The sequence below is a fragment of the Adiantum capillus-veneris genome, chromosome 15 (genome assembly GCF_014529385.1).
Source record: "Adiantum capillus-veneris isolate H3 chromosome 15, ASM1452938v2, whole genome shotgun sequence".
In the NCBI taxonomy this organism is placed as follows: domain Eukaryota; kingdom Viridiplantae; phylum Streptophyta; class Polypodiopsida; order Polypodiales; family Pteridaceae; genus Adiantum; species Adiantum capillus-veneris.
Window position 1 is genome coordinate 14,726,171 of NC_140945.1, and position 144,179 is coordinate 14,870,349.

General features: G+C 43.6%; 1 protein-coding gene across 3 annotated transcripts; it reads left to right on the forward strand.

Moving 5' to 3' along the window:
* Positions 1 to 51,472: 51,472 nt before the first annotated feature.
* On the forward strand, positions 51,473 to 110,883 carry LOC147440309 (vacuolar protein sorting-associated protein 26A-like). Of its 3 annotated transcripts, none has more exons than XM_086530085.1 (13): positions 51,481 to 51,631; positions 51,777 to 51,831; positions 67,505 to 67,579; positions 67,662 to 67,736; positions 67,812 to 67,884; positions 68,146 to 68,190; positions 84,110 to 84,221; positions 84,812 to 84,878; positions 84,970 to 85,014; positions 109,536 to 109,591; positions 109,687 to 109,862; positions 110,219 to 110,399; positions 110,550 to 110,883. In XM_086530085.1, exons 2-12 carry the CDS (start codon positions 51,829 to 51,831, stop codon positions 110,389 to 110,391), a joined length of 900 nt encoding a protein of 299 aa, XP_086386211.1. In that variant the 5' UTR covers positions 51,481 to 51,631; positions 51,777 to 51,828; the 3' UTR covers positions 110,392 to 110,399; positions 110,550 to 110,883. The 3 variants fall into 3 exon arrangements, 2 of the variants coding, with proteins under 2 accessions (XP_086386211.1, XP_086386210.1); XM_086530084.1 differs by having other exon boundaries at positions 51,482 to 51,689; XR_015190375.1 differs by lacking the exons at positions 109,536 to 109,591; positions 109,687 to 109,862 and having other exon boundaries at positions 51,473 to 51,689.
* The last annotated feature ends 33,296 nt before the right edge of the window (positions 110,884 to 144,179 follow it).

Genomic DNA, 144,179 nt, shown 5'->3' on the forward strand with positions numbered 1-144,179 from the left:
ATCAAATTCATTGTTGCAAAGTGTGAAGATGCTTGCTTTTGAGGGATCACACCCAGCACACAAAAAGACTACCTTTCTATAGCCCAGGGCATACACAACACCCTAATCCACTAGAGTTCACCTTTGAAACTCTCGACACACGTTGGAAGGCCACCGCTTGCACACACATCGATGCGTAAACACGCACACATTCAGCTAGCCATGCATTTCAGTGCTCACTTATGCCACACATCATTGTCCCCACACTAGAAACCGCACTCTCACTTCCATTCTACACACAAAAATGGGACTCGGGGGGCACACAAATCTACACTAGCACCACACACACAAGCAAAAGAAGCAGAGAAGGGGAGAGAGGGGAAATGACACGGGAGAAACACCATGGAAGTTTCACCACTACTCAAAACACCATGTACAACTCATTTGCAACCAGCGACACACCCACATGGTTGCCAGGCAAGAAAATGTACACCTTGCGCTTTCGAAGCACACACCTCTTGTTAGAAGCTGGACACACCCTACGGAAAATGACTGCTCAGCGGATTATTATTTTTTGTAATTATTCATTTATTGAGAAAACCCGACATTTCACCTTTGTAAATATTGGGGCTTACAGAAGTTTCCAGATTGTATCCCAGTTTTGACATTTAGATTGAGTAGATGGTTAAATTGGAACATTAGGGTTTGAGATTGTAAGGTATTTATACCACTTTTTGACCTTAATGTAAAAACCTTTGTAATTTTTAAAAAAGTTGTCTGTGAGTGAGCGTATTGTGTACGAGAGAGAGTGAGAGCTTCATCTTGACGCTACGCGTGCACTGGTGGTCGAAATCGAGTGCGGAGAAGTGCAGCGTGTTGCCCCCGACGAGAGCTACGCGCCAATACCTACATTGTGCGCGTACGATCCGGTATTGCGAGCTCGACCTACGAGCTTCATCTGGTGATTCGGTGAGCATACGTTATCCGTTTTCGTATTTCAACATATCCACGCATTCACATTGAGTAGAGCTACACATTAAGCACTTTAGTTTTCAGAAACGACGACATGCAAATTTCGGCCAGACATCCTACGTGATTTTACACCGTGTGTTTTGGGTTGGGATTTTGGTTCATAGACCTTAGGGAGAGTGACCTATTGGTGTTAGTAGGGTCTCCTTCAAGTTCCGTGGCATTTCAAGATTGTTTGATGGGTATTGAGCTCTAGAAAGCGTTGTAGGAAGTTTCCTCTTATGCACTCCTGAAGGCTGTAGCTTAGACATTGGGTAGAGACCTCTGTAGGAATTAGTTAGGAGTCGGTCGAGTGTAGATTGACACCCTATGCTTGCTTCCATGCACCTGCGGGTCGAGTTTCTTCCTTAGCTGACAAATCTTGTTAGGTGAGTTCTCGCTGTGCTGACGTCCGTCACGGCGTATTCGTCACGGATTCTTTGGCTTGCCAAGAGTCTCGTTTTACATTTAGATAGGATCAAAGAGTGGAGGACTCTTTAGGTCTTAGAGGGAGTCTAGGGAGCGTGTGTTTGGCCTACATCCTTCGACTTAGGTAGACTTAGGTAGTTTTTAGTTGAGCTGTGGTGTAGAGAGTAGGAGTTTGAGTGGTAGAAGCGGTGAAAGGAGAGCTTGAGAGTCCGAAAAGGCCAGGAAGCAACCAAAACACCATTATCACCATTTCACATGATGAGTAGGAGTAGAGTAAGTAAGACATCATGATTCAAAATCTAGAGCACTTCATGCATGTATACTTGCTTGTTAGATTCATCACAAGGTTGTAAAAGACACAAAAGTGTGTTTGAAAGCTGAAGTGAAGTCCAAAAGTTGTTGTGAGTGTTTCTGATAGAGTTGCACAGCATCAGGAGCATTTCTGTTAGGAAAAAAATAAATTTTAAGCCAGGAGATATCCTATGCGTAGGATGTCTACAGGCTAATCTGGTGGAAATTTTGGAATTTTGAGTTGACCAGTGTGTTTAGAAGGTAGATTTTACCCTATTTTCACCTGGAAAGTGGAAATTTGACCATATCTTGACAGGATAAGGCCAGATAGACAGATATTTCCATACATCCTACCCAAATTGTGCCAAGGCATTATTTTAAGACCAAAACCATAGGATGGCTGCATGAGCATGATCTGCATGACATATTGAGTGACTGAGAAAGTTTTCATCTCATTTGGGTGAGAAAATTGGGTTCTAAGCAGACTTTAGCACTTTTGATTGAAAAAGGCTAGAACAACTAAAATTGGGGACTTTTGAAATCCAAACCAAAATTTAAGCATACCACTGGGTTGCTGACATCAAGGGGGAGCTGTGGATCAAGTCTGGGGTCAAACAGGCCAAAAAGACATCCTACGTGTACGATGTCATCTGTGTGATTTTGCACTCCAAACTCAGTTTTGAGCATACCAAAGTGATCAGTACCTTAAGAAGAGTATGTGCTTTGCATTTGAAGCCATTTTGAGCAAAAAGACATGCTATGTGTAGAATGTCTAAAGCAAGAAATTGAAGCCAGAAACTGACTGTGGGCATAACAGGGTGTCGTATAGCCTGAGGCAAGCCTCCTATTCAATTTTGGTCCAAATTGGGGTTGATTTGACTGATCAGACCAACATCAGTCTGTCGGAACAGATTTTTGATCCATTGACCAGCTTATATGTGTCCAAATCAAAAAGTAAAAACAGTTGTGGACTCAGCACATCAAGGGGAATCCATAGTGCAAAAGACCAGGCTAAACAGAGCAGGAGACATCCTACGTGTAGGATGTCTACTAGAGCTTAGTAAAGAGAAACTTTGACTGAGGTTATACAGTGATGTTCCATTTGACTTAAGGTTTCCAGAACTTCTTTCAGAAGTGAATTTGGACCTTGTTTGACCTTTTGATGGAGCAAAGACTGAATTAAGACTTTTTCAGGTAAATTGACCAACATCCGAGGGAAGTACAGTTCCAGATTAGCATACCTAATCCAGAACATCAGAAGTGTATAAAATGCAGTAGTGGTTGAGGCTAACTCTCCAGTTACACCAATCATTACTAAAATCACCTCTAGCAGTAAGATGCTTTGATTCAATTGCCAAAATTAAACTCTTGTGTACATGTATATTTAGCGGCAAAGCAAGAAGTTGTGCAAGAAACTGATCCTTTACCAGGTGAGTGGTTGAATTAGTGTTAAATTGCATTGCTAAGTTTGATGAATTTAAGATCAGGAAGGTACATTTTTAGAGACCAGAAGGTGGCAGGTGATCAGGGTAGCTTAGTGTCCACCGAAGAGAGTGTAACTCAGGCAAGGCTAGATCCACTAGCACCGATTATTGAGGAGGGTAGTGATACTGACACTTCATCCGACAAATCCTTCTTCATGATGGGTAGTCAACAGCCAGGAGGTTTCACCTATGACGGGCCAATGCCAAGGGGAAGCACCTCCCTAAATCCTTTGAATGATTCCAAGTTCACTGTAATCTTCTTAGAAGGAACAAACTCGAGGGGAGCCCTAGGTTTTTCTAACTATCGAGGACGCAAGTGTATTTGTATTGAAGAAAGGCCGGCTCAGAGACTGGAAGTAATTCGAGTTTATGATGATGGAGATAGATTCCGAGACGAAAAGGGGAACCACTATCTGATAGCTAGTAAACCCGAGGATTACAACAGATATGGAGATAACGTGGTGAAAGGGAAAATGGTTTTAGAAACTCAAGAACCACCACCAAACATTGATCGACCTGGAGCGCTTTTTATGTATGATAAGAAAACAACCAGGGTCTCAACCTATAATGAGAATGTGGGAATTTACAAGCATGAGAGCGAGGGAATAGTCTCTTATTTCCGATGCAAAGAACCCTACCCAAATGAATTAAGCAAAGACAAGGTTCTTTAATTATTCTCTTATGAAATTGCTATGGGAAAGGATATTGTTTTTGTTGATAGGTACGGGCGAGAATAACAACGTATTCTCCCAGAGGAGGTAGAAAAGGCAACAGTTCCAGGAGCATCAACATATGCCCCCGATGAAGTGCCAAGAGCCACCTACACCCCTAGCAAGTCAACAAATCCCTTTTCAAAAGATTACGACGCGATCTCACATTCTACCCGATAGCAGACATTCAACAACCAGAGCCAACTAGCAACCCAGCCATCATTGCAGGCATGTCTTCGACACAGTGCAACATTAGAACAAGACCGAAACCAAGATGATTATCAAGCCGCACGAGGACTAAGGGATTTACAAGAACCACCACTCTATTCAAGGTATCATGGTGAGAGTAAGCCAAAGACTCAAGGGTCAACAGAGCCTGGAAGACCACCCATAGAACGAGTTCGAAGAGATGAACCATCTCTTGCAAGAACCGTTAGAAATTATGGCTTAGGAGCACCACTGGGAGAGGAACCCGCTTACTACAGAAGGCCAAAGGAGGTATATCGATTAGGACGTGGAGATCCAATGATGAGATTTGTAGACCATCATAGAATTAGACCTTCTCAGGTGCAAAAATGGGTAAACAAGAAATACACAGAAAACAGAGATCCTAGAGATCATGTAGCAGCCTTTGTGCGTGTAATTACAGCTGAAGAGGTGTTAGACTTCCCTACCCAATTTGCAGGGTTTGGACTAACTCTAGAGGATGACGCTGCTACTTGGTTTGACTCTGAGGAGCGTAGAGACTTTGAGACTTTGACTCACAAATGCCTCTGAGTCTAGGGGAGAGCCTATCATAGTGCCAAATACAACGGATGAGACAAGTGACGGGTTCCAGCCTAAAACATTGGTAGAAATGGGTAAGGATTGTAACGATGTAGATGATCTGTGGAAGCAAATACGTGAGGCCAACAAAGCTAACAGGGTGAGTTACCACATGAATAGCACGAGCAAAGAGAAAAATGAGATCTTACCTCCTATTGAAGAATTTGAGGCAAGATCGCAAATGAACTTTGATATGCATTCACAAGGGGGAGACCAGGGATCAATTAGTTCGGGGCACAGCCAACCAGACTCGCTGAAAACTCTACCCTTTTACCTAGGAGAATATGAAGCCAAGTCTGAGGTGAGAGAAATCCCATCTCAAAGACTTTCTTCTATCAGAGTGATGGATTCACAAGGGTTGATTGAGTTATTGTCCACCCCTGTGGCATGCACAATCACATTAGCAGAACTCCTGAGGTTACGACCAAACATGTGGACCACAGTAGGCAAATGCTTAGAAAAATTTGGAGTGAAAGACCCCACCTCGAAGCGTCAAGAAAGGATCAGAGAATGTGACAGGCCTCAACTAAACACTAGGCCAGTACCTTTAAACAAGGTTGGAGAATATTGTGAGGGAGAAGATGGAAACACCACGCTACCAGTAGAATTCCAAGGAGTAGTTTCCAAAGCTATTCTTGACAGTGGAGCAGGAGTCGCTATTGCCACTAAGGAAATCTGGAAAAAATGGGGAAAACCAGCTTTGAGAGCTACCAGAATGAAATTGCAATTAGCAGATGGCTTCATGGAAAAGCCTCTAGGACTCTTAGAAAAAGTAATTGTCACTTCGTGCGGAATCGAGTATGAGCATACGTTTGCAATAGTCAATTTTGACAAAAAGAACAATTACGAGATCATCTTGGGAAGACCATTTATGCGACAATTAAAGATGGTCCAGGATTGGGATTACGGCCACATATACCTCAGACATGGCGAGACTACAACCAAAATTCACTTGAAAGACCATCGTTACAAGGATGTGAACCAGACACTAGTAGAAGAGTTTGATTCAGCTACATTGGCAGGGTCAGAACTCCCAGCATGGTTAGGGCAACAAAAAGAGCTATGGATGTGCGGAGCTTCTCATTGTGGGAGCTTAAAAAGACAGGAATGTGTCTTAGAAAGAGCGGTTGAGGACAAGGATTATATTCCAGAACCTTTTTCTAAAGATGCCTTAGAACCTCTGGGATGGGAACACATACTAGCAACATTGGATGTATGTACCATTACAGATAGTCCAATGACAAAATTTTCCGATAAGGATGGCTACGATGTGCTACCCTACTACATGGTAAGCATTATACGAGAAGGAGATGAGATTGTAGAACCACCAGAACAAGAAGAGTTTTATAACTCCTCTAAGCATCTTGAGATGAATAACAATGCAGATAATGAGTGTTCAGACAGCTCAAGCGAGCATGGGGAGAAAACAGCGAATATCAAGTTTTATGATTTTGTCAATCAGCACCCTAGACGCCAGGAACGCTATAGGAGAAAATGAGCAGAAAACAAAAAGAGAGAGAACCTGATGCCGAGGATAAAAGATAAAACTCACTATCTAATGCTTGTCAAAGCAGAGGATTGTGTAAAAGACCAAATATCAGGAAGATTCTCAAAAGTGCGAAGGGACCAAATGCAAAAGGAAATAAAACAAGTACGGAAAGCTAAAACAAAAACAAAATTTTAAAAAATCTCAAAAATCAAAACAAGAAACAACAAAAGACCCAGAGTGGACCAAATTGGAGCATAAAAAGAAATACCAAGAACTGAAACGGTCGTTACGAGAGGTATGGACTACTGAGGGAGAAAGTGATGGTAAGGACAAGTCAGAAAAAGGAAACATGAATATACCATCCCACTATCGAAAATTCACCATCCAGGACAGAAAAATCATAATGACACCACCAGTCAGGGAAAGAACAAACCAAGAATCTTACGATGGCCCGGAAAATGCAAAATGGATAGACCTCGTTGAACCAGGTGAAAAGCCTCAGCCGGTCTATATTGCAACTGATTTAGAGCCTGAAGAAGAACGGCTAACACAACTTCTCAAGAAGTATAAAGATGTGTTTGCATGGTCCTACAAAGACCTCAAAGGAGTTGATCCATCGATATGCCAACATACAATTCCTTTGAAATTAGATGCCAAACCTAGCAAACAGCGTCCTTATACATATAATGACACATTTGCTAAACGAATCAAAGAGGAGATTGATAAGCTGATGGATGTTGAATTCATCTATGAAATCGAGCATACAGATTGGGTGTCACCCATTGTGGTTGTCCCCAAAAAGAACGAAAAGCTGCAAGTGTGTATGAATCTCAAAAAAGTAAATGCAGCCACCATAAGGGATAATTATCCTTGCCGATCACAAAACATGTACTTGAGAGGGTGGCCGGGAAACGGGTTTATTCCTTTCTAGATGGGTTTTCAGGGTATAACCAACTGGCAATTGCAATAGAGGATCAACACAAAACAGTGTTTGCCACAGAATGGGGAATATATGCGTATCGAGTTATGCCTTTTGGCTTAACTAATGCCCCAGCTACCTTTCAAAGGTTAATGACACATGCGTTCAAATAATACCTGAGAATATTCTTAGAAATATATATGGATGATCTTTGTGTACACTCTCTTCTACGAGAAGAACATATTGACCATTTACAAAAGGTATTTGAAAAGTGCAGGACATATTGAAACTGTCTTAACCCGGAAAAGTGCATTTTTATGGTTAGGCAAGGTCGCATCTTAGGACACATTGTCTCAAGAAATGGCATAACCACTGACCTAGATAAGATCAATGTCATAGTAGACTTGCCCAGGCCTACTAATGCGAAACAAGTGCAATCCTTCATGGGACACTGCGGATATTATCGAAGATTCATATATATGTATGCAGTCATTGCACAACCTCTGTATCGTTTGTTAGTCAGTTTCGACTGGACCGAGGAGTGTGAAACTTCATTCCAAAAGCTGAGGAAAACCTTGTATCAGCACATGTACTTAAAGCACCAAATTGGGAAAAGATGTTCCATGTTCACATTGATACTTCTGCATATGCAATGGGGAGTATTCTGGCTCAACCTGGAGACGAAACAATGGATTTTTCAGTTTGTTATGCAAGCCGATAGTTAAACAGTGCAGAAAAGAACTACACAACCACCAAAAGAGAGGGGTTAGGAATAATTTATGCTGTCAAGAAATTTCGGCATTATTTGCTCGCAAACAAATTTAAGTTTTTCACAGATCATCAAGCTCTTTTGTATCTGGTAAATAACCATGCAATATCGGGAGAATTGTACGTTGGTTTATCATATTACTAGAGTTTGATTTCACAGTGGTATTCAAGAAGGGTAAAACTCATCTACGGGCGTATCATCTTTCAAGGATACAAAACGGGGAAGCTCCTGAAGGAGTAGATGATGACATACGATATGCTTATCTTTTCAATATTGAAATGATACCCAAATGGTCTCAGGAAATTATTACCATTCTTTTCTTTGGAGGTAGGTTTGATAACCAGGAAGACAGGTCCAAACAAGAAACAATTCGACAAACAAAAAACTTCCAGTTGATTGCAGGACGGCTGTATCAGATAGGATCGGACCAAATTCTACGATTATGTATAAATCCGGAAGAATTCGAGTGTTATCTTGAAGAAGCACATGTCCAAGATTGTGCATTTCATTGTTCAACAATGAAAACACACCAGAGATTGAAACAATTCGGGGTTTATTGGCCAACTATGTATGCTGACACACATGCTTATGTTAACAATTGTACTATATGTAGTGCCAAACAACCAGTGGATCACGCGACATTGTTTCAGGTAAACATTGCACCTGCATGGAGTCAATATATCATTGATTTCTTAACCACAAGGACGTTTCCTGAAAACATAACAAGAGCACAAAAAAGGGCTATAGAGCTGGAGGCTCGCGACTTTAGTTTAATTGGGAACCAACTCTATAAGCGAGGAAAGGACAATCAACTTAGAATCTGTGCAAGTGAAAGTGAATACGTGCTGATTCTAGAACATGCACATGCAGACATAAGTGGAGGCCATTTTTCAGGCGATAAGACGGTAAAAATTTGTCTTAACCGCAGGAATATGGTGGCCTACATTGCATATGGATGCTGAAGAGTTTGTAAAGCATTGTGACGCTTGTCAACGCACCAAGGTGCCGATAAACAGAGATAAGATTCCACTACGGCCAATGATGGGAGCAAGGGCATTTGCAAAATGGGGCATTGATTTTATGGGACCTATTCCACCCCCTGCATATCGCACCCATACCCAATATATCTTGTGGCTACGGACTATCTCACAAAATGGGCAGAAGCCAAGGCAACGCAAAAAGCAGATGCACGAACCACTGCACAATTTTTGTATGAGAATGTCTTTGTACGATACGGTTTACCAATAGAAATTGTCAGTGATCGAGGAACACATTTTCTTAATGAAGTCATTGAATATCTGCTAGAGGAATTCATGGTCATACATATAAAACCTGCTCCATATCATCCACAGGCAAATGGACAAGCTGGGGCCACAAATAAAACACTATGCACGGTTCTCACTAAAATTGTATCAGAGTCAAGAACGGGACTGGGATCAGTAGCTACACTAAACACTATGGGCATACAGGGTAGCTTACAAAACATCAATGGGAACAACACCGTACAACATGGTGTTTGGTCTAAATGCTATATTACCCATAGAATTTTTAATTCCAACTCTACGAGTAGTGAAACGCTTAGAATGGACAGGACATGAGCTCTCTTCAAGAATAGATGATCTTGAAAAGCTAGATGAACTTCGCTTACGAGCTGTAGCTTCGATCTATGCTAAAAAGAGAAGACAAAAAGAGTTTTTTGACAAGCATGTGCACACGAAAGAGTTCAGAACAGGTGATTATGTACTTGTTTATGCCTTAAAGCAACATGCCAAAAACCTTAAAAAGCGAGGGATGGGACCCTTTGTGATTAGTGACTTATCACAAAGTGGAGCCGTCAAGTTTGCTACATTAGCAGGTGAAGAAATGCCAAACTGGATTAGTGGGTGTTGATTAAAGAAATATCATTTACCACTAACATAGGATATGCTTCAACAAATCCATCAAGAAAAACAACGGATGAAGGAGAAACAGAGGGTACGAGAAGAAGCCCAAGCAGAAGCAAAAGAACGCATTGCAAAAAGACGGCTTCTATGACAACAACAACAATGTGGATCACCATTGCGAATCAATGCCATTCGACTAACGAATTTTGATGAAGACACAGTGGAGCCAATAATTGCAGCCAAAGTGGGTAGCAATCAAGTTGAATCGACGGCATTGCTTGATTCTGGAGCTCAAGCAAATCTAATCTCTTACAGATTATACAAACAGATCAAGCCCAAAGGTCAACTACATCCTAATCCACAAGTGCTGAAAAGTAGTACATCACATTCATTAAAAACATTGGGCTCGACTATATTGCATGTACAACTACATCAATATATTTACCCACACAAGTTTTATGTGGTCGAGGATGAAAGCACACAACACCCCATGTTGTTGGGACAACCTTGGCAAAAAGAGTACAATGTGCAGATAGATTGGAATGCAGATGCAGTCAAGATAAAGCATGCACAAGAACAACAAGTGGTAGCCTTTGCTCAGCAACCCCGGAAAAATCAACTGTCAGCAATGCAATCATTGGATAAAGAGCCAAAAGGAAGGGTGCCACTAAAGAACAACATGATACCCAAGGCTAACAAACAGGGAACTGCCAACGATGCTCAGTACAAGCATACAAAGTCACCAACCGCAGTGAAAAGATCAAGGTTAGCAACACGTGACAAACAAGTATGGGTACGGAAGAATAGAAGTGACATGGCAGACAACCCACAATACAACAGAAGAAGTCAACAGAAGCAGATAGTTCAACCAAACACCACGGGAATAAAACAGATATGGATCCCAAAGAAAATGCTCAGCAACACCTTAAATGCGACTCGCATTTGGATCCCGAAACTGAAGCAAAAGGAACTCCCTTCAGTACAAGCAACATCGAAAATCAGAGACACACAACATATGAAACCGGCAAACCGATCTATGTGGGTGCCAAGCAGAAGCAAAACAATGACAACCGAGGCAATAGCAATAAACCTACAAAAACCGGCAAAGCAAAGCTACAATTGGAAAGCGAAAGAGACAAAGACTATGGCCACTTCTGCCACGACAATTCTCTCCAAGGAGACGACTATGGCCATATCGACAATAGCGGCAAACCAAGCAACTTTTGCAAAAGACGATCAAACAAAGAGCGTTAGAGTTACAACTTTTACTTGCAAAGAAAATCTGCCGACCAAATCAACAACCAACAGGAAACCTCGACGGCGAATGCTAATAAGCATATTGCTTACTACCTCCTCTTGCACAGCATTAATTTTTCCATGCATTGACCGAGTATGCATAATATAGGGCCACATTACCAGGCCAAGCATTAGCACGAGTTTTCACCCCTGCATGGCACATACTTCGAGGCGATACCTTGTCGTCCAGGAGGACTCCGGCTAGGAGGGGGGTAGGCATTCTCAATGCGGACCCAATGGCGGAAAAAGCAAAAAAGGGCATGTTTTTCGACTATTTTTAAGGGTTGTTGTTTGATTGCAAATTTTTTCGGCCTAAGCCAAGTACATATGCCCTTATACAGCATGAATCTACAAGTATATGGGGCCAAACGCCAAATCAAGCCCCTAGGTGTGTGTATATAAGTAAAAATAGCCATTTTTTGAACAAAATATTGGTAAAACGGAGAAATCCGGCCATAAAAATTGCATGTGAGTGTATATAGAGTTTTGCGGTGATGTTTTTTATTTATTATGATTTTTGGGGATTTTTTGGGTTTGATTTTCTATTTTCTTTTTAATTTTACTAATTTTCGGCAAAAAACTTCAAGAATACAAAAAGCAGGTGAAAAACAGTCGTAATGAAAAACAAAAAATATGGGGATGATCAGTGACTATAGGAAAACCTACGGTACAGTGGGGGTGCAATTATGTGAATGAAGCGGAAAGCGTGTTTTTGTCAGATTTTGATCGAAACGTCAAATTTCTCGGAAACTAAGCAAATGGAATCCAAATCAAGAAATTTTTGAGCCTAAATCGCATCTCGCAAGAAGTTGGGAGCACATGTCAAATTTCATGCAAAGTGGTTCGGGGACCCCCATTGTAAGAAATTCTCACTTCAATTTAAGCTCATTTCCACTATTGACTTTTGAGAGAGAGCTTCTGCCACCTAGAGCGAACGGAACTTCCAGCAGCTTCTACAACGCGCACGACTACCCGACGGGCTCCAGACATGAGAGGTAGGCTCACCATCTTGAGCTTTTCGCGCATGTTTGTCGTTTTGTCGCGAAAACTAGCGTAGGGTTCACACAGAAAGCGAGCAGTAGAGACCTACAAGTAGAAGTGACCACCTAACGGCTAACCCAAAAGCAATGACATTTCGTTGGTGGCTTACCCTAGCATAGGAGACCAGTCTTGGATGCCCAAAGGCATTAGAAAACCATCGGGAAAAACCCTAATTCCTAGAGCCCCGCAAGAAGCCACCAAATGGGAAATCAGCGGGCGAGACGCCCAAATGCTACCAAAACTCATGGGTAGGAGCATCTCGACATGCTCGACAAGTCTATATAGCCCACATGGACAAAAGGTGACCCGAAGCGACACTAAACTTAAGAAACGGCATCAGACACATAAAGCGTCAAATAGCTCTCGCGGCCAAACCGCATGTCCGTTTGCCACCAAACTTCACGAGCGGCTTTCCTAGACCATCAACAACCAAGTTCTATGGTGGTAGACCACCAAAAGTCATCGAAGACATGTAAACGCAACCACGGGTGCTTCTAGTGTGACAAATTGCCAAACGGAGCTCCGGTGAAGCCAAAGTCGACAAAAACCATACGGCAAGGATCCCCATGGGATCGGGAAGCTATGGAGACCAACATCAAGAAATTTCATCGCCAAAAAGCACTCCAAAATTCAGAAAACTGCTCGGAGGCTCTGAAATCCACACATGGAGTTACTTTCTATCTATTTGACTTTTTTATTGAAATAGGGCTTAAAAGGGACTCAGGGGGACTAAGGGCAGGCACCGGTAACAGTCTTCACAAAAATTTCATCAGGAAACATCCTACGCGTAGGATGTCTCAAGGCCATTTTTGGACACCAACCCCAACATTTCTCATCACACAAAGTTTCTGAATAGCCTTTACATGCTAGCCACCAAGTTTCATCACATATGACAAAAATTGACCTCATATGCATGAAAAAACGCAGGGTCAGGGCATAAAGGCAATAATGGACCATAGACCTACCAAAACTTGTCCAAATCACATGAAACTTGCACAATACACTCATGGGCACATTGCCAAGCTATCTGTGCGGTCACATGCAAAAAATGATGAAATAGACATCCTACGCGTAGGATGTCTAAATGACATTTTTGGCCCACAGATGGTGTTTTTCAATTCCAGATATCTTCATATCACCTTCAAGAGCTCATATATAAAGTTCAAGCCATTCTAATCCCCAACACCTCCAAGATACACTTTTTGAGCCCAAAAACACTACACATGGTCTTACCAACACCAATCTTGTCCAAATCAAAATCCAAGAGCAGGGCCATGTTCCACATGCCAAGAGCTACCCACAGAACAAATCTCAAGCAATTTTGATGAAAAAGACATCCTACACGTAGGATGTCTCTAGCTCAATTTTGACCTTCTGTGCAAGAAATGACCTCATGGGAGCCATTACCATGGTGCAAGGAGCTCATATATCAAATTTCAACCCATTTGAACATCATTTGCCACCTGTTGGGACATCCTACCAAATTGTGAGACAAAAAGCCTGAATCTGCCCAAAAATGCACTTTTTGATGCCCAAACCCAATTCCAATCACATAGCCATGTTGCACAGGCCAAGGACCACCAGCATGTCAAGTTTCACAAAAAACTGATGAAACAGACATCCTACGCGTAGGATGTGTAAATGATAAATTTTAGCCAGAAAGCCAGTGTGAGAACATGTAGGGTTTCCCAAGTTCCTTTTAAGTTTTATTTTCAATTTTCAAGTCATTTGGATAGTTAGAACTCAGTTTCTCAACTAAAATGGAAAAAACGCTAACTTCGGACTACTGAGTGCAACAGGATCCATGGCAGCCGCAAAATAACCTGCAAAGAAGAAGAGAATGACGACAAAAGATTACTTGGAAGAAGTAGAGCCATTTTTCATCCTAGAAGGAACACTGAAGCCAACCAGCACGTGGATTCAGGAGGATTTGTTAGAGTCCAACGACTTGAAGATTTTCCAAGGTGTGTTTAAAGATACTGAAGGAAATGCAATAGAGCTACCAATGCTACCTCGGGAGCTCAATGAGTTTGTCAGAAGCAAGATGGCAGAGTACCTGGAGAAGATAGACCTCCATAACTATTTTGAAGTTGTGCCGGTAGGAATTGACATAAAAAGAGTGTGGGAGTTTGTAACTACAATCAAAGAAGATGGAGTGGCCAGAGTCACTGATCTACAGGGCAAGCCGGACACTGTGATTGTAATCACACAGAGAGTGGAAGCAGCAACACTAGACCTCTCCAACAAAGGGGATAGTGTGACAAAGAGAAGAGATGAAGTCAAGGTGTACTCAGAAAAGAAAAACAACTACACCTTCGAAGATATTGCAAACCCTAAAGTGGCTATCATGAGCCAGCTTTACAACCAGTATTTCCACATGTGTACAAAGCGGCCACAGAAGTACAGAATGCCGCCTGGAGCAATTGCCACAACCTTCACCTGGGCAATACAGAAGAGCAAGCCAAAGGTGATCAACTATGCTGCCTATATCCATGACAATCTGGTGAAGATGGGCAACAAGAATCCCACCTACATTGTGCCGGGTGAGCTGATAACGAAAGTGGTTTATGGGGTATTGCACGCCAAGGGAAGATGGCCTGACCCTCCATCACAGAATGACTGGCTAAGGCTCAAGGAAGATAAAGAGGATGAACAGCCCAAAGCACCCAGAGTTGCCACAATGATTGAAGCGCCGTTTAGAGACTGTGCAAGAGGAGCAGCTAGAGTTGAAGAAGGGAAAGAAGGAAACTGTACAAGTGCCGGTCAAAGAGACAAAATCACAGAAAGCGGCACAGTTAGAAAGATTAATGGAAAGCTTCAGAGCGGAAAGAGCGCTCAAGGGAGATTTGAGTGAGTTATGGAAGCCATCCCTAGAAGCCATGTCGGGGTCATCCCGAAGGGTGCACAGAGATAGGTTTGAAGATTATATCAAAAAATTTGAGATCCTGGATGCTATAGCAGAAAACATCCCTAACATCCCATTTACAGAAGAAGAAGTGGATGAAGTACGACGGCAACTGCTAGAAGAGCAGGAAGTCTAGGAGGGAGAGCGGAAGACCAAGGCGGATCGGGACTTCAAGAAGAAGCCACCAACTCCACCTTCAAGCCCGGAGTCCAGCCCACCACCATCACCACCTCCTCGTTGCCCTCCACAAACCCAACAAAAGGAGGAGGAACAAGAAGATTTTCAGCAAGAAAAGAGCCAAGAGCAAGAGCAGCAAGAAGAAGATGAACAGAAAGAGGAAAAGATAGATCCAAAGGAAAGAAGGTTTAACACCTTTCGTGATCTACTAGCTGCGGGATATTCAAGAGAAGAGGCAGCTACAGTAGCATTTGACTTGGTAAGTACAAGGCCCAAAGAACATATGCAGAGCCTGCGGTTAGTGGAACTAAAAGAGATGGCCACTGATACAGTGGACCTGCAGCCACCCACCAATGATTGGGATGTGGTGATGAACAAGCTAACCGGGCTCAGGGCACAATCAATGGCCACGGAAAGTGAGATTGTCAATCTCAAAGCCAATGAAGTTCTGATCAAATATGAAGTAGACATACTACAAAAACAAAGCCAAGGGCATATAGAGAAAGAAGCAGAGCTGCAAGCCAGTCTGGCCACAGCATTGCAAAGATGCCAGGAGATGGAATGAGAGAATCAGGCAGCAGATCAAAGAATTCAAAGATCTTAAGAAGAATACAAAAAACTCACCAAGTCATTGACAGATGCAGAAAGGGAAAGGGACAACCTAACCCTACAACTTGCTGAAAAATCCAAGGAAGTGGAATCCATGAGGAATGCCAAAGAGAAGGTAGAGATAGAGCAGGAAGCTAGCCAGGATGAGGTAATCAAGCTAAAATACCAGATTAAAGTCAAAGATCAAACCATCCAACGACTACGGGCATCTCCTGCTAGAGTCAGAGCTGCTAGCTCGACTCACACCACTTCAGAGACGGAGCTTTATGAAGAACAAATGAAAGAGCTCCAAAAGGAGTTAACCTTAGAGAAAAAGCAGAGGTTGATGATGGCCGAGGGGTCAGTGGTCATGCAAAACCGCATGGAAGAAGAAAACACAGCCATGAGGAATGAGCTAGAAGCCATCAAGAGAAAGCTCGAGGAGGCGGAAAAGATAAACGCAGATCTAAACGACCTCCTTGTGAATATGGGAGAGCAAGTCGAAGCAGAAGACATTTCAGAAACAAATAGAAGAGCTGAGAGGCCAGCAGCAAACAGATGAGCAATTTAGCACCGGGCCAGCAGCCATGGAGGGAATAGACTTAGAGAATGTGGCAGATCCAGTGGACACCACCATGCAAGAGGAAATCCTTGTAGGACCCTCTCAAGAGCCACAAGATCTGACACAAGAAGAAGAAGAGAAGATGCAAAAGGTGTCATAATAATCAATATCTAATTCTCCTAAATGATTTTCTCATATTAAACTGATCATTTAATGTGGGGAAGTGCCAGGGGAGAAAAAGCTAGAATATTGGTTAAGCTAGCAGACCGACCACAGTAGGGATCCAAAGGATGGAAAATAGGGATCCAAAGGGGGGGCCATTTGCAAAAGAGACATGTGCAACAATGGGCTAAAAAGACCCTAAGGTTCAGCCCATTAAGACTTCCAAAATGCTAAGGTTCCAAAATTCAAAGGTTGTGTCCAAAGGTCAACCCTAGGGGAAATTGGATGCTTTGTGTGTAACTAAAAAGTCTTTGCATATCCCTACATGGGAGGGGGCGAGCCCTTCTTCTAGGGGATGAGAGAGAAAGTCACACACACACACATAGAGGCTCCCTTTACACAAAGGGAATTAGGGACACATGTCAGCTCCCTAGCCCAGATGCCCACAGGGTGTGCCCAATTCCTATTGGATGGCCTTGGAGGTGGACCAATGAGAATTAGGCTAGAGTAAATCTAGTTTAATTAATTTAAAAACACTAAATAAAAGAACCAATGAGAATTAAGTCTCCTAGAAGACTATTGGACAGTCTCCCAAGTGGTCCAATGAGCATTCAGGAGCCCAATGGCTTGCCTGATTCCTATTGTCCAGGAGGCAAAGGGGTCCAACGAGAGTTTAGTTTAATTATTAAATTACCTAAAGCTCTCACAAAAGGGGAAAGGGGGACACATGTCAGAAGGCTATCACTTATGCTGCTTAATAGCCATTCGCTTGACTTGGGGAGGTCCAATGGGGCGCCTGCAAGAGCAATTAGCAAGAGGGCTCGCCCAAGAGAGAGAGGGGGCTGATTTTTGCAAGGCATTATCACATACACACTCACACAATCTCATGTGTGAAGAAAGAGAAGACTATCTCTTCCCAAGCTTTAATGGAGAGCTCATCAACTACTCCAAGCTTGTGAGATAGAAGCCTACATCAACACACTCTTGGCATGTGGATGCAAATCCAACCAAGAGCCAAGCTTCAATGCATGCTCATCTCCTCTACCAAGCTAATTACTAAGCTAAAGCTATGCTACTATGAGTGATTATGTGAGGAGATGTACATCTTTCTCGTAAGATACTCCTTCCTCTCAATCTACTCTCATACCTTGCTAGCTCTCACCATCTTCGAAGGTGTGTGAGGTCTTGGGTCTGAGAACGGGGATAATTAAAGTTGTGTAAGCTAAGTGTTTTGCTTAGTGCATGAAGCTTTCATCTTCATTGCACTAGCTAGTCTTGAAGGAACACAAAGAATTGTATTGTACAATGTCTCTCTTGATGGGAGAAACCATAATACAAAGCCTTTTGGAGGGGGGACCGGCTCCATGCAAATCCGGTCCTCAATTGTTGTCAATAGCTTAATTTCTCTCTCTTTTGAAAGTATTGTTGATGCTATCTAACTAGGTGTTATGCTTTTTGTTGCTCTCTCCACCCAAGCACTCTTGTAATTCTCATTAGGAATCTATTCTAATGAAATGCCCACTATGTTCATGCTAATTTCCGCTACACATAGGTTTTTAGGCCATTAAATGTTACAAAAGGCAATAGAAGCAGCAGTCAAAGACACAGCAAAAGAAGCCTTGGAATGGGAGCAAAGGGTCTTTAAATCAATGACTATTCAGAAGATAGATGCCAGCAACCTTCGGCGTGAATGGCTACAGCCCTCTCTCCCATATCCTTTGCTGAAATATGAAGCTGCCACAATCAACAAGTGGATCAGAGAGGAGCCAACAGTGCCAATGTACAAAGAAGACATCTCCAAGCCTGAAGGGGTAAAGTTGATAGTAGACTCTCAGCCGAGGTGGAGAAAGGCATGGCTGACAAAGTATCCACAGTATCTAATCCATCTGGTAGAGGCACCTAAAGTCATCAAAGATAACCTAAGTTTCTGCCCTCTACCACGGATGCTGCCAGGCTTGAAGGCAGGTGAGAGAATAAGTGTTCAATACATGGTGAAAACCCTAACGGGCGCCATCAAATTGTTCACTGGCTCGCCTAACCTATCTTGCATTATGATGAGAAAGATTTGCAAAACACTTTTGGCAGTCTTCGAGACATTCAAACCAAGCCAGGCGACAGACAATATTTTCTTCTTTCAAGATACATACAGATGTACATGCATATGATTTGTGTGGTCAGCCTTCCAAGGAGGCGATATATGCATTGTATCAAAGGATCATGTTTTTGCCATCCTATCACCTCCAGGCCTTTGAAGAAGCCTTCTACACCGGCTTCTTCATAATCAGCACAGATATATTCGGCCCGACGCTACTAGCTCAACATGAAAGATATGAGTCACTGCTCAAGATGAGAGAAAGCCTAAGATGAAGAAGCAGCTCAACAGCTATGTCGGGGACGACATGAACAAGGAGAAGGGAGTGCTAGAAGATGGACACACCCTACGGAAAATGACTGCTCGGCAGATTATTATTTTTTGTAATTATTCATTTATTGAGAAAACCCGACATTTCACCTTTGTAAATATTGAAGCTTACAGAAGTTTCCAAATTGTATCCCAATTTTGACATTTAGATTGGGTAGATGGTTAAATTGGAACATTAGGGTTTGAGATTGTAAGGTATTTATACCACTTTTTGACCTTAATGAAAAAACCTTTATCATTTTTAAAAAAGTTAAGTCTGTGAGTGAGCGTACTGTGTACGAGAGAGAGAGTGAGAGCTTCATCTTGACACTACGCGTGCACCGGTGGTCAGAATCGAGTGCGGAGAAGTGCAACGTATTGCCCCCGACGAGAGCTACGCGCCAATATCTACATTGCGCGCGTACGGTCCGGTTTTGCGAGCTCGACCTACGAGCTTCATCTGGTGATTCGTTGAGCATACGTTATCCGTTTTCGCATTTCAGCATATCCACGCGTTCGCATTGAGTAGAGCTACACATTAGGAACTTTAGTTTTCGGAAACGACGACCTACAAATTTCGGCCAGACATCCTACGTGATTTTGCACCGGGTGTTTTGGGTTGGGATTTTGGTTCATAGACCTTAGGGAGAGCGACCTATTGGTGTTAGTAGGGTCTCCTTCAAGTTCTCTGGCATTTCGAGATTGTTTGATGGGTATTCGGCTCTAGAAAGCGTTGAAGGACGTTTCCTCTTATGCACTCCTGAAGGCTGTAGCTTAGACATTGGGTAGAGACCTCTGTAGGAATTAGTTAGGAGTCGGTCGAGTGTAGATTGACACCCTATGCTTGCTTCTACGCGCCTGCGAGTCGAGCTTCGTCCTTAGCTGACAAATCTTGTTAGGTGAGTTCTCGTTGTGCTGACGTCCGTCGCGGCGTATCCCTCCAACACCTCTACACAAGAAACCCCTTAGGGAAAAACACCCATTCACCTTGGCTCCCCTGCAAACGGCAGGCAAAGAACCCCTATGGCAAAAGCCTAATGGCCAAAAAGCATTTAAAAATGATTAAAAAATGGCTCTGATTGGTCCATTTTGCATCTCAATTTAGCAACTTGGGAAGGGGTTGCACCACCTTGCTTGATCTACTCTCTCCTCTTTGCACCTGAACTTGAGAGGGTGTGCACTAGCGATGTCGCTAGTGCCCCTTGACTTTTTCTTTTTAAATTATAACCTCCTGTTCCACCTTTGGGATGCTACCCTTGACCACTTCCACTTGCCTTTGACTGGCCTTTCACTAGGCTTGCCTGACTAGGCTTGCTTTGCCACTTTGGAGCCTATCTCTTTGTCCGCTATGACTTTACCTTGGAAGGTTTTACCCCCTCTCTCTCTCTTTGGTCCCTCGGGTTCACCTTCCCACACCCTCTCTCTCTCTCACACAAGATCCTTCCCCTCTATGCTCATGACAACTAGCGATTTCACTAGTGGTGCCCTTGTCTCTCTCTCTCTCTCTCCAAAAGAGGCCTTGCAGGTCGCGTGGGAATGGATGTCAGCCGGGTTGCCACATCATCATGAGCCACTAGATGGCCAATGCTTGCTTGCCGTCATCGTCAGCTCCGCCAAATTTTGCCAGTTGCCACCTCGCTGCGCCCAAAGGGCCCCAAAAAATGCCTGGTTGCACCGCCGTGTAGAGCAGCAAACACCTGCGCCATAGCCACAGGCTCCAAGAGAGCCTACCCTTCTCAACTCTTACCCCAAATGGGGTCACGAGATTGCCCATATACCCCTGAGTTTCAGAATCCGCCATCGCAAGTGGGATTAAACCGTGTCACGTGGCAATTGTATGACCGTCAACCCCCCCTATGCTCCAAAAATTTTCAAAAAATTCCCTTTGAGGACCAAAATTTTCCCCCCATTCAAAGGCCTGGCACATCCTATCCGGGGTCGGATTTCCAAGCCGTGAGGCCCGGCCACAACTTCATTGTGCCAACTCCTAGGCACCCAGCTCTTACCACATTTTGCAATTTCCAAACCGGTCATCTGAGGCCGCAAAAAAAAGGCAAAATCATCTCTAGCATTTGTCGCCAACTTTGACTTGTCGTATCTCGGTCATCGTGCATCTATTTGCCAAGTCGTCAGTTTTGGCTAGCTCCATGCATCACCCACTACCTTCTTGAACTTTGTCGAGGTCCAAAAAACGCCATATGGCACGATTCCCTATGTCTTCAAGTGGGCACAAACCCAACCCTCCGACAAACTTTAAATTGACCATAACTTTCTTTCTAGAGCTCTGATTCGTGATCCGAAAAGACAGGCATGCTCCATAATTCAAGCACTACACATCTATCTCTATTGACACCCGCTTTGGCCACCTATCCCCAACTACCCTATCCGTCTCACATCTGCTAGACCTTCTAACTTTAAACTTGAATATCTTGCACATCAGGGCTCTGTTTGACGAGCCGTCTGGATCGGCTTCTAAAGAATCTCAAACTCCACATTCTAGGACATTGATAGAGAACTTTGGAGACTTGAACTATTCATCTCAATTGGCTCATTTTGGAGCCTTTTTGGCCTAAAAAGCCTCATCAGGCATACATTTCCACTAGCACCTACTTGCCCAGGTCTTCCACATTGGCTTATGCAATTTTTTGTGCACTTGCTAGCACCCTTTTCTTGGCATAGAGCACTTCCCTGCACAGACCAACATGATGGGGCAAAAGATTTCTATGGAAATGTGAGTGCTCCCAATTCACTTTCCTAGTAGCTGCATGTTTCATTGTCATTCTAACTAATGCCAAGTGCCATGAGAGAGAGATCTTTATCTGGCTCCTGAGGTGCACGCAAGAATGTTTATCATGTAGATTCTTAGGATGATCATTGCAGATTTGTGCTTACTGGTGGGGGCATATGATTCTCATCCAGGAGTTATGGCATGTGAGGAAGAGGATAAGAAAGCCCTGCTCTCATTTCGGGCCACGATTGTGAAGGACCCTATGGCATGGTTATCCAGCTGGGATGATGAGACCATCCCCAATTGCCAGCGGAGGGGAGTGGAATGTGAGAGCGGAGGAGGTACTGATCGACGCCGCGTTGTGGGGTTTATTAAATGGCACAGGCATATCAGGCTCCCTTTCTAACATCTCGATAGTGAGCTCCCTAGCCAAGCTCGCATCTCTACAAACTCTGGGTTAGTAACAACACTTTCACAGGATCTGCCACAAGTTGCTTGCACCAACTGAGCATACATTGTGCCAACATGACCTACCTCTCCCTTGACAGCAACTCTCTCACTGGTTATCTGCCTGAGCCTTGCTTCCTTGGCTCCTCATCTTCAGCACTTGGATGTGCGTGGCAATGCACCCTTCTCTGGTTTCTTGCCTTCTCAGCTTTGTAGCCTAAGCAAGCTTCTTCTCCTTGATGTCAGCTCCAATAACCTCACTGGTTATTACAAGATCGCTGCGAGGAACTCAGAAAAGCAACATCTTAAAAATAGCTTCTAAAAGCCTTAAAGTGTGTACAACATTTGATAGCCAGCATGCCTTTATCACTCCCCCCAAGCAGGCAGATCCAACAAAACTTAAAGGTAATGAGCTAGTATTGGGACGTTAGAGGGCCAAACGGCCAAGTCTGTCATAAGCAGGAAGGTTTTGGAACGAATTTGAAGTACCACTTGTCAAATTTTTAGATTTTCCATGGTTCTACTCACTTGGATCACAATTCTCATTACTATTTTGGACATGGTAAGGACTTCCATTGTAATTTTGGTGTGATAAATGCGTCATCTTCAAAGTTTGATACAAATTAGACATGGTAGATCGAAGCTTGTAGGTCTACCAATTATGGTAACTTTCTCAAGCACCATAAAATAGCTAGCAAGGATACAATTAGCAATAATTGTGTTGCTTGTTATTGCCTCCATTGTTTGCAGGGCTATATTTTGTCTCATGTGGCTATATGACAACATAATTTTCTGTAGTACAACAACATCCAATTTGATGTTTTTAAAGGAGGCAATTGACCAAGTTACACATATCCTTTGTCATCATGAACGTAGCAAAATTTTGTTTGATAGACAAGTAATTATTTTCAAGTCCTTAATGATGGTTTAAGGGATATAAATTTGAGTCTCTTAGAAAGAGTTGTGCTTAATGCTCCTTGTGTTCCATTCATGATCATTGCTCCACATTAAAATGACCAATGAAAATGTAATCAATTTTCCTTTAAAATGTAGGCCATTGTGAGACCTCACCTTGTTTATGCTCCTACTCTCATCACCTTTGATTCCCTTTTTGACATCTGTAGTCAAACCTTTGATTCCCTTGCTCTATGTTTTGATATTTGAATTCAAACCTTGGAATCAAAGAGCCCTAGCAAGTATAAGAAAGTTGTTAAAATTTCAAAGTGGTCCATCGTTACTATGGACAAAAGATATTTCACACTTGCCTTTGAGCATCCAATAGTTGATATCACTCATTGGACTACATAAGTAGTCCTTAGTAAAGGGTTGGATTTTTGGTGCATCTTTGGACCATTGGATGAAGCTTGTGGATTAGTGCCACATGGAAAGCTAATGATAATAATAATAAAATTATTGTTTCTTTTTAGGCCTTTGTGAGAGGGTGTTGACATTTTTATACCTCTCTTTTTAAACAAAGGCATTAAGTATTGTGCCAAATATATCATAATCTAAATAGTTCAGTTTAAGACTTTTCTTTTCCCAAGTTGTTGGGAGCAAGGGTAGGCTTGCACCCTTGGACATGAAATACAAAAATTGGCCTTGCCATGATGGACAAGGGAAAGAGAAAGGTAGAAGGGTCGATGTTGACATGCACACACACACACACACACACACACACACACATACACATAATAGTACACAAGAAAGGAAGAAAAGAGACAAACTCTTACACGGGAAGATGACACAATGAAGCTCCATAGCCCAAGACATAGGTTAAGAGAGGGAAAAGGGAAAAATTGAGAGCATCTCACATAAAAATGGCCTAAAGATTGTAGCCCCAAACTCCATAGAACCTCTTGTGAAGTTTGGTATTTAATATTTGATATTGATTATTGGTGCCAAAAATTGGAGGCCCCTCTTTTACACTTAGTTCCACTTTAGTTTATGAGTGGAGCATATCACTTATTGCATGACCCTCTTAGGGTGAGGTGAGTTCTCACTGTCCTATTTACAAAGCAGCCATAGTGGCTTTTTGATAAAAGATCTAAAACACTGTGCAAATGTAAAACGGTTGAGAACAATTTATTGTCGATGCCTTCTCATCAACTCCCATAATTCCAATCTACAAGTCATCAACTCACCATTAGTAAAAATAAAAAGACAGCACAATAATTAACCATTACATGCCAATTATCCCAATTGTAATTAACCACATACAACAAGAGGGTGCCCAATCTTATAACATCCCTCCCTCCGAGAATAGTTATTGTCATCAGTTGCTCAATAGAAAATCAATTGGATCGTGAGTGATGACATGTGTGGAGAAGATATTGGAAATTTAGGGGGGGAAAATCAAGCATCCACTTAGCATCTTCTTTAGGGTGGCCTTTAAATGTCAAAAGATAACGATCATAAACCATGCCAGTGCGTGTAGTGGTGGTCTCATGATCAACCACAGGTTTAACGCTTGAGCTCATAATATACCTACGGACACCATTCTCTCTCTTGCCAGGAGTTTCTCTTCTTGATCTACAAGTGTAGGTGATTCCTCATATATGGGATGTGTAGGTAGCGGTCCTCGAAAGGGTTGTAATAGACTAATGTGAAATAAACTGTGAATGTGCCGACATGAAGGTAATTAAATATTAAAATACATTACAAGGTTAGGTATCATGTTAAATATGCTTGGGAATTACACCATGACCCAAAACATAGTGCCTATCCAAGCATGAGCTGAGGTCATGAAAAATGGATGAATTCTTAATATTCCTCTTGCCCAACATATCCTGCATTAAAATTCATAGAAAGTGGCACATAGAGTGGCCACAACTATGAATATATGAAAATAAAACTTCACTTAGAAATTAGTATCTCATAGGCTAGTAAGCTTAATGTTGCAATGGAGTAATTGCAAGATACTATATCCTATCAATTTTGTTGAATTGCATTTCTCGATCAAATATTTAAAGGCTATCACTGATCAATTGGTGTGTTTCATGATACAAATATGTTTCTATCTAGAAGTTGAGTTAGCATACTAGTAGTAAATAAGTAATGATTCCATTTTACCAGCAACTCAATAACTTGGCATTTGGCCTTTTCATAATAGTGCAAGCCATTATAAACTAGATACTTATTCGAGTTTAGAGCTCACAATTCTTGAGAGAATTTGTATTGAAGAGTGATTGCCTTTGTCATCTGTCAACATTATAACTAAAAGTGACCTTTGTGCCTTGGTTAGTAGCATGAAGATTGAAAAACATATAGCATGTAATTGTAAAAAACAAACCAAATTTCCACGCAAGTAGCCAATTATCAATCTAGCCGCAATTTGGCAGCTTATGAATTGGATAGCTTCCAAAGTTGTAGGGAGTGAGATGGTACGATTTTCAAAGTGTGGCTTGTGATATATGGAGGGACAAATTAAAAGAACTTGGCTTGTAAATATAGGTATCAATGAACATGGTGTGCAATTTTATAACTATGTGAGGTAAAGAATATGTATAGAATTAATCAACAATTATCAAATAAAAAGGAGGGGAGAAATTAAATTGCCAAAAGTCAGCATGGATTTTTGAGATACCCATACTAAATCAAAATTGACAAATATTTGGTGCAATCTATGCTTCATCTTGTACAGTGCCCCATGTGGTGAATTTGAAGTTGTTGGCAATGAAAATTTGCCAAAGAGTGATAATAGTTGTGTTTTGTGTCATCTGCAAAAAGAGAGAGAGAAAGTACAATTGCACAGGTGCACCGTTAGTCATATAAAAAAGTGAATTCTTTACACAATGAGTGCTTTGCTAGTAGAAGAAGAGTCAAAAGTCTAGAGTTCGATCATCGCCTGAGTGTCAAGATGTTTATACTCGGTAATAAAGTAGAACTAGTCTTAATAGGTTTAGTTGGAAATCAAGGGAACGTATGTACTACTTTTAGAGTGAAAGGCATTGGTGTTGCACAACATATACTTTCTAAGAGAAAATTTATGGAATATTTGATAGCATATTATATACAAGTAAGCATAGACATGTAAGATTTTGGAAGCTAAAAACTATTTATTTTGGTTTCGGTTCATGTTGTCTCCAACTCTTCATTCTTGGATTGTCTGGTGGTGGTCAACTTCTCCGAATGGCTTCAGATACAAATGTGTTTAGTGATTCTTCCACTGTCTACTCGGTGCCATCTATGTAGGTTACAAATAGAGAAAACTCTTGGAGAGTTAGTGGTACCAAAGTCACCTGATAAAACTTATGTAAAATCATGGATAGATGTACCAACCCATTAGCAAGGGAGCCGATGTAGGATTGTGCTCAAAGGCTATAGAGCTTTGCAAAATTTTTAGGGAAACAAAAAAATGTAATAAGTTTATATTGATTTACCTTGTTGTCAAATCCAATGGGCTTCTTGTGTACATGTGTGAGACTTTTTGCTATGGCTATGGCTATGGCCGTACGAAGGTAAAATAGTTGAAAGTCGATACGAATAAAATAGCCTTTGATGGTTTTTGGTCCTATTTGGTTGTTCACTTGAATCTAGAATCTGAAACTGCACCCAAGCTCTTGTGAGTTGAGATGCATCGACTTTGGGAGGCCAACTTCAAAGGCCTCGATGGGCGGCCAATTGGTGGCTTCTTGCAATAACTGTGTGAAATCTTTTGAAACTATAGGGACTTCTTGCAAGGTTTTTGGTAGATCTACCTTCAAAGGATCCTAGAAGTTATTTCATTTCTCTTCCTCAAATGGTATCGGGTGGCTATTGCTAGAATTTACTAGGCACGATGGGTGGTCAATGTCATAAAATCTAATATCTAACCAACTCAAATGATTTTCTCATATTAAACTGATCATTTATTGTGGGAGAATAAAGGGGAACAAGGGTTAGAATATAGACATGTGCTTATGAATTTGTCTCAACATGGGGTCAAGGTTAAAGGGGTCCAAAGGAGAGATGGTCAGTTAAAGAGCAGTGCTACCTAATGGAGCTTAAAAACCTTAGGGTTAGCTTTATTAAAGACCTCCAAAAGTTAGTGTTAAAAATTCCTTTGACCTTAGGCAAGCTAGGGTTGACTTTGAAGTGGGAATCCTACCCAAGCATGAGGTGCTTGTCGTGCTTGCTAACTAAGGTGCTTAAGGTGTTTGTGGGAACCTTGCCCAAACTTGAGGTGCTTCTCATGCTTAAATGACTAAGGTTCTTGAAGTGCTCAATTCAAACATGAACTCTCAAGAGGCATAAACTATTTTCATGCTTAAATGACTAAGGTGCTTGAAGTGTTCAATTCAAACATGATATCTTAAGAAGCATAAAAGACACATGTCAAGATCCTCCCCATGTGGCCCTTATGATGTGTTTGAATCCTAGTGGATAGGCTTTAAAGGGGTCCAATGAGAATTTAGATGCATAAAAATAAATAATTAAGTTGTTTATCTCAAAGATGAAAAAGAGGACACATGTCCAAATGATATAATTGAATAATATAAAAGAGAGAGAGTGAGAGAGAGGGGTGGACCAAGCATGAGAGGGGTATACTCTCCCACAGCCACACACACTCTCTCTCATTGTGTGAAGTGCAAAGTGCAAGAGCTCCATCTCCTTCTCCAAGCTTGTTGAGAAGTTGAGAGCCTACACCGACACTCTTGGCTATGGCATGCAAATCCAACCAAGAGCCATGCTTCAATTTTTAAGCTTGCCATCTTCTTCATCTTCATTACTATGCTATTATGCTATGCTAATCAAGAAGAGCGATGATAAGTGAGGAACTATTTCTTTCTCCTATGAATGATTCTTCTTCCTCTTCCCTACCCTCATTCCCCGCTAGCTCTCTCCACCTTCGAAGGTGTTTGAGGCCTTGGGACCAAGGCTTGGGATAGTTAATGCTTTTTGCAAAGTTTATGTTATGCTCATGATGCATGAAGCTTTCCATCTTCATTGCATCACCTAGGTCACAAGAAACACAAATATTGTATTGTACCAAGTCTCTCTTGATGGGAGAATCTATAATACAAACGTCTTTTGGAGGGGGGACCGGCTCCAGGTAAATCCCGTCCTCAACTATTGTCATGTTCTCTAATACTCTCTCTTGCAAAAGTATTGTTCATGCCAAGTTAATAAAGGTATATTTTAATGTTTCTACCATCAATTAAGTTCACTCTTTATGTTCTCAAAGTGACCTCACAAAAATGTTCACTCTAATTCTCTTAATTTCGCTATTCTCAAAGTTCATAGGCCATTTCCATTACATTGGTATCAGAGCATTTGGTTTCTCTTTTCTTCCTTATGAAGAGAGGTCCTTAAGTAGCCTATTAATGATTGATTTTGTTAATTATATTAGGGTAAGTGGAATTGGGACCTATTATCGATTCTTTTGAGCTCACTATGTGGGATATGGTGCACACCTCGAGAGCTTTGGTCTTAATAATGGGGTCTTTTTAGACTTGCCTACGGCTTTACCATTATTGAGCCATAAGAAGTCCAAAAGTAGCTAGCCCTCACCCAGTCCACTACTCTCTATAATTAACCAATTCGAGCCGTGGGTGTAGATACTTAAGTGTTGATTTTAAAAGGCTAAGAGGAGTAGCAACTAAGAATACACTAAGTAAACACATAATTATAATTAGCATGGCTGACAATAACCAAGAGAGTAGAATGAACATTGATAACTTTGATTTTGCACATGAAGGTGTTAATGATGATGCCCCCATGTTTGTCAATTATCTTGTTACTAGTTTGCAGCAAGCTATAGACAACCCTGCTTTGCAAGCCGAAGTTACTCGACAACTTTGTGCTTATGGGATTTTCCTTCCTCTCCAAGAGGAGAGAGAGCTTAGGAGGCCTCTTGATGAGACCCAAAAGAAGACTCTCTCCCATACGAGAGGAGGAATACAAAGAACGAGAAAGTATTGAATCCCTAAGTTCCTCTAAAGATGTAGCTCCACGAAGACGGTGGTCTAGACGATCGCCAACTCCTCCCAAGAGGAAACGGTCAAAACATAGTCCTTCTCCTTGTCACTCCGAAAGCGAAGAGAGGAAACAAAGGAAGTATTAAGAACGGACGTCCACCTAGCCGGACACGTAGCCGGACACTACATTTGTAGTCAATTATTTCGTTGAGCTAGTGTAGTGATACTCTGTGTAAATCCTCATTCCAGATAGTGGATCAATTCCTTGAGTTGTAATGATATTTATTAAGGTCCATGTGAGTTGGCCACTGGCCATTTAGAATGACCTAAGTATAAAGGTCAATAACCTTAATGTGAAAGGAGGTTTATCTTTAGAGAAGAAAGGAGCTCTGAAAACGTACGCTCAAGCTACGAAGCTGCTCCACCTTGTAATCATCGCAACTAATGAATGGGCAATCAAATTTTAATTTTGAAACTTGCATTGTGTTCCTCTCTCTTTGCTCTTTCTTTCAAGTGTAAGCATTGTCAGTTTTGTTGAGGTTCGTGGCTACACGTTTGTGAGTCTAATCTTCAGATTTGAGTGCTTAAATCACTGGTTTTTAATCGTTTTGACCATAGGAAAGCTTCTTAGACCATAGGACAACATTTTTGGAATGTTCTGTTGCAGTTTTCGGGACCTTTTTCATGATGGACCGTGATTTTGGTACTTGTTGGATTGCGACCAGACTTGGTAGGTTAGTGCCCCTAGGTGTCCTAGACCTCCTTCTAAAGTTTCGTTGCATTTCGAGTCCGTTCGAGTGCTGAAATGGAGTGATGACCTAGAGCTGTGAGAAAGGACATAGACAGATTTCCCTGATCATTGAGTGTTGGTTTGCTTGTAGAGTTGGTATGTTTGCTTGTTAAGGTTCACTTCTTGAGATTGACGATCTCAAAGAGTCTCCGTGCCCCATCCGAGTCACTTCCCCAAGTATTGACATTATGTTAGTACCAAAAAGCTAGGTTGCGGACATCCGTCACGGTGACCCTCTAACATTGTGGCGATTTCGGACACCACATTTGTAGTCAATTATTTTGCCGAGATATTGTAGTGATACTCTGTGTAAATCCTGATTCCAAAGTAGCGAATCAATTCCCTGAGTTGTAATCATATTTGTACAGATGTGAGTCAGCCACTAGCCATTTAGAATGCCCTAGGTATAAAGGTCAATAACCTTAATGTGAAAGAAGGCTTATCTTTAGAGAAGAAAGGAGCTCTGAAAACGTACGCTCAAGCTACAAAGCTACTCCACTTTGTAATCATCGCAACTAATGAATGGGTAATCAAATTTCGGTTTTGAAACTTGCATTGTGTTCCTCTCTCTTTGCTCTTTCTTTCAAGTGTAAGCATTGTCAATTTTGTTGAGGTTCACGATACGCGTCTGTGAGCCTAATCTTCAGATTTGAGTGCTTAAATCACTATTTTTAATCGTTTTGACCATAGGAGAGTGTTCGTAGACCATAGGACGACTTGACATGTTCTATTAGAGTTTTCAAGACCCTTTCATGATGGATCGTGATTTTGGTACCTTGTTGGATTGCGACCAGACTTGGTAGGTTAGTGCCACTAGGTGTCCTAGACCTCCTCCTAAAGTTTTGTTGCATTTTGAATCCGTTCGAGTGCCGAAATGGAGTGATGACCTAGAGTTGTGAGAAAGGACATAGGCAGATTTCCCTGATCATTGAGTGTTGGTTTGCTTGTAGAGTTGGTATGTTTGCTTGTTAAGGTTCCCTTTTGACATTTGGGGCTAATATTTGACAAGTACATCCCTGATAACTAGTGGAACAACTTTGCCAAAAGGGACCATGTGAAAAAACTAAAAAAGCTGGTCAAATTAGCCAAATACAGAAACTAGTCAAAAACTGGCCTAACTTTCAATCCAAAGGTCCATTTTCAAAAAAATTGATACCATGGGACCTCCTAATCATGTTGATTCTAATGGTACCCAAAAAAGTCAATTTGGACTCCAAACATGGATCGCGATCCATTTACCCATAGTCTGTAAAACCGCTGTGCAGACCTAGTGTTGGCTATCTGACCTATCAAACCAAGTCCAAATTCAAAAAGATTTGAGATTTAGCTTGTGTAATAGAGTGCAACAAGCTGCCAAGAGATCAAGTCCAGGTGTGGTTGAACATGGATCGCAATCCATGTACCTCAACCTTAGAATTTGATGAAAATAGAGCCTGCACATGACCTTGTCTACACACAGTCAAAATTTGGAGAAAAAAATTTGAGAGAGGAACATGTACCTCATCATAGTGGGGGTATCTGACTTAGTGATCTTATAGACATACTTGAGAACATCCCAACTCGCAAATTTGAGCTAAAAATACCTTATGGAGACAAAGATACAAGCCAAAGTTCCTGTCCTCTGGTCTCGAAACTGTTTTAAGTGTTGTTTCAAGTGCAGTTCACTAAAATTGCTCTAACTTTTGATAGACAACTCCAAATAGATTCAGGTAAAGCCAGGAAGAAAGCTTGCGGGTAATAGGACAGGACACATCAAACTTTTAGGTGTACCCCAAGACCAGTTTTCAGAGACCAAAAAGGTCACAAATTCCTAACTTCTGAGAGACGTTACCAAGGGCAAAAAGGGACAAGTTGCACTAAGCCAAAGTGGGCTTGTAAGAGAGTACCTTGAGAGTTTCCATGACAAATCACCCACCACTAGGGTTTGCTACTCCACTCAGAGACATGAAAAATGCAACAAACGCTACAATGTCGACAACAGTGGGATTGAGAGAATACATAGAGGAGAGGCATCCTCTAATCAACAAACCAAACGTGAGATTCACCAAAGCCAATGAATCCATGAGAGTGCTTATAGATTACACTTATGAGGGCTTATATAGATTCACAAACGGGGATCCATATATCTTCTACAAGTGTGTAGAGCCCTATGCTAGGGAGTTGATAACCCATAAGAATATCTATGCCTTCACATATACAGATGCCCACGAAGTGCAAGTTTTGATGGTAGTAGATAAGTATGGACGAGAGTACAAACTTGTCGATCCAATTGACTTAGAACGATACACATACAAGGGTACTCCGATCTCTACTTACTTTCAGCCAAAAACAATGCTAGAGCACATATATGAGAGGATTTCGTCGGGATTTTCTCCAAGACGAAAGGAGAGCATGAGACACGTCTTTCCAAGAGACCACAAATTGATTAGATTAGTGGCTGAACACAAACAATTAAGACCATAGTAAGTGACTCAATGTGTCAAAACAAACTACGATGGGTTAGAGGATCCATATGCTAATGTCTCACTCATCAAACAAGTTTTGAGAGCTGAACAAATTGCAAATTTTCATACTCAATAAGAGGGATTTGGCTTGACATTGGAAGGAGCAGCCTTGACTTGGTTCCAAGGACTAAATAGGGATGATTTTCCTAGCATAGAACAACTCTTACAAGGATTCACGGAGGAGTTTTCAAAAAGGGGAATCAAACATAACATTGTGTCACACATCTACGCTTTCAAACAAAAAGCGAATGAAAAAGTGAAGAAAGCTCTGCTTCACTTCAAACAATACATCGAGAGATGTCCTGTGAGACAGCTACCGCAAGATGAGAAATTGTATGTTCTCTTCATAGAGGGCTTGAGTAATGAAACTCTCAAAAAGGACCTACATTATTAGGAATACACGGCATTCGATCAAGTCACTAGAGAAGCTCTATATCTAGTTGACAAATGCAAGGCGTATGGAGAGGTGACTGAAGATACAGACAACGCGACTAGTACTGCCTCATCTGTGAAGAGAAAATCTACAACAAAGAGAGATGTTCAAACTCCTTGGGAACCAATCATTGATCAAGTGATCGAGGGGGTGATTAGAATAATAAACGAAGGTTACAAACAAAACCTGAATGTGCGACAACCTCAATTGAGCAGATGTAATACTTGTGGAGGGGATCACCCCACTCCATGGTGTAGCACTCAGCCAAAGACACAACATGTGCTAGGGCAACAATCACCTCTTCAGAATGATGGTAGAGTAGTAGTCAAGTACACTCCACCAACCTACAGTCAGTCAACACTAGTGCTGCAACCCGTGAAAAACCAGTACTCCATGGATACAAATACGCTCATGTTCATAGCCAATCATGAGTATGGGTCAAAGAATATTCTTACCAAGCAAGAACAACCATTGGCTGGATCACCGGCAATGAAACAAGAAGGTCCATGCTATGAATGTGGAGGTGACCATTGGGCACAAAGTTGTCCAAACAAGGGTCCACAAATAGAACTATTTGTATTCTGTGAATGTTGTGGGAGAGACCATCTACGCCAACAATGTGCTAAAAATTCAAACTACAAAGGGAAAGCAACAATGAATGTTGTAGGCGTGATGCCTTCTTCAAGCGGATCCGAACTAGAACCCGCCACTCCTTTAAACATGATGACTCGAGCTCAAGCTCAAGAAGCTGCTAAAAATGTAGTCCTTGAGGAGTAATCCACATTGCCACCCCAAACAGAAATTGAAAACTTATCGGTAAAAACAGAAAGACAAACGTGGAAAGCCAAAAGGGACAAAATGAAAGCAAAAAGGCTACAGGAGAAAGTTGCTTTGGAAGCTAAAGTCAATAAACAAGAGAACAGCTTAGACAAGAGCAAGAAAGGAACAAAAATACAAAGGGGCCTAAAGAGTCAAAGACTCTCGAGTTAGTCAAAGACTAACTCGGGAGGTTCAGTCTTGGTCGACAAAGTCTTTGAACCTTCAGATGCAATTTTGAAAGCCTATGAAGCTAAGCTAAAACCCAATCAAACCGAACAGGATAGATGGCTGACGTATCCTCATCCAAGGTATGAAAAAGAGAGGTTGCAAATGTGCAAGGAGCTCATACAAAAGGCCCAAGCTCTTATGGAATCACATATTCCAGATGCTCCAAAGACGAAGGTGCTAATCCATGAAAAAATCCAAGAATTGGAAAGCCATGATATTATAAACAGAGACCAGGAAGAGCTAGGAGTTGAGGCACCTTTAGATACAAAGGAAGTAGCCAATACCACAGATGGGGTGGGTTCACAAGCAGTGATGCCTATTCCGGAGGCAGAAGAACCGTGGCCACAATCTTTATGGGAATCAATCAAAAACAAAAAAGATGGTAGTGCTACTTTACAATCTGCACCTATCCTTGAGATAAACATGGATCACAAATTTTTCCCAGTGGATATACAATCTCTATATGGGGATGCCGGGTCTGTCGCATCTAAAGAGAGCAAGCCACATTCTCTAAACACTTTGCCATCTTTCATAGGAGAACTCGAAACAAAATTGGAGGTTAAAATGGTACGTTCTCAGTGGAAAGCCACACCAAAGTGATGGATACCAAGAGCTTGCATGAATTGATGTCTTCTCCTATACAATGCACACTTTATCTCTCAGAGCTACTAAAAATTAGACCGCATCTATGGAGCCAAATGGGCAAAAACCTGGAAAACATGGGGTTGAAAATCCCTTCACATGACCAACTTGCAGACAAAAACATGAATGACACCTTGCTTAAGAAGCCACAGACAAAGCCAGTACCTGTAAATAAGGTGGGTGATTACTGTGAAGGCGAAGAAGGAAACACCACCTTACCACTTGAGTACAAAGGAGTAAAGACGGTTGCTATATTAGATAGTGGGGCTGGAATCGCCATTGCAACCAAAGAAATATGGAAAAAATGGGGAAATCCTGCTCGTACAAAAACTCGAATGAAACTGCAATTAGCAGATGGATATATGGAGAGACCGATAGGAATATTAGAACAAATCATTGTATCCTCGTGTGGCATAGAGTATGAGCATACCTTTGCCATAATGAATTTTGACAAGAGTAGCAACTTTGACATCATATTGGGCAGACCATTCATGCGTTAGCTCAAAATGGTACAAGATTGGGGCTTGTTACCATATACATGTGGTAGTGATGTGTGTGAACACACTAGGACCGCCGAGGCATTTTTTCCCTCTTTAGGAGGTTTTTTCCCCCGTGCATTGTATATACGCCCATCACTCTAGGGCTATCTATCTTTCCATTGTTATACACTCTCTATTGTGTGCCTTGAGCTTCCTTCGTCTTCTCCAAGCTGTGTGTGTTTCTCTGCAACCCTAATTCCAACAATTGGTTAGAGCAGATCACGTCCTCCCGGGCTTAGTCGCCAGCTGCTCCAGCACACGCCTGCTCACGTTCTCCGATTTCAGTGAGCTTTCGCGAGCATTCACAGGTCGACAAATATTTTGAGTGCGCTCGTAGAGCTCGGTCTGCTCAGAATTTTGATTTGGGCTCATTTCGGCATCCGTTTCCACTACAAGCAGTATTGCACATGCTATTTTGTCATTTTGTGCAGAATTTCTGTCAGTGCGGTTTTCTGCATAACAGGTGCCTTATAGTCTTCTACGGTTTGTGCTATATAGCACAGGTTGTTCCCGCTCCGTTTCTCCTATTTTCGGGCAGTTTTCACATCAGGTGCAGCATTTACCATGGCTGACAACAACAACACAGATGTGTTCAAGATGTTTGCTGCTAAGGACAGGTTGGATGGGGACAACTACCTTGTGTGGGCTTATATGATGCAACATGTTCTTGTGTCAAAGGGTGTCTGGAACATTGTGCAGGGCATTGATGTACGTCCTGGTTCTGAGGATGTATTATTGATGTTGATGCAGAATGGGCTTTTAGCGCAGAGTGCACTTACAATCCTGTTGTCCATGATGCATGCTTGTCAGTTGCTGCAGATTCACATGTGTGGTATTTCGACAGTGGTGCTACAAAGCACATTACCTCACATCGTGAATTGTTTACCTCTCTCGAGTCTGTCCCTCATGGGAATTCAGTCACTTGTGCCAACAATGCCTCTTATCCAGTTCAGGGAGTTGGAAAGATTGTGCTTACTGCTGCTAATGGCCGTTCTTTCACACTTGTTGATGCACTTTATGTACCTGGGATCAAGAAGAATCTCTTGTCTGTATCCGCACTTGCTAGACTTGGACTTGTAGTCAAATTTGTGGATGACAGATGTACAGTTCATGATCTCAGTTTTGGTGATGAAATTGTTGCATCTGGTCTTTTGTGCCGTGGGTTGTATAAGCTCACTTTGTATGACAAGTGTGGACAAAACTTTGCAAATGTTGTTGCAGATTCAAGGGCTATTTCACATGCAAAACTTTGGCATGCACGTTTTGGTCATCTGAATTTTGCCAGTTTGCTGCGTTTGCAGAAATCTGATATGGTTTCTTCTTTGCCGCCTCTTGAAGCACCTATCAAACATGTTTGTGAAGGCTGTATTTTGGGTAAGATGCAGCGTTCTAAATTTCCAAAGGATGGTTCAGTTCGGGCCACATGTGGGTTGCAGCTTGTGCATAGTGATGTTTGCGGGCCCATGCAAACTCCGTCCTTGGGCAATTACCTGTACTTCGTGACTTTCATTGATGATTACTCCAGGCATGCATGGGTATTTCCGCTTAAAGCGAAGTCCGAAGTTTTTATGTGCTTCAAACAATTTCTGGCTATGGCTGAAAATGTCTCGAAATGTACTATGGGCACCCTCCGTTCCGATCAAAGGGGGGAGTATATGTCTCATGAATTTAATGCATTTCTGGCTAGTCGTTGGATAAAACACCAATGTACAGTGCCTTATACACCTCAGCAAAATGGTATTGCTGAGAGGAAAAATAGGTCACTGACGGAAATGGCACGATGTATGGTCAAAAGTCAAGCTTTGCCGCATTCTTTTTGGCTTGAGGCCCTCATGCGTGCCACTTATGTACTTAACAGGTGTCCTACGAAAGCTTTGCAGTCTATTACTCCATATGAAGCATGGCATGATAGAAAGCCTTCTATTGAGAACATGCGTGTTTTTGGTTGTTTGGCATATGCTTTGGTGCCACAAGTGCAGCGCAAAAAATTGGATGATAAGGCTGTCAAATGTATTTTTGTTGGTTATAATGCTGAAAGCAAAGGTTACAGGTTGTATCATCTGCAAACAAAACGAATTTTGGTTTCTCGAGATGTAGTGTTTGTGGAAGATTCTGTTCAGCCCTTGCTGTCATGTACTAGAGACAGTAATGTAAGCTCACAGAACATTTATGACACTTTGTTGCCTCTTTTCAGTGGTGGAAATACAAATGTAAGTTCCAATGAGGCAAATGTACAGCCTATGGGGGTTTCTGAAAATGTTCTAGATCAGCCTATTACTGATGCAGATGTACATGATGTACTAGATGAGGAAAGGGCTGAAAATGAGCAGGCTATGTAAGTTTGGACTTGAGGATTGCAAACCTATTGCCACTCCATGGAAACAGGTTTGAAGTTGAGTCTATATGATGCTGGCGATCCTGCTAATGTCACTCTTTACCAAACTGATGTTGGCTGCCTCATTTATGCATGCAACACGAGGCCAGATATTCAGTTTGCAGTCTCACAGGTCAGCAAATTTATGCATAGCCCAGGGTCTAAGCATTGGCAGGCTGTTAAGAGGATTTTCCGCTACCTTAGTGGCACTTTACATCTTGGCTTGTTTTATCCCAAGGGGGGATCATTGCCGCCAGACTTACATGTTTTTTCGGACTCAGATTGGGCTGGTTGTTTTGACACTTGAGTGTCCACAAGTGGTTTTTGTTTCATGCTTGGCAGTTCATGTATATCATGGTTGAGCAAGAAGCAACATACTGTGGCCACTTCGAGTTGTGAGGCTGAGTACAGGACAGTCTTCACAGCTACGGTTGAGTGTGTATGGCTCAGACGCCTTATGGCTGATTTGGGTGTTGGACACTGCCAACACTATCTACACTGACAGTCAGAGCGCATTGGCAGTTGCGAGGAACCCAGTTTTTCATGCTCGCACAAAGCACATTGAGGTGCATTACCACTATGTCAGGGAGAGGCTCTCAGCAGGAGAGATCAGTTTGGCTTATGTGCCAACACAGGACAACCTTGCAGATCTCTTCACAAAGGCATTGTCTCGTGAGAAGCTTGAATCTTTCCGCAAAGCTTTGGGCTTACTCCCCTTTGTGGACTGATCATGTCCTCAAGGCATGGCACTTCCCTTTACTCATGTGCCAGCTCTCATTCACCGCATCACTCCAGGGGGGATTTGTTACCATATACATGTGGTAGTGATGTGTGTGAACACACTAGGACCGTTGGGGCATTTTTTCCCTCTTTAGGAGGTTTTTTCCCCCCTTGCATTGTATATACGCACATCACTCTAGGGCTATCTATCTTTCCATTGCACACTAAGTTATACACTCTCTATTGTGTGCCTTGAGCTTCCTTCGTCTTCTCCAAGCTGTGCGTGTTTCTCTGCAACCCTAATTCCAACAGGGCGATTACTATATCTACTTGAGACACAAAGAGGTCACAACAAAAATCAGTGTCAAGGATCATAGTTATAGAGATGTAGAGAGAACCCCGGGGGAAGAATTACACTCCACAACTGAAGAGGAAAATGAGGTACCTGCTTGGTTGCAAAGCAAAGCGCATATTTGGATGTACGAAGCTCCGGAGTGTGGAAGTCTTAGAACGGAAGATTGCTTCCTAGAGCGTTCAGTAGAAGATGAAGCTTACATTAAGGAACCATTTCCATAGGATTTATTTGAACCCTTTGAATGGGATCAAATACTGGCGACTCTTGATGTCTGCATAAATGAGGTGACTAACACCAAATTTTGTGATGAAGATGGCTATGATATAACTCCCTTGTTTACAATAAAGTTGTTGAAGGGAGCTAACAAAGTTTGTGAGTATGAAAGTAGCAAAGGTGAAACGGATGCCTATGTCATTGAGCTTGATATCAAAGTGCAAATGAAGGAAGCAGATCAACCATGCGAATATGTCATCATTTACATACCTGAAGAATCACCAGAAGCTGTTTCAAAGAAGTCGACTACAAAAAAAGTGCAAATGAAAGCAGATGAAGGAGCAAAGTTTCCAAGTTCAACGTCAAATATTCAGCAAACGCAAGATCAAAAAACGAACAGGGACAAGGAAGAAGATCGATTGTCTCCTACGACAATCAAATTTAGCATATGCGGAGAATTATAACTTAAAATCACATGTTCAGCTGTGATAGATCAAAGAATATAATATCTTATGGTACATGGATAATGATGCAAAAGCTGTTAATCACCGAGCTAGAGGAGATCGTGTACACAAGTTCAATAAAGCCAATTCCTAGCTTTAACATAGCAGAAGCCGTACTCAAATTGAGTACCGGAGAATATAAAAGATAATTTTCACATAATTGACTCCCATCACATCAAAGAGAGTCTAGTCCTGACAAAAAGCTGGAGGAACATCTTCTTTCAACCACAAGTAAAATCTTTCACAACAACACCATCAAAGGCCCCAAAAGCACCTCAAGTCAATGCAAAAAAGAAGCAACCAAGCATGGCAAAAAAAGGTAAAGCAAAGGTAAACATTGAAGTATATCAAACTCGGACGACGATTTTACCTTCAACGAGCCTCCATCAAAATTCCCGTGAAGCCTCTACATCAAGAGCCACACCATCAAAAATGATATGGAAACCAAAACAAAAAGTCTTTCAACCAAAGTTTCCATCACAAAAAAGCATTCAAAAGAAGCCGAAGAGAATCAACCTGGTGTTAGTATCCAAAGATCACATCAATGTCAAGACCCAGTTTGGATACAACAGTTCAACCTCAACAACAAAAAGTGATAGGGTGGGTAGCATCAAATGAGTCAATCATTGCTCAGAGCTACTTCCAAGGAAACATTAATATTTGGGCCAAAAAGCCTAAAGTAACATCCTGGATCTACTCGCCTCAACCAAAGAGTTCTACAAAGAGCAAGATGCGCTATAAACACAAGACAGACAACTCAATCAAGAGAAATAGCCACCATAAAAGGCAAAAGCAAACATCAAAGCAGTAAACAATGCGACAAGTTTGGGTACCAAAGTCAGACCTAAGCGAAGCTACCCAACACAAACAGGTGAAGCAATGAATGATTCCAATGAAGCTAGTCAAAGCACAAGGATTTTATGAAGGTAACACTCAAATATGGTTACCAAAAATTGTAGCTCAATCTGGAACAACCAAGAGAAATCATGCAGCACAAGCTTCTACCCAAAGGCAAGCAATGAAAACCAACAGCCAACAAAATCCAATTGCAACCAAGGCAACTGCAATCTCTAGATGGATACCTCATCATCAACTCCAAAATCAAGGCTTCTACAAAGGAAATCATCAGATATGGATACCGAAGCCTGGTGTCAATCAAGCCAAAGCAAAAGAAAAAATTCCAAAGACGATCACACAAGGACCAAAAACAAAATGGGTTCCGAAATTGCTCGTGGAAACACAAAGAACCTAAACACAAATTCAACCACTTCTCATGCGAGATAAAGCAAAGGCTACATCAGTCACTCAAGAAGTAAGTCAAGAGGAGCCAACATACGACAACCTACTAGACAAAATGGTGGCACCTAAAGACCAACACAATGGAAAAGGTCTAAATTTCCAGAACTTATGGAATTGGGTTTCTAGGCTTGAATAGGTAAGTCCAAGTCGCCATTAAAAATACATGGCATAATAGTCAGAGTCGGGAAGCTAAGCCACTAAATGAGCGAGGCGTTACTCCCAAACCTTCATGTAATATTCTCTGTGGTCTAAGCGTCTTAGCTATTCTATGTACTACTCAATCTGGAAGAGTTGAGCATAATTACGTTATGTCGCTCATGCTGGTATAGGTGAGCTTAAGAGTCGAAGTCATTGTAGTATAGTGATAAGTGAAGGAGGAAGTCCAAAAGACACTCACACACTCAATACTAGTGAGGTATGAGTGGAGAAGCTTCTACATTGAAAACCCTTCTTGGAAACGTGAAAGCTATTGAGATGTCCTTTGATGTCACATGTGCTACATTTGTTCCTTGAAGCAACCATGAACTCCATCTCTTACTCTACATGCTTTTGTTTGACAAATTTCTCGTATGCATATATAGTGTCCCATAATTGGCACTTGCATTAGGCACTCTTCCTTTGTTTCTCCCAAGCACTCACCTTGCATAACAGGTACTTCAAGTCCAAATGCTCAACTCCAATAAGAGCGTATATTAAAGGCACTTTTTTCCCACCCGGTTTTTTTCCTCTGGGTTTTCCCCCTTTGGTCATCCAAGTTTTAAGACCCTAATCTAGAAACCCTCATCATCGACTTCTTGTATATATTCCTTCTACATCAACAATAAAGAAATGTCTACCCAAATCAATCGACAATGACTTGGAGCAAAAATTTCAGGTCTCCATATGCTTATCAAGAGCATCTTTTATCCCCTCCAAGGTCGACAACAAAGCCCCATCAAACAATGGCAAGTCAAATAATGGCATACAACGACAAGCAATGACAAATTCCACAAGAGAGTCGTCAACAGCAACCATACGTAGCTCACACAGTGCTTCAACATTGGCTATCTATTGCAGACAACCCCAATTGCAGTGGACATGGAAAGCAAACCCATCATTAAGTCCATGCCACAAAGAGGATTGGTTCTATAACCTCAAAAACATTAAAAATCCTTCTTCATGGTGGCCAAGACTGGCAACAAAGAGAAGAGTGCACAAAAGTTATCTTGATAATCAAAGATCAAGTCACGTATCAACAACATGACAGATATGAATCACTCAAGGAAGGGGGGGAGCGTCATCAATGACAAAGCACTTCCCAAGCTGACATCCAATTTTGAAGACAAAGCTGAAAACAACCCTATGACAAGCCTGCACAAGGTCGTGTTAAGGGACGACACTAATTAGGAAGGGGGGAATGTTAAAAGATAGATCGAACGGGTGTCCACCTGGCAAGACACGTAGCCGGACACCACATTTGTAGTCAATTATTTTGTCAAGCTAGTAAAGTAATACTCTGTGTAAATCCTGATTTCAGAGTAGTGGATCAATTCCCTGAGTTGTAATGATATTTGTAAAGGTCCATGTGAGTCCGCCACTGGCCATTTGTAAATCCTGATTCCAAAGTAGTGGATCAATTCCCTGAGTTGTAATGATATTTGTACATATGTGAGTCGGCCACTGGCCATTTAGAATGCCCTAGGTATAAAGGTCAATAACTTTAATGTGAAAGGAGAGTTATCTTTAGAGAAGAACGGAGCTCTGAAAACGTACGCTCAAGCTACGAAGCTGCTCCACCTTGTAATCATTGCAAATAATGAATGGGTAATCAGATTTCAGTTTTGAAACTTGCATTGTGTTCCTCTCTCTTTTCTCTTTCTTTCAACCAATTTTAGCGGGTCGCCACGACGGACGTCTGCAACATAGCTTTTTGGTACTTACATATTATTGTCAATACTCAGGGAAGTGACTCGGATGGGGCACAGAGACTCTTTGAAATCGTCAATCTCAAAAAGTGAACCTTAACAAGCAAACATACCAACTCTACAAGCAAACCAGCACTCAATGATTAGGAAAATCTACCTATGTCCTTTCTCACAGCTCTAGGTCATCACTCCGTTTCAGCACTTGAACGGACTTGAAATGCAACGAAACTTTAGGAGGAGGTCTAAGACACATAGGGACACTAATCTACCAAGTCTGGTTGCAATCCAACAAGGTACCAAAATCACGATCCATCATGAAAAAGGTCCTAAAACTTACAACAGAACATGCCAAAAATGTCATCCTATGGTCTAAGAACTCTCCTATGGTCAAAACGACTAAAAACAATGATTTAAGCACTCAAATCTGAAGATTAGGCTCACAGACGCATAGTCGCAAACCTCAACAAAACTGACAATGCTTACACATGAAAGAAAGAGCAAAGAGAGAGGAACACAATGCAAGTTTCAAAGCTGAAATCTGATTACCCATTCATTAGTTGCGATCATTACAAGGTGGAGCAGCTTCGTAGCTTGAGCGTACATTTTCACGAAGTAGCTTGAGCGTACATTTTCAGAGCTCCTTTCTTCTCTAAAGATAAGCCTCCTTTCACATTAAAGTTATTGACCTTTATACCTAGGGCATTCTAAATGGCTAGTGGCCGACTCACATCTGTACAAATATCATTACAACTCAGGGAATTGATCCACTACTCTGGAAGTAAGATTTACACAGAGTATCACTACACTAGCTCGGAAAAATAATTGACTACAAATGTGGTGTCCGAAATCACCACAATGCTAGCAAGTCATCGCAATGGATGTCTGCAGCATAGCTTTTTGGTACTAACATAATGTCAATACTCGGGGAAGTGACTCGGATGGGGCACAGAGACTCTTTGAGATCGTCAATCTCAAGAAGTGAACCTTAACAAGCAAACATACCAACGCTACAAGCAAACCAACACTCAATTATCAGGGAAATCTGCCTATGTCCTTTCTCACAGCTCTAGGTCATCACTCCATTTTGACACTCGAACGGACTCAAAATGCAACGAAACTTTAGGAGGAGGTCTAGGACACCTAGGGACACTAACCTACCAAATCTGGTCGCAATCCAACAAGGTACCAAAATCATGATCCATCATGAAAAAGGTCTTGAAAATTACAACAGAACATGCCATAAATGTCGTCCTATTGTCTAAGAACAGTCTCCTATGGTCAAAATGACTAAAACAATGATTTAAGCACTCAAATCTGAAGATTAGGCTCACAGACGTGTAGTCGCAAATCTCAACAAAACTGACAATGCTTACACTTGAAAGAAAGAGCAAAGAGAGAGGAACACAATGCAAGTTTCCAAACTGAAATATGATTACCCATTCATTAGTTGCGATGATTACAAGGTGGAGCAGCTTCGTAGCTTGAGCATATGTTTTCAAAGCTCCTTTCTTCTCTAAAGATAAGCCTCCTTTCACATTAAGGTTATTGACCTTTATACCTAGGGTATTCTAAATGGCCAGTGGTCGACTCACATGGACCTTTACAAATATCATTACAACTCAGGGAATTGATCCACTACTCTAGAATCAAGATTTACACGGAGTATCACTACACTAGCTCGGAAAAATAATTGACTACAAATGTGGTGTCCGGCTACGTGTCCGGCCAGGTGGACACGCGTTCGATCTGTCTCTTAACAGGAAGAAAAGGTCAAGAAAGAGGTCACCCTCTTCTCTTTCTTCTTCACCTTCCTTCTCTTCTGACGAAATCTATGGCTATTCTACTAGAGAATACAAGAGGGAGGACATCGCAAATCATACCCTGCATGGCGAAGGTCACAAAAGCTCAAGAAGTTCAAAGAGAGAGGCAAGTGTATCTTTTTTCTCACCTATGATGGCACCTTTGGTGCCACCGACAAAGTGCCTTCATCCAGCAATTTGATGCAGCCTTTGGAGATGAGGGCTTCACGTAGTCCTCCAAGCTACACCATGTAGCTATGCACTTTCAAAAATCGGCTCGTCAATGGTGGGCTAGCCGGCAACGACGAACTCCAAAGACATGGAAAACTCTACGAGTTTCTATCATGAAGCAATTCCTTGCAAGTGATGCAAAGGATAAAGTACTTACCGAATGGCACAGTTGGAAGCTTCTCTCCCATAAGTCTATTCACAAATATGTGGACAAATTTTGGGATTTACATCTCAAGGCTAGTGTCTTCCAAAAGATAGACTTCACCAAGCAAAAGTAAAAAAATTGTGCGGGATTACCTGAAGAAATGTCCGCATATGTCAACTATGGCCTGGTTCCATCACCAAAGTAATCCACCACACTATGGTTGCTTCCCGTATCAATTTCCAACAAGGGGCCAGACGGAATGTCAAACCCATGGAAAACAAAGACAAAAGTGATGCAAAGGGAAAAACCAATGCCCAAAATTCTTTCCAACAACAACAACAACAACAACAACAATCGGTCCAAGGAGAAGGGAGTTTACAAAGGTAAAAACAAACTCTCTCCTGAAGAGCTTGAACCTTTTTGCAAGGACCATAAGTGTTTTAAGTGTGGGGAGCAAGGACATGGCTATCGTTCTTGCCCCAAGAGAAATGCCCACAGTGAGACTCCTAGAGCTTCCACCATCGAAGCTCCAAAAGAGGATGCTCATTGCAAAGGATCACCTCTCTCTTATGCTTGGGGAAAGGTAAGGGAACATGATGCCTTCATCTTGTTTGACTCTGGCTCTAATCACAACTTCATATCAACGGAGTTGGCCACCAAGTTGGGCATTCAAGCTTTTAAGAAGGGACATACTGTAACTATTTACACATCTTTCAAGGGACATCAAGCCTCCGTTACTCCCTTGATTGGGAAGTTGAGGCTTCATGTCCAAAGCTATGTCGACAAAGAAGACTTTTTCATCTCTCCTCTCCAACATGAGGGCTATCCTAGGGGAACCATGGTTCAACCGCATTGCTGCCAACATGAAGTTCCCTGAAAGGAGAATCTAATTCACCTACAGGGGAAAGAGCATTTATATAGATTCTAATGAGTCTGGTCGTACTATACCACTTGTAAATTCACCGCATTTTGATAAGTCAATGAAAAGCTGGGTTTCTGTGTACATGATTTTTGTCAAAGAATCCACTAATGACGCTAATGATTTATCAATGAAAATGGTAGAAATCAAGAAGAGTTAGACTTGTCTACTTTTCTAAATGGATTCCAAGATGTTTTTTATCGATGATATCCCTATGGACTTACCTAAAAAACGAGGGGATGATGACCATCGAATTGAGATCCTACCAGGAAGCTCACCGCCTAACAAGCCTCCTTATCGAGTTTCCCAAGCTCAACAAGAGAAGATCATGAGGCAAGTACAAGAATTGGTAGACAAAGGGATGGTGAGGCCTGGCTCCTCTTCCTTTTGTTCTCTAGTCCTTTTAGTGCAAAAGAAAGATGGTACATACCGTATGTGTGTGGACTATCGAGCACTAAACCATATCACTATCAAATACAAATTTCCCGTGCCCATTGCCAATTGCTAATTCACCATGGGAGAGTATATCCATGAATTTTATCTTTGGATTACCCAAGTCTATCCATGGGAATATGGAAATATGGACAATAGTCAACAGGTTTAGCAAGCAAGCACACTTTATTCCTGTCAAAAGGACTATTAAGGCACACCAAATGGCAACCCTCTTCATATCTCAGATTTTCAAACACAACATCCATCATGTCAGATAGAGATCCTAGAATGACTAGTAATTTCTGGAAGGTCTCTTTGAAAATCTACGTACAAGATTGAATTTCTCTTTGGCCTATCACCCACAAACGGAAGGCCAAAGTAAGATAGCTAATTTTACGACACTCGATCTATTAAAGACTTATGTTACAGAAGCAGATCAACGCTCACAATGGGAAAAGTACTTACCCTTTGTAGAGTATGCGTACAATAATATTGTCCATACTACTACAGGAAAAGCACCTTTTGAGATCATAGAGGGAATACCTAAAATTCCCATTGCTACTTAAAGTACATGGGAAGATATTCGCTGCTGATGAGTATAGCCGTGACCTACAAGAATCTTTTCAAAAGGTTAAGGAGGCTATATCCTTCTCTTAGCAAAGGAAAAAGTTTATGCTGACAAGCACAGAAGGCCTTAACGTTCAAAGAAAATGATTGGGTCTTACTTAAGTTTCCCAAGGCTCGATTGAAGCAAACGACGGGCAAAAATCCTATGGGCCATCAAAAGTATTATGCTAAACTAGCAAAAAGATACTATGGTCCTTTTCAAATCTTGAAGCCAATCAATGACATGGCTTATCAACCCAAGTTGCTCAGCCATTGACTCATACACAATGCTTTTCATGTGTGCCTACTTAAGCCCTACAAAGGAGAGCCACCAAGAGAACCAATTATTGAAGACCCTCCAGAAATCGAAGACCCAGAAGAGGTGCTACAACCCGAACCTATCCTTCGGCATGAAGACAAGGTACTATGACATGGTAAGATTATCCGACAGTATCTTATTTAGTTCAAAAATTATCCTTTTGAAGATGCTAGATGGATGCAACAAATAAAGCTTAAGGATAGTGTGAACCTTGTCAATACTTACAGTGCTACACTAGAGTAAGCAAATGTAAATGCTTTCTAAATGAATTATATTTTTGTCTTATATGACTAATCCTCTTTTGTGCATAAACTTAAATAGTATGCATGCTTAGAATCATGTTTCTGATGACAAAGTCACTCAAACACCAAATAGAATTTGTCACTCTACTTTGGGAGTTTGTTATGGACTAAAGAGCAGACATGCTTGCGGTATCTACGTCTCCCAAGCACCAAATGGACTAGTCATCCAATTTGGAATGATGTCGTAGGGTAAAAAGGGATCCTTTACCCGCTAAGAAACGTAGACTAATGACTAAAACTTTATCTCTTCTAACTCATAATCGAGGACGAATATGATTTCAAGAGAGAGGTAATGTCATAAAATCTAATATCTAACCAACCCAAATGATTTTCTCATATTAAACTGATCATTTAATGTGGGAGAATAAGCGGGAATAAGGGTTAGAATATAGACATGTGCTTATGGATCTATCTCAACACGGGCCAAGGTTAAATGAGTCCAAATGAGAGATGGTATGTTAAAGAGCAATGCTACCTAATGGAGCTTAAAGACCTTAGGGTTCGCTTCATTAAAGACCTCCAAACATTAGTGTTAAAAAGTCTTTTGACCTTAGGCAATCTAGGGCTGACCTTGAGGTGGGAATCCTACCGAAGAATGAGGTGTTTGTCGTGCTTGCTAACCAAGGCGCTTAAGGTGTTTGAGGGAACCTTGCCCAAGATTGAGGTGCTTCTCATGCTTAAATGACTAAGGTTCTTGAAGTGTTCAACTCAAACATGATCTCTCAAAAGGCATAAACTATTTTAATGCTTAAATGACTAAGGTGTTTGAAGTGTTCAATTCAAACATAATATCTTAAGAAGCATAAAAGACACATGTCAAGCTCCTCCCCATGTGGTCCTCATGATGTGCTTGATTCCTATTGGATAGGATTTAAAGGGGCCCAATAAGAATTTAAATGCATAAAAATAAATAATTAAGTTATTTCTCTCAAAAATGAAAAAGAGGACCCATGTCCAAATGATATAATTAAATAATACAAAAGAGAGAGAGAGAGAGTGAGAGGGGTGGACCAAGCATGAGAGGGGGTATACTCTCCCACAACCACACACACACACTCTCATTGTGTGAAGTGTAAAGTGCAAGAGCTCCATCTCCTTCTCCAAGCTTGTTGAGAAGTTGAGAGCCTACACCAACACTCTTGGCTATGGAATGCAAATCCAACCAAGAGCCATGCTTCAATGCTTAAGCTTGCCATCTTCTTCATCTTCATTACTATGCTATTATGCTATGCTAAGCAAGAAGAGTGATGATACGTGAGGAACTATTTCTTTCTCCTATGAATGATCCTTCTTCCTCTTCCCTACCCTCATTCCCCGCTAGCTCTCTCCACCTTCAAAGGTGTTTGAGGCCTTGGGACCAAGGCTTGGGATAGTTAATGCTTTTTGCAAAGTTTATATTATGCTCATGATGCATGAAGCTTTCCATCTTCATTGCATCACCTAGGTCACAAGGAACACAAAGATTGTATTGTACCAAGTCTCTCTTGATGGGAGAATCTATAATACAAACGCCTTTTGGAGGGGGGACCGGCTCCAAGTAAATCCGGTCCTCAACTATTGTCATGTTCTCTAATACTCTCTCTTGAAAAAGTATTGTTCATGCCAAGTTAATTAAGTACTATTTTTATGCTACTATCATCAATTAAGTTCACCCTCTATGTTCTCAAAGTAACCTCACAATAATGCTCACTCTAATTCTCTTGATTCCGCTATTTTCAAAGTTCATAGGCCATTTTCATTACAACAACAAATCGTTTTTGAGGTTGGGCGGCCAAGGCATTCGTTATTGAAGGTGGCCCATAAGTTTATGGTGGAGTGGCAAGGGCTAGGGAGATTGAGCGGTGAATAGTAATGACTAAAATTTATCAAATTTTTTTCTTTCCTGCTTGTGCTTGGTGATCGACCAAAGAAAATATTTTGAAGCAAGGATTTTTTTTGGGGGGGGGGGGGGGGGGTGGAGGGGGGGGAGTGACTACTTTCTTAAGGACTAAAGCTCCTTTGGCGGTTGGCTAAGGCGATTAAATGGTGGCCACACCTTTTTAAGTGATAAAATTAGTTTTGAAAAGGCATTAAAACTTCACAGGTAGCGAGCAGGAGCAGCCTCGACTGCGTGATAAGGAAAAGCGTTGATGGCGATTGCTACATGCGGTTTTGGGTCACGAGCAGGAAGAGGGAGATGTTCCCAACGCCAAGGCGACCCCTATGGTAGCGTTTCCACATGGTTTAGTGATGGTCGACAGAGGGGGGCCCTTGCATGCAAGGCTCAATTCCCACGGCCGTCGTTGTCGGACCCTCAATGTGCAGCTTGTAGCTTGTTGGTTCGATTTCTTTGAGGGCTTGTACTAGTCAAAGCTCAACCCTCACTCGATCCTCGATCTCTTGAAGATGATCCACGTCCTTTACATGGAAAGGCTAAGTCGAGAATAAAGTTGATTGCTGGTCCTCATATTGCTTCCTTCTTGATTTCTCGCTATCCAATTGCGCCCTTGTGGGAATTCTATGCTCACTGATATTTTAGAATTTCCCGTCGCGTGTTGTCAATTCTGTGAAGCACTTTCAAAGACTTACTGTTGCTTTACTGACCCAGTTAAACACTTTTTTTTGTTCCAAGCTTCTTCAAGATCCCATTCTTTTCTTCCCTTGTCAATGTATATATTTACTCATACTCAAAATTAGCTATGCTTTAAATTAAATGCTGCACATACCTGGTCTCGACTATAGATAAGAAAAAAATTGCTAATTAATTGCCGATTAATCTTTCTAAATTCAATGCCCAATCCAAAATCTCTTGCTTCTTCAACTCTGGCTATTCTGCACACAATACACAAGAGAGCCATCGAAATGAATTTGTCATTCAGAATCTCGATCGTTGATAAGTGGAAATAATTGGTCGAATTGCCAATTAATCGTCAACTAAGCCTCGATTTTACAAACTTGTCATGCAGAATCTCGATCGTTGATAAGTGGAAATAATTTGTCGAATTGCCAATTAATCGTCAACTAAGTCTTGATTTTACAAACTCGATGCAGCAAATTCACAATTTTCTCCTTAAAATTTGATTTTGAGTGTCAATTCCCTCGAACCAAAAGCTATGATACCACTGTTGGGAGCAAGGGTGGGCTTGCACCCTTGACCATGAAACACAAACATTTACCTTGCTATGATGGAGAAAGGAAAAAAGAGAGATAGAAGGGATGATGTTAACATGCACACACACATACACATAATAGCACACAAGGAAGGAAGGAAGGAGACAAACTCTTACACACTCTTACAAAGGAAGATGACACACTGAAGCTCCATAGCCCAAGACATAGGTTAAGAGAGTGGAAAGGGAAAATTGAGAGCATCTCACATAAAAATGGCATAAAGATTGTAGCTCCAAACTCCAATGCACCTCTCCTGGAGTTTGGTATTTAATATTTGATATTGCTTATTAGTGCCAAAAATTGGAGGCCCCTCTTTTGCACTTAGTTCTACTTTAGTTTATGAGTAGAGCATATCACTTATTGCATGACCCTCTTAAGGTGAGTTCTCACTATCCTATTTACAAAGTAGCCATAGTGGCTTATTGATAAAAGATCTAAAACACTATTATATGTAAAATGACGTAGAATAGTTTATTGCCAACGCCTTCCCCTCAACTCCCAGAATTCTCATCTACAAGTCATTAACTCACCAAAAATAAAACGATGACACAATAATTAACCATTACACGTTAGCTATCCCAATTGTAGTTAATCACATACAATAGAAGGGTGCACAATCTTGTAACTTAGGTGAACTTGCAGGCCATGAAGATTGCCAATGATGAAGTGATATTGTACAAGATGAAAAAGGAGATTCTCCTAGATGTTGATTACTATTACCAATTGCTTTAGTAATCTGGTTGCTGGCCTATGGGAATTCATCTCAAGCCTAGCGTGTTCAAGTTTCCTAGCAGGGAGCAGTGGCAAATCAAGGTTGAAATCGATGTTCATCACTTGGAGTCTCAGATTGCGCATGGGTGAAGATTTGTGGCAAGGGTCCAGGTTGAGCTGGATGCCCTTCCCCTCACTTGCTTAGGGTAATAATGGAGATGGGTGTCAACAACCCCTTGTTTTGGTCTCACCCCGGGACCTCCTTTTTTATGGAGCAAAGTTTGGATACTCCCCCATTTTTATGGAGCTCTCACCTACTACACCACCCTCTTGTATAGATGGTCCCATGAAGGATACCCACGTATGGAGCCTACACTTGCGAGCTCACGTTTTATGGACCCTTCTTGAGCTGCCCCTGCATGCTTCGCTACCCCAAATGCTACATCCCCCACTCCTGGTGTATCCAATTTAGAACTCTGTGGCTAAGCAGATGTAATATTTGATTCTGTCTAATATAAATTCACCGCGCTTATGGTAAGGGGGAAAAAAAAAAAGCCCGTGCGCACTCCCTTAAATGCTTCGTGTCAATTAGTGATCAGGACAACACAAATTTTTGATCGAGATCGTTCGCAGTTTGCGGCAGTGCAAGGGAGCAGCTGCTTGTAAAACTGAAGGTCGAGCTGACATGGTTCGAAGGCGATGAAGGTGGGCGCCTCTCTTTGATTTTCATCGCTTATCGGCCCCCTGTTGTCCCTTTACTCAGGTCAAATGCTTTACCCCGGGCTTTGAGAAGATCTGGAGGTTTGTTTCTGTTATGCGTTTCCTTACTATGATTTCTTTTTTGTGGCAGTTGGCTGATTTCAACTCTCAGCAGGTGCCTGTTTCGAGTTGTTTGCTGCAAAATGGTATTTCCTGCCCATTATTAGTAGTTGTTGGTTGACAGCAATGCATGCTTACATGTCCGCATTGTGCAAGCGAACATGGGTGATTGCCCTTACATGTTGCCTTGCATGGATATAAGTACTTGTGGCTTAATCCATTGGTTAAAGCTTTTAAATCCTGGTTGTGACTGAAATGTGACTGGTGCTTTGCATTGCATCATGTAGGACTTAGATTTACACGGATAATTCTTCAAACAGAATAAAAGATAATGGAGAGATGGCGATTGAAATCTGGCCATCTCTATAAACGGGGAGCAGAAAGTCTAGTTTGTGTAAATATGCGATGAAGAAATGTAATCTTGCCTTGGCTATATTTCCATGTGTCCCTCTTGTCGTTTTTGATGCATGGAAAGATGGATGTATTGATGCCACTATTGAGGTTGTGAAGAGTTTGTTTATTTGCCGTCTTTGTAAAGGATGTTGAAGCTTTTGTTTGGAGTTGCACGTTGCAAGAAAGGGATGATGATCTACAAAACATCTTGGCTCAATTTGACCCCCTTCCAATCCCAATTGGACCTCGAGAGAATTTAATCTTATTCTCATCAATCAACCTAAAGTTGTTAGCTGGGATGCAAGGATGAGGAGCTTGATTTGAAGAGCTCTTGGAAAAAAACTTTGAAGTTCGTATCATTACATTATTTATAGGCAAATAGCAGCTGGCTAGAGTTTTCTTGTCTACCATCTTAAATGAAAAGGATGATGAGCTTGATTTGAAGAACTCTTTGGAAACGTTCGTATTATTAGATTATTCGTAGGCAAATACATGATCGATAAGTGGGAGTATTATTTGTTGGGTAAAGATCTCCGTGGTGTGCATTTGCCTCCAACAAATGGTATCAGAGATTGACCTCTTCAACTTTGGACTTGCCTTTGTTCTCTTTCTTGCCTTATCATCCTTATATTGTTTTAATAACTCTCAACAATATTTCTTTCTTTTTGTAATGAAAGCATTTAGTATCTTTCTTGTCTGGGGATTGATTGCAATTATATCGCAAGTCGCCGACGAAGGTACCGTCTCCAATGCTGTAGCAGTCCAAAATAACCGCTTAGACAACCACCGGACGGTGTCCTGACTAGCAAGGGAAGGATCAACTGCACAAAGGGCAAAAAATCAGCCTGCTGTCCGCCCAAAAAACGCTGCAAAGGGAGCTGAAAACGCTGCTGTAACAGAGATTTCAGCGTGCCTCTATACCACCGAAACGGTACGGGAGCATTGCAGAGTGTCAGAGGAGGGGGTTCTCGCACTTCTCAGCCGTCGAGGGGCTGAAAACAAAGAAAAAACATCAAGTTATCAAAGCCAAAATAGTGCCGATTTTGGGGGATACCTGACGATAGGTGTAGATCTGCAAGTTCCCGGCAGTAGAAGACTCTCTAGGCAAGTGAAAGCCGCTTCCTCGAGTGCGTACGGGCAGCGTTGTGTAGAAAACGCATCCGGTCTTCAAAAACGCAAACAGCCCCAAAAACGCAAGCAGGTCCAAAAAATACAAGGCTGATCTGTTGCGATTTCCTGCTAGGGGGGTAAGCACTAGGGAGTGTAGATCAAGGCTCGCAATGCAAAAACGCTAGGCTCCCGACAAAGAAACATTAGGTTGTTGTTGCACTTTTCTGCGATGGAAAGGGCCAAAAATACTAGCGCTAGCCTCAGGAGGTGGGATGTGAGAGTGAGCAGTAGAGTGTTAGCCACGCGCGGTGAAAACGAGAGAGAGAGAGAGAGAGAGAGAGAGAGAGAGAGAGAGAGAGAGAGAGAGAGAGAGAGAGAGAGAGAGAGAGAGAGAGAGAGAGAGAGAGAGAGAGAGAGAGAGAGAGAAAACACAAGTGCTCTGCAAATGATGCTCTCAATACACAATGTATGACTACAAGACCCTAACCATTAACCATTCTATTTATAGAATGTTAGGTTGAGGTAGGGCAAAATGTGTTAACTGGTGCAGAAAACATAAAAGCCAAAAATGGCTAAAAAATGTGTGCACCCAGCCAGGCTCAGAAAATGACCAGCACGACACGTGCTAAAAGTGTCTGCCCATGCAATCTACGTGATGTGCGATGGGTGGCCAACCGGGGACAATTACTAGCTGTACAAAATGGCGAAGCAACGGTGGTGTAACTTTAACAAGTGTCACCCTTGGTCATCCGAAGGTGGTTCAAGTCGGTTCTCACATCTCGTTCGTACTATTGAGTGAGCCATGAAGAAATAAAGAGGTTCTCGAATTTCAGCCACTGTCAGTGCTTCTTTTGTAACAAAAGAGTGGACGACCATGTTCATGCATTGCCTTTCAAAAAGGATGCTGCCTGTCTAATCTTGGAGTGCTCTGTATAGTAGTGTCTAGAAAATGCTATACAAACTGTTGGATAAAGGCTAAAGCCTTAGGAGCATCTTGAAACCTTGAAAAGGTTTTAAACTTTACTACTTGTCCACCCTCTTTGAATTCCTTGGCCTTTTTGTCCTTGTCGTCGAGAAAATAGTGCTTCCTTTGTGAATAATACATATAGTCCGCTCGTCGTTTCTTACCCTTTCTGTCCTGATCACTCGAGTTAGAGAAGGATGAGCTATCCGAGCTGTTAGAAGAAGATGAGGACGAACTGAACAATGCTTCAAAGCGTACACGCTTTTTCTGTTTTCTTGCTTTCTCAAAATAGGATTTTTGGCCCAAGTAACCAGGCAAATCAATTCCCTTGTTACGTTTCTTCAGTTGCTTCTCCTTTGACTTAAATAATTGGTTGACTCGTTTTTCGACAATGTCCTGAGTTCATCTTCAGTAAACATCCTTGGAGTAGGAGGTTTCTTGATTGCCGGTTTTATTGATGACTCAATGGCTTTCTGCCAATGATATGCACTTCATCCATTGGGTGTCGGGTCAAAAATTTAGCATACTGTGGGTCCTTGGAAAACTGGAGCATTTGCTTTGCGCACTCATCAACCTGCTCTTGACATTGCATCTTCATGAGTTGATACTGCGTAGGCCGAGGTGGCCCGTACTCGTTCTCTGCTAGTCCGCTTGGATTTTCTGTACCGCCTCCTGTTTCCGAGGTGGCAGGAGGAGTCGTCTGATTCTTGCCTGAATCCATGCGTGTCACGAGAAGAAGGATTGGATTTCTCGGTAGAAGAGAAATCGGCTGTGCTTTGATACCATTGTCATAGGCTTGGGCACCCCAAGCCGAGAATTTGACACGATAGACGTAAGAATTACTTAAAATACTTCACAACTTTAAATCACAATTCAATTCAAGACGACACGACCCGGCGTAGTTCCGTGCCTAGAGGTAGTGGCCCCAAAAATTGGCACCCATTTTGGCATTTCTTTATTATATTAAATCTCGAGCAAAGTACAACTCGCGTAGGGGCCCTCTACTCTTAGACTCTGCGTCCAGATGCTCTGAAGAGTGAGGCCCTTTGGGTCCTTCTATTCTTACAAGGGATGCCAAAAGTAGAGTCCCAAAGCAGTTTAACTCAAAAGCAAATTGTCCCAAAAGCAATAATCCCAAAAGCAATTGGTTCCCAAAAGCAACTGGCTCCAAAAGCTGCCATAAAAAGCACGAGTGCAATGTACGCAATTCCGCACAGCGTTGCCACGTCAACAGCTAGAGTGAAACACGAAAATCCGTCCATTTTGCCATGTCAGCCTGCTAGCACGTTTTGCGGGATTCCGTACTGTTGCCAACTCTTTGCCACATCATCAAGTCTGCTCGAGTGGTCATGCCACATCATCACTTTGTGACGAGTGCAGAAAAGTGGAAGTTGTACTTGCAGAAAGAGCTGGACAGAGCTCTTGAAAAGTAGACGAACCAGATAAGGAAAGGCTTCAAGCACTCTCGGAAGAAGAGGAAATCGGTGGATTTCCACGGTTACTCGGGCTGGAAGTCAAGTTTTGAGGTGGCAAGCAAATCCAAGAAGCGTGCTCGTCTCAAGGATGACTAAGATTTTTCCGTCTTTAGAGAGTTTCGACAATTCGTCGGCCTCTAGTTCCAAAGAGGATGAGAAAAGGCGGAATTAGCGGAGAAAGAGAAAGAAAAGCAGATTTCTGAAAAAGTCTAGCTTGCATGGGAGGCCATCTAGCAGTTCGGAGGAGGAGAGTCTGTCTTCTTCTGACAGTGAGCAGATGAGCAAGAAGACCAAGCAGTTCAAGGAAGGGGGTCAGTCCGTTAGGTTTGAGACGTTTTCAGGCTACCAAGACACCCATCGAGCCCTTGAGTTTGTACAATAGTTTGAGGTCGCCTTCTTTGGAGGTTGGTTCATGGAACACTCGGTGCGAAGGGTGGCATCTCTTGAGAGTGACTAAGAAAGATACATTGGATGATTACTGCCAGAGGTTTTGGGATACGTCACAAGACGGGCACACGTGCCAATAAAAAAGAACAGACTGAACATACTTCAATAACAATTGAATTGAAAGAGAGAGACGACACGCGAGACGGAGTGGTGGAATTCCACCCCAGAGAGTATTGGCCCCAAACCTTGGCGCCCCTTTCGGTATTTCTTTATATTGCATCAACACAGTACAAGCCGGTACTCCAGACTCTGCACCTTCTCCAGGAAGCATGCCAGAGAATGAGCCCTAACTTCATATTTAAAGGCCCTTGGCCTGAAAAGCAGTTACAATGAAAAGCCTTCAAAACTCAAAAGCATCTGGTCCAAAAGCAATGCTCAAAAGCTGCCAGCGTAAATCACGGAAATCCGTACAGGCTGCCACGTCATGAGCCAGTGCAAAACGCGGAAATCTGTACAGCATGCCACGTCATCATGACAGTGCAATTTTTGGAAATCTGCCACGTCATCAGTTTTTGCGTGTGTGCTGGTCCTGCTTTATTTCAATCCTTTATGTCACTTGGGGCCCCATCAGACGGGGTCCCCATAAGTTGGGTGGACTTCTTTTGTTACTTGTTCTTCTTAGGGTTTAGGCCCCTCGATTAACATCTGCAAGTTGACTCCATTCTTCGACTCCATTCTTCAGGGCTTTGACACGTCAGCAGTTTGTTACATTTCCGACAATTGCGCTGACATGATGACGTGGCATGCTGTACGGATTTCCGCATTTTGCGCTAGCTGATGACGTGGCAGGCTGTACGGATTTCCATGATTTACGCTGGCAGCTTTTGAGCATTGCTTTTGGACCAGATGCTTTTGAGATTTGAAGGCTACTCACTGTAACTGCTTTTCAGGCCAAGGGCCTTTAAATATGAGGTTAGGGCTAATTCTCGGCATGCTTCCTGGAGAAGGTGCAGAGTTTGGAGTATCGGCTTGTACTGTGTTGATGCAATATAAAGAAATACCGAAAGGGGCGCCAAGGTTTGGGGCCAATACTTTGTGGGGTGGAATTCGGCCACTCCGTGTCACGTGTCGTCTCTCTTTTTCAGTTCAGTTTTTATTGAAGTGTTAAAAGTCTGTTCAGTCTGTTCTTTTCTATTGGCATGTGGTGCCCGTCTTGGGATAGTGGTATCAGAGCATCAGGCATGTGCTTTTTTGAAAGCATACCGGTCCTACAAAAGAACAGACTGAACATACTTTTAACACTTCAATAACAACTGAACTGAAAGAGAGGCGACATGCGACACTGAGTGGCGGAATCCCACCCCGAAGAGTATTGGCCCCAAACCCTGGCGCCCCTTTCGGTATTTCTTTATATTGCATCAACACAGTACAAGCCGGTACTCCAAACTGTGCACCTTCTCCAGGAAGCATGCCAGAGAATGAGCCCTAACCTCATATTTAAAGGCCCTTGGCCTGAAAAGCAATTACAGTGAAAAGCCTTCAAAACTCAAAAAGCATCTGGTCCAAAAGCAATGCTCAAAAGCTACCAGTGTAAATCATGGAAATCCGTACAACCTGCCACGTCATTAGCCAGTGCAAAACGCGAAAATTTGTACAACATGCCATGTCATCATGTCAGCGCAATTTTCAAAAATTTGCCATGTCATTAGTTTTTGCGTGTGTGCGGGTCCTGCTTTATTTTAATCCTGTCACTTGGGGCCCCATCGGATGGGGTCCCCCATAAGTTGGGTGGACTTCTTCTGTTACTTGTTCTTCTTTGGGTTTAGGCCCCTCGGCCGACATATGCAAGTTGGCTCCATTCTTCAGGGCTTTGACACGTCAATAGTTTGTTACAAGATACTTATTTGCCAGTGTCTTCGTTTTGAAAGATTACTTTGAGAGACTAGAATGAGCGCTTTTGCTATGGTTTGCCAAAAGAGATTCGAGAGTATTGTCTAAACCAAAAGTCTGACTCTATTCAAAGACTTATGGGACATGCTTAGCAAGGATTTGGAATGCATGCCGGCTCATTGACTTATCCTATGGACAGGATAGTATCCACCTCAACAGGGCAAGAGTTTGCCAGTGAAGAGAACGATTCAGGGGAACCGTGTCACAACGTGGCATGATCACCCAGATAGATTCCAAATAAAATGTCATAAGGGTTCCCGTCCGATGAGGCCGAGGGGGAAACAAAGAATTAAAGAATTGAAGCTCCAAGTTGTACCAACTTATGTTACCCCGGCCGAGGGGCCTAAAACCCTAAAAGGCTAAAAGACCAGAATCTTGCACTCTGAAAGAGAGTTCTGTAAATCGCGCTGACATGCTGACGTGGCAGATCGTGCGGATGCGGACGTGGCAGGCTGTACGAAAATTCCGCGTTTTGCGTTGGCTATGCCACATGGTAGGCTGTACGGATTTTTGTGATTCACGCTGGCAGCTTTTGGGAGTAGACGCTTTTGGGATTGACTGCTTTTGAACTGATTGCTTTTGGGGCATCCCTTGTAAGAATAAAAGAGCCTTGCAGCCTCACTCTGTAGAGCATCTGGACGCATAGTCTGAGAGCAGAGTCCCCTCGGGAGTTGTACTTTGCAATGTTTAATGATAAAGAAATACCGAAAGGGGCGCCAGATTGTGGGGCCAATACCTTTGGGCGCGGAACTATGCCGGGCTGTGTCGACTCTCTCTCTCTCCCCCCCTCTATTAAAGTTCATTGATTTTGAAGTTTCTGTTCGTGTTTTGCTATTGATTTCTCGCTTGGAGTGTCCACTCAAAAAGATTCTTCTTCTATGGAAGATTGGATCCCTTTTGCAGCACACAAATTCTCGAGGAGAACACGACTTTCATTATTCTTCTACGGAGGATTCGATACCTTCTGCAGCGCGCACAGATTCTCGAGGAGAACACGACAGAACAATTGAGATTTTATCTATATGTGAAAGAATCTTCGTGTCCTTCACACACACAGGCTAATTTGCGAGCTGATGACTTGGCAACTGCTGTATGGATTTCCGGATTTTACGTTGGGCTGTTGACATGGCAGATTGTACGGAATTCTGTGTTTTACATTGGCTGTTGACGTGTCATAGCTGTACGGATTTTCGTAAAACGCGTTGGCAGCTTTTTAGGTGCATCGCTATCACTGCTTTTCATGTAACTGCTTTTGAGGCCAAGGGCCTTTAAATATGTGCAGAGGACTCATTCTCTGGCACGCTTCGGTGTGAAGGTGCAGAGCGCGAGTACCAGCATTGTACTGAGTTCAAGTAATGTAAAGAAATACCGAAAGGGGCGCCAAGGTTTGGGGCCAATACTGTCTGGGGTGGAACTTCGCTACTCCCCGCGTGGTCTCTCTTTTTCAGTTCAGTTGTTATTGAAGTGCTAAAAGTCTGTTCAGTCTGTTCTTTTCTATTGGCACGTGGTGCCCGTCTTGTGACAGTGGTATCAGAGCATTAGGGGTGTGCTTTTCTGAAAGCATACCGGTCCTACAAAAGAGCAGACAGAGCTAACCGACGCTTCCAAAGGCTAATGGAATTGTATTTGAAGAATCTTTGTGCTTCGACCCCGTACTTATTAGCCACTCCCACCCTTACTTCATTGCGCATGTCTTACAGGGCATAAGCCATAAAGATCACTTGCAAGAGAAGGATCCAAGATTTGTTTCGAGTCACTGTTTTTTTCTCAGAAGCAGTGCCATACAGAGGTTGATGTCTATAGCTACCAAGCCGCACACCCCAAGGACTTGGCAAGCTTTCAAGAAAATTTTTGCCGGAAGTTATATGGTTTTTGGCAGCTTCTGGCAGAGTGGGGTATCCTGAAATGCTTGCCACGAAAACCCTTGGAGATTACAACTTGAAACTTCTCGACATCTCTCAACAGGTCTCTTCTTGAGCTGATAACCTTGGAGGTCCAATGTGATTGCTATGTCTTGAGACTACCATGTGATTGCTATGTCTTGAGACTACCATCGCCGCCACAAGGACAATGTCTGTCCAAGGATTGATAGATCATGCGGCAATCAACTACCAACTTTTTGGAAAAAACCTAACCCTAATTTTTGGTGCAGGTTTCAGGATGGAAAGTGAGTCGACTTTTCGAGTTCGACTGATGTCGAGATTGCTTTTTAAGTTTGAGTTCTGTTTGGAACTTGTTTGGTGATCCTGTTTGGAATTTGTTTGAAATGGATGGTATCTGTTTTGAACTTGTCTTGGTGCCGATTTGAATTGTTTTGACTATGGTTTTAATACTGGTTTCAATGATTGGTGATTTTTACTCCCGGGTGGAGTACTGAGAAATGATGTTTGAGAATGCTTGTACTCATGGCCCGGACCTTGTGGTTATTTGCGGAGGGAGTATTGAATGCTTGAAAAATATTCTTGTTGTTACTCTCAGCCAGGACCTGGATGGTTATGCAGGAGGAGTATTAAGAAGTCTGAGTAGTGGTTACTCTCAGCACCTCCAAATGATGCAGGCTGCGGTCTGGGGGGTGTTTGGTTGTAAAAGGCCTCTATATCTCCCGGCCCGGCCCTTGTTAGGTTATGCGAGAGGAGTGATGAGGGAGTCGTTGAATATCTCCCGGCCTGGACCTTGTTAGGTTAATCGGGAGGAGTGTTCATCTGCGACTTTATGTTGCTATGTCTTGTAACATGCATTTGTGTTGCATTGTGATGTGCCAAGCACTAAATATTCCTTTTTGGATGAGATACTTCTGGGAAGCCAACAACCCAAGATATCAAGAGTTCCGATCTGAAATGAGACTCCTTATTGGATGAGATTCTTCTAGGAAGCCAACGACCCAGGAAATCAAGAGCTCCAATTTGGATTGAGAAAACTGATTGTCCCTCGGAAAAGAAATTTTTAAGTCAACTTGAGTTGTTTTGCAGATATGCTGTAATCGCGAACGATTACTTTCTTTCAAGGAGGAGGGATGTCACAAATTGTTGCCGTGTCAAGCCACTGAAGAACGGGGCCAACCTGCAGATCCCGGCCGAGTAGTCTAAACCCTAAGAAGCAAAAGCAATAGAAGAAGCGGAAGAAGTTCCCACCAACTTATGGGACCTCGTTCGATGTGGCCCAAGTGACATAAAGGCATTAAAATAAAGCTGGACCCAACACACACACATACACACACATGCTAATTTGCGAGCTGATGACATGGCAGTTGCTGTACGGATTTCCGGATTTTACGTTGGACCCTTGATGTGGTAGATTGTACGGATTTTCGCGTTTTACGTTGGTTGTTGACATGGCAGGCTGTACGGATTTCTGTAAAAGGCGCTAGCAGCTTTTTAGGTGCAACGCTTTTGAACTAGATGCTTTTGAGTTTACTGCTTTTCATGTAACTGCTTTTGAGGCCAAGGGCCTATAAATATGTGCAGAGGGCTCATTCTCTAGCACGCTTCAGTGTGAAGGTGCAGAGCACGAGTACTGGCATTGTACTGAGCTCAAGTAATATAAAGAAATACCGAAAACGGCGCCAAGGCTTGGGGCCAATACTCTCTGGGGTGGAACTTCATCAGTCCTCGTGTTGTCTCTCTTTTTCAGTTCAGTTGTTATTGAAGTGCTAAAAGTCTGTTCAGTCTGTTCTTTCTATTGGCACGTGGTGCCCGTCTTGTGACATTTGGCTATTTCCGTGATACATCATCAAAGCTTTGGGGTTATGGTAGATCAATACGTCACAAATCCTGATTTTTGCAGACATCTTTAACCGGTTGTAGATTGGGGAGACAATTGCAGGCTATTCCGTACGGGACGGCTATTTGATGCGGAAAACGATGTTGTGTGCTACACAGTCTTTAAGGGAAAAGGTTTTGAGAGAGTGCCATTGTCCACTTTTTTTCCGGCCACCGCGACATAGATACCACCTTGAAGGGTGTTGAGCGTTACTTTTACTGCTTGAGGCTCAAAAAGGATGTGGACGAGTTTGTTTGCAGTTGCTTAGTATGACAAAAAGTCAAGTTTGACAAGCATAAGGCACCGGGATTTCTACAGCCTGTACCCATATCCTCCCGTCCCTGCATGGATTTTATTTTCGATCTTCCCAAGACTCAAAGTGGGCAGGATGGCATTTGGACAGTCATTGACAGATTCAGTAAACAGGCTCACTTCACTTCTGTAAAGTAGATAGTTAAGCCAAATCATTGTGCGAAAGTGTTTGTCTCACAGATTTTCCGATTACTTGGCATGCGTGAGTCCATTGTTTCGGACATAGATCCCCGGTTTACTACTTTGTTTTGGAGGGTAATCTCGGAGAGCATTGGCACACGATTGCAGTTCTCATCCTCATTCCACCCACAGACAGGTGGACAATTTGAGATAGCCAATTTAGTGGTTTTGGATTTGTTGAAGCCTTATATTTACGATTAGAAGACTCAATGGGAAAAGTATTTGCCCTTGGTGGAGTTTGCTTGAAATAACACAGTTTATTTTTCGATGGGGAAGGCGTTATTTGAGGTAATTGAGAATAACAACGGTTTTGTTGTGGTTTGCCAAACGAGATTCCTGACTATTGTTTGAACCAGAAGTCTGACTCCATTTAGAGACTTTTGGGACATGCTAAGCAACGATTTTGAATGCATGCTGGCTCATTGACTCATCTTACAGACAGGATAGTATTCACCTCAACAAGGCAAGAGTCTGCTAGATTGAGGAGGATGAATCAGGAGAACCGGATGACAACTCCTCATAGGATTCTGGAAAAAATCAAATGGTAGCACATCCGAAGGTTCGGACGAACTAAGGGAACCAGATGCAAGTTTATCAGAGGATCCCGGAGAAAGGGAATCAGATTATAGTACGTCTCAGGGTTCCGATGACTGAGATTGACGTGCCAATGGACAGGGAAAGCTAGCGAAGCTACCCACACGTCCCATGGCAATCAACTGGTAGATCAGAGAATTCCCCAGACTTAGGATAAGATTTTTTGAAGCGGATCAATATATAAGAGATTTGCACACTGCTTTTACCAAAGTTCGCGAGGCTCTTGAGAAGTCTCAAGCACAGCAGCTAATAGGCATCGACGCGACTTGCAGTTGTAGGAAGATGATTGGGTGCTCCTACGGTTTGAGAAGGCACGCCTGAGGAAACGAAAGGGAAAGTAGCGGCTTTTTTCAAAGCTAAGTATGCGATATTATGGCCCCTTCGAGATTCAAGAGAAGGTAAGTGATGTATCCTTTACACTGAAGTTGCCAGATACTTGGAAGATTCACAATGCTTTTCATGTGAGTCTCTTGAAACCTTCAAGGGTGAGGTGCCAGTCGACAGGGAGCCTCAGGAGCAACCTGAAGTACAAGAGAGCAAGGAGATTCTCATTCCAGAATAGATATTGGTTGCAAGGAAAGGAAAGAGAAAGGTAAAGTGAACGACGGTTCTTAGTTAAGAACTATCCGGCATTGGACGCGAAGTGGATGGAGGAGGAGAAACTAGCAAATACTCGTCAGATTTGGAACTTTACCTTGAGGCTTTCGGTCTTCTAGATGCGATTGCTAAACACGTTGCCGAGAGATCATGGTCCGAGATCTCGATGGACTTTCTGTGATTTGATTTGAACGTGATTTGAATGTTCAGGGACTATCGTCTTTGTGCAAGTGCTGGATTTGTGTCGTCTAGTGCGTCAGTGATTAGAGTCAGTGTCTATTGAGCTGGTTTGTGGCTTATGTCTGATTTTGCAGGCGTAATCGAGGGTGGTTACAATTCTTTCAAGAGGGGTGTAAATTGATGATGTGGCATGACCACTCAGACAGATTCCAGATAAAATGTCTAAAGGGGTCCCGTCCCATGGGGCCCAGGAGGGACAAAGAATTAAAGAACTAAAGCTCAAAGTTGTACCAACTTATCGTACCCCGGCCGAGGAGCCTAAATTTTAAAACCCTAAAAGACCAGAAGCTTGCACTTTGAAAGAGAGCTTTGTAAATCGCGTTGACATGCTGACGTGGTAGATCGTACGGATGCTGACGTGGCAGGCTGTATGGAAATTCCGCGTTTTGCGCTGGCTGTGCCACGTGGCAGGTTGTACGGATTTTCGCGATTCACGTTGGCAGCTTTTGGGATTGACTGCTTTTGAAGTGATTGCTTTTGGGGCATCCCTTATAAGAATAAAAGAGCCTTGAGGCCTCACTCTGCAGGACGCAGAGTCTAAGAGCAAGGTTCCTCGGGAGTTGTACTTTGCAATGATTAATGATAAAGAAATACTGAAAGGGGCGCCAAACTTTGGGGCCAATACATGTGGACACTAGGCTTGGCGAATTATTATTTTTTAGTGGCTGGTCACACAGGAGTGTTGTGGGGGACTTGGCTTGCACATGGTGGACATGGTTGTGGACATCCTGTAGAGGCTTAGAGGTACCGCCTTTGGGATGACCCTCATGCCCACCAGATTTGGCTCAGGATACTTCAAGTGATCGCGTCCCCTTTGCAAGAGATGAATTTAACGTCGAATGGTCAGTATGCTAGGGGCAAGCCCTTGGATATGAGACAGAGCATGACAGCTTCGGGATTTGGCTTTGGGTGGGTCAACCTCAGTAGTGTTCGATGGTTGATTTCTTAATTGTAGGCTGGGCGCTAGAGAGAGAATGCAGATGTAAGCCGATCAATAGCCTTGGCAAGTGGTTTGTATGGTGTGCCTGCTACTCTAAAGTGTTCTAGGGTAGACAGTGTCCAGAGCCTCCGACTGCGATAGTACGTGCTTTTTGGTCGAAGCTCATACACAGGCTTTGTGATGAGAGAATTTAGGGCAGCTCTGATAGTGTAGAGAGACAACGCCAGGCTTCCATAGAGTTGTGTTGTTAGGTCCTTTCTTCATGGTAGCAAGGGCATGCAGTGGCATTATCGGCCACCCATGTTACTTTTCCCTCCTCCCATTTTGTGATCTAGCCGTTGTATATTTATCTGTTCAGCACGGGAATCTCCCCCCTTGTCCGGTTCTTGTACCGTGTGCCCTCTTGATGGGGGAATTGTAGCCCATCGAGCAGTGTCACAAACGGGAGCGCATAACAATATAAAATATACTCGGATAAATAGAATTATCACTTGATACTGAAGCCAGAGGGTATAGAGAGAAATATAGAGAGAAAGAGTGAGAAGATCGACACAGTACTGGGACCAAGATGGGCTGGTCCCCCCTCCCCCCCCTAAATAGTATCGTTATTACTGAGGAGAAGTCTATACAAGCACTTGAACCGAACGTATTACCACGTTCGTTCTAGAATAAGACTTGATGGTTCCTAGAAGCCTCGACTTCCTATTCCTAGGGCAAAACCCTATTCCAAGGAACTTCCGTTCCTTATTCCAAATTCTCGAGAACCGAGGTTCTCGCCTCTGGATCTCACCTTTCAGACTCAGGGCATGGCATCCCTGCAACTCTTTTCTGTCTCTATTTTTAGAGTCCTCTTCCAATAGAACAACTGTGCTTTCTTGGACATGAAGTCCTTACTTTGGAATCTCAACTTCCGGATCACAACTTGAGAGATTACCTCCCTTGGATTCGTGGATCTACTTCCCAAATGGGTACAAAACGCTTGGGCTGATCTGGCTCTAGGGCTTTTCTCCCGTAGAGGCTCATGCCTTCCTCTGCTCCTGCTTCCTCACGAAGAGGAAGTACACCTGCAATGAAATACTGAGAGATCATAATATGAAAGTCATTACATTCACAATCTCGCTGCTCAAAACGCAGCTCAGTTCTGGAAAAAGTAATTCCCTGGAGGAAATCTCTATACAGATTCCAGAGTAACGTCTCTTCCAATCCTACACAAAGAAGAGGTGTGTTCTCGGGTTCCTTCTCGTAAATCAGCCCCGTCCATGTTGTTTATGGGCTGAAAACAGAGAAAAACAGAAACTTGTCGCGATGGAAACTTACTCCGTAGGCACTTCTTCGCGATGGAATTCACGCACTTGGTCTTGGCGTCATTTGGTACACTCGGGACAGCCATGGGCATCACCTGGTGGCATCATCTTTGCGATGGAAATTTGCAGCAGCATCACCTTCCTTCTAGCGCTGGCTTTCTCTTGCCACTAGCATTGGCTGTTTTTCTCCCTACTGTTAGTGAGAGAGGGGGCAGGAATAGGAGCCACCTTGGCAGAGAGAGAGAGAGAGAGAGAGAGAGAGAGAGAGAGAGAGAGAGAGAGAGCTGAGGCTGTGGTCTGCCAGGGCTGGCTTTCTTTTTTAATGTTTGAGTTCTCTTTTTTTTAAAAGGTTGGTTGCCCACTTATTAAATGGGCGGCCGGCCTATTAAAAAATGGTCTGAACCTGCTAAAAAAATTCAATCAAACCTTATAAGTTGAAAGCAATGCATGCACAGTACTACCGAGGCGTCCCTGGATGCAATCACATGCACAGTTGCAATGCAGACATAGACTTCCTCAGGGGAAAGCATCTACTTTCCCGAAAAGCAACCCGCTTTCTCAGAAAGCATCCGTTTTTTCCTCAAAGTTTCCTTTGAACCCATCTTCATTCAAGTGCTTGCTCATCCTTGTGCACAAATCTAACACAGTTCGGAATTTCCTTCCGACTATGGAGTATTCCCTTTCTGATGCCCCCATCACCCACCTTGTGACGCATCAAGAATACCCTCACCTAGTCCTTTCCTACTGAACTTACGATACAATCTCCTTCGTGATGCTCTATGTCACCCATCCTATGACGCATCAGAGATGTCCGTTCCCGGATGGTCGAATACTTCTTCCTGATGCTCTCTGTCACCCATACGATGTGACTCTGTCACCCATACGATGTGACACATAAGAAGTACCCGTTTCTGGTGGCCTTATAGAAGTTCCCTTTCACAGTGCTCCCGTCATTACTCTGAATGACGCACTAGAAATATCTGTACTCAGATGTCTCCAGTGAGAAAAACCCTCACTTAAAATTTCAATAATTCATTTATAATTATTTTTTTGTTAGATAAAGTCAATTTAGCAACAGACAGTTTCAAAAAACTCATAGAAGGATCTTTTCAAGCAAAAAAAAAGGAAAAAAGTAAAAAGTGCAGTTCTAATTGTTTATGTTTCAAGCATTGTGCCATGAAATGGTCACGATTTCAGAAGTTTGACTCATTTACAGTTCACTGACCATAAGCTGTGACTAAAGGATTTCTTGCAACAGGGCGTATCTTTTTGGGGTGTTCTGCAGCCTGTATTCATGTGAACTAGTTCAACTGTAATGTTTACCCTGGATTGTCTGTCATGAACATTGTTTAATTTTCTCTTTTTTCATTTGGTTTTCACCTACTTGGGTAATGATTAGTCTGCACATGGTCAAATATGTGAGGCAAACTTAGCTCGTAGGTCAATGACCAGCTAAGTTTGAGAACTCAACTGAGATGCGATTTAATTATGTACATTTTCTGATGCGGTTCTATGTTTTCTGTGCCAGCTTAACAACTTGTAAATTTTGTGCAGAATTTTATTGTTGGAGCCTTCAAGCAACCTTGTACAGTCTCAATCAAGTTTGCGGATGGAGAGACTCGAAAGCAGGTACTTGATCTACATTGATATGTATCTACCTAGTAAAGTGGAATTTGTTCTCCTTAATATTTGCCAAGTTTGCTTCTGTCAGGCTACGGTTAAAAAGGAGGGTGGGCAGTCAGTAACATGTCCGGTTTTCAACAGTAAGGAAAATGTAACAGGGGAGGTAAACGAACTTCTCTAATCTTCAAAAGGGGAAAGGATTGTGGTGGCAATTCTTACATTCAGTAGCATGATGCAGGTCCACATAGATCCTGTCTATGGCAAGAAGGTTGAGCACCTTGGGGTGAAGATCGAACTTCTGGGTCAAATAGGTAAGATAGCATTATTTCCATTTAAGAGTTTTTTTTATATAATTCGATTGGTCAATCCCCTTCTTCACATTGAGAAGTGGGAGGTGATTCAAGAGTACTGTGAGCTTTAGAATAGCAGCTTGAATCAGTGGGAGCTTTTGGTTTTGTGAGTCAATAGTCTAGTTAGCATGCATAGCAGTGAGTGACCGAGCATATTTAATCAAGTCAATTTTATTTTTTTTGTGAACTTACACAAAGGGTTTCATTTCTACTATGCTGCAGAGCTCTCTTTGGAACGAGGCCATGTTTATGATTTTACTTCTCTTGGTAAGCTGCTGGCTTTTACAGATGTAGATTTTTTTCTGAAGATTGATCATTAAATAGTACATAGGTCAGCTGGCATGTGCGCTTCAAAGTAGTGTGATGTACCTTCTGGATCAAAGTGCATGCAAACAAGCATGTGACGAGGCCTCAATTGCATGCTGAATGTTTTGATAAAAAATGGACACGTCTGTAAAAATTCAAATAAAAATTCTCTCTTGGTCTCCAGATTTTCGGTCTGGAAAAATAAAATCAGAAGGATCTCTATTAGAAGAGTCTGAAGTGGTGCCTAGAATGCTCTATGAATCTCTCTTGTTGTATCCCTTCATGCTATAAATCATCCTCCCCCCCTAGCCCCTGGCCCCTTGATTTTCTAAAAAAATCTCTCCCTTCCTCATCCTTGCCAGTGTTGCCAAAAGACTCTTTGGAGAATCTACTTTGATACTATATTGACACAGACACTACATGATGCAGCAGCAGAGGCATACCCACATACCCAGCCTAAGCAGAGACGCCGCTCGGGGAGCATGCCCCAGAACAGTTGGTATGATGAGGAATGCCGGGACACTAGAGCTAGACTTTAGAGGGAGGTGCTTTTGGGGGACATCACTCACAGACAGTCACAAATTGACTTCCGACGCCTAGTGCGGCGGAAGAAGAGGGCATTTTTGGCTCGCCTAGAGCAGGATCTATACCAGCTATTCTTGAGTCAGGACTCACGTGAGGCATGGCGGCTCTTGCAGGAGCACTCCCCCCCCCGCCATCACTTCTACAGAGGACTCGGGCCAGTACGCATCATCTCTGTACACAGTTTTTGAGCAGCCCCCCCTTCCCGATCCCCCCTATCCATGCCCACACACATGTGCTTTTTTCACCGCGGAGATGGTGAGGAAGGCCATTGACAGGATGAGGACTGGGAGAGCATACGATCATGATGGCTTAGTGGCCGAGCATTTCACGCATGCCAGAGATCTACTAGTAGAGCTTCTAGCAGTTATGTTTAACCGTACCATGTGTGAGGGCTTGCTTGATACTTGGAGCCTATCCACTATTGTACCTATCTTCAAGTCGGGAGACCCTATGGAGCTTGGGAATTATCGCACTATCATGATTGGACACACATTGGCACGGTTGTACGCATCTATTCTTGAGCAGCAGCTGAGTAGATGGGCAGAGAGAGAGGGGATATGCGCAGCCGGGCAGGCCGGGTTCAGGAGGGGTTTTTCTACTCTTGACCATATCTTGACACTTAGACCCATCATTGAGGAGGGTAGATCGTGTGGGAGACGGATCTATTGTAGCTTTGTGGATTTCCGCAAAGCATTTGACACAGTGCCAGAGCTAGATTGATGCGCAGATTACAGCAGATGGGAGTACCCACAGAGCTCATTTGGGGGGTCATGGCATTATACAGGTCAGTAGTGGGGCATGTACGCACCTCAGAGGGTCTATCCACACCGATTCACTCCACTATTGGGGTGAAGCAGGGCTGCCCGCTCTCTCCTACTCTATTTGATATGTATGTGGATGAGGTTTCTGACTACATTGAGAGAGATGGTGATAGAGGTGCACAGCTGGCAGGGACATGGATTCCACTATTGTTATATGCTGATGATATTGTGTTGATCTCCGACTATCCGGAGGGGATGCAACGTCACTTGGATGCTTTGCATAGGTTTGCTCAGGAAAGTGGTTTGTCCGTCAACCTTGGTAAAACCAAGGTCATGGTATTTAATACCACCCCACAGTGGATCAGGAGGTCAGCTCCAACATTCACATACGGCCAGGAGGCAGTGGAGTATACAGATGCGTACACTTACCTCGGAGTGGTTTTTAGTGGGCCAACATTTTCATTGAGGAGGGCAGCAGAGACTAGATTGACCAGAGCCCATGCAACATTGGGTAGATTGGAAAGGATGTGTTCACAGGTTCAGTTTCAAGAGCCTCGGATGAAGCTCTGGCTCTTTGACACTCTGGTGGCTTCTGCATTGCTTTATGGAGCTGAGATTTGGGGACCTTCATTGGATCATCACGGGAGGACAGGCCGTAGTGATGGATGGGGGGACATGGAGAAGCCTTTGGTCTCTATGATCTCGCGGCTCATTAGAGCCAAGGCTTCAGTACCACGTGCTATTGTCCGAGCAGAGCTAGCTGCCCCCCCACTAGTGGTTGAGGCGCTCACCAGATCTGTCTCCATACACCGCATGTGGGAACTTCCTAGAGTCAGATTTGCCCGCCTTGCACTTGAGTCCTCTCGACAGTTAGCCATGCAGGGAGATACAGCATGCTGGTATTTGATATCATGGTTTCAGGTGCATGGGTTCACTATAGACAGGTTGCCTCCCTTCCAGTACTCATTGGATGCACCCTCTCTGACTCTTATACAGTCCGAGATCACCAGGCTCATCCGCCAGGACTTGACTCAGCAATACACCAGGAGGACATGGATACAGCCAGCACAGGAGGTGGGCACGAAGATGGCTTTCTACAGAGAGCATCTCCTCCAGCTTACGGTGGATGGTTTTGTGACGAGGCCCAGATACATGGACACCCACTTGTCTCATGGGATACGATGTGCTATTGGCCAGATATGCACGACGCTCGGTCAGACTACTGACCATGGAGGAGATTGATGAGATCCGCCAGCGACTGATGCTTGATCTCTTGTGATCTAGCTATCCCAACTAGCTGCTTAGTTCACACCTAGCAGTTTAGGATTCCATAGTATTTTATTTTGTCATTCTGTTATTTCATTTTTGTCATCTTGCTACTTTGACTTTGTATCAGATCCACCACATTGTAACTTTCTGGTCTCATAGATCACTTTGGCCTTTTGAAGACGTTAATATAACATTTCATTTTATTTCATTTTCTGTCCCTCTCACATGATTAGTGAAAGATTTGAACGATCCTCTCTCTCTCTCTCTCTCTCTCTCTCTCTCTCTCTACTTGAGTTACACACATAGAGACAATTTACTAGGAGATCTGAAGAGAGAGAACCCCAAAGACAGATTACTGATTGCTTCACACTAGACACTGGACAAATAGAGGAGCGGCCACCACTGAAAAGCTCAGCTCATACTCACATACGCGGTACTCTCATTGACGGAGCTAGGGAGATCGAGACCCCCGCGACCGAGGAGAGGAGCTTCATAGCATCGACGGAGAGTGCAACAAAGGATTCGAGCCATACTATCTCGACATCTAGAGATAGATGAGGATAGATTCATGACCCATTATATCACCCTCTAGTATTGGGCACCTAGTGTATTAGTGATCACGCATACCCCACATAATTCCAGTTAGTAGTACTTCTGGATTCATTTTAGCATCTCTTTTTTGTATGTAACAAACTTGGATACCCCAAGTCAAGATTCTACTGCGACCCAGCAGAGATTCACTTTAAAACAGCTCACAAAAGATGACACGGCCCGGCGTAGTTCCGTGCTAAGAGGTATTGGCCCCAACGATTGGCGCCCCTTTCGGTATTTCTTTTTATATTAATCTGTGTGCAAAGTACAAGATCCTGCATGTGCTCACTCTCAATCTCTGCGTCCAGATGCCCAGAGAAGTGAGCCCCTAAGGCTTATTTATTCTTACAAGGGATGCCCAAAAGCAGAGCCCCAAAAGCTTTTAAAAATAAAAGCAAACTGTCCCAAAAGCTGCGAGTGCTAAATTAGCCAGCAAAAAGCAGCAACGCAGATCGCGGAATTCCGTACAGTGCCACGTCAACATGTCAGCGCGTTTTGCGGCCGTCTGTACAGTTAGCAGGATTCGCGGAAATCCGCACGGTGCTGCTACGTCCGCCTGTCTGCATGTTCTGCGGGAATCTGCCATGTCAGCAGTTGGTTGTCCGGGGGTCTGTCACGTCACCAGTTTGTGACATACCCCCCTCTTGAAAGAATTGTAATCGCCCTCGATTATGCCTGCAAAACAAACAGAGGCCATAAAGTGTCTTAGCAGACACTGACTGTTAGTACCGACGCACTAGACACGACATATCTAGCACTTCTACAAAACGACAGTCACATCACCGGACATCACAGGACATCACTTAGGACATCACATGACAAATTACTGACAAATTCATTCTAAATCTCAGACCATGACCATCAACAACGTATTTAGTAATCGCATCTAGATTCATTTCGGACCTTACGGATGCCCGATTAACTAATCCTTATTGCAATCATGTCTATAGAGATATATGAGACCGAAATGCTGCAGTCATTTCGTCTTTCAGTTCTTGCACTCAAACAAGTCTAGTACAAATCAATCATTTTCATTTTCGGGAATTCCTGTCATAAAGTCATACAGCAGAATACTGGTCAGCCCATTAGTATCCCTGAAACCCAAAGGGGACATTAGTGATTCTATTCAAAATCGAGGTAATATGTTGACAAAGGAGCGGAGTGACTGCCCTCTTGTGCAAACCCGCTGCACTAGATTCACCCTTGCTGAATTCGGGGTTCTATGGGAGTAGACTATGCTAAACTGAATGCTTCAAGGTAAAATTCCAAAATCTGAGGAGTATCTGCCAGGTGCTCCTCCATCCACTTCGCATCCAATGCAAGATAGTTCTTGAATTTAACCAAGAACCGCCTAATCACTTTACCTTTTATCTTTCTATCCTTTTGTGCCAAAATCTATTCTAGAACGAGTATCTCCTCGCTTTCCTACACTTCGGGTTGCTCATCTGACTCCCCATCATCAGGCACATCGCCTTCAAAAGGCTTCAATAGACTCACATGAAATGCATTGTGAATCTTCCAAGTATCGGGCAGCTTGAGTCTAAAGGAGACATCATATATCTTTTCTTTTATCTGGAAAGGACCATAATACCTCATGCTAAGCTTTGGAAAAAGCCGCTCCTTTCCCTTTGTCTTTCTTAGGCGTGCCTTCTCAAAATGTAAGAGCACCCAATCGTCTTTCTTTAATTTCAAATCTCGTCAATGTCGATTTGTTGCTTTTTTACGTCGTTCTTGAGATTTTTGTAAAGCCTCCCGAACCTTGGCAAAAGCAGTGTCCAAGTCCCTCGTGTACTGGTCGGCTTCAAAAATCTTAGCTTTAGTGCTTAGGAAAGGTGGAACCTTCGGAGCACCTTCAATGATCTCAAATGGCACCTTCCCGTCGAAGAGTGGATCGTGTTATTGTAGGCAAATTCCACCAAGGGCACTTTTTTTTCCATTGAGTCTTCTGATCAGAAATGTAAGACTTCAATAAATCTAGAACGAATGAATTTGCAATCTCAGATTGCCCATCTGTTTGCGGGTGGAATGGTGATGAGAACTGCAACCGTGTGCCAATGTTCTTCCAAATAGCCCTCCAAAACAAACTCGTGAATCGGGGATCTCTGTCGGAGACTATTGTCTCAGGCATGCCATGTAGTCTAACAATCTGTGAAATGAATAGTCTCGCTAAATGATCTGGCTTGATTGTTTTCTTCACTGGAATGAAGTGAGCTTGCTTGCCAAATCTGTCGATGACAGTCCAAATGCCATCATGCCCACTCTATGTCTTCGGGAGATCAAAACTGAAATCCATTGCAATACTTTCCCAGGGTCGGGTGGGAATGGATAGAGGCTGTAACAATCCCTGTGCCTTACGCCTGTTAAACTTGACCTTTTGGCATACTAAACAACTGCAAACAAAGTTGTCCACATCATTCTTGAGTCTCTGCCAAAAGAAGTAACGCTCCACACCTTTCAAGGTGGTGTCAATACCGCGGTGACCCGTAAAAGGTGGACAATGGCACTCAGTCAGAACCTTTTCCCTCAACGGCTGTGTGACGCACAACATCGTTTTCTTCATCAAGTAGCCATCCCGAATGGAATATCCCGCTACTACCTTCCCATTCTGTATTCGAGTGAATACATCGGAAAAATCCGGATCTGTGGCGTATTAGTCAACCATGTCCTCGAAGCTTCTATGATGAATCGTGGAATAGCCAAGACTAACGACTTCCGAGACAAAGCATGTGCCACCAAGTTTTTCTGTCCTTGAACATGGACAATGTGGAAGTGAAACTGTGACAAGATGTTAGCCCACCGCATTTGCTTTTCTGAAAGCTGCTTTTGTGACAAGAAGTAGCGTAAACTCTGATGATCAGTGAAGACCGTTAAGTCGGCTCCAAGTAGGTAATGTTGCCACTGAGTAAGAGCATGGATCACTGCCAAAAGCTCTTTCTCATAAATATGTGCTGTCAATTTTGGCCTTGAAAACAATCGGCTTTCATAGGCAATGACATGGCCTTCTTGCATTAAGACCGCTCCAAGACTACGACCACAAGCATCACAATATACTTCAAATGACTTTTGCAAGTTCGACAAAGTCAACACCGGTCGTGTAGTCAATTTCTCTTTCAGTGTCTGAAAGGCAATCATGTCTGTCGGTCCCCACGAGAAAGGGACTCCTTTTTGTGTCAGAATGTGCAAAGGGAAGCTACCTCTGCAAACTTCCGAATGAACCGCCGGTAGTAAGAACACAAGCCCAAGAAGCTTCTAACTTCATGACATTCTTCAAATCTGGCCAATCACGTATAGTATCAATCTTGGCCGGGTCCATCTGTACTCCTGCTGCTGAGATGATGTGTCTCAAAGAGTATCTTTGGCAATAAAAATTCACTCTTTTCGGCATTGATAACTAACTTGTGATCACGCAATGCCTGAAAGACCTGTAGCAGATGGTGATGATGTTTTGCTTCATCCTTGGAGAAGACTATAATGTCATCAAAGAAATTGTCGACAAATGATCTGTATTCTTGGAAAATCCTATCCATCATTCGGTTGAAAGTCGCTGGAGCATTGGTAAGGCCAAAAGGCATCACCAAAAATTCATATAAACCGAAGCTTGTTCGAAAGGCTGTCTTGTAGACATCTCCTGGAGCGATTCGGATCTGATGATATCCGCTGTTCAAATCAATCCTACTGAAACAAGAGTATCCCTGAAGTCGGTCAAGAATACCATCGATCCTTGGAATCGGAAATCTGTTTTTGATAGTGATTTTATTGAGAGCTCTATAATCAATACACATTCTCCAAGATCCTTCTTTCTTTAATACCAACAACACCGGAGAGCAGTAGGGTGAAGTACTCGGCTGGATAAGACCCTTTTCCAAAAGGTTTTTCACTTGGTTCATGATCTCTTCATTCTGGGCTCGGCTAACACGGTAAGGTGGCCGGTTCGGTGGTGTGCTTCTAGGAATCAGATCAATGGTGTGATCCTCAAGACGAGATGCGAGCAACTCGCCGGGCAGGCCCTCAGAGAGACAATCAACAAGTGTGTGGAGAAAATCTTGGCGTTCTTTATCAAGTTCAAACATGTCCGTTCTGTGTTCATCATTTAACTCTTTCAAGTAGATCGAGTAACTCCCATAGGATTGGTCTCAGAACAAGAAAAAGACACTAATTATTCAGAGTCTGAAATTCACCATCATTGTTGGAGCGCTTTATAGGTTGGGTATTGATGGTGTACTTCGACGATGTGTGCCATTAAAAGGACGAATGCAAGTTATTACTGAGGCTCATACTGAAGATGCAAGATGTCATTTTTCAACTAACATCACCTATAAGAAAATTCTTTAAGCAGGATTATGTCACAAACTAGTGACGTGGCATGGCCTAGACATGGGGCAGCAAGAGCATCCACACACCACCCCCCCGGTTGGCAGCCCCGTGAAAGGCGGCACTGACACGTGGTAGAATTTCGGGATTTACGCGCAACTGTTGACGTGGCTCACTGTACGAAAACCCGTGATTTGCGGAAATCAGTGCTGGCGTGGCTGGCTGAACGGAATTCCGCGTTTTGCGTTGGGAAAAAGCAGCAGCTGAACTCTACGCAAATGCTTAGTGAAGCTTTTGGAAAAAGTTGCTTTATTTAAGTTGATTTTTATGAAGCTTTTGGGCTCTGCTTTTAGCATCCCTTGTAACCTTTATAAAGATCCCAAGGGGGGACTCCCTCTACAGAGCATCTGGACGTAGAGTCTAAGAGAGAGCATCCGTGGGAGTTGTACTTTGCTCAAAGAGTAATACAAAAAGAAATACCGAAAGGGGCGCCAGTCTTTGGGGCCAACATCTCTAGGCACGGAACTCCGTTGGGCCGTGTCGAATCAATTGTGAACTGTGAACTGTTTTGAAGTGAATTCCTGACGTGTCGCGGTAGAATCTTGACTTGGAGTGTCCAAGTTTGTTACAGTGGTATTAGAGCGCGTCCGATTTCTCTTCTACCGGGAAATCCGATCCTTTTTCTAGGGACATTTATGGATTCAGACAGAGATGAGTCGACTTCCTCTGCATCTGGAGATGCAAGAAGAGATCACGAAGAAGATTCTCATGAGGAGTATGGCCCGCCTCAGCCTACTCAGGCGGAGATTGAAGAGATGGAGCGTCGACGATTGATTGACGATGCAACAAAGATGATGATAAATTTTGCGAAGGACCCGAACTTTGCAAAATTTATGACCCAGACCTCCTTCGACAAGGTGCACTCATGATGGTGGCAAACCACAGAACCACCCCTCAAACCGGCACTCAAGAAACCTCCTACTCCAAGGATGTTTACGGAGCAAGAATTAGAAGAGGTGGTTGATACACGGATTTCTTAGCTTTCTGACGCGTAGAACAAAGCTGAAAAGCACGACAAAAAGCAGAAGAAAGGAACTGATTTCCCGGGTTATTTGTGTCGTCAATCTGCTTTTGCCTTGACAAGAAAGCAGAAAAAGCATGTCAGATTTGAAGGAGTACCCAATTCTTCTTCTCTTCTTCTTCTTCTGACAGGTCTTCTAGCTCCTCTGACTCGAGCGAAGAAGATAGAAAAGGGAAAAAGCGAAGCAAAAGCAAAGCTTCGGAAAGGGCAAGAAAAAGGCAAAGAAGTCTAAATCTCGCCCAGTTGCTGATAGTTCTACAAGAACAACGCCGTGGTTGACTATCGGGCCGAGAAAGCGACTTTGACAAATGAAGGACACAGACATTGTACTTGATGAAATTCAGTTTCTTTAGTTTCTGGAAAGGACTGAATGATGATTGAAGGTCGAATATGTTTTGACCTCGAAAAGGAACGCCAAGATTTTTCTCCACACTCATGCCGATTGCTTTTCAGAGAGCCTGCCAGGTGAGTTGCCACCAGCTCGTCTTGAGGATCATACCATTGATCTGATTCCTGGAAATACACCACCGAACCGGCCACCTTACCGTGTGAGCCGAGCCCAGAGATACACTTTTTGGGACACCTTGTCTCAACTGCAGGAGTGCAGATGGACCCGGCCAAGATAGAGACTATCTGTGATTGGCTCGATTTGAAGAATGTCCATGAAGTTCTAAGCTTTGTGGGCTTATGTTCTTACTGCAGGAGTGCAGATGGACCCGGCCAAGATAGAGACTATCTGTGATTGGCTCGATTTGAAGAATGTCCATGAAGTTCTAAGCTTTGTGGGCTTATGTTCTTACTACGGGCGGTTCATCAGAAAGTTTGTAGAGGTTGCTTATTCCTTTGCATATGTTGACACAGAGAGGAGTCCCTTTCTCGTGGGGACCCACAGAGGTGACTGCCTTTCAGAAATTGAAACAGAATTTGACTACAGGACCAGTTTTGACTTTGCCGGATTTGCAGAAGTCGTTAGAAGTATATTGTGATACTTGTGGTCGTAGTCCGGATGCGGTCTTAATGCATGAAGGCCATGTCATTGCCTATGAGAGCCGATTGTTTTGAAGGCTGGAATTGACAGTACAGATATGTGAGAAAGAGCTTTTGGCGGTTATCGATGCTCTTACTTAGAGCGGCATTACCTACTTGGAGCCGATTTTACGGTTTTCACAGATGGTTAGAGTTTACGCTACTTGTCACAGAAGCGGCTATCGAAAAAGCAGATGCGGTGGGCAAACATCTTGTCACACTTTTTCTTCCGGATTGTCCATGTGCAGGGACAAAAGAAATTGGTGGCAGATACTTTGTCTCGGAAGCCGTTGGTTCTGGCTATTTCCGCGATAGACCATAGAAGCTTCGGGGATATGGTCGGTCAGTACGCCACAGATATAGATTTTGCAGATGTATTCAGTTCAATACAGAATGGGAAGGTAGTAGCGGAATATTCCATTTCTGGATGGCTACTTGATGAAGAAAATGATGTTGTGCGTTACACAGCCGTTGAGGGAAAAGGTTCTAACTGAATGCCACTGTCCACCTTTTACGGGTCACCGCGGCATTGTTACCACCTTGAAAGGTGTGTTGTTTGGCCGAGACTCAAGAAGGATGTGGACAATTTTGTACGCACTGCTTGGTATGCCATAAGGTCAAGTTTTGACAGGCATAAAGCACAGGGATTGTTAAGCCTTTACCCATACCCACCCGCCCTTGGAAAAGTATTGCAATGAGTTTCATTTTTGATCTCCGGAGAACACAGCGTGGGCACGATTGTTTATTGCCCAGATATGTAGATTACATGGCATGCGTGAGACGATTATCTTCGACAGAGACCCCAGATTCATGAATTTGTTTTGGAAGGCTATTTGGGAGAACATTGGCACGTGGTTGCAGTTCTCATCATCCTTCCACCCGTAGACTGACGGGCAATTAGAGATCGCTAATTTAGTGGTACTGGATTTGTTGAAGTCTTCTTCTTATATTTGAAGACTTCATGGGCAATGGGTTTTTACCTTTGGTGGAATATGCCTACAGAAACACGATTAACTCTTTGATGGGGAAGGTGCCATTTGAGATTATTGAATTTGCTACGAAGGTTTCACCCTTCCTTAGCAGGAAAGATAAGATTGTTCTTTGAAGCCGACCAATTCACGAGGGACTTGGACTTGGTCCGGAAGGCTTTGGAGAAATCTCAGAAAAAGGCAGCAAATCGACATCGTTGCGATTTGAAAGTGAAGGAGAACGATTGGGTGCTCTTACTTCTTGAGAAGGCACGCTTGAGAAAGAAAACGGGAAAGGAGCGGCGTTCTCGAAAGCTTAGCATGAGATACTATGGACCTTTCCAGATTTCCGAAAAGATAAATGACTGTCTCCTTTAGACTGAAGGTGCTCGACACTTGGAGACTTCACAATGTTTTCATGTGAGTCTCTTGCAGCCTTTTAAAGGCGATGTCCCGAAGATGGGGAGCCAGATGAGCAACCCGAAGTGGAGGAAAACGAGCAGATACTCGTTCCAGAACAGATATTGGCACAGAAAGATAGAAAGATAAAAGGTAAAGCGATAAGACGGTTCTTGGTTAAATTCAAGACCTACTCCGCATTGGATGTGAAGTGAATGGAGGAAGAGGACTTGACAGATATTCCTCGGATTTGTGAATCTTTACCTTGAAGCATTTGGTTTAGCATAGTCTATTTTAAATGGAACCCCGAACTCAGCTTGGGAGGAATCTGATGCAGCGGGTATACACAAGAGGGGAGTCACTCCGCTCCTTTGTCAACAGATTGCCTCGATTTTGATACTAAAGTCACTGATGTCTCTTTTGAGTTTCAGGGATATTGTGAGCTGATAGTATTCTGCTGTATGACTTTATGAACTGGAATTCCTGAACATGATACTGACTTGTTTAAGTGCAGGAACTGATAGACGAAATGACTGCAGCATTTTGGTCTGAAAGATCTAAATAGACGTGATTGCAATAAGGATTAGTTAATCGGGCATCTGCCCCGAGTGGATCTAGATGCGATTGCTAAATATGTTGTCGATTAATCATGGTCTAAGATCCGAATGAATTTTGAATGTGATTTGTCATGTGATGTCCTGTGATGTCAAGTGATGTCCTGTGATGTCGTGTAATGTGACTGTCGATTGGTACATGTACTAGATGTGTGTTCCTAGTGCGTCGGTACTAACAGTTAGTGTCTCGTAAGACAGTTTATGGCCTTTGTCTGTTCTGCAGGCGTAATAGGCGATTACTATGCTTTCAAGAGGGGGGTATGTCACAAACTAGTGACGTGGCATGGCTTGGCCATGGGGCAGCAAGAGCACCCACACACACACCCCCGGCTGGCAAGCCCGTGAAAGGCGGCATTGACACATGGCAAAATTCCGGGTTTGACGTGCAACTGCCGACGTGGCTCACTGTACGAAAACCAGTGACTTGCGGAAATCAGTGCTGACGTGGCTTGCTATACGGAATTCCGTGTTTTGTGCTGGGAAAAAGCAGCAGCTGTACTCTACGCAATTGCTTAGTGAAGCTTTTGGAAAAAGTTGCTTTTTTAAGTTGATTTTTATGAAGCTTTTGATTTTGAAGCTTTTGGGGCTCTGCTTTTAGCATCCCTTGTAACCTTTATAAAGATCCCAAGGGGGGCTCCCTCTACATAGCATCTGGACGCAGAGTCTGAGAGAGAGCATCCACGGGAGTTGTACTTTGCTCAAAGATTAATGTAAAAAGAAATACCCAAAGGGGCGCCAGTCTTTGGGGCCAACATCTCTAGGCACGGCTCCACAGGGCCGTGTCGAATCAATTGTGAACTGTTTTGAAGTGAATTCTTGTCGTGTCGCGGTAGAATCTTGACTTGGAGTGTCCAGGTTTGCTACAGATTATGGTGGCAATCAATGATGGCCGATGTCAAAACTTTAGCCTGTGATATATGCCAAAAGATGGGTAGATCTACAATAGCTGATATGACACCTCTGACTCTAACATAGCCATTGGGAGTATTTATGAAAAGGGGACTCGATTTTATGGGACCATTCAAGAAAGCGTTGTTCTTATGGTACCAAGGGACTCCTAGGAGGGCGTCGTAGCCTTCCAAAGGCATGATGTAGAAGTCCTCGTGCCCTAAATACCCTTGACAATGCAACCGAAGTTTTCCAATGACAGGTGTAATGGCTATGTCCCGTCCGGGTGCCGCTAGAACTACCTTTGCTGGTGATCCCATCCTGTCAGGTGTAATCTCGAGCCACACCGCCAATTCAGGTGAAATGAAGTTGGCCTTGGCTCCTTCATCGAAGAAAATCAGGGCTTCTGGATCTTTCACCTTGCCCCAAGCTCGGGAAAGTTCTGTACTTTCATCAATCAGGCTTGGGTCAATACCCATGCAATTTGGTACGAGTCCTGCTTTCATCTTGCCTTTTCTGCCACGTTCCTCTACTGCTCTCAAACTTCTGGATTGTCTTCAGTTTGTTCTTGCTGTGCCTTTTTGGGGCACTTTGCGGAGATGTGTCCATGTTCCCCGCAACCAAAACACTTCCCCTCTTTGATATAGTTAGCTCTTTCTTGAAGAGTCAGTCGGGGTCGTGCATACGTATCCTTCTTTTCTTGGGAACTCTCTCTCTTTCTACTTTTATTATTAGAGGTCTGTCTGGTTCTTGGAGTCAAGATCTCATCAGTGCGGTAAGTCAAATTTTTGGAATGTATCGAGAAACCCCGTTTCGCATGACCCATTAATTCTTGGATAGAATTTGATTTTTGTTCCTGGCAGTAGTCTCGGATCTCTGCAGGGAGTCCGCAGCAAAACCGCTCAATCTGTTCCTTAAACAAGACCTTCTTAAATGAAGAGGTTGGTAGAAAAGAGTCCCAAAACCTCTCGCAATAAGCGTCCAGAGAATCTCCCCTGGTCATCCGAAGATGGTTCCAAGCGGTTCGTATATCCCGTTCGTACTCCCGGTTCAACCAAGAAGAAATAAAGAGGCTTTTGAATTTCAACCACTTGTCTGGAGCGTCTTTCCTCAAAAGAAGAGTGGACCACCATGTTTGAGCATTACCTTTTAGAAAAGATGCAGCCCTCCTAATCTTGGAGTGCTTTGAGTAATGCCCTCCAGAGAAGGCTATGTCAAACTGTTGGATGAAGGCCAAAACCCTCAGAGCATCTCGGAATCGAGAAAAGGATTCAAATTTATGGACTGTCCATCTTCTTTAAATTCTTTTGCTTTCTTGCTTTTATCTTCGAGGAAGTCATATTGGTTGGCTCTGTAGAAGTGCTTCTTCTTAGCATAAAACATATGGTCATCTGAGTCCTAACTGTCAGAGGATGACTCCTCTATAGAGCTATCAAAAATTGGGCGAAATCTGGGTTTCTTTGCCTTTTCCTTGCCCTTTCCGAAGCTTTGCTTTTTGCTTCGCTTTTTGCAGAAGAAGAACTGGGTAGTCCTTCAAAGCGTACATGCTTCTTCTGCTTTCTTGCAGATGCAAAAGAAGATTGACGGCCCAAATAACCAGGGTAGTGAGTCCCCTTCTTGTGCTTTTTCACTTGCTTTTTGGATTGATTGTTCGCGTCCAAAAGCCGACTGATCTGAGTCTGAACCACCTCTTGAAGTTCTTGTTATGTAAACATCCTCGGAGAAGGAGGTTTCTTGATTGCCGGTTTGATGGGTGGTTCGGTGGCTTTCTGCCACTGAGTGTGCACTTTAGTGATGGATTGCTGAGACAAAAATTTTGCAAACTGAGGATTTTTGATAAATTTAATCATGTACTTTGTGCACTCGTCAATCTGCTGTCGACGGGGTTCCATCTCTTGAAGTTCGTATTGAGTAGGCCGAGGTGGCCCGTACTCTTCCTCTGTTAATTCGGCTGAATCTTCTTCGTGATCTCATCCCGCATCAGCAGATGCAGAAGAAGTTGACTGATTCTTTTCAGATCCATAAGTGTCGCAAAATAAGGGATCGGATTTCCCGATAGAAGAGAAATCGGCCGTGCTCTGACCATTGTAACAAACTTGGACACCCCAAGCCAAGATTCTACTGCAACACAACAGAGATTCACTTTAAAACAGTTCACTAAAGATGACACGGCCCGCCGACGTAGTTCCGTGCCAAGAGGTATTGGCCCCAAAGACTGGTGCGCCCCTTTCGGTATTTCTTTTTATATTAATCTGTGTGCAAAGTACAAGAGCCCGCGGGTGCTCACTCTCAGTCTCTGCGTCCAGATGCCCAGACAAGTGAGCCCCTAAGGCTTATTTATTCTCACAAGGGATGCCCAAAAGCAGAGCCCCAAAAGCTTTTAAAAATAAAAGCAAACTGTCCCAAAAGCTGCCAGCGCTAAATCAGCCAGCAAAAAGCAGCAACGCAGATCGCAGAATTTCGTACAGTGCCACGTCAGCATGTCAGAGCGTTTTGCGGCCGTCCGTACAGTCAGCAGGATTCGCGAAAATCGGTACGGTGCTGCCACGTCAGTCTGTCGCACGCTCTGCGGGAATCTGCCACGTCAGCAGTTGGTTGTCCGGGGGTATGCCACGTCACTAGTTTGTGACATTGTACCCAGACATGGTATCAGATTCGCCAGTTTGTATTTGATCTCATAGGTTATTTTGGCCTTTTGAAGATGTTAAAATATCATTTCATTTCATGTCTCTTTCTCTCCCTCTCCTCTTCTCACTCATCTCTTATGAGTCATAAGAGATTGTCATAGTCACCTTTTTTTTTGGATTTTATGTGTGTTTATGGCATGATACCCAGAGTGGAATGTAATGAATGGATGTATCATTCTGTCCTATAGGTCGACTTTGTCCTCTACAGAACATTAATAGAACTCTCTCTCTCTCTCTCTCTCTCTCTCTCTCTCTCTCCCCCATGATTATTAAGAGATGTGAGAGTCCATCTGGTCCGCTGCTAGAGAGGACAATACTGTCCGATGAAATTACAGACGATCTCGATTGGCCTCATGGACTTCGCCACCAGGTGAAGAAGCTAAGGGAAAAATCAGCAATGACGGATGTGTGGGTGAGTGATATTGTAAGTTACTGCTTGGGAAAAGCTGGTTTTGTGTCCATCTTGTGACCTTTCTTTCTGTGGTAAGAGTGACAAATGGGTGCAACTTCTTGGTTTAGGGTAATCCATTAAGAGTCCAATTTTGGCCTTGATTTTAGTTGACTGAATAGAATCATTTAACCTTTAAAAAGATGGTTAGTGGCAAGTAAGTCAAGTGTTGGCCTGAAATTTGAAATCTTAGATAGTATAGCAAGCTAAATTACCTGTGTTTCTAAGAGTAGCAGTATCTGGTGGCTGTAGTTAGAGAGCTGGATGTCCCTGGAGAGATATATCAACGGAAAGTGTACCCTTTTGAGTTCTCAGCAGTCGAAATGCCTTATGAGTCATACAATGGTGCACATGTAAAGCTAAGGTACCTATTTGTTGCTTTATCATCATTCAAGCTTTTTGCACTATTTGACCCAATAACAATCATATATATCTCCGTTAGGTACATAATTTACAATGTGGTAAGTCATGAAGGTCAACTTGAAAGTTAGGCCCAATTGGGCCATTTTCTATCAGAAATAAGTTTGGCAGATTCATGCTTTCGATCCAGTAACTATTAGCTTCATCTGAACGGTTTTTTTTGGAGCTACATTTTCACCTCTGATGGATCCTTTACGGCAAAATAATTTGCATGTTACAATGATGGACTTCTACCCTCTAGGTCATACCAAGTGAATGGTGTGGGCTTCTGGGACTCATACGCCATTTGTATTTGACAGTTAATTTAAATGAATGCACTTAAATTCACAAACCTTGTGCATGCGAGCGCACAATTATCTTCATCTCTTGTTAAGTGTGATGAACGAAACTAAATTATCGGAAGACCTAAGTACATATACATGTCATGTGAGTCTAGATCTTATGCTTTGTGCATTAACAAAACTTGCTTGTCTGGCTTTATACTCTCCTCTCATAGTTAAACCTTGATCACTTTTAGACTTTATGCTTTTGCAGGTACGTGTTGAGGGTTACTGTGGGCCGCAATTTTCCATCCAACATTGTCCATGTTAGCGAGTTTTGGGTATGTCATCTCATTTATCTTTCGTAAGTGGTTAGCAAAAGTGGGTCTTCATGCTATCAAACTCGTTCTTTTTTGAATGCCATGATGCCAGGTGCGCAATGTTTCACCTCCTCCGGAAAAAATCAGTCCCATCAAGGTACGGTTTATCTGTGAACTTGTTGCGTCCTGCGAGCATTGCAAATATTGTACCATGCTTTTTGTTTCTCACTGACAGCGCACACATAAGTAAAAACGAAGAACTACTTTGAAGCATCAACCTTTAATTTTAATAGTAGCACAGATTGTGAAAGTGTTTTTTTAAAACTTTGTAAGCTGAATAATATACCACCAAGACCTAATAAAGACTATTATGTCACACGACTATGTGCGTCTTTGGTTGAGAGCCCTTTGGATGTTAGAAACTTGATGTTGACTCTTGTCAGAATGTTAGAGAGGTCCTCATCCATTGTTGCTGACCATGTGCGTCTTTGGTTGAGAACCCTTTGGATGTTAGAAACTTGATGTTGACTCTTGCCCGAATGTTAGAGAGGTCCTCATCCATTGTTGCTGACCATGCACGTCTTTGGTTGAGAGCCCTTTGGATGTTAGAAACTTGATGTTGACTCTTGCCAGAATGTTAGAGAGGTCCTCATCCATCGTTGCTGGCTTTGCTGGCTTTGTAGGGAAAATGGGTGACTGAGGTGGAGTCGATAGAGGTGGAGTGGGGGGGCAAGGTGATCGAGATGGTGAAGGTGAGTGGGAGCCCAAGGCGTTAAGAGTGAGTTGAAGCAAGGATATAGAGGCTGTGGGAGGAGGAGGTAGTGGAGACGAAGGGCTTTGAGCAAGGAAAAAAGGTTGTCTCTTTCCATGATATAGATATAGATTCCGAAGACGCTTGGGGGGTCTGTAACTGGAGAGAGAGAGAGAGAGAGAGAGAGAGAGAGAGAGAGAGAGAGAGAGAGAGAGAGAGAGAGAGAGAGAGAGAGAGAGAGAGAGAGAGAGAGAGAGAGAGAGAGAGAGAGAGAGAGAGAGAGAGAGAGAGAGAGAGAGAGAGAGAGAGAGAGAGAGAGAGAGAGAGAGAGAAGAAGAAGAAGAATTATTTTAACATCGTAGGAAACTCTCTCAAGAGACCTGCAAGATCTATTCGATGAGAGTCGAACTCAAGACCTGTTATTCAAGAGGGAAATGGCATAACCAATCTACCACACTTGGGTGATAGAAAGGTTATACCATTTTCCTCTTTTTATTCACGCACTCACACACCCATACACACCTGTGTCTGTGTGTGTGTGTGTGAGAGAGAGAGAGAGAGGGGGGGGGGGGGGGGGGGGGGGGGGGGAGAGGGAGGGAGGGAGGGAGGGAGGGAGAATGATATATTAACGTCGCAAGATGGGCACCACGTGCCAATAGAAAAGAACAAAGTGAATAGACTGTTAGCACTACAATAACATCTGAATTGAAAGAGAGAGAGCACACGCGACACGGAGTGGCGGAATTCCACCCGAGAGAGTATTGGCCCCAAACCTTGGCGCCCCTTTCTGTATTTCTTTATATTGCATCAACACAGTACAAGTTGGTACTCCACGCTCTGCATCTTCTCCCAGAAGAGTGTCAGAGAATGAGCCCTAGCCTCATATTTAAAGGTCCTTGGCCATTAAAAGCAATTTACATGAAAATCTTTAAACTCAAAAGCATGTGGCCCCAAAAGCAGTCAGCGCAATTTACAGAAATCCATACAACTGCCACGTCACCAAGCCAGGGCAAAATCCGGAAATCCGTACAATCTGCCACGTCAGCAAGCCAACGTGCGTTGCGAAAATCCGTACAATTTGCCACGCCAGCAGGCAGTGAGAATTGGAGAATTCCGTACATCTGTTGCTTCTGCTTCTTCACTTAGGGGTCGAGATTTGCAAGTCGGCTCCGTTCTTCAGTGGCTTGACACGTCTTCGTGACATAGGGGTGTCTCGATCTCCCTAACTCCAGTGCTCGGTCAATGAGAGTGCCGCGGGTGTGAGTTTGGGTTGAGCTTTGCAGTGGTGGCTGCTCCTCTATGTCTAGTGTCTTGTAATGTGCAGCGGAAGTGATTGATGGTGTGTGCTCAGGATGAGTGCTCAATGCCCTCAAGGTTCCTTTTAATGAATGAAAGAGACTTCCTTTTACTTCATAAGAGTTGTGCAATAGACTAGAAAGAGAAAGATTTTGATACTGAGTATTTTTGCTGATAGCCTTGGGATACAGATGGGGCACACTGGACATGGTGCTTGCTTTAGTACATGAGTCTATTTGCTACGATATGCAGCATAGTATTGTGGATTATATGGAAGGCTCGTTGTGCTAAGGGTCTGGGTGGTCGTCCTTCTCATGTGACCACTACTTTGGTTGCAGTTTGGTCTGACCTTTTGCATACCTTGCACAATTAATGGGATTCTTCAGTAGGCCTCTCTAGGGCAGCAGAGAAAAGACGACATCAGTTTCTTCGACTATGTGCTTGTACTACAGTTCTTTTCAGTATGGATAGAGGCACGATCACGTTGCATTATACCCCTCCACGGTGGTTTATTCATCATTCTTCTCAGTTTGCACCTTGATGTACATACAACCCTGCCACTGATCATCCACAATTTGTACTTCTTCTAGAAGACAAGCTCTCTTGAGCATCTCTAGAAGTCTCTCTGACTTAGTATATAGCAATTGCTCTTTTCAACAAAAAAAAAAAGGTCCCAAACCCCCTCCAAGGCCGCCCTCCTCTATGGCCAGAGAGGTATTTGCTTTAGATTGCACAAAATGCTGATACAATGGTACTAGATGTTGAGATGCTGATGGGATCTTGCAATAGATGATTGGACCTGCGAGGCTAAGGGTTCAGGGTGAGAGTGAGCAGCGGAGAGGGAGAGAGCCCACGCGTGCCAAAAACGCTGGAGGAAGAGAGAGGAGAGTGTGAAACGCTAGAAGCTCAGATACGCAACAAGCAAGCACTCAATACACAATGTATTGAATACAAAACCCAAAGCAGTGCTTTTATAGGATGTTGGGTTGAGGTAGGGAAAAAATGTGTAACTGGGTCAAAAATATAAAAGCCTATAATATGGCTAAAATATGTGTGCACCCAGCCAAGCTCAAAAAATGACTGGCCGGACACATGCTAAAGTGCCCGCTCGTGCAACCTATGTGATGTGCAATGGGTGGCCAGCCCGGGACAATCACTAACCATACAAAATGTCGAAGCAATGGTGGTGTAACTCACACTGAAATGCAAAAATCTAGGGATTCAGGCTAGGATCTGCAATGGCGACCAGGCTATGGGCTCATCTGCTATCTCCGGTGGCGGCGATGGACTGAAAACTGAAAAACACTTGCTGCTCTAAGGGCTAAATCTGAAAATGCCGGCTGATGTGCTGTCTTGGGCTGAAAACTGAAAACGCTAGTGCTGATGGTTGGTACTGCGACGGTGCAGCAAGGTTGTGGCTGAATTTTGAAAATGCTGATGCTGATGGGCTGGTCTGGTGCAAAAACGCCAGATAGGCTGTGGTACTGCGGGTATTTGGTACTGGTACTGAGGATACAGACTTATTGTTCAGAAGTGGACCCTACGGTCACTTATATATGGGGTAAGCGGTGGGTAGGGCAATGCAACTAAAAACCCCACGATTTCTAAAATGATGAAATAATGTCACTTATTAATAAGTTGATGAACTATTAATAAGAGGTGATTCACATGCAGATAAATACCTAGGCCGAGTAATAATGCAATTGTATGGGAACACTCTCCAATGCCTACACGTAGTAGACATTGGTTATGCTCATTTGCACTCAGAGGATATGCAACCAATCTAAAGTGCTTGGACATGCACGTCTTGCGTACAGGCTTACAAGGGTACTGGAACACTTCCTAGGTTGTCCTTAACCCTAGAAATAGGAGTTATAGGTTGTCCACATGCACATAGGGTTAGATGTGCACATAACATGTTTGGTGTGAAGAAATCAATAATCTGTCTTTGAGATTGTCTTTCTCCAGATCTCTTCTGTGTGTGTGTGTGTGTGTGTGTGTGTGTGAGAGAGAGAGAGAGAGAGAGAGAGAGAGAGAGAGAGAGAGAGAGAGAGAGAGAGAGAGCTTGATCTTTGTTAACGTCTGCTAGAGGCCGAACTCGGCCTATGAGACAAATCAGTGTACAATTGTCACTGTCCTCTGGATATCAAAAGAGGACAGAATGATAATAACAACATGAAAAGAGGTAGACTAAGTACCGAGCTGCTGGTGTGATGTAGTGGATGGTGGATGGAGTGTAACAAACTGCTGACGTGTCAAAGCCTTGAAGAATGGAGCCAACTTACAAATGCCGGCCGAGGGGCCTATAAACCCTAAGAAGAACAAGTAACAAAACAAGTCCTATCAACTTATGGGGACCCCGTCCGATGGGGCCCCAAGTGATATAAAGAGTAAAATAAAGTAGGACCCACAAACACAAAAAAAACTGATGACGTGGCAGATTTTAAAAAATTGCACTGGCATGATGACGTGGCAAGCTGTACGGATTTCCGTGTTTTGTGCTGGCTGATGACGTGGCAGGCTGTACGGATTTCCGTGATTTATGCTGGCAGCTTTTGGCTTTGCTTTTTGTACCAGAAGCTTTTGAGTTTTGAAGGCTTTTCATTGTAACTGCTTTTCAGGCCAAGGGTCTTTAAATATGAGGTTATGGCTCATTCTCTGGCATGCTTCCTGGAGAAGGTGCAGAGTCTGGAGTACCGGCTTGTACTGTGTTGATGCAAAAAGAAATACCGAAAGGGGCGCCAAGGTTTGGGGCCAATACTCTCTGGGGTGGAATTCCGCCACTCCGTGTCGCGTGTCATCTCTCTCTCTCTCTTTCTCTCTCAGTTCAGTTGTTATTGAAGTGCTAAAAGTATGTTTCAGTCTGTTCTTTTCTATTGGCATGTGGTGCCCGTCTTGTGACATGGAGCCCTACTGCTAAGGCTCAATATGCAACCTATATGCGTAGGGTATACAAGAATGTAATGCATATCTATCTAGCTTCATCCAGTACCATAGTGGGGGTGTAATATCTGATACATAGGTGATGGTGAGGTAAAAATCCCTTGGAGCATAATCTCTGGGTGTGTGTGGAGGTAGGCTATCCGCTCTTGGATATGACGGTGATGCCTGGCCCGAGTCACTATAATCTCCCCCTGATGTGATCTAGGGGTCCTGTAACCTGGTGCTCGCGGTCTCCGTCTGGCTCGGAGGTCCTCAACCCGCTGAAGTGTAACCCCCTCCTGTGTCGGAGACGGCACTGGTCTAAATCTCTGGAAAAAATCAGTGAGCTGTGACTGTCGCCCGCCACTCGTAGCGGTAGAAGGGACCCGTAGCAGAGCATGTCGACCAAGAACTGGCCAAGTCGACGCTGATCTACTGACTCCATAATCTGACGGAGTGAAGGGAGCCCACCGGAAGATGGTAGTGTATCTCTCTCTAATGTCACCATGTGCTCTGCACCTGCAAATGTAATGCTCCTTGCTCTCCACTTCTTCCTGGCATAACCTTCATATCCTCTCGGCTCTGGGGACCCGTGCTTTTCTACCTGTCTCGATCTCAAGCTGATGGGATGACACTCTGAGCTGACCAATCGCCACTATGGCACTGTGTGGCATGTATACATCCATATATCTAGGTCTCTGAATAAACCCATCCTCGGAGATGCTCATAAAGCAATCTCTATAGTATAGCATCTTCGTGGGCAAGGGCTCGGGAGGGGTGATCCATGTCCGCCTCATATAGCGCTGCAATAGGTCCTGTCGCATAACTGTGTTCCTCTCACTATGTGAGAGCTGCAAATGTGGAGCATGGGATCATATTGGAGAGGTGGTAAATGATCTATATCCCAGCTGCAGTGCGTTAGTAGTTGTATCATCTCCGCATACCATGATCCTGTGTCACCGGTCTCAGCTAACTGTCTGGATGCCTCAAAAGCTCTGCGTGATAATCTGTCCTGGTCCATATCTCGCATCCGATGGATAAAGCGGCAAACCTGAAAGAGAGCCTCTACGAGCATGGGTGGTGCAGCGAGCTCTGCTCTAACAATGTTATGTGGTACGGAAGGCTTGCTACGAATCACCCGCGAGAGCATCAAAATCTGAGGTCTCTCAATCTGTGTCCAAGAGTAATCTGAGAGTCCGGGTGCCCATACTGCCGCTGCATACATCAATGCTGGTGTAACCAGAGTATCGAATAGCCACCCCTTTGTGCGGGGCTCTTGAAAGTGTGCCTGATGGCACTGTCGCTCAAGCATGGCCAAAGCAGCATATCCTCTTGTCAATCTATCTCTGGCTGCGTGGGCCATATAAAAGCGCCCTGATGTGCTAGCAAATGTGATCCCCAAGTATACATAGGAGTCCACCACCTCGACCTGACCTCCTGTGAGAGTGAGAGTCGTCCTTCGTCGAACCTGCCCAGATGTATGAAATATCATAGCCTTAGTTTTCCCAAGGTTCACTGTTAGCCCCCTCTGTGCACAGGAGTCATCTAAGGCCTGTAGATGTAGCTGAAGTCCCTCGTGTGACTCGGACACTAAAATAATATCCTCAGCATATAGCATAATGTGAACCACTGTACCTGAGATGTCAACCCCACCACCTCCTCCCCGTATGATAAAGTCAGCTACCTTGTCGATGTAGAGCCCAAATAGAGTAGGTGAGAGTGGGCACCCTTGCTTCACACCAATAGTGCTAGCAATGGTATCCGATAGGCCTCGTGGGCATCGTACTCACCCCAATACCTGCTCATACAATGCATAGATCCCCCAAGTCATCTCAGCTGGTATCCCCAACGACTGAAGTCTCTGGAAGAGTTGCTCACGTGGCACTGTGTCGAAGGCTTTGCGGAAATCCACAAAGCAGCAATAGAGTTTCCTCTTCAGTGCTTTTGCTTGGTCAATCAGACAACGCAGCGTGAAAATGTGATCGATGGTGGAGAAGGCTCGTCTAAAGCCGGCCTGGCCAGGAGCGCGTAGCCCCTCTCTCTCTGCATAAGTACTCAACTCCGCTTCCATCATTGCACCATAGAGTTTGGCCAACGTGTGGCCAATCATAATCGTCTTGTAGTTGTTTGGGTCCGTCATGTCCCCAGCTTTGTGGATAGGTGCTATAGTATGCATGGTCTACTCAGCTGGGAAGCCCTCTGCGAGTGCCCTGTTAAACAGGCAAGCAATAAAAGGAGCAAGTGCATCGATTGCATATATAATGTGCTCACTCTGTATACCTGTACGATTTGACGATCTCCCATGTTGTAGGCGTCGAATAGCTCTCTCTATCATTTGTGCAGTGAAGAAAGTCGATGTGGTGGGGCGAGGCTCTTGTGGCTGCGGTATCGATGGCTGATGGGGGACATGGTAGAGGCTCTCTGTATAAGTATTCCATATCTGTGGGTCCTCTATGGGAGTAGGGGGCGAGGCTCCCTAATCCTGCGCCAAGCTGTGGTTGCATCTCTGCTCATGAATAAATGATATAGATCTTAATACTGAGCCTCCTCGTATGCCCGTCGCTTGCGGCGTGTAAGATGCCGCATCTGTCGTCTGGCCTCCCTCTGGGTGATCGCTCCTAATGCTTGCTGTGTGCAGAGGCGCCTCTTGCACTCATCATCATACCATCGGTTCCGGGCATAGTCCCGGATCTCACTGTGTGGGTCGAGTGTCCAAGGTGTTAGAGTAACTTGTAAGCCCAACTTGTGGCACCAAATGGGAAAGCCCTCTAGCCACCTGGTTCCCATACGTTGTTCCATAAGTTCCAACTTATAAGTCAGTTTCTTTTGGGTTTGTCCCACTAGACATTGCCACGTCATCATTGTGTGACATTTATACCCAACAACCTCCCACTTAAAGGCCCGAAGAGGTACCTTTAAGCTAAACAACTCCCACTCACTGTATACAATGTTCATACTGGGCCTTTGCAAGATTCGTAGTGAAAACATTTGCAGGGTTATCTTGGGTTTTGATCTTAGTCAGTGTGACAAGATCATCATCCAAGACCACCTGTCGTATGAATTGGTACCGAACATCTATGTGTTTTGTACGAACATGAAACATGGCATTCTTAGCCAGATATACTGCACTTTGGCTATCACAACCAAGCATTGGAGCACGTGCAGGAAGTCCAATATCTTTGACAAGACGGCCAAGCCAAACAACTTCTTTGGAGGGCCCTGTGGCTGAAATACGTTCAGCCTCTGTAGTACTCTATGCCACAATTTTCTGTAGTCTCGAACACCAAGAGATAGCCCCACCAACAAGAGTAAAGATATACCCACTGGTGGATTTCCGAGTGTCAAGATCTCCTGCCATGCCTGAATCATATAGTCTCCCAATTCCAATGTATCCTTTCCATAGCATATACATTTCTCTTGTGTATCTTTTAAGTACCGAAAGATGTATTTCATTGCTTCCCAATGTGGATTGCGAGGATTAGACATAAATCTACTGACAACTCCCACTGCATGAGAAATGTTAGGCCATGTGGCTACCATGGCATACATCAGAGGTCCACAAGCTGATGCATAAGGTATACCCTCCATAGCCTTTGCAGGCACATCATCTTTGGGACAATCAGCTTTGCTAAGCTTCGTACGTGGCGGTAAAGGCACACCAAGAGGCTTAGCATCAACCATATTGAACCTTTCAAGTACATTGCCAATGTACTTGTCTTAAGAGAGAAATAACAAGCGTCTCTCTCTATCTCCTCTAATCCGCATGCCCAAAATGTGTTCAGCTGCCCCCAAATCTTTCATTGAGAAGGCTGAATTCAGCTGCCTTTTAAGAGCATTGACAATACTCTTATGCTTGCCTACAATCAACATATCATCCACATATAAAACTAGCACAATAAGGCTTCCATCATCAACCTTTTTCGTGTACAAGTAGTGATCATAATGACTATGTTTAAATCCATGGTTGAGCATAAACGTGTCAAAACTTTTTGTACCACTTTCTTGGGGCTCGTTTCAGTCCGTACAAGCTGCGTTTTAGTGTGCATACCAAATGCTCTTTTCCTAGAGTGACAAAACCTTTTGGTTGTTCCATGTACAGCTCCTCATCCAAGTCACCATGAAGAAAAGCAATGTTTACATCCTCTTGATCCAACTCTAAATCAAGGAGAGCAGAGCGAGAGAAAACAATACATGGAGGGTAGTCATCTTCACCACCGGTGAGAAGACTTATTGGAAGTCTATACCTTCCTTCTGTTTATAACCCTTCGCAACCAACTGTGCTTTATACTTGGGCTTCCTGTTAACACATTTCACTTTGTAAACCCATTTGTTAGGGATAGCTTTCCTACCCTTAGGCAAAGGTACAAGCTCCCATGCATCATTTACATATAGAGAATTCATCTTGTTTTGCATAGCAAGCTCCAATTTATCTTGATTTCATACGATTGTGCCTCTTTATATGTTAGAGGCTCATTTTCATTTGTCAAAAAAATGCAATACAAAGATGGCTGATACTTCTGTGGCTGTCTTCTGACACGTGTAGACCTTCTTATCCAATGGTCCATGTTTTGTGGCAATGGCCTCTATCATCAGGAATGTACACACCATCATTAGGTGGCTGATTTTCAGAAATTCTTCTATGCTGTAATCCATTTTAAGCATGTTCTTCACCTTGTTCAACCCCCATCCCGTGCATCTATTGGCTGTTGATGATCTTCTGGCTGTAGCACAACAGGTTGTTGCTCATTTTCAGCATCAATAGGAACAAAATTTTCAGTTAATTGGCTAATTAATGACTGGTTGTTCATACTGAAATTTGACCTTCTTTTTGTCAAGATCACCTAGTGTAGCCTTGTTCAGCAACTTTGCCTCAATAAACACTATATATCGGCTGCGTATTATCCTCCTGTTCTGAGGTAACCAAATTCTATAACCCATCTCTCTCTCATCTCCATATCCCATAAAGATGTCCTTGGATGGATTTAATGTCAAGTTTGGTCCGCAGTTCTACTGGTACATGCATGAAGGCTTTAGAGCCAAAGACAGACAAATGGTCATATGAAGCAGGTTTGCTAGATTAAACCTCTTCAGAGATGCTTATTCTTCAAAGCATGATTCGGAGAGCGATTGCATACATGAACTGCAGTTTTAAGTCTCTCCCCAAAACTCCTGTGGGAGATTAGCTATGGACAACATGCATCTGACTCTCTCACAAAGTGTGCAATTATATCGTTCAACCACTCCATTTGATGCAGGGTTATATGGAGGTGTCAACTCCCGCTTAATGCCATGCAACTCGGAAAACTTGTTGAACTCATTAGAGACATACTTTCCCCCATCATCCGTTCTCATCGCTTTCAATTTAAGCCCTTTCTGTGTGGTAACAAAAGTTTGAAACTGTTTGTAAGCATCCAACACTTCATTTTTGCTCTTTAACACAAACACCCATGACTTTCTAGAGAAATTATCAATGAAAGTACCGTGCACCCTCATATGAACTAACATGCATAGTGCATACATCAGAGTGTACCAAATCAAGAGCATTAGACTTCTTAGCGACATTTTTGTAATAAGAAGAGTTCACATGTTTTCCATGTATACAATACAATAATTACAAAAGTCACTTTTACGTCAAATCTCCCTAAAGAGGAGAGAACCTAAAGGCCTTTTTGGCTCATATGGCCAAGTCTTTTGTGCCAAAGCTCCATTTGTGAATGGACTTTCGCTATAGCCAAAAACTTGCCAGGTAATGTTTTACAATACAAGTAATATAAAGTCCCCTTCTTGCTACCTTTTTGTCACGTGCGTACTACACTTGCGCCACATGGACAAGCTTCTGCTACAATCTAGCGTCAGTCGTAGTTAGCATAGGACCTACCGTGGCACCTTTGTGTGCCTCTAGCAAGACGTGCATGCCCAAGTCGTTCATAGGTTTTCTTAATGCCAGGGACATATCGTACATCTTGCAAAATCAGATCTTGGCCATTTTCAAGAGCCAAATGAATGGTGCCAACACCCTCTATCTCACATGCATAGTTGTTGCCGTTGTAGAGCTTGCCAACCTGCAGTGTATGAAGAAAACGACTCCAAAGAGGGAGTAACGTGAAAAGAGGCACGCTGTCCACTATCCAAGATTGGATAAATCAACATGAGCTGAAAGCAAAGCATCATTATCACTTCCCTTTTGGTGATGTACATATCACTTGTTGCTGCCATAACATCTCCATTAATGCTTGAGGTTGCAACAAGCACTTCTTTAGTGTCAGAAATCTCTTCAATGACCACACTAGATGCAACATTTGCTTTAGCAACTTCTTTTGAGAAAGAGTTATCATCATCTTTCTTACCATCCTTCGTTTTCTTTCCCTGCTGTTGCTAAATTGGCTTTATCTGACATAAAAATAATTTTAAATGAATTATTGGATTTAGAAATGAGAGGGTTTTCTCGCTTGGAACACCAGAAATGAATTATTGGAATTCTTGGAATTTTAAGTGAGAGGGTTTTTCTCACTGAAGACATCCAAGTACAGATATTTCTAAGTGTGTCATTCAGAGTAATGACGGGAGCATCGAGAACGAGAATATTTGTAAGGCCACCAGGAATGGGTACTTTTGATGCGTCACATTGGATGGGTGACAGGGAGCATCGGAAAGAAGTATCTGACCATCCGGGAACGGACATCTCTGATGCATCATAGGATGGGTGACATAGAGCATCGCGAAGGAGATTGTACCGTAAACTCGGTAGGAAAGGACTAGGTGATGGGTATTCTTGATGCGTCACAATGTGGGTGACGGGTGCATCGGAAAGGGGATATCCATAGTCGAGAGGAAATTCCGAACTGTGTTAGAATTGTGCACAAGGAAAAGCAAGCACTTGAATGAAGATGGGTTCAGAGGACTTTGAGGAAAAACGGATGCTTTATGAGAAAGCAGGATTGCTTTTCGGGAAAGCAGATGCTTTCCCGCGAGGAAGTCTATGTCTGCATTGCAACTGTGCATGTGATTGCATCTAGGGACGCCCGTCGCCTGGGAAGTGGTGTGAAAGCATTGTTTTTAACTTATAAGGTTTTATTGAGTTTTTGAAGAGATTTAGACGATTTTAAAAGGTGACCGACCGCCTACTTAATAAGTGGGCAACCTATGATTAAATAAAGCAGTAAAAACCAGCCAACGATTTTTCTCTCTCTTTTTCTGGAAGCAGAGAGAAAAAAAAAGAAACAAAAAGAAAAGAAAAAGAAAAAGAAAAAACGGCCGCAATCTCTACGCGAGCAGCCAATGCTTTGCTATCTTTGCCGTGGCCAGGGAGCTATAAAAGCATCACACGCCCTCTCCAAGAGGAAAGACCAGTTTTCGCAAGGAGAAGATGCTGCTGCAGATTTCAGCCGCAAAGAAGACGTTTGCCGGTGATGCCCATGGCTGCCCCAAGTGTACCCGATGTCGCCAGTGCCCAGTGCGCGAGTTCCCTCGTGAAGAAGTGCCTACAGAGCGTGTTTCCATCGTGACAAGCTGCTGTTTTTCTTTGTTTTCAGCCCATAGACGTCGTAGCCGGGCTTGATTTACGAGAAGGAACCCGAGAACACCTCTTTTGTGTGTAGAATTGGAAGAGAGGATTTTCTATGTAGAGATCTCTTCCGGGGATTTGCTTTTTGAGAACCGAGTTGCATTTCGAGCGTCGAGACTTTGAAGGTAACGATTTTCATGTTATGATCTCTCTAAGTATTTGTTTGCAGGTGTACTTCCTCTTAGTGAGGGAGTAGGAGCAAAGGAAGGCATAAGCCTCTGCAGGAGAAAAGCGCTCCGAGGAACTAGAGCCAGATCAGCCCAAGGGTTTTGTACCGGAGTTTGGGAAGTAGATCCGTGGATCGGGGAGAGGTAGTCTCTCGAGTTGTGATCCGGAAGTCGGGATTCCCAAGTAAGGATTTCGTGTCCAAGAAAGAGGAATCTGGAAACAGAGTCAGAAAAGAGTTGCAGGGATGCCATGCACAGAGTCTGGAAGGTGAGATCTAGAGGCGAGAACCTTGGTTCCCGAGGATTTGGAATAAGGAACGGAAGTTCCTTGGAATAGGGTTTTGCCCTAGGAATAGGAAGCCGAGGCTTCCGGGAACTATCAAGTCTTATCCTAGAACGAATGTGGTAATACGTTCGGTTCAAGTGCTTGTATAGACTTCTAAAGATACTATTACTGGGGGGGACCAAACCATCTTCTGGTCCCAGTACTGTGTCGATCTTCTCACTCTCTCTCTCTCTATTTATTTCTCTCTATATCCTTTGGCTTCAGTATTAAGTGATAAATTCTATTTATCCGAGTATATTTTATATTGTTATGCGCTCCCGTTTGTGAGAGTGGTATCGGAGCATGGTCTCCTCTTTTTCTTTGTAAAGGAGGACGATTCTGGGAAGATACGGGAAGAAGCTATGACAAACCAAGAGAGAAGTAAGCAGGTGGAACCCTAAGCCTTGCAGGAAGAGCTCGCAGAGTTGGGAAAATTTTTCTCTCTACAAGAAGTCGACACAAGACTTTGGATTCTCTGAGAAGGCGACAAGAGCATGATGCTCAAGAACCTAGAGAATCCGAGGAGCGGAATGCTCAAGATACCTCAGAATCCAGAAAATATTCATGAACATCAATCGAGAACCATAGCCATGAAATCCCGTCATTCCAGGAAGGATATGAAGAAGGTCTCTAGACCTAGGAACACTTCAGTCAAGTTTGATACTTTTGACGGAAGGGAAGATTCCCCGAAAGCTACCGCTTTCATTCGACAGTTTGAAGTTGCCTTTGCAAACGACAATTTTTGAAAAGCGTCGAAGGCGAAGCTTGTGACCAAACATCTCAAGGGGAATTGCAAGTACTTGGTGGTATACCAAAGCTCTGCAAGGAATTCACAACAAGACTTGGATTCAATTAAAGGCTGAATTTGTGGACAATTTTTTTTCCTCTACGCTTTGAGGAAGACATCAAAGAAGATTGGGATTGGTTTGCCCGATGGGAGCACGAGCGAGTCATGGATTATGTGAATCAAAATTCGTTCACTCTTTCCAAGGTGGCTCCATTCTTGAACCTCTTTGAGGAAGAAACGATAAAGAAGTTTAACGAATGACTTTTGCCCAAATTTTGTAGACACATCCGCAAGATACTTTGCAGCGGATGGTGGAGTCAGCAATACAAGTTGAAAGTGTACACCTCAGTGTACATAGAATCTAATCCCTGCAGTGGGATGGGAACCATTGAACACAGAAATAACGAATTTTTGTTACCTCTCCTCCAAGGATACGTTGCTATCCAGAGAAAGTTTGGAGTAAGGGAATTCAATCTAACTCCCGAGTTTTTGAATCAGAAGACCCTCAAACTTTAAGTGAGAGGGCATGTCTTTGATCTAGTATCTGATAGTTTCCTAACAGATTACCTGCTATTGCGGGAAGGACATTACAAAGAACCATTCCGCGATTTCAAGCAAGAAAAGCTTTTGTCAAGCTTGGGTACCTTATGAGCCTACACCCCTTACCCGATAAGGGAAGATATGGTAGTGCTTTTTGCACAAGTGAATGAACACTCTTTATGAGGGAAGGGGCAAGAGACTGATTGCTATGGCATGTGCTCGAGGAATCCAAGGATTGGAATCCTAGTTTATTTGATGAGTGGGTTTTGCTCTAAGATCGAGCCAAGGGATCGTCAGGTTGAGCGTCTTCGCTCAAGATCTTACGAAGGGAAGGTAATTTCCCAGGTTCACCGAAGATGCAGACCTATGTGGGTCATCTACTAGTCAATTTTTTTTTTTGATGAACGGAATGAGATGAACCAACTTCCTTTTCAGGAACTGCACGAGAGTTTGTTATACTCTCTTGAGCACCTTTTTGTGTGCAAGGATATTCCGACACGAGAATCTCTATTTGAGATGTGTTTGGTAGAAGGAATTTGAGTTTCTCTACGGAGAAGAGGTTTTCTGATGGTGGTTGATCATTGAGTACGCTATGTGCTTTTACCATTACAACAACAACTTTTGGTTGCGGTATATGTTTCTCCATGAGCAGGTCAAGTAGCATTTATACGCTACTGGAATAAATTCAAACTATTATGTTCGTAAGATTATAACTTGCCAACCGTTTCAAAATGGTAAGAATTACCTTAACCACATATGGGAGAACATCATTCAGATCTAAAGCGGGTTTGCCCTTAAGTGGGCCGAGTTTGAACATAGGTTCATAGAATGGTATGGCTAGAATTTTATCTACCTAAGATTTTGCAAGTCGTCATTGATACTTGCAAGGTGAATCATTTTTTATGATTTTGCAAGGAAGAGACGCTAATGGGCGTCGGAAAAACATTGCACGTGGTAACAACCCGCTCGAGGAAAAACGCGGAAAGACGTGCAACAATGCACAAGGAATCTTCGGATCAGAACAATTGGCCTATCCAAAGCAAAGGCCCGGAACAAGAACCTTCTTTAATGTGATCACAGACTCTGTTTGAGAAAGCAAGATATCGAGATTAATGCTCTATGATTGGGCATTCCCTATGTGGGAGGACACAATAGGTTTAATATCCTTAGGACTAAAAACGCAAGATTGTGCGCACAGATACCTAGATTGATTTCTAGGAGGATTATTCTTCTTGAGGTTGAGAAGGTGGAAGTGAGTTAACAGATTCTCGGATGAGGAAACTTCCGATCTGTTGGAAAGACACGAATGATGAGTTCTTACATGGCTCGTAAGTTTGATGATTGGTGAAGGATATACTCGAGGTACTAGAGGAAGGACATGAACTTGTAAGGTAAGTATTGAATTATTGAATTATTGATTTTTAAAAAAAATTAATTTTAAAGTTCTCTTCTGAGAAAGGACCAGCTCAACTCATCATTGAGTAAGATTTGGAATCTTTCCGGTTTCTCCCGGTAGTTTAGTTGGACCTCTACAGTTGAGGACCACTGTTTATAAGTGAGAGGGATGTTGCTAAATTGGCTTTATTTGACATAAAAATAATATTAAATGAATTATTGGATTTAGAAGTGAGGGTTTTCTCGCTTGGAACACCAAGAAAAATAATTCTAAATGAATTATTGGAATTTTAAGTGAGGGTTTTTCTCACTGGAGACAATCAAGTACAGATATTTCTAAGTGCGTCATTTAGAGTAATGACGGGAACACTGAGAACGGGAATATCTGTAAGGCCACCAAGAACAGGTACTTCTGATGCGTCACATCGGATGGGTGCTAGGGAGCATCGGAAAGAAGTATCCGACCATCCGGGAACGGATATCTCTGATGCGTCATAGGATAGGTGACAGAGCATCGCGAAGGAGATTGTACCGTAAGTTCGGTAGGAAAGGACTAGGTGATGAGTATTCTTGATGCGTCACAAGGTGGATGACGGGTGCATCGGAAAGGGGATATCCATAGTCGAGAGGAAATTCCAAACTGTGTTAGAATTGTGCACAAGGAAAAGCAAGCACTTGAATGAAGATGGGTTCAGAGGACTTTGAGGAAAAACGGATGCTTTATGAGAAAGCAGGATTGCTTTTCGGGAAAGCAGATGCTTTCCCGCGAGGAAGTCTATGTCTGCATTGCAACTGTGCATGTGATTGCATCTAGGGACGCCCGTCGCCTGGGAAGTGGTGTGAAAGCATTGTTTTTAACTTATAAGGTTTTATTGAGTTTTTGGACAGATTCATACCATTTTTAAAAAGGTGACTGACCGCCCACTTAATAAGTGGGCAGCCTATGATTAAATAAAGCAGTAAACACCAGCCAACGATTTTTCTCTCTCTTTTTTTGGCAGCAGAGAGAAAAAAAAAAGAAAAAACAAAGGAAAAGAAAAAAAACCGACTGCGATCTCTACGCGAGCAGCCAATGCTCTGTTATCTTTGCCGTGGCCAGGGAGCTATAAAAGCATCACACGCCCTCTCCCAAAGGAAAGACCAGTTTTCGCAAGGAGAAGATGCTGTTGCAGATTTCAGCCGTAAAGAAGACGTTTGCCGGTGATGCCCATGGCTGCCCCAAGTGTACCCGATGTCACCGGGGCCTAGTGCGTAGGTTCCCTCGTGAAGAAGTGCCTACAGAGCGTGTTTTCATCGTGACAAGCTGTAACAGACTTGGACACTCCAAGTCGAGAATCTACCGCGACAGCACAAATAATCACTTCAAAACAGTTCATAGTTCACAATTGATTCGACACTGGCCTGACGGAGTTCCGTGCCTAGAGATATTGGCCCCAGAGAATGGCGCCCCTTTCGGTATTTCTTTTTGTATTAATCTGTGTTCAAAGTACAAGAGTGTAGGCGCCTGCGCTCACTCTCAGATTCTGCATCCAGATTCTCTGATTTGTGAGGCCCTGCCCACATATTTAAATGTTTATGAAGGGATGCTTAAAGCAGAGCCCCAAGCTGAAAATCAAAATCTCTTCATAAAATAAAGCAGAAGAGGTTTCTCTCTCTCTCTCTCTCTCTCTCTCTCTCTCTCTCTCTCTCTCTCATCTCTTGCGTAGGAAAAGCAATGCTCAAAAGTTGCCGCAAATTGGGCCGAAAATCACGGGCGTCTGTACTGTTGCCACGTGGCAAATTATCCGCAATTTTCGGGGCTGCCGTACAGTAGCCACGTCAGCATTTGATGATCTCCCGGGGTTCCCACAGGACACAGAGTGTGTGTACTGGGCAGCCATGTCACCATTTGTGACATACCCCCCTCTTGAAAGCATTGTGATCGCCCTCGATTACGCCTACAAAACAGGCAAAAGCCATAAACTATCTTAGCACACTGACTGTTAGTACCTACGTACTAGGAACATACATCTAGCACATGTACCAATCGACAATCACATCACAAGACATCACTTGACATCACAGGACATCACATGACAAATCACATTCAACATTCATTCGGATCTCAGACCATGATTTATCGGCAATGCAATTAGCAATTGCATCTAGATCCACTCAAGACCTCATAGATGCCCGATTGACTAATCTCTGTTGCAACCATGTTTATCGAGATCATTCAGACCAAAATGCTGCAGTCATTTCGTCTATCAGTTCCTGCACTAAAACAAGTCAAGAACAAATCAGTTTCATATTCGGGAACTCCATTTCATAAAGTCATACAGCAGAATACTGTCAGCTCTCAGTATCCCTGAAGCTCAAAGAGACATCAGTGACTCTAGTATTCTAAAATTCGAGGCATCTGTTGACAACGGAGCGGAGTAACTCCCCTCTTGTGCAACCCACTGCACTAGATCTTTGGCCAAGCTGAATTCGGGGTTCCATTTGGAGTAGACTATGCTAAACCAAAAGCTTCAAGGTAAAGTTTCACAATCTGAGGAGTATCTGCTAGGTCCTCCTCCTCCATCCACTTCGCATCCAATGCAGGATAGTTCTTGAATTTAACCAAGAACCGCCTTCTGACTTTACCCTTATTCTATCTGTCCTTATGTGCCAAAATCTATTCAGGAACAAGGATCTCCTCTTTTCTTCCACTTCGGGTTGCTCGTCAGGCTCCCCATCTTCGGGCACATCGCCTTTAAAAGGTTTTAAGAGACTCACTGAAATGCATTGTGAATCCTTCAAGTGTCGGGCAGTTTCAGTTGGAAGGAGACATCATTGATCTTTTCGCAGATCTGGAAAGGTCTGTAGTATCTCATATTAAGCTTTGGAAAAAGCCTCTCCTTTCCCTTCTTCTTTCTTAGGCGTGCCTTCTCAAATCGTAAGAGCACCCAATCATCCTCCTTCAATTTCAAATCGCGATGGTGGCGATCTGCTGCCTTTTTTTGTCTTTCCTGAGATTTCTGCAAAGCGTCGCAGACCTTGGCAAAAGCCGTGTCTTAGTCGCGCGTGTACTCATCAGCTTCAAAAATCTTATCTTTCGTGCTTAGGAAGGGTGGAACCTTCGCAACACCTTCAATAATCTCAAATGGCGCCTTCCCCGTTGAAGAGTGTACCGTGTTGTTGTAGGCAAATTCCACCAAAGGTAGATACTTTTCCCATTGAGTCTTCTGATCTGAGATGTAAGACTTCAATAAATCTAAAACCACTGAATTGGCAATCTCAGATTGCCCGTCAGTCTGCGGGTGGAAAGATGACGAGAATTGCAACTGTGTGCCGATGTTCTCCCAAATTGCCTTCCAAAACAAACTCGTGAATCTGGGGTCCTGTCGGAGACAATCGTCTCGGGTATGCCATGTAATCTGAAAATCTGGGCCACAAACAGTCTCTCTAAATGATCTTGCTTGATTGTTGTCTTCACTAGAATGAAATGAGCCTACTTGCTAAATCTGTCAATAACAGTCCAGATACCATCGTGACCACTCTATGTTCTCGGGAGATCAAAAATGAAATCCATTGCAATACTTTCCCAGGGACGGGTGGGTATGGGCAAAGGTTGTAACAATCCCTGTGCTTTATGCCCGTCAAACTTGACCTTCTGGCATACCAAGCAACTGTGCACAAACTCGTCCACATCCTTCTTGAGTCACGGCCAAAAGAAGTCTCTCTCTACCCCTTTCAAGGTTGTAGCAATGCCGCGGTGACCCGTAAAAGGCGGACAGTGGCATTCAGTCATAAACTTTTCCCTCAACGGCTGTGTAACGCACAACATGGTCTTCTTCATCAAGTAGCCATCCCGAATGGAATATCCCGCTACTATCTCCCCATCTTGTATCCGTGTGAAAATGTCTGCAAAATCTGTATACGTGGCATATTGATCGACCATATCCTCGAAGCTCCTATGATGTATCGCGGAAATAGCCAGAATCAACAGCTTCCGAGACAAAGCATCTGCCACCAAATTCTTTTGTCCCTGAACATGGACAATCTGGAAGTGAAATTGTGACAAGATGTTCGCCCACCGCATCTGCTTTTCCAATAGCTGCTTTTGTGACAAGAAGTAGTGTTAACTCTGATGGTCTGTAAAGACAGTAAAATCCGCTCCGAGTAGGTAATGCCGCCATTGAGTAAGAGCATGGATAACCGGCAAAAGCTCTTTCTCATAAATCTTTGCTGTCAATTCCGGCCTTGAGAACAATCGGCTCTCGTAGGCAATGACATGGCCTTCTTACATTAAGTCCGCACCCAGACTACAACCACAAGCATCACAATATACTTAAAATGACTTCTGTAAGTCCAGCAAAGTCAAAACTAGTCCCGTAGTCAATTTCTCTTTCAATGTCTGAAAGGCAGTTACCTCTGTGGGTCCCCACGAGAAAGGACTCCTTTCTGTGTCAAAACATGTAAAGGGGAAGCAACCTTTGCAAACTTTCTAATGAACCGCTTGTAGTACGAACACAATCCCAAGAAGCTTCTAACTTCATGGACATTCTTCAAATCAGGCCAATTACGAATAGTCTCTATCTTGGCCGGATCCATTTGCACTCTTGCTGCTGACACAATGTGTCCCAAAAAGTGTATCTCTGGTAGGAAAAATTCACTTTTCTTCGCATTAATCACTAACTTGTGATCTCGTAATGCTTGAAAGACTTGAAGCAGATGATCTCTATGTTCTACCTCATCGTTGGAGAAAACAATGATGTTGTCAAAGAAAGTGCCAACAAATAGTCTATACTCTCGAAAAATCCTGTCCATCATCTGGTTAAATGTTGCAAGAGCATTGGTTAAGCCAAAAGGTACCCCAAAAGCTCAAATAACCCAAAAGTCGTCCGAAAGGCTGTCTTGTAGACGTCGCGGTGCGATTTGGATATGATGATATCCACTTTTCAAGTCGATCCTGCTAAAGCACGAGGATCCATGAAGTCGGTCAAGTATATCATTGATTCTAGGAATCGGAAATCTGTTCTTGACGGTGATTTTGTTGAGAGCTCTATAATCGATGCACATTCTCCAAGATCCGTCTTTCTTCAAAACCAGCAACATTGGAGAGCAATACGGTGAAGTACTAAGCTGGACAAGACCCTTTTCCAAGGGGTCTTTCACTTGGTTCATAATTTCTTTGTTTTGGGCTCGGCTCACACGGTAAGGTGGCCGGTTTGGTGGTGTGCTTCCAGGTATCAGATCAATGGTATGATCTTCAGGATGAGCGGGTGGTAACTCGCCTGGCATGCCCTCTGAGAAGCAATCGGCATGAGAGTGGAGAAAATCTTGGCGTTCTTTATCAAGTTCAGACATATTTGTCCTATCCTCATCATTCAACTCTTTCAAAAAGATCGAGTAAACAAACAGACTGGATTTCATTAATTTAGAAATGGCCGAAGCCCTTAAGTTTTACATGGAGTACAATGGTTCTGCCCTTCTCTGTGGTCAAAGTCGCTTTCCTTGCCCGATAGTCGACCATGGCCGTGTTCTTGTGGTACCAGGGAATTCCCAAGAGGACATCACAACCTTCCAAAGGCATTATGTAAAAGTCCTCATGCCCCAAATACCCATGACAATGCAAGCGAAGTTTGCCAATGACAGGTGTAATGGCTACGTCTCTGCGAGGTGCCGCTAGAGCTGCCTCTGCAAGTGATCCCATCCTATCGGGAGTGATCTCGAGCCGCACCGCCAATTCCGTTGAAATGAAGTTGGCCTTGGCTCCTCCATCAAAGAAGATCATGGCTTCTTGGTCTTTCACTTTGCCCCAAGCTCGACAAAGTTCTATACTCTCGTCCATCGTGCTGGGATCGGTACCCACGCAATCTGGAACCAATCCTGTTTTCGTCTTGCCTTTTCTTCCACGGTCCTCAGTTGCTTCTAACTCTTAGGCCTCTCGTCGTCCTTGTCGTTCTATTCTCTCTGTGCCTTTTAGGGCACTTCGCGGAGATATGTCCATTTTCCCCGCATCCAAAGCCCTTCCCCTCCTTTATGTAGCGAGCCCTCTCTTGAGGAGTAAGTTAGGGTCGTGCATCCTTTTCTTTCTGTTCTGGGTTGCTCTTTCTCTTTCTACTTTCATTTTTCGAAGTCTGTTCGGCTCTTTGTGTCATGATCTCATCTGTGGGGTAGGTCAGACTGCCCGAGTGAATGGCAAAACCCCGTTTCGCATGACTCATCAACTCCTGAATGGAAGTTGACTTTTGTTCCAAGCAGTGGCTGCTGTGTGTGCGTGGAAGAGCGCAAAATTGCGCTTGCGCTTTGTTACCAGTTTGTAGATAGCGTTGAGTGTTGCTGGTGGTAGCGCTGGATTCTGAGAGAGAGAGAGAGAGAGAGAGAGAGAGAGAGAGAGAGAGAGAGAGAGAGAGAGAGAGAGAGAGAGAGAGAGAGAGAGAGAGAGAGAGAGAGAGAGAGAGAGAGAGAGAGAGAGAGAGAGTACGCAGAGTGTGTCACAAACTTGGGCACCCCAAGTCGGGAATCCAACACGACACACGAGAAAACCACTTTAAATACTTCACAACTTCAGAACTTGAGTAGACACGGCCCGACGTAGTTTCGTGCCCAAAGGTATTGGCCCCAAAACCTGGCACCCCTTTCAGTATTTCTTTATTATATTAATGCTTGAGCAAAGCACAACACACGAGGGGTCCTTTGCTCTCAGACGCCACGTCCAGATGCTCTGAAGAGTGAGGCCCCAAAGGGTCTGTTTATTCTTACAAGGGTTGCCCCAAAACAGAGCCCCAAAAGAAGTAAACTCAAAAACAAGAAGTCCCAAAAGCAATTGGTTCCTAAAAGCTGCCAAAAGCCATCAGCGCAATTTGCGAAAATCCATATAGGCTGCCACATCAGCACCTGTCAGTGCAAATCATGGAAATCCGTACTGTTTGCCATGCCATCATGCCGTACAACCTGTCCGTACCTTCTGCCACATCAGCATGCCGTTGTGTCTTGCCACGTCATCTGCTCTGTGTGTGTGCACGCGCGCTCGCGGGCAGTACTGCCACATCATCATTTTGTGATAGAGTGTTGCGTGTACTTCTAACTATAGTACACTAAAAGTTAAAGAATGTTTTATGTATGGTTTTTAGAGTACATAAAGGTGTCTCCACACCTTGGGTGAGCCTTTATACCCAACATAGCCATCCCTGGCAATGATCAACAGGGCTCTGACATTCTCCAACTTGCAAGCAGAAGCAATATATGGTGCAAGAGGCCCACCAACCCACACCCACCAAACCAATTTCAAACCTAATCACTCATCAAACAGAGGAAAAACAAAAAAAGGACAAGTAGTAAACAAGCGAAACAAGCAAACATACATGCTCACACCTCAACCACAAGCAATCATGCAGAACACACTCAACACTCACCCCAAGCACATGCAAATCCACAAGCACAAGCATCAAATACAAAAGAATTAAGGCGGATGCAAGCAAGCAAGCTATACAAACAAAAACCAAGAGATAAGAGAAACCAAGCCGTAGTCCCAGAGTTTGCCTCTAGTGACCCCATAAGGTAATTCACCACCGTCCCTCCTGTTTGTGTATGCCTTCCATGTGGGAGAGCATTATAGCCCCCTGAATTAGACCCCTGCATCATCCCGTTATAATAAACGAGACTGTGACGTGATCCCAGCTTAGAAAGGGATCCCCTTAGTGGCCTCCGACTGGTACGGGCTGTACCTACCAATGCTGGCTCTAATAGGTGTAATATCTGTGTGTCCTCGTGATCATACATCTCACATTGGCGGCTCTGTGTGTGGGCATTGAAGTCCATGAGAAAGGCCTCTCCTAATGTAGAGTAATACACGGTCTCCTTTGATAGGCATGCATATGGTGAGGCTTCCATCTCCTCCTCCTCTTGTGGGCCGCCTCTCCTAATGTAGAGTAATACACGGTCTCCTTTGATAGGCATGCATATGGTGAGGCTTCCATCTCCTCCTCCTCTTGTGGGCCCTTATTTTTGTGATGGCAAAGTCCATGGGACGGTCATCAATGATCTCTGCAGAGAGATTCTTGGTCTCTTCTCACCTGCAACACCCTCAACATGCATGCTCTGCAGAAGTGGTCATCTAAGAAAATGGGAGCACCCTCCAAACTTTGGAGTATGAATCTTTTATTCATGAATATCGTGCGGGCTGCCTCATCCTGAAATTGTACAATAAGGGCCCTTTTCTTCATGGCATCAAGTTCTCTTTTAGGGATCACATGGGGGAGGAACGGGTGTGTCTCTGTGTGGATTTAAATGTGCAGGTGTGTGTGTGTGTGTGTGTGTGTGAGTGAGAGAGAAATGAAATAAATGAAATGTTATATTAACGTCTTCAAAAGGCCATAGTGACCTATGAGACCCGAAAGTTACAAAGTGGTGGATCTGATACAAAGTCAGAGTAACAAAATAACCTAACAACAGTACAAAACAAAGATATATACTATGGGGTCCTAAGTTGGTCGATGTGAGCCAAGCAAAAAACTAAGCCAAAAATGGGCGGCTTGTTGGGATAGCTGAATCACAAGAGATCTAGCATCGGTCGTTGGCGAATCTCATCAATTTCCTCCATAGTTAGTAGTCTGACCGGGCGTTGTGCATACCTGGCCAGCGTGCTCCGAATTTTCTGTCGTAGCCTCCGTCGATGCTGTGTAGTTCTTCGCAGTCGCGGGCGCCTGGATTTCCCCAGTTCAATCGCTCGGTCAATCAGTGTGCCTCTGGTGTGAGACGAGGGGGAGCTCTGCTGTGGGAGTGGCTTTTGCGGTTGTCCCGTGTCTGCTCTGAAGAAGTCTGTGATCCGTCTTTGAGACTGGCTAGCCTCGCCATTCATCGAGAGAGAGAGAGAGAGAGAGAGAGAGAGAGAGAGAGAGAGAGAGAGAGAGAGAGAGAGAGAGAGAGAGAGAGAGAGTGATTCTACCTTTTGTCCAATACTAGATGGAGGTTGGCATTGAAGATTGTTTGCACATAGAGTTTGAGTACAGCAAAGATAAGTACGTTTGCAAAATGTTGTTCTTAAGGCTTTATTCAGCTGAGAAGGTTCTGGTGCGTATATTGGCGTAATGACATCCATCATTATTGTTGCTAGATATCATTTAAGCGATGTGGTTATAGGCAAGATCTATTTCTTGCTAGTTCGCATCAAAATAAAGCATATGGAGCTTGAAATCAGACGTCGTGAATCAACTGGCTCTGGCCCCAATACATATGTGGAGACAGAGACCTTAGCCAAGTTTGAACTAATGGATGGTGCACCTGTCCGCGGTAAGTAGCCATTTTTCTTTAGAAAAAAGTGAGATTGGGCCACTATTGTTAGCTTTCCAAAACAAACCTTAGTGACGAAGTCAGATAGGCAAACATTTGAATGTTCGTTATTTTTCTTTACTTAGTGGATTTACCTCTGCATGTGAAGCATTGTAGTTCCCTTTATTTTAATCGTTTTAGAAGTGCAAAAGACCTTGTAAACATTTAATGTGTCATTTGACTCTCCTTTGTTTCAGAATGCCTACATGAGTCATCACCTTGTTTTGTTATGTTAATCGAGTCTAAAACCAACTTTAGAGACCATCAAGAATGATGTCGATTTGTCACATGTTACTGCTCTTTTATGTTACTCTCAGGAGAATCAATACCAGTCAGACTTTTTCTCAGTGACTATGATCTCACTCCAACTTACCGCAACATCAACAATAAATTCAGTGTGAAGTACTTCTTCAATCTTGTCTTGGTTGATGAAGAGGACAGAAGATATTTCAAGCAACAGGAGATCACTATGTATCGATTGGATTCTTAGCAAAGACTGTAAGTTGTGTTCGATGTCTGTTCATAGAGTTGTCTGAGGTTGTTTTGCAAACATTGAAAACGATTTTAAAACTACTATACCTGCCACCATCTATTTTTTATGACTCAAGCAAAATTCTGTAGAACTCATTTTTATTAAATTGCATGCAGGATTTTTGACCTTGAGGATCTTTGAACTTGATCGAGCTTACATGTCATCATTAATTGGTTGCAAAACCTTTGTATTTGGCCACTCTAGTGGGTCAAATGTAATCAAACCATGGTGTTGATTGCCCCCATGCTGCTCTTTTGTAGTAGAGTTAGCCACAGTTGATACTGGAAGTAGAGAATAGAATGCCATACATGGTTTGACTTTAGAATGATCCATAGCCTTAGGTTTTCCGAATGACCTACAGAATTGTAACCACACTTGAATAGGTAATAATACAAAGAAGTCATCAGTCCACAACAATTTTTATTGTGAAAGGCTGCGACTTCAGTTAAACTCGTGCGTTTTTTTTGTCAAGTGGCGATTACTGCTAATTAGCTTATATTTTTGTTACTATCTGTGAATTGGAACCTGTTTGAAGACATTTGATTTCAAGAAAATGAAGAGGTTTGAGTAAAAGATATGCCTAATGTCAAAGTAGACGACGGTGTGGGGTGCAATGAAAAACGCAGAGTATGCATATAGTGAGAGCTTTTCAAGAGTCAGCTCTCTCTCTCTCTCTCTCTCTCCCCCCCCCCCCCCCCCCCCCCCCCCCCCCCCCCGATGATGTTGATCTGATATCTATCATCTCTCTTTTGTAGAGCCTTGGTATTGATGGTATCATCAAGCAAAGCCTTGATAGTACCACATGTGTAGTTGTTGCTATAGACCGGTATGAGCCTAAAGAGAGCTCTGTGTTTTTGTATCTTAGTATAACTCGTCCCACTATGTTGGTCAAGGAGCTATTGTAGGGAGTGAGGCTCTCCAAATAGTGGATGATATCTCTCTCTAACGGTGGCATATGATATGATCTACATACATAATGCTCCTCATAGTCCGCCTCTTGAGTCGTGGAGATTTGAGCTGCACTACCCACCTTGGTCTCAACGCTGTGAGGATAATATGAGCTAGCCAATCGCTCTTGCCTCAATACTCTAATCCACTCAATTGGTAAGAGGTGGATGTGTTGAGCATCTTGATAATATTGCAAGGGTGTCAAAGGGATACATAATTACCCCATGCGGTGTGGACCCTTATGTCACATGCATAGTCCATGATTCTTGCTCTCATGTCTCAAACTATCTAGATGCTTGGAAAGCATGCTAGAGGCTCATATCTCTAAATTTGTATGTGTGATAAATGTTCTTGAAAGAGTGCATCCACCAACATAGGTGGAGTAGCAATCTTTGCTCGATGATATAATATGGTAGTGTCAAAGGTTCGCTATGTATCATTGTTGGCATCATAATGAAATGTAGTCCCTTTATTTGAGTCCATAAATCAGTTGCTAGGCTTGGTGTCCTGTTGTTGTTGCATGCATCAGTGCTAGGGTGACCAACCCTTTGTCTAGGGCTCCTAGAAGTGTGCATGGTGACAGTCTCTCTAGCATGGCTAAGGTTGAATACCCTTGTGTCAATCTAGCCATGGCCCCTACTCCCATGGTGAAGCAGGCTGAAAAGTGTCCCCATATATAAACAAGAAGTGACTACCTCTACTTGACCTCTTGCAAGCTTGAATGTAGCATGGCTCCTCCTCTACCTCGAGCTATGGAAGGCACGAGCTTTGTCTCTCCAAGGCTCATTGTAAGAGCCTATGTGCACAGAAATCATTGAGTGCATGGAGGGTCACAGAGAGAGAGAGAGAGAGAGAGAGAGAGAGAGAGAGAGAGAGAGATTTGATCATTAGTTCTCTTTGTTGGACGGGTACGTCGCGACGGACGTCAGCACAGCGAGAACTTACCTAACATATAATGTCAACTGAAGACGAAGCTCGACCCGCAGGCGCGTGGAAGCAAGCAAAGGGTGTCAATCTCTACTCGACCAACTAATGACTACTTCCTACAGAGATATCAACTCTACATGCCATCGGTTCTGTGAATGTGAGAGTCTCATATGATGCTACCACAAGCCAAAAGCCCATTAGATGTTCTCGAAACGTTACGAAACTTGAGGGATATCCTATCAACACCAATAGGCCACTCTCCCTAAGGTTCGTGACCAAAAAAACCTACTCAATACCCTCCGTGCAGAAAACGCGTAGGATGTCTGGCCGGTTTTTGCAGGTCGACGTTTTCGAAAACTAAAGTGCCTAATGTGTAGCTCTACTCGCTCTGATCGCGTGGATATACTGAAATGCAAAAACGGACAACAGTTACTCACCGAAACTCCAAAAGTAGCTCGCAGGTGAATCTGCCAAAACACAGACGAACGCGCGTGATGTAAGCATCAACGCGTAGCTCTCCTCGTGGGCAACACACTGCTGCTCTCCGTTTGCAATTCCGACCACCGTAGCTCCTGTAGTGCGTACACACACTCTCTCACTCTCTCGCAGTCTCCCAAAGACACAGAAGATCCGATTTATTAGAAGTCTCTTTACAAAGATTTAGGTTTTGGCTTATATACTAGGCCTTAGAAAACTTAATGTCCGACCAAAATGACCTTATTTGTCCCTAGGCTTCTATAACGCTTAATTACAACACCGTGAGCTGGCTTTGCTCATCCAACAAGCATCTGTGGCCTCAATACAATTGCTGACTTAAAATATGAAGTTCCCGTAAACATTACAAAAGTGGTCGTAATGGCTCAAAATGGTAATAACGGGATATTTGATGATGTCCATGAGCTTGTATCTTCACATTACAGCATCCATCTTCGTCTTCATCACTTCATTAGCATCTTTATTTAGAATCTTTAGAGAATCTTTGAGGGATCTTTATGGAATCTTTGTGGAAGCGTTGTTGAAAAGTTGACCTTTCAACACTCTCCCCCTCCGAAGTCTTGTCGTCCCCGACAAGAACCGGAACGACAAGACCCTATGTCTGCAGTGGCCTTGGCGAGTGGTTCATGTTGTGGTGTTGGTTGAAGCTTTTGTTGTTGCAGTTGCTTCTACCAAATGCTTTGTATGTTGTTGAGGTGCCTTTTTCTTGTACATGTAGTGTAGTTGAAGCCATAGCTCTCCCCCTCCGATTGGTTGTTGTAGCGTGAATAAGTCGAGTGAGGTTTGTTGTTGCAGCAAGTATTTATCTTGGCAGCTCTGTATTGTTTGTTCTTTGGGTGTCATCCTGCATGTGTACCTGTAAATTTGAAGCCTTTTTGAATTTTTTCTAGGCCGCTCCCCTTTGATCCTGTAGTTGATGAGCATGCAGTTGTTTGGGGATGTCGTTGGTCTGCTTTTCTGTGTTTTAATAAGAAAAATAAAATAGTAAAAATAAAATGTGGCGTATATTACAAAATGAAGGTCTTGGATACCTGGATAGGACTAAAGGGAAAAAACCCAGTGGGAAAAAAAATGCCTTTAGTCACCATTAAATGTGAGGCTATATGTACTTATGTTTGATGTAACTGTTGAATTAAAGTACCTATGGCTGTATAGCTACTATTACTGGATATACAGTGGATAAGTGTTAGTAGCTTGAAGTTAGAGTCATTGTTGTTGAGAAAATGCTTATGAAACCTGTTACCACTTCGTCATCGTCATTTTGTTGTGTAAGTGCATGGGTGGAAAACAAATCGTGTCAAATGAAAATGTCCAATGATGGGACATTATATATGCTTGCACAGATAGATGCATGGGAAACAATATGCGGTGCGAGAGGAGTTTGAATGGGTGCTTCCAGGAGTGAACGTAGCTAGAGAAGCAAAAAAATATATTTGACTTCAAGAGCTGCCGTTACTCACAAGAAGGGTTTTTGTCGACGAGGTTTTTTCCACTCTCCTCACTGTGTTCATGTGCGTGAGTGTTTTCTGGACTACTCCGCCACTCCACCATTTAAAATAGTAGACTTCGACTCTTATGCTCACCTATTCAGCATGAGCGACATGACTTTATGTATGCTCAACTCTCCAGCTTGAGCTTTAATCTAAATATCTATACTCATAGACCACAAAGAATATTAAGACATGAAGCTTGGGTCTAATGCTTGCTCAGTTAGTGGCTCAGCTGCCCGACTCTTGACTCTTATGCCATTATTTTTATGGCGACTTGACTTACTCTCGGGAGCTTTCGACGAAGAATAGGTGTTGAAATTCAAAACTCCCATCCTCGAAGAGAGGATTTGTAAAGGACCATACTGGCAATATTGGTTTCTTTTGCCATACCTGGGTGACCTTGGTTGTCAAAATTTCTTTTTGTTGTTGTTGGTCCCTTGGTTGAGAAGATTGGCTCGCTCCATTCCCCGTAACACTTTGTCTATCATGTCTTGACATTTCTTGAGAGCTAGAGATGACTTCAATCTTCTTCGTTATTTGTTGTTATTTTGGTACCCATTTGTATCTGCATCGTGTGATTAGCGTGTCTTTGCAGATATCCTTTGCCTTGACTGTGACATTGTCCTTGATTTTGCCTTCTGTGAAATTGCGATTATTTTCAAGCTGAAGTCGTTTGCTTGAAGAATGTTTACCTGGCATCTTTGGTAGCCAGATTCTTCGATTTCCTTGATAGTAACCTTGTGCTTGAAGAATTGTAGATGGCACTTCCCATGATGTTTTTGATGTCGTATTGAGATGTACAAGAGTGCCATTTTTGGGATTATTTATCGATGAAGTCCTATGTTGGTATGAATGCCAGTTGGATTTGAAATTTCCTGCATCCCTTTGTCGAGCCTTGTTGGTTGGTCCCCTTTGGCGATATAAATATGATCTTTGTTGCTTTTGGGGACGCTTTTTGAAACCTTTATCCACCACATAAGCCGAGGTCTGTGGTTTTGGTAACCAAAGTTTCTTTTGACCCTCATAATAGCCTTGCTCTACTAAGCTGTAGTGGGAGGCTATCCATCCCATGTGTTTACCTTTCGTCAATCGGCTAGGCTCATTTATCCATATTGGGTCCTTGACCTTGATTTCTTCAGCTTTGATGTAGACCTTTGAAGATTTTTGTCGACAATGATCGCGCAGTGTAGGGTATTTCGGTTGAAAGATTTTCTTTGTATTCTGTCTTTCATGTGGAAGTACGTGGTCAGTTGATGTCGAAGCTCTATCTTGAACTTTTCGGGGCTGGATTGAAGACTCTGATTTAATGGGTTGCTTCTGTTGGTATGACATTTGTGGGCTCATTTTGGCTTTGCCATTGTCGGAAGCCGATAATCTTGGAGCAGTAGTAGGCTGGATTTCTTGAGAGCTAGTCGTGATGACCATTGTTGAAAATCTAGGTTCTTCTGCCAATGTTTTTGCACAGTGCTTGGACAAAATCAAATGTGTATTCATTTTGGAGGAATCCACCACTAGGAATTTGTCTTTGATTATCTTTGACCGTAGTTTAAGGGAAGCTTCTGCAATCCCTAAACTTGTGACGGTTATTCCATGTGATACAGGAACCTGTACCTGAATTTCATACAGTTCTGGCTTACCTAGAAGTAACCATAGCCCATAAGACATGACATTAGTCGTGGCAGTGCAATCTATCTCTGTTGTAAAGTTGAATTTCAGTTTCTCATACACATCCAACGAGAATTTAATCTTCTTGTTGGCTGCCAAGTAACTGATGTTCTCTTTGCTTTTGATACTTGTCTTGGACTTTTGTGCCTTGGAAGCTTTGTCATCCTCTTGTATGTTGAACTTCTTTGTCATTTGACTGGTTGTAGCATGATGTCCCAAGTGCTTACTATCTTCTGCTGGAGCTGCTTGTTGTTGTTCATTGCTAGTTTCTGACTGTGACGCCTTGATTCTTGATTTTAGAAGCTCTCTGTCACTATTTACTTCTTCTAGCACTTGAAGGTCATTCAATGGTGACTTTTCTTCTTGGAAATGTTTTGAAGCTTGTGTAGCAGGATGTTGAGGTTTACTCTCTTCTTCTAATGCAATGGTCGCCGTGGCCTTTGGTTTCCATTGTTCCATGGGTTTTTGTAGAGTTTCTTCTTGAAAATATCTATTCATATCCTGTATTGTTGTCCTTGGTAGTCAATCTTGGACTCAATCATTTGCTGTTCTTCTGTGCATTTTATGTCTTCAGTTACATCTTCTTTTAGCTTCTCATACTCTTTGATTTGTTCAATCACCAATAAAGAGTCCACATTAGAGAATTTATTTGGTAGACTTTCAGCTTCATCCATTGACTCTATTTGCATGTCTTCCACTTGTGATGTGGCACTAAGAATTTTTTAAACCTCTGCCATCTCTTCTTGCGTTGGCTCACTATCGTCATAATCTTGGCTTTTTTTGCTCTCGAACCTTGAACTACGAGCTTCATCTTCATCACCTTGTGGATGCTTTGACTTGTCCTCACTGAGGTTCCTTAAACGATCGTGAATCAACTGATTCAATTGATCTTTTTTGAAAGCCTGATTCTCTATGATAATGTCATTGACACCCTTGACTTCAAGCAACTGTGTCTTGAGCCTATCTTTTGTGCTCTGCGACAAGATTTTCTTCTTTTCCGGGGATCTTGTTGGGGATTCCTTCTTCCGTTCCCTTGTTGTCACTGTCTGAACTTTGCTTTTGGCTTGTTGCTTCTTCTTTTCCATGTAGAGCTTTACTGGGCAGTCCTTCACTAAATGACCAATGGCACATTGGTCGCAATATGTTGTTATCTCAACATGTGCACCCTTTGGACGAGGCAGCTTTCCATAATACTGCTGATAATGGTTTCCTGTGGTATCTAGATACAGATATGAACTCTTGTTTGCATGCATGAACCTGTAGATTACGACTGACTTAGGTGTATCCACTGGCTTTGTCTCTTTATCCTTCATCGTCTTGTCCTTGAGAAGCTGAAAATAACTTCCATTATTGCTTGCATACAAGATCAAATCACTATCCCTGCTTTCTAGCAGTTGTGATACTAATTCTTCCATCAGTATATGGTCTTTGACGTGGGGCTTCTGCATAGCCTTAGGGCTATGTTTCCGAGTTGATTTTGGCGAGTTCTGCACCGAGGGTGAAGATTGAACCGAATCTTTGTTTTCCGTTTCCCTTGATGGTGCTTTTTGACGGGGTCCGAGTATGTGACTTACAGGTTGCCCACAATTGCTAAACTTATCCATATTTTTCACATCTGCTATTTCATAGTGCCTATCGTATTTGTCGACCACAATGACATCTTGACCTGACCTTTTACATTGGGCATTGTGAATTTCCAGTGGTCTCCCCTCCGGCTCGGCATCTTCCAATGCTTCTTGAAATTCTACTTGGACTCCTGAAAAGTACACTGCTTCTTGTAAAGCTAGACTTTTTAATCCCACTCTTGAAGATATAGGGTCTCTTTGTTGAGTTTGAACTCCCCCCATCCGAGAGTGTTCCATATCTAATGTTGGCATCTGTTTAATGCCTGATGATATGACTTCTTGTGCTTTGTTAAGTAGCTCTTGAGACCAAGCTAGTTCTTTTTGAAGTTGGGCTATCTTCATAACTGGTACCTCTTGTGCTGGTGCAGTGCACGAGACTTGTGTTGTGTCTTTCCATGTTGTGCCTTGTGTTGTGCTACCCATTTGTGTAGTGACAGATGTAGTTGTTAACTCTTCCAAGTGCGTAGTTAGAGGTAAACCCATGACAAGATGGTATACATTACCACCTTTAGACATGTAGTCTTCTCCTCTTGAGCCAAACGCTTCTGCTGTAAAGTAATGATTGTTTTCTACAGGAACTTCATGACTTGTGACAGCCCTGTAGTATCGACCGTCTTTGTCTCCATAGAGGGTACCAAACTTCTGTTTTCCATCTTGTGCTTTGTACAGAAAAATACTTGGAGGATATGCGTAGAGTTCTGTAAGTTGATCCTTGTACAACATTTCTATCTCATTGTCGATGTATTTTCCATGCCTCATGTAAATTGATCCCAGACAGTCTTCCATGAAATTTGGATGTGGGTGTAGTACATTCTTCGCTGTTTCAACTTCCACATATTGAGATGTCCGAGTTTCCTCTGTATCTTTCTTTGTCTTGATGTACAAATTCCGATTGACATCCTCATAGCATGGCAGTCCTTTGTAGTATCCAATCAGATAGATCCGAATTTGCTCTCTTGTAATATCTGTGGATGTACTTGAAGCTTCTTCCTGACTGGTCTGATTCCTTTGAGACGCCATTGCTTTCGTCTTGTCTCCCTTGTTGTACATGTTCAGTGATAGCTCTAATTGCTTGCCTCAATGCTAATAAAAATTATTAGCACCCTTGTGTGGGTTTTTTTCGCTTGAGGTCCTTCAGCTTTTGTGGATGCCTTAATCTCTGAGTTTTCTGAATTGGGCTTTGCTTGAACTTCTTAGCTCCCTTGCTTGCCAAGACTGATACTGTCTTGTCTGGCTGCTCGCTTTTCCTAGAGCTTTTTAGCAGGCCTCGATCTAGTGGAAGCACTGTGATAAGTTATGCAACTTACCACTATACTACAACGACTGGTCCCTTTGTAGCGATTCTTGAGTCGAGCTAACCTGTGTTCACTTTAGCACACAATCTACAAAATTCTATTTAGCTGGCAAAATTTTTCACAATGAATGCAGAAATCCTTGATATACCTTTGACGGCCACACTTGTTCCTTGAGCACCTTCCAATGGGTGACCAATGGTTTTCCCAAAAGATAATTTCAATCTGTTAACTTAGCAGTCTTCGAAAACCGTGACCATTTTCTCACAATTCTTTCGAACTGTCGGTTTTAGACACTCCTGACTTCCGAATGCATTTCGAGGCTTTAAACGACGTTTTTTGCAAAATTGAACTAAATGGTTACCGTAGGCATACATTTAGTTCATGTTTTTCTCTAAGATCTGTAGAGCCGCTCTCAGGCTACGTTTTGATATAAAAACTTTTCCAATCCGATACCGTTTGTGAAAGTTATGGCCAAAACAGTGAATTACAGATTAGAATGGAAGAAGATTTGGGATCTTTGTGACACTGTGAACACTTCTGTATGGTCAAAATTTCAGTTGGACCCTAAAACTAGCCTAGGGTTTAACAAAATTTGGTCCAGAGACTCCCCTTAAGTCCAACAACACAATGGTATGCTCAGAATTTCATTTGGACCTAAGAATGGCCTTAAGACATCCTACGCGTATGATGTCTTTTTGCTCAGAATGACTTGAAATTTTCACCCCAGATTCTCCTTGATGTGTTGATCACAGTGGTGTGCTCATAGGTTGGTTTGGAGTCCTAAATAAAGTTGAAGACATCCTACGCGTAGGATGTCCAACTGCTCAGATTTTGTCCAAACTTGCACTGTAGCTTTCCCTTGATGTGCTCAACTCACAGCTATTTTTACTTTTTGATTCTGACACCTATAGGTTGGTCAAATGATCAAGAATCTGCTTTAGAAGCCTGATGTCTGTTCGGATGAATTCACTTGTCAAATCAACTCTAAATTGGACCAAATTTGCCTAGGAGGCTTGCTTAAGGCTATACAACACCCTGCTATGTCCAAAAATTGAATTTGGCCTCTAAATCATGCCTTAGACATCCTACGCGTAGGATGTCTAACTGCTCAGAATTCTCCCAAATTTGAACCACAGACTCTCCTTAAGGTGCTGATCACTGTGGTATGCTCAGAATTTATTTTAGAGTCCAAAATCACACAGAAGACATCCTACGCGTAGGATGTCTTTTATGCCTGTTTGACCCCAGACTTGTCCCACAGCTTCCCCTAGATGTCAGCAACCCAGTGCTATGCTCAGATTTTGGTTTGGAGTTAAAAAGATCCCAATTTTAGATGTTCTAGTCTTTTTCAGTCAAAAGTGCTAAAGTCTGCTTAGGACACCCGTTTCTCCCCCAAATGAGATGGAAACTCTCTCAGTCACTCAATATATCATGCAGATCATGCTCCTGCAGCCATCCTATGGTTTTGGTCTTGGAATAATGCCTTGGCACAATTTGGGTAGGATGTCTGGCAATTTCAGTCTATCTGGCCTTATCCTATCAAGATATGGTCAAGTTCCCCCTTCCATGTGAAAATAGGGTAAAACCTACCTTCTGAACACACTGGTCAACTCAGAATTTCAAAATTTCCACCAGATCACCCTGTAGACATCCTATGCGTAGGATGTCTTTTTTTCTCAGAATGGACTTCTGTTTCTACCCAAGGTGCTTCTTGATGCATATAACAAGATTATGTGATCACAACAAATTTTGGATGTCAAAATTGCTCAGAATCACCACTTTTGGGAAAATATTTCTCTGAAAGAGTAACATCCCCTTAACTCTCAGTCTATATGTCCAAATGACATGATCTTTGGTGTGTGTGTCCAACACAACATGCAGAATATGGGTATGATGCCAAAACTTGATTTTTGCTTCCAGAATCACTCTCTAGACATCCTACGCGTAGGATGTCTACTGATGAAATTTGTGTCAGAATTCATCCACAGGCATCCCCAAGTCTTGAGCACTACTTTTCAAGCATTCCTACCAGTTTTTATGCAAAATTGTGCTCAGAATCTTAAGTTTCTTGTTTTCACGTTTTTGACACTCCGTCTTTGGTCTTTTGGGTGTCAAGAGTTGGTTAAAACTTTAGTTTCAATGTAAACTTAGGGTAAACCCCCCCTTCTGAACACACTGGTCACCTCAGTTTTCCCAAATTCCCTGCCAAAAGTGCCCTGGAGACATCCTACGCGTAGGATGTCTACTGTCTTAAAATGCAATTTTTTTCTGGCAGTAGTACTCCCTATGCTCTGTAGAGCTCTAAGCAATAATCACAGAAAATTTTGGACTCCAAATCAGCTTCCAAACACAATTTACCGTCTTTCCTACTTAGCATTTCGCACTTCTCTGATGAGCCTAACAGCAAATAAGACATGCATAAAGTACTCTAGATCAACAATCAAGATATCCTACTTACCCTACTTCTACTCATCAATGTGAGATGGTGATTTTGATGTCTTGGTTGCTTCCTAGCCTCACATAGACTCTCAAGTCAACCTACCACCACATCTACCACTCCAACTCCTACTCTCTACACCACAACCAACTACTACCTAATACTACCTAAGACGAAGGATCTAGGCCAGACACACGCTCCCTAGACTCCCTCTAAGACCAAAAGAGTCCACCACTCTCCGATCCTATCTAAAAGAATGAATATACTCTGGCAAGCCAGAGGGACCTCTATCCTCAAGGACTAGTCTCGATCACCTACTTAGGGCCCTCGTCCCCGGCAGCGGCGCCAATGTTGGACGGGTACGCCGTGACGGACGTCAGCATAGCGAGAACTCACCTAACATATAATGTCAACTGAGGACGAAGCTCGACCTGCAGGCGCGTGGAAGCAAGCAAAGGGTGTCAACCTCTACTCGACCAACTAATGACTACTTCCTACAGAGATATCAACTCTACATGCCATCGGTTCTTGAATGTGAGAGTCTCATATGATGCTACCGCAAGCCAAAAGCCCATTAGATGTTCTCGAAACGTTACGAAACTTGAGGGATATCCTATCAACACCAATAGGCCACTCTCCCTAAGATCCGTGACCAAAAAAACCTACTCAATACCCTCCGTGCAGAAAACGCGTAGGATGTCTGGCCGGTTTTTGTAGGTCGACGTTTCCGAAAACTAAAGTGCCTAATGTGTAGCTCTACTCACTCTGATTGCGTGGATATGCTGAAATGCAAAAACGGACAACAGTTACTCACCGAAACTCCAAAAGTAGCTCGCGGGTGAATCTGCCAAAACACAGACGAACGCGCGTGATGTAAGCATCAACGCGTAGCTCTCCTCGTGGGCAACACACTGTTGCTCTCCGTTTGCGATTCCGACCACCGTAGCTCCTGTAGCGCGCACACACACTCTCTCACTCTCTCGCAGTCTCCCAACGACACAGAAGATCCGATTTATTAGAAGTCTCTTTACAAAGATTTAGGTTTTGGCTTATATACTAAGCCTTAGAAAACCTAATGTCCGACCAAAATGACTTTATTTGTCCCTAGGCTTCTATAGAGCTTAATTACAACACCGTGTGCTGGCTTTGCTCATCCAACAAGCATCTGTGGCCTCAATACAATTGCTGACTTAAAATATGAAGTTCCCGTAAACATTACAAAAGTGGCCGTAATGGCTCAAAATGGTAATAACGGGATATTTGATGATGTCCATGAGCTTGTATCTTCACATTACAGCACCCATCTTCGTCTTCATCACTTCATCAGCATCTTTATTTGAAATCTTTAGAGAATCTTTGAGGGATCTTTATGGAATCTTTGTGGAAGCGTTGTTGAAAGGTTGACCTTTCAACACTCTTTCAATTTCCAATAAGCCCTTTGTACGGAATGAATATCTTAGCAGTCGAGTTTGATGCTCAATCCATGATGATTAAGGGCCTCTTTTAAATAGATGTTTCCACAAACAATATTATTGAGATGGACATGAAAATGATCACTCACAAAGTAGGGGATATTGGTGATGTGGAGCTATGGTGGAAGAGTGAAAGACCCATTCTTGTGGAAGAGAGAACACACTAACATCACTTGCATTTTCATCCTTTTATAGGTACAAGGTAATTAATCAAGGGCTAAATGGTAGGAGGCATTGCTCGGGGAGTCCACTATGTAAAAATCGCATATAGCACATGCGAACAAGAGGTATTTAAATAATCCCTTACATATATATTTTCAAGTATTATATGTACCTCTTATGTATGCATTTTTGTAAAAAAAATTTCTTTGCTGTGTGAAAATTTTCATGTTCCTTATGTGCTTAGCTTGTGGTCCTTTTTTGGCATTGTATTTTTTAGAAACATTGGTATGGTGGATAATTGATCTTGCCACAATGAGGCCAAGGATTGACTGAGAGAACATCTTTGCTAAAATGATTGTACTACCACAACGATTGCACGTTTGCTTGGACTTCGACTTGGCAACAAGAGCATTATTACTTTTGGGTTGTAAGTCTTCTTGTTCTTCTTGTTGATCTTTCTTTTCTCCTCGTGTATTTAGCTGAGGACGTCTTCCAAGTTTGGGCATGGCTCTTTCTGTTTGAGGACTAGGACAATTTGATCTTACTGTTTTGGCAATGCAATTTATAGAACGGGAATCTTATCTTCATCTTCTATAGCTTGATTTAAAAAGTGAACACAGTTTTCATTCAAAAAGATGACAACAATACCCAATGCTTTTTCATCCTTGGCTTGGAATTTAGCCAAGGCTGCCTACCTAGTTGCATCAGTACCCCTTCTCATGGTGTAGGCCTACAATGCTACATAACCGTTTCCCCTTTTCCATAAGATAGTCCTCGAGCTTCAATTGCTAGTGTGGAAGCCTTAGCCATTGAACTAATCAATTGAATACTTCCCATTTGTGCACTAACAATGGTGAGTGAGGAGAGGTCTTACAAAAAATCCTACACGATTAAGTAGCATGTAACTCTTTTAGAAGAGCAAGATAATTGCATACATAACAATAGGTAAGAATGGGATGACTAGGAAATTGATGAAAATATCTTCAATGGATCTAGATAGATTTGAAATTGTCCTTCAATTGAAGTAAACAAATTAAATTGTACCTTTTTGTGAGGATTTGCAATAAGTTGCAAAGGTTGTAACTGTTCAAATTTCCCTTCATTGATGGTCCATCATCGATGTAGAGTGGTCCTTACAAGTTTGATGAGCGACACTTCAAAGACGTTCTTTTAATAGTTCTCTTAGAGAAAAAAACAAAATTCTATAAGCTCACTATCTTCTTACTATCAAGAAATGAGCATAAAATTGTAAACAATAGCTCACAACAAAGTTAAATCATTACCACAAGCTTTTGGGAGTTGATAGACCTTATAGTGTCCTTGGGTCTTACTGAGGGGTTTGGGATGATAGAAATGGATTCGGGACTATTCCCTATGAGTTGTTCAAGGGATGAATTTGGAGCAAGCGTGGTGAAGCAAGCTTTGAAGCGAGGTTTTTCTTTTCCTCCCCACCCTTGCCGCTCACTACCACCAAATACTTCCCATTTCCACCTCTACCATCGATGGCAAGAGGCTCTTTTTTTAAAGCCATTGCAACCCCTCTTGCTCCTCCACGTTGCACCACAAACTTCCAACCCCCCTCCTATGTCAACTTCCAATTGCCCTATGTCTCCCCCCCTCTCCCTCTCCCTCTCCATCTCACACAATCTCTCTTAATTGCTTTTTCCCCGTCTCCTTTATTTTTTCCTCCTTTCTCACTATGCCTCTCTCTCTCTCTCTCTCTCTCAACATCTCAACCTCCAACTTGTCAAAGTCGAGAGAATCTCTCTCTCTCTCTCTCTCTCTCTCTCTCTCTCTCTCTCTCTCTCAACATCTCAACCTCCAACTTGTCAAAGTCGAGAGAAAGAGAGCTCTCTCTCTCTCTCTCTCTCTCTCTCTCTCTCTCTCTCTCTCTCTCTCTCTCTCTCTCTCTCTCTCTCTCTCTCTCTCTCTCTCTCTCTCTCTCTCTAGTCAGTCTTGAACCAATATACCTTGGTAATAAATAGTTGATGCATGATACAATGGGGGTAATAAATAGCTGATGCATGATACAATGGGGGAAATGTGGTGTATATAGACCCACCTCAATAAATTACCCTACCCAGACTTTGACGAATAAGTGAAATAAATACCTAAAAGCCAAAATAAATATTGGGATCACATAAGGCAGTTCACTTGAGGTGCCATGACTTCAACACCCTCTCTGCAACTCAATGGTGAGACCAAGTCGTTAAAGAAGCTACCATGGATACCCCGTCAATAACTCTTTGATGGATACACCTTAAATTTGCTACCCTCAACTTTTACCTTAGAAGAATGCCATCTTGAGCATTGTTTGCCTTTTAGAAAATTAAATTGTAGACCACACTACATCCAAGAATCACATCTTGTCCATAATCTGGCAGACAATAATGGCTTGGTGCGCTCGTGTATATTGTTTTAGACTCGTCCAATTGGTTATCTACCAAATGCATGTGCCTTGAACTTTGACCCAGGGGTTTAAACACCGATAACTTGAACTTCAACATGAGGGTCCAAATTATTTATAGGGAGCACTACTTGCCCCTCTCTTTTTCTCACAAGCCTCTCTCTGGCTGAAGCTAGTGGCGGAAAATGCCTCTTGACTACAAATCTGGTGTTATGGCTACTATGGTTGCCACCACATGTGCCATGCCCATCTTGTTTGTCAAGTCTTTATCAACGTTATCTCTATCTAGCTTGCTTTGTTGAACTTCGTGGGTACCAAGGCAGCTAACTGAGCACTGGTATTATGGTCCTTACTAAGCTTGCCTTTGTCTATGCTCTAGCGAGCTCATGCATTTGCTTTTGGCTTCACAATCTCGAGCCAAACTAATCGACAACTTCCTTGAGAACTTTTAATCTGCTTTCCATAGCCGACAGTTGATTATGATAACTATATGGAACTTCCGAGTGGAAACATGATAGAAAATAACGGGAAAATAATTGTCCAAAAAGGGTGACTGCTCACATCGTGGAATCCCGATCAAACATTCTAACAAGCTTGAAGCACATATCATTGGCACTCTTCAAAGTTTGAATGGCTAGAAAAATTTTCCTTTGTAAGAGATTCCGTAGTAGCCGACATTGCATTCGCATTACTTGCATACCACATGATTTTTGATACTCGTCATCTTGAAGGTGGGTGTACCTGTTGTTGGGATCCCTTGTAGGATAGGGATTTGAGCCATCGATTATGTCCCATAAGCCTTTTCGCGTGAACTAGAGCATACTCAAGTTCCAATGTGCATAGTTATCGTTGTTCAATTTTTCATTGGCATTTGAGCAAGAGGCCCATACTAAAGTTGTAAGATCTAGAAATGATGGGTTCCTTCATGTAGTCCGAGGGGTGGCCGCAAAAATCCAAGAAAATCACCAAAAAAGGGTTTTCCAAGGCGTATTTGTGACCAGATACCCCATCACATAGATGCTCCAAAACTCCTATGCCACAACCGATTTGAGGGTTGAAGTGCGTCAGTCATCAATAGTGTGCACTCATCCAAAACAAATAGCTCCAGACAGGGCATTTCAAAATGCTAGAAGGACGGGCTTGTAGAGGCGTGGTGCCCTTTGACAAAGCACCTTTCAAACTACTGCTGGTCAAAGGGAGTATATCGAGCAAAAAAACAATGCATGCTTTAGAAGGCTGGCTAGAATTGTTGGAGGCAAAATTGCAACTCTACGTATTAAAATGCAAGAGCAAGGGGAGGAACCTTGAGCTCTACCTTGTAAGCTCTAGCGGTAGCGTTTTAAAACACTATTTGCAAGGAGCACACATAGGTAGCAGTGTTCTCAACTGATATCACAAGGGCGCTTTGGTGCCAAAAAGTTTGCGTTTTAAAACGCTGATGGGGGAGATTGATCAACGCCAAGGGAATGCCCCTTCGGGCTTATTGCCACTTCTGCAAAAAGTCTGGGCATGAGGACAAGGACTGCTATTACCTCAAGGGATTGCGACAAATACAGCAAAGTCTTGGTCCTACTCTTCAACAAGGGCCAGCACCTGCATCCAACATGGTTTCTCCCTGTGGCCATCCACACCATATGCCACCTTTGTTGACAGCCCCTCCTATGCAAGGTATGCAGAGCACTTTTCCCTCGCAGAGCTTTTATCATACCCATGCTACCTCATCACCTCAAAGCTTTTATGCTTCCACCTCCAACTCCATGCACCAGGAGCAAGGACCACCTCGCCCTTCGACTCGCCCATTGAATCGGCCCATTTTGTGCTACAGATGCGGGGAATATGGACATTACCAAAGCAAATGATTCTGCTAGAAGGGTCCCCTCCCTACCGTCATTGCCCTGAAACGAAGGATCACTACAGTAAGGATTGCCCTAAACTTCGTGCATCCATGGCCTTGAACCCAAGTCAAAGCCATTGCGAGTTTACCTTTCCCAAGCTCAATCTGATAGCAGTTAGCACTGTTCCTCAGCCGCCCCCTTCTACCCACGTGGTTACCCCTCAAAATAAGCTGCAATTGGTAGAGGAGCCATCGGGTGTCCTCACTCGGGCCCAGAGAGCTGCCCTCGGTCTTAGTATTCCAACACGTTCAACTCCCCCACACATTCTCCCAACAGTGGATACACTGCCTTTAGCTGCTGACAAGCCATCACCCAGTGGCAAGCAAGAATCCAAATCTTTGCTCTCCGATCTTGATGAAGCTTTCTTGGAGGCAATTTTCGATCTACAGAAGATCAAGGTACCAAAGAAACAACAGGTAGAAAAAGAGAACCTTACAGCAGAGACAATCTTGAAGGACACCTTCCAACAAGTGTCTCTCTATGGCATGTTGCGACTAGATGCGAGTTTTAGAAGTGACACCCTTGCTGTTATTCAGTCACTTTACCCCGGAGCAGGTCCTAGTGGCGAGCACCTCCCACTGCGACCATCAGAGTCCTATATGATATCCAATGCCGCTGCTCCACTCACTGATTATAGAAGCCCTCACCTGACAATGTCCGTTTTGGGTCGGCAATTCTCAGGAGTGATAGTGGATGGTGGATCTGGCATCAACCTGATGCCTGAGTTCACTATGTTGGCTCTATACTCGCCCTGCTCCCTTCAAAGTTACATTGGCCGACCAGCGGACAGTCTACCCAGTCGGCATAGTGGACAATGTGCCTCTGCAGGTACAAGACTTTACTTTTAACTTGGATTTTGTTGTGGTTCGTCTTTCCCAGGTTGAGGGCGGATTTCCCTTGCTCATTGGAAGACCATGGCTGCGACACACTAAAGCACTTCATGATTGGGGAAACAATGCAATGTGGATACATACTTCTGGCTCCCCAATGCAACCCATTCTCTTAGAAGGAGGTATGGATCCCGTGGTGCAGCAAGTTTCTTTGTCAATGGAAACCAACCCTGAACAAGAACAACCTACTACACCTAAAGGGTCAGAAAAAGATCTGCTGGAGTGGTTGGAAGCTACCAAATCTAAGCCCTGTTATGGAGTCTCTATTCACTCCTTGCCTAGAGGTACACTCTCTTCCAATGTTTCCACAGTAACTAAACCTAATGAGCCACCTGAGACAGCTCAAATATTGAAGGTCATAGAAGCTACTCCTCATACGCCCTTGGTGAAAGTCTTTGAATTTGATGAGCCTATGAAGAATCATAGAAACAAGAAGGAATATCCTCTACAAGAGTTCACCCCCCCTCAAACATCAGCCCCGTTGGTGTCTACTTCTCCAACCAGAACAAAGCTATCATCTGTGTCTAGCGAACGTCCTTCACAGAGCCTGTCCTGTTTGATAATTTCCCTACTCATTATAATTGTCTGCTCCCTCCTCGCCCCTATCTACCCCTATCCCCTCAACCCTACCCTACTCTCCCCCTTCCCAACTCGTCCCCCTTCCCCTCCCCAAACTCGCCCCCCTTCCCCTCCCAAACTAGTCCCCCCCCCCCCCCCCACGCAACTCGTCCCCCCCTACCCAACTCGTCCTTCCCCTCCCAAACTAGTCCCTCCCCCTCCCCAATTTGTCTTGGGCTGGAGGTGAGTGTGGTGCCACGCCAGAGTCTGTATCGGTTCTTTGAGATAGTCGAGGCTTATGTTCTGGTCTGCTATTGTGTATTTGTGAGCTGAGTTGTTATCTATTGTTCCTTTGTTTTTAGTCTGTTTCGAGTGAGATTGTCGCGCACATTGCACTGAGGAGCACCCATTGCAGAGAGCACGACACACTATCCGCACTACAGGGATAGAAAGATAAAGAGATAATGAGAGACAGTGTAGTAAAGGGGTTGGGGGGGGAGAGAGAGAGAGAGAGAGAGAGAGAGAGAGAGAGAGAGAGAGAGAGGAGAGGAGTCAGTGAAAAAGAGATACCAAGGCAAGGGGAGAAAGAAAGCAAGAGAGGTATGTAGTGGGAAAAGGATAGGGAAGTGAGATCGAGGGGTTTGCAACAAAGGAGTTGATATGATGAAGGTGGTGTGTGTGTGGAGAGAGAGAGAGAGAGGGAGAGAGGCAAGAAGTGAGTGAGAAGAGTTGCTTAGGTATGTGGAGGGAGGTGCAATCGTGGGTGGCATTGGTGGTGACTTTGATGGTCAAGGTTAGTGGCACTAGTGGTGAATGGGCAGCCCAAGAAACAAAAAAACTCATTCCAAAGCACGCTTCACCAAGCTCACTCCATATCCTAACTTAGTTGCTCTGATTAAAAATTGTTTCATTGATAGCAAAATGGAAGAAATCAATGAATTGAATGGTTAATCAAGTGCATTGAAAGTGATTCTCCCTCATATGGTAAGCATTACCAAGTTAAGATTCTTCCCTAATTCACCCTCGTGGAGCTCACACAAGTCGCCACAACATGGAGAGATGCATTTGGTAGTTTTGGCTAAAAGTATGCCTAGAAAATAGGATCTAGAAATTGTGAGTTTTATCAAGAAGACAAGAAAAACCTTAAAAATGCAAGGTATGACGAAGTGAGTCTAAACTCTAATGAAGAATGGATCAAACAAACCAAATGACCCAAAGGTACAATAGGATGGGCTATGATACTAGTTGTGGGAGATGAAGAACGGATAAAACGAACCAAAATGACCACCCAAAGCTAGAGTAGGATGGGCTATGATACTAGTTGTGGGAGATTGGTAAGATGAATCAGCCGTAGATGATGACCATGATGAAGAGATATTCTAGGGAGAGAAAAATGGGTCACCCCTTACACAGAGGGGGGTTGGACATGAGGTAGGTGATTTGGTGACGCGACTCTCAACTGCAAAGTGTCAACTACTCAAGAGCTACATCTATCTCAACATGGAGGCAACAACTTCCCTTGCTCCCACTTGCAGCTCACAAGGGAGGTGTGTGTGTGTTTGCTCACGCGTGTCTTCCCTTGTTTTATATGAGCTAAATATCCTAAAAAAACACAATAGCTATTACAAATGACAACTAACAAAGGAGAGTAAAGGTTTTCTATATTATAATCTAAAACTTTCTAGACATAGTACATAGGGTTAAATCATAGTTTTGATAAAAATGATTTGTATTTACGCTTGAAGATCCTCGATCTTTATTTGAACAGCACCAAACCGAAAATGTGTGTGTGTGTGTGTGTGTGTGTGAGAGAGTGAGAGAGAGAGAGAGCGATCCTAACTTGCATCCATAGATAAAAGACAACTATTCCTTAGTTCTTAATGTGTTTTACAAGTTTCAATATCCAAGTTCAAACCATATGCATCGGTGTCCATGTTCACTCTTAATTATGTCAACACATTTTGAATGCTCCAGATGTCCTTATGGGCAAAGTCTTGCTAAAAACCCCATTCTTTTCGTTCATAAGAAGGCATGTCTTTGCAAAACCATGTTAGTAAATCTAAAGTATACCGACTCTTGGCTCTCTGCTGCTGCCACGCCTCCCCCTCTCGCCATCGCTGCCCTCCCCCCTTGCCCTCGCGCGCCCTGTGCTTGCAGCTGCTGCTCGCAACCCCTCAGCGTGCCCCCACCCGTTGCCCGCTGTACCACCCAGCTCGCCCGCTGCCCCTGCCGCTCAGCCCGCTTCCCCGCCCGCTATTCGCCCAGCCCGCTCGTTGCCTCTGTCGCCCAACCCGCTACCCCGCCCACCATTCGCCCAGCCCGTCCGCTGGCTCTGTCACTCAGCCCGCTATCCCTCTGCCGCTGCCATATCCGCATTGCGTCCCCCCCGGCCTCCTTTGTTTTGTTTTTTCGCCTTTCTTCCCGAAGATTTCCTTCAACTGGCATTGGCAGTACTCCTCCTGGGATAGTGCTCGTCAAGGTCGTTGACAGCGTTATCTCTCTTTCCTCCTTTCGTACACAGCAGTAGACACAGATGGAGGCTCCAGCTTCGCCACAGAGGGACTCGCCAGAAGCCCCCTCGCCCAACCCCGCTGAGCCCACCATTCGACTTGCTCTCTCGCCGACAAAGCGAGCGAGCCTTGCCGCAGAGGTAGAGCGATTGCAGGCGACTTCGGTCATCTGCAAGATTCTCGACACCCGACCTAGCAGAGGAGAGTTGCGAGACCTTCTCCAGGCCCTCCTTCTCGCAGAGGTGGGCAAGATCTTGGATGTCCAGATTCTCAGACGGGGGTACTATCAGATCGAGTTCGAGACCTCCGAGATGGCGTCCAAGGTCATAGCTATGAGTCCGCTGGCCATCCGAGCATCACGCGCCCACTTTCGACAGTGGCGACATGGTTTTGACCCGACTTCGAATGTTCTAGTAGAGGAGGCAGACATCCCCATCTCAGTCCGCTTTCCGGGTTTACGGAGGGAGTACCTACCACTTCTTTCCAAAATTGGCTCCGCCATCGGGACTATCCTGGAGACACCTCGTACGGCAGCATCAGTAGCTGCCAAGGCGGCTGGCATCCCCTCAGTTCGAGTTTTGATCAGAGATACCCACACGCTCCCGAAGGTCATCCTTCTGCCTCGGGTGAGTGGGGGTTGGTTAAGATAGAGTGTGGAGTACTCGGGCCTCCAGAACTAGTGCTTCATTTGCCGACAGATGGGCCACCTAGCGAAGGCCTGTTCACGGAGGAGGCCGCGACCTGCACCACAGCCTCAGCCCCAGCCTGCCAGGGCTGGGCCGCAGCCACAGTCAGCGGCACAACGCACAGATTCAGAGCCACCCTTCGAGCCTGGGGCTCCAGCGGAGGAGGGGTATCAGCAGGCCCGTGGCCGTCGACGCCAGGGGCCACAACGACAGCCTGGCACTCAGAGTGGCCCCCAGGTGCCTACCCAGCAGCAGTGGGTTCCCACGGGGAACCGCTTTGGTCCTCTTGAGCAGGAGGAGTCCCCTACGTCAGCCTCCACCTCCGCTTCACCCTCGACAGCCGCTTCCCCCTCAGAGTTCCCCTCCTCCTCCTCATCTCCCCCTCCCCCCCCCCCCCCCCCCCCCCCCGCCTGCTCCCGTCGCCTCTCCACCTCGCCCCTCTTCCTTTGTCGCCCCATCCCGCCCCTCTTCTCCTCCGCTCCCCCCAGCTCCTTCTCCCCCCCCTCCTGCTCCAGTTCCACAGTCGACTTAGGAGACTGGTCCCTCTCCGGCGGCTAGGAGATCTCTTGGCAGCGCTTTTGCCACGAGTCGCCTAGCGAGAGAGGGTCAGACCTTCTTGCGGCCCCCTCTACAGATTCAGACATCTTCCCTTGCAGCTATCCCTCGTGGTCTGACAAGCATTGACCTCCGACGTCGCTGGGACTTCTTCGACTACGGGTTCACTTGCTTTCTCGGCGATTCCGCAGCAGACCACGAGGCAGCCTGCTTCAGGTTCCATGCTTTGTTCCTCGCCGCTAGGGGGACAGAGGCCTTGGACTCAGTAGTTGGTTTCTCCTTCCCCCTCTGTGGTAGGGCCGAGACAGAGTGGTCCCTCGACTCAGTGTTGGGATGCTTGCATACACAGGTTCTCGAGTTCTCTCATCACATGGGAGAACTTGGAGCTACAGATTTGCTGCAGACTTTGTGGCCATTGGCCAAGTTTGCGGTGACACCCCCAGACACAGTAGGATGTAGGCACATTGTGGTGTACTTCTTTGCGGATACGCAGTGTTTGCCTTGCTATGTATACATTCATGAGGACTCCTAGACAGAGGAGGTTGCTTTACGCACAGCTCGCTTTGCTTGGGCTTGGGCTTGGGCTAGGCACTCACTGCAGTCTCGCCTATCTAGAGGACGCTCGGATGTGGATTACTCCCCATCCAAGCTAGCCTCGAAGATAGCACGTCTTGCTGCTACGGTAGCATCTGTTCTCTCTCGCTCACCATGAGGATCATCTCATGGAACGTGCAGGGACTAGGTGGGCCCCAGTTTCAGCGACAGCGGGGCCGATTGCGTCAGGAGCTTCAACGTTGCCTTGTGGGAGGAGAGATTGATCTCCTTATGCTTCAGGAGCACCATCTGTGTGAGAGCCGCATTAGGCGATGTGGTCAGATTTTGCGTGGACGATATGACACCTTTTGGTCAGCTGCTTTTGGACTTGGAGGCATCCAGGGTAGGGTATGTATGACTATTGCGGATTCATTGCAGCAGGCCATTGTGGGCAGAGGGATTATTGTGCCAAGCAGGGCTCAATGGATTACTATGCAGGTTCAGGGTGGCCTAGTGGGCTTCCTGAACATCTATGCGCCCAATGTGGCGAGTGCTCGTGCAGAGTTTTGGTCACAGATTGTTGAGTCTTTGCCGCAGGCCGACCATTGGTGTGTAGGAGGGGACTTCAACATGTTGGAGGACCCTTCTGACAGGATTGGAGGCAGCCATGCTACTGTGCATGGAGTCGAGTTAGCAGCTTGGGAGAGGTTGTGTATGACTTTGAGGGTCTCGGATACATGGCAGCACTCTGGCTTTGTGAGGCCTCCAGACAGTCTTGCCTTCTCTAGATCGGACCGCAGAGTGGGAGGAGTGAATCTATCGCGGATAGATCACTTCTACACTAGTGACCACTTCAGTGACTTGGGGGGATCAATGGGCATCCACTTCAGCTTGAGGAGCTGCACACGACTCTTAGGGCCCTTCCTCGTGGTAGCTGTCCAGGTGAGGATGGGTTGACTCCCAGCTTTTTCTTGGAGTACTGGGACCTGCTTGGCCCAAATCTTTGTAGTGCCTTTCAGTACATTTTGCACACAGGAGTGATGCCTGATAGCATGAGTGAGGGCCTGATCTACCTCATTCCAAAGGAGGGTGGCTCCTTGGATGAGATTCGACAGTGGCGACCCATCACCATCCTCAACTCACCCTACAAAATTCTTGCCAAGGCTCTGAGTTTGAGGATTTAGCCACTTTTGGAGAGCCTTATACATGGGACTCAGGCAGGTTTTGTCAAGGAACGCAGTATCCTTGACAACATCTTCACTTTCTGGGAGGCTTCTGCCCTGGCACGGCTTCGTGGGGAGGACCTTGTGATTCTTCTTCTCGATTTTGAGAAGGCATACGACAGAGTTGACTGGGACTTTCTAGAGGGCACTCTACGCAGGATGGGCTTCTCAGATGCTTGGATCACAGGGGTGTCAGCTTTGTACAGACAGGCTCACAGTCAGGTGCTTTTGGCAGGAGGTAGAGGTGAGCGCTTCATGCTCACACGCTCGGTCAGACAGGGTTGTCCTCTTGCCCCCTTTCTCTTTCTGTTCTATGCGGAGGCGATGAGCAGATTTTTGGTGTCACAACAGGTTGGTCTACGGGGCTTAGCACTCCCTATTCGGGGAGATGAGCTACTGGACGCTGAGTTTGCCGATGACTCAGCCTTGTACTGAGGGCCAGGAGGCCAATCTGCATAGATGTGAGCTGGCTTTGGAGACCTTCTGTTGTGCATCGGGCGCACTGATCAACTGGACAAAGACAGTGGATTTCTCAGTTGGTAGTGCTCCTGTGCCAGATTGGATGCCAAGTGAGGGTTTCAGGTGGATTTCCCCAGGGACTGCAGTTCGGTACTTGAGTTGTCAGGTTGGTCTTGACTTGTCCCCCGAGCAGCAGATTGCTCCTCTTCTCCTGTCCATCAGGAGAAAGCTGTTACATTGGAGCTCAGCACGACTTTCGCTGGCTGGTAGAGTAGTAGTTGCCATCCAGGTGTTGTTGGCGACTATGTGGTACATCACTTCTTGCTGGATCTTCTCGAGTTCTTGTATCAGCCAGGTACAGAGGCTGATCAGGAACTTCCTTTGGTCAGGTCGTGACACTCAGATTGCCGAGCCAAGGTGGCTTGGTCAATCATCACACTTCCTTGTTCTCAGGGAGGGCTTGGGATCATTGATCCAGCACAGCAGAGCAGAGTCCTTCTTGGAAAGTTCGTAGTCAAAGGACTTCTTCCAGGAGAGGAGCCCTGGAAGGAGTTCTTGCTGCAGAGGCTTCGTGCCAGGGTGCCTCAGTCAGGAGGCCCTTGGAAACCTTCGACCAGATGGATCTTTACATAGTTGCGTCGAGTTGGTTTGAGAAGGAGACTGGAGGACCGCTTTGCTGTGAGTTTGCTTCGATCTTGGGAGCTCTTAGGCGTGGTCTGGAGCAGAGACAGCCGACGTGCACAGAGGAGCGCCTACGGCAGCCCCTCGTCTGGAACCCCATGGTTAGCACTCAGAGAGGCCACTTGGTTGGTAGTCGGCCTCATGTTTCTTGGGGTCCCATGGCAGAAGGTCCAGCGCGCTCTCTAGGTGACTGGCTAGAGTTCACGGGTTTCTCAGAGGAGGTGCAAGGTTTCCAGCTACAGGGCATGAGAGGGGTGCAGAGCATGTGTCAGGACATCACATAGTCAGTTCCAGGTGAGTGGCTCACGCCTCTCGAGCTAGTAGCACCCCGGTGGATGGGAGCCTTCACACGACTGGAGGATCTCATTTCAGTCGGGCCTGCTCAGAGTCTGTCTCAGCCCTGTTCTTCGAGCTTCAGGGTGGGGGACGACTACAGCGAGTTGCAGTAGAGGCCCCGCAGGTAGCAGAGTGCTGTTTTCAGAGGATCCGAGTAGTGGGCATCTGTGGGAGGACCTGCGTCATAGACCCTGACCCAGCAGTTCTTGAGACAGGACACTGGAGGCTATGGGCTTGGGAGTGTTGTCCGCTGGCACGAGTACAGTGAGATCCTGGTGAGTGGCTATGGAGGGACCCCTTCTCTTCTGCAGACCACCCAGGAGTCCCTTTCTTTCAGTACACTGTTCGACTGGGACGTCATATACTAGTAGCACAGAGAGAGGCCCTCCCCGCTGCAGCACGTCATTGGCAGGAGGAGGGTCTCACAGTCAAGTTCTTGGCAGACTTTTGGGAGAGGTTGTGGGACTCCAGACACCCGAGGCAAGTCACCTTGTTTCAGTGGCTGGTCGCACATAGAGCCACAGCAGTAGGGAGCTGGCTAGTGCATAGTGGTCTCTCGGCCACATGTGCAGCTTGTGACCATTTGGTGGAGAGTCAGCGTCACTGTCTTTGGGACTGTCCCTCGGCCCAGCAGGTGTGGCTACGAGTTCTTCGGCTGATGCCTGCTCTCTCCACGGCTCGACAGTACACTTGGGGGGCAGCGGCTTGGTCCACCCTCACGGGCCCGGCACTTCAGTTTGAGCTATCTTCCACCAGCAGGATGATAGTGATACAGGGGGGGCGTCCTACACTCCAGCCTGCTACAGAGCTTACTCCACAGGAGTGGTGCAGTGAGAGAGAGGAGTGTTGGGAGCTCATCAATGGCCTGACACTTTGGTTCATCTGGCGGGCCCGCTGTTTCCGCATCTTTGAGGCTCGCCCTATGCCACCAGCAGAGACTGTTCGTGACTTTTGGCTAGAGCTGATCCATACTCTCAGAGGACAGCTTGAGGGACTACAGGGCAGCTCCGACCGCATGCAGGAGCGCCACGAGGCTTTCCTTCGACTCTGGCGCCCTGGGCCTTTCTACACCATAGTCCAGGGGGTGCTCCGATGGCACTACTATCCACCTGTGTGGCTCTTCCCTCCTCCCATCTCTTGATTTAGCCTCATTGTATATATGTTGTTTTTTCATTGGGAGAGTGTCCCCATCATGCTTGTTGTAGCCCTCTCTTGCAGAGGTGGTTGTAGCCCTATGGGCAGTTTTCATTAACTAATAGAAGGATCTTTTTCTCGGAAAAAAAAAATAAGTATACCAAATTCATCGAAGGCTTAAGTTTCCCCCAAAAAAAAAAAAGGAAAGCATGAGGCATGAGAACCAAAAACCTTTAGAGTGAGGGAACAATATGCCCCTCCTATAAGTAGTACCCTTCTCATAAGCCACCTTGAGCAATCAACATAGCAAAATTGTACATTGTTTGCTCCATAAGGGTCATATACCGAAACATGTTCCAATGTGGTAAAGTCAGAACTAGTGAACTAAATGCACCAAACTTCATGCGTTGTAACCTACAACATAAGGTTAGTACTTATAAAACACAATCATAACCATGCTATGGTGGTCACCATCCCATGCATAATCATTCCAAAGTGATAGAGGTATCCTCTATACCATCAATATTGTCGAAGCCCTCATATGCTTAGTAAGGACCAAGCCATCAGATACTCAGTCAAAAACCAGAGATTCAAAACGTGAGCCAATATAATATAGGAGAAGTTTAAGCCATACACATAGGTTCCTCTACAAGGGTAACCGATGAAGTACAACATCCATTTGAGCATGGTACATTCGGTAAGCCATCCCAATAGTATCAAATATGCATCAGTCCCAAGGAGGGAAGCACATAATCGATCACAAATCATATACAACTACATGCCTCTTCACAGGGTAACAATACCCACTTGGAGTCTGATGAATAGAAAAATTCCAATAGTAAACCAATGCTTAACTTTGTGTTTTCGATGCCCATTACAGGTAGCTCTAAAAACTAAGAAGTCGACCCTTTCTTTTCAGAGAAAGGGTGAAACCATACACACATAGCACCCCATTAGGCCTAGCACCCCCTTTGTTTTTCAATGTACGTATATCTTAGACAAGAAAACGAATGCAAAGAGGTTATGGTTCTTTGAAATTCACAATCTTAACAAAAGAGCCAGTCATTAAGCAAAGCATAGAGCCTATTTACCCTTGTGTTTCTAATTCTTAAAAGGCACATTTGCAAGGCCCCCATTAATTAATGGGGAGAAGCCATCTAGTGTGAGTAAAATCACTCACCAAAAAATAAAAATTTCATACCAAATAATATCACTCATCAAAATATCATGGTCGGACGATGGTCGAAAAGTGATCGACAAACAATGGTTGGTCGATTGATCGTCAATGGCCGACGGTTAATGGCCAATGGCCAGTGGCCGAGTTTCAGGTGGACTTGTCTACTCATGGGTGCATTTACACATGGACGACTGCCCTCTCTCGGAGGCTCCTTCTGGCCTACAAAAGAAGGTCTTTTCTACACATGAAATTAGTGTGTGAAGTGAGGTGGTGAAAGAGAGTGAAGCAAGGAGAAGTGAGCAAGGGAGTAAGAGAATTAGGCGGAAGGTCCATTAAGGGTTTCTAATCCCTTTGCAATTAACTTCAAATTTGAAATGCAAAGCCATTGAGTGGTTGATTTCCCATGGATAGCTTACTTGGGTGAAGCACATATATCACGTGTGTGCTCTCTCTCTTTCTCTCTCTCTCTCTCTCTCTCTCTCGTGTGTGAAAATTATCTCTCCATTAATCTCTCTTTAGCTACTCATTAATTTCTAACACCAGACTACCTGTGTTGGAGTCAGCTCCTCCTCTACTTTCATTCCCTTGTTCATAGTCATGTCGATTGTAATCACGCCTTACATAGTGACAATAAACACACAAAGATAAATGCAATGCAAAAAAGGACTAAGTGAGCTCCAAAGGGGGCTCACCCCTCATTTTTATATGGCGAGTAAGGGTTTGCAGTGAGCTTTCTTTTCTCTTTTTTTTTTAAATTTCATATTTAACATTAGTTTGGTACCAAAACAAGACATTTTAAGTGTCCTTTTTTAACAAATTTAAATTAAATGCTACTTGCATTAAACGGTTTATTTAAGAAAACCCTCTTGATATGCTTAAATATGTTAGCTAGAATATAACTTTGCATTTTAGAATGTATCATGATCAAGTACTATACTCATCAAGTTGACCCTTATAAGACTGCGATTGACGATTTGAAGAAATCGCCTTTATAAGTTCAAGAAAAAATGAAGTGACCTTGTAGAAAATTTTAGGTGACTCTTTTACAATTTAGCTATAGATAATTGAAAGTTTCATGTGCAAAAAAATTGATTTTGGAGTATAAAAATAATGGAAAGTTCCATGTGTTTGATAAGATCATTTCAAGCATATCATTGTATACAAAGAAAAATATGTTTCTAATATATTTGTGAGTTTTAGAAAGTGATACATTGCTTGTCCTTTCCATTGAGCACTCAAGGTGGCAAGTAGAAGGGCTTTGGTATGCAGAAATTATTAGATCATTTTAAATAATCAAAACTGCAGAAGAGAAAACTTTCATATTTTCATTCTTGAGACATAAGCATTCAAAACTTCAAATAATATCAAACTTTTCATGTAGATCAACTAATGTATCAAAGTACGTGGTACATACACAATTGGGGTGCCTAAAACCTTGATTTCAATGTTATTATGGAGAACTCAAAATTTTCAAGAGTTTTTGCACGATAAAAAATTTAAGATAGAGTTCAAGCAACGAGGTTTAATTGAGTTATAGAGCCCAAAGAATACATAGTTTCTTGGTTTAAACATATAAAATCATTTGTAGTTGTCAAATTGCACTAGAATAGTACCAATTTCATGAGGGGACCTTTGGAAGACCAAAATTATGCTCTTATTCAGCATGTGCTCAAGTATGAAATTATGTCTATAGCTTGCATGTGACTTGAAAACTTATCTTTGAAGTGAATTCCATTATTTTGCAACACTGAGTGCTAACACTTGGCTTTTATAAACATAAAAAAGGCCATCTCTACAAAAAGATATAATGATTTTATGATTTTTTTGGCTAAACAGCTTGAAATTTTACTAAAATTTATGTCTTAGAACTTACCATAATTCTCTCTATATAGATTGTATTTTTGATATGGAGAAAAATCTAGTGTTTTCTTTCCCTCAAAACAATCTATGGCAGAAGCAAGTAGTAAAAAACATCTTCCTAGCTTGACAAATAAATTGCCAAAACTTGGTAGAAAAACATGACACTTTAATGTCGCAGGACACTTAAGTGTTCAATTATAGAACTAGTGTTAATTAACAAAATAAGCTCTCTCCACGAACTTTTGGAGCGAGCATTTTTTTATTTTTCTTATTCTTCCTCTCCCTCTCTCTCTCTATCTCCTTTTCCCTCTCACTCCCCTTTTCTCTCTCTCTCTCTCTCTCTCTCTCTCTCTCTTTACACACACACACACACACACACATATATATATATCTTTCTTTTCTCTCTCTCTCTCTCTCTCTCTCTCTCTCTCTCTCTCTCTCTCTCTCTCTCTCTATGTATATATATATATCCCCCCCCCCCCCCCCTCTCTCCCTCTCTCTCTCTCTCTCTCAGGGAGTGGGGAGGGGGGGGGGGGAGTGTATATATACTCCCCCCCCCCCGCCCGAGATCTCTCTCTCTCTCTCTCTCTCTCTCTCTCTCTCTCTCTCTCTCTCCATACTCCCCCCCGAGAGAGAGAGAGAGAGAGAGAGAGAGAGAGAGAGAGAGATTTGAGAGGGACGCGGTTTTGGGAGAGATCGCTTGGCCATAGTGCTGACAAAGCCGACGCACCAATGTTAGTGACAAGACACGCACTTATATGGTCTGAGAATGAGGAGCAATCCTCATTCTCTCAAGGTTAGGTGGAGAGATGACAACCTTACCCTCTCACGCATGGTTGCTCGTGGTGGCATTATCCTTTTCTAATGTTGGTATCAGAGCAAGGTGTAGATATGTGTGTGAATGGGCCCACATACACCGTAAACCACTAACTATTGCATTAATGAGCAGATGGGAGAAGATAAGATGGATCTTATTACAACAAGGAAGAAGTGCAAAAACTCGTAGCGCCATAGCTTACAGCAACAATTACTATCTCTTGGGAAGTTCTCTCTCTTTCTATCACCCAAGTGTGATAGATTGGTTATGCCATTTCCCTCTTGAGTAATAAGTCTTGAGTTCAACTCTCCTCGTCGGATAGATCTTTAAGGTCTCTTGGGATAGTTTCCTACGACGTTAAAATTTTGTTTTTCTTCTTCTTCTTCTTCCTCTCTCTCTCTCTCTCTCTCTCTCTCTCTCTCTCACACACACACACACACACACACACACACACACAGAGGCATGCCAGTGCTCTCACTTTCCCTCTCCTCTCGTTAGCCTTCCTCGTGCTGCCTTGCACTGCTTTACTATTGTGGGTGTTGCCCACTTGGGCGCGTATTGTATGTCTCTCTGCTAAAGCGGTTTGACGCTCCCACCCACTCGTTGCAGCCACCCAGCGCTTATAGGCGCCCGTTGATGCTCTATGCTACCATCAGTTGCCGCCCGCGCTTGTTTATGGAGAGCGACATCATCGAAGGAACGATAAGGAATCCTTGGATGACGATGATGAGAACTATGACCTAGCTGACCCTGCCGATATCCTGACAGAAATGGAGCTCTTTAGCATGATATTCAAATATTTTAAAGAAAAATTGACAACATTATAGAAAGTCCAGGCTAATGTAGTCACGATGCTATGGAGCATCTCCACACTCTTAGATGCGTTGACAACCGCTTGAGTAGATTCTCCTCTTCCTCATAATAGAAGGACATCCACAACACAAGTGAGTGTAGCCTTACTTGTAGTTTTGGGATTCCAGGTCGATGAGCCTACGGGGCCATGATGCCATCCATAGCAAGAATTTTAAATTGCCTAACTTTGAAGGCGAAAAAAGAGAGCGGAATAAAGATTCAAAAAATATGTTCCTCACGAAGTGGTCAGCCATTCGTGTGTTGCAAAAGCAGCCTGTCATTAAATCTAATATCTAACCAACCCAAATGATTTTCTCATATTAAACTGATCATTTAATGTTGGATAATAAACGGGAACAAGGGTTAGAATATAGACATGTGCTTACGGATCTATCTCAACACGGGGCCGCTGGTAAAGGGGCCCAAATGAGAGATGGTCTGTCAAAGAGCAAGGTTAACTAATGGAGCTAAAAGACCTTAGGGTTAGCTTCATTAAAGACCTCCAATGGTTAGTGTTAAAAGTCCTTTGAACTTAAGCAAGCTAGGGCTGAGCTTGAGGTGGGAACCCGACCTAAACTTACCTTTGACCTTAGGCAAGCTAGGGCTGAGCTTGAGGTGAGAACCCGACCTAAACTTGCCTTTGATCTTAGGCAAGCTAGGGCTAAGCTTGAGGTGGGAACTCCACGTAAGGTGCTTGTCATGCTTGATGACTAAGATACTTGAGGTACTTGTCATACTTAATGAGGAAGGTGCTTGAGAAGCTTCCCATGCATGGGGGGTAAGGTGAAAGAGACCCTACAAAATTAATGAGAAGAGGGTTCAGAAGCTTCCTATGCATGAAAGTCCCAAAGTTAGGGGAATATTTGACCTAACCTTCCACTCACCCAAAGGGCACCCCTTTTCTCAAAGGGCACATGAGACACATGTCAGACTCTCCCTAAGCTTAACCACATGGTGTGCTTGAATGCTATTGGTTGGACTAAAGAGGGGTCCAATGAGCTTCTAGTTCAATCCAGCAAATATTTAGATTTTTCCAAGCTCTCTCTCTCTCTCTAAGGGGTAAGGAGGACACTTTTCAAAAGACTACCCATGTACTTGATTGCATGTTGCATGTGATTGGCTAGGGGGAGAGGGGTCCAATGAGCTTGAAGCATGTGGAAAAGCAACAACTCGCCCCAAGTAAGCAAGGGGGATATACACCACACACACACTCATTTTGTGGAACCATTCTCACTTGGTGAAAGTTGAGGAACGCCACCTCCTTCTCCAAGTTTGTGAAAAGTGAGAGCCTACACCGACACTCTTGGCTATGGAATGCAAATCCAACCAAGAGCCATGCTTCAATGCTTAAGCTTTCCATCTTCTCCATCTTCATTACTATGCTATTATGTATGCTAGCAAGAAGAGTGATGATAAGTGAGGAACTATTTCTTTCTCCTATGAAATGTTTCTTCTTCCTCTTCCCTATCCTCATTCCCCACTAGCTCTCTCCACCTTCGAGGTGTTTGAGGCCTTGGGACTGAGGCTTGGGATAGTTAATGTTTTCTACAAAGTTTATGTTATGCTTGTGATGCATGAAGCTTTCCATCTTCATTGCATCACCTAGGTCACAAGGAACACAAAGATTGTATTGTACCAAGTCTCTCTTGATGGGAGAAACTATAATACAAATGCCTATTGGAGGGGGAACCGGCTCCATATGAATCTGGTCCTCAACTATTGTCATGTTCTCTAAACTCTCTCTTTTGCAAAAGTATTGTTCATGCCAAGCTAACTAAGTACCAAGTTTATGTTGCTACCATCAATTAAGTTCACTCGCTATGCTCACAAAGTAATCTCTCAAAAGTGCTTCACCTAATTTCCTAATTCCGCTTCTTTCTAAGCTCATAGGCCATTTCCATTACATTGGTATCAGAGCATTTGATTTCTCTTTTCTTGCTTAAGAAGAGATGTCCTTAAGTAGCCTATTAATGGTTGTTTTTGTTAATTATATTACGGTAAGTGGGACTAGGATCTATTATCGGTTTGGTTGAGCCCACTATGTGGGATATGGTGCACACCTCGGGAGCTTTGGTTTTAATAATGGAGTCTTGTTAGACTTGCCGATGGCTTTACCATTATTGATCCATAAGAAGTCCGAAAGGATCTATCCCTCAGAAACTTCGCTATGCTAGACTCACTCCACTACTCTCTATAATTAACCAATTCGAGCTGTGGGTGTAGATATTTAAGTGTCTATTTTCAAAGGCTAAGAGGAGTAGCAACTAAGATTTTGAATTGCCAAAGAATACACTAAGTAAACACATAAGTTTAATTAGCATGGCTGACAATAACCAAGAGAGTAGAATGAACATTGATAACTTTGATTTTGCACATGAAGGTGCCAATGATGATGCCTCCATGTTTGTTAATTATCTTGTCACTAGGTTGCAACAAGCTATGGGAAACCCCGCTTTGCAAGCCGAAGTTACTGAAGAACTTTGTGCTTATGGGATTTCATTTCCTCTCCAAGAGGAGAGAGAGCTTACGAGGCCTCTTGATGAGACCCCCAAAAGAAGACTCTTTCCCATACGAGAGGAGGAATCCAAAGATAAAGAAAGCAATGAATCCCTAAATTCCTCCGAAGATGTGGCTCCATGAAGAAGGCGGACTAAAC

Coding starts and splice junctions, on each gene's coding strand:
- LOC147440309 (XM_086530085.1), top strand. Junction 85,015..109,535: donor AAAAAATCAGTCCCATCAAG/GTACGGTTTATC, acceptor GTCCAATACTAG/ATGGAGGTTGGCATTGAAGA. Junction 109,863..110,218: donor GGATGGTGCACCTGTCCGCG/GTAAGTAGCCAT, acceptor TGTTACTCTCAG/GAGAATCAATACCAGTCAGA.